Source organism: Pinus tabuliformis, chromosome 8 (assembly GCF_031772625.1).
Source record: "Pinus tabuliformis cultivar Carrire ecotype Pingquan chromosome 8, CPIR1, whole genome shotgun sequence".
NCBI classification, from domain to species: domain Eukaryota; kingdom Viridiplantae; phylum Streptophyta; class Pinopsida; order Pinales; family Pinaceae; genus Pinus; species Pinus tabuliformis.
Genome location: NC_142294.1, coordinates 1,964,638,057 through 1,964,782,235, shown reverse-complemented (window position 1 = coordinate 1,964,782,235; position 144,179 = coordinate 1,964,638,057). Strand labels below are relative to the sequence as shown.

The window sequence follows — 144,179 nt, the reverse complement described above, 5'->3', positions numbered from 1 at the left end:
GCATAGAAGGAGAACTACAATGATAATATGGAGCAACTTTATTTGTTTTCGAGTTTTAAGCATTTGCATCATTTTTTCTCTTGGCATGAGGAGGAGATTGACACTAATTTACTTGGTTGAGACAGTGGTATATTGCTTGGAAGAATTTTTCTTTTTTGAGCCTATGCTGTGGTTATTACGTGAATTTGCAAAGGCGTTCTTGGTTGGAAATTTAACTAGAGTTGGCTGGGAATTGGATTTATTTCCGGAGGAAATTTTTGTAGGTGATTTACAACTATTTCCAAAGGCGGATTTGGATAATTTATTAAGGTAATTTCATGTTGGATGTAGAGCTAGGTAGTCCAGGATTTTCGCATTCTTTGGGGCTTTCTAGGTCAACTGGAATTAAAGCAATATTTTTCTGGTTTCGTATGGGTTTAGTGAGAGGAATCTGTGGTTAAAATTTCATATTTTTTCGTGGAGTATTTGGGCTATAAATCAACATTCCTTCAACACTGCGATTTATTGGAAAATTAGGTAATTCACACCACTTGGTGAGCTTGATCTTGGCTTAGAGTTAATCCAAACCATTTTTAGGTTTTTATGGGTTTGGTGTGAGGAGATCTCAGTTAAATTTACATAATTTTCTGAGCAGTTTCTATGGTATAAATTCTAGTTCTTGTTTAGCAGTTTCTGGGTAATTCACACTTCTTGGGGCTTTCTGGGTCAGTCAGAATTAACCCAAGATTTTTTCTGGATTTGGTAGATTTGGGTGAGAGAAGTCTCCAATTAATTTTGCAGAATTGTTGGAGCATATTTGAGGGCATAAATAGCAATATTTCACCTCCAGCAATAACAATAGTATAATTTTTGGGCATTGTGAGTTTCTAGTTGAGCCGTTTCCAGGTTTGCAGGCTTGTGGAAGCAAACCCAAATTCCATCATTCCACTATATTTGTACTCAGTTCTAACATTGATATTAATAAAACGACTCAAATTTACTAGTCATATTCTATGACTTATTGATTGTACATGTATGTATGAATTTCTTATTGTTGTAGCTTAGTGCATGGCTATATTATTTGCTATTATTTTCCATTAGGAACATTACAGATTAGGTCAATTGTGTAAAGTATCAAATGTATTCAAACCATTAATACATAAGTCTCTTTTCTCCTCAAAAGCTTCCCCTTCTATCAAATGAATTCATAGGTTTTTATGCAAAAAAAAAAATTAATATCTATTAGTGTAGCTATCCCTTAACTACTTAATTAAATGAAAAAATAAAAATAATTTTGAAAATCAATATTTAATAACTGTTAGAATAACTATTCCTTAACTACTTAATTAGTCCTCGGTGCATTTTACACATAAAAATTTCATGTAAGTGAATATAATTTAAAATTAAATTCTTAACCTAAATATTTAGGCGATTCAATAAACTTTTCAAGAAATTAAATAAAGAAAGAAAAAAAATTAGTTTAACATTTGAGGTTAAAGATAGCTTATGGGACAAATTCTTCTTCATTTGGTTAATGTATTCGACCTTTTTCCTCTGAATCCTCACAATAAACATTCCCAGCTTCTCGAAAAACCCTTAACTAAATAGATTCCAATGACTAGCTGCTAGAATATCTATGTAATTTTTTCTCCATGACTGCCATAATATCTGCATAACTTTTCCTATTGCCTCTGAAGGCCTCACATTTTAAAATGAAATTTAGATAAAATAAATCATAGTTAGAGACTTCGATTCTCCCAACGAAGGTGCATGCTAAATAATATGGTGGTTGAAATTGCTTTAAAATCAATGGTCTTTATCTTTATATGGAGTGAAAAGTTAGAAGTGAGCTAACGACTTTCATTTGACCCGATATAACTGCTTTTGGTTGGAATGTGTTTTAATCGAACAGTTGAAATACATAGTGCCTATTTAACCTTTTGAGCCAAGCTTGATGGTATGTCTTGAAACTCAAATTCATTAAAAGGGTGACCAAATTTGGATAGGGTGATTAAAATATTCGTCTAATTAACTTATATCTCCATAATGTTTAACAAAGATATAAAACATGATTTATATATGCAATGTTTGTTATATGCCATGGAGTGGTTACTTAAATTATTAATTAGAGAGGATGAAGGCTCCTAGTATTTTTTATTTTATTTTATTTATTTTTTATTTATTTTATTTTCATATATTTGTTTATTTAATTCATATGTGTTTTATTTTATTTCATTTTTAGATGTTTTAGTTGTATTTTAATTAAAATATTTATTTTTCTAATTTTTTTTTATGACTATAATGAAAACGACTTTATAAATATTTTTATAAATAAAATTATCATTTTGATTTTGATTTTTAAATACTATTATAAAGTATATTATAATATTAAAAAATATTAAATCTCTTATTTAATATGATAATAATTTTTATTTATAAAGTATATTATAATATTAAAAAATATTAAATCTCTTATTTAATAGGATAATAATTTTTATAATGATTATTTTAATCTTAATGTTAATTTTTATAATGATTATTTTAATCTTAATGTTGGGTGATTAGGAACATTTTTGCTGTATGTTATTTTAATCATAAAAATTCATATGATGTGAGAAATATAGAAAATAGAGACTTATGTAAGGCAAAACGTGTATAAATAACCTAGGTCTAAATTGGGGTCAAATTTAATGAGATCATTTTGATAAAAAAACCTTCTTTCTAAGCCTTCACTGCTTTAAAGGGAGTCTGTTCACTAAGCTCATTAAAACATGTTGTGAGGTGTTACTGAATTCAAATTCATAATGAAGGGGCTAGCATGCAACAAGACTAGCTCAACCAAGCTCTAACTACTTCATTAAATAAGCACCTTTAATATGTGATAGAATGGTTTCTTCATTTTGGGAATTCTCTTCCTACCATTATGTATACACACTGATAAGTAAGTGCCTTGACTGTTCCATGAACCTGTGAACTTTCAAGTTTGCATTTTTGGGGCAATGGCAGAATCTTGTACATAATAGTTAGGGCATTGCGGTGGCATAGTGAGGGACAAAGGTCAACAGAAGCAGAGGACGACGTTGAGGCACATAAGATCGGAAGGATATAATGCGATAGACTAGAGAAAATTTTATATTTAAAAGTATTAAATACTAGAAATTGTTCCTAAAGGTCCAAATATATACCGAAGGAATAAAGATTTGGAAAGATTATGTAGCCATAAACAGAGCCCACCTACAAAGTTTTCATAATTTGTTTTCATTTAATGTTTAAAAAAAACATCATTTAATGTTAAAAAAAAAATACTTCAAAAAACATCATTTACATTTGTTGAATTGAGGCTTCTGTGATCCATATCAAGTTTTATGAGAAGATGTTTCGGCGTAAATCACATTATAATACATTTGTCGACGTGTTTTGAACCAACCAGCGCGGTTCATCATCAGGACAAGTTGAAGAACCAGATCATGGCTGCATGTTAAATAGGGAGAGCAGATCTTCCAATGGCTAAGTTTGACTCGGAAATGGCTATATCGGACTGGGAAACTAGACTAGACCAACGACTATATTTGACCATGAAACGGCTAAATTTGACTAGCCAACCGAACTCGACCAAGGGATAAGGACATGGACTAATATTATATTTGATAATATTATTTAATTATAATAATATTATTAGATAAATAATTATTCAATGTATTAATAGTGTTTAATATACATATTATCAATATTATTAACATAATATGTTTTTATGTTCTAAATGCTATAAATAATAATCTTATGAATGCTATTTGTGAATATTTATTTTAATACTTTTATGTTAGTCATGTTTATTATTTATGTGAAATGTTAACTATATTTATGTCAATATGTTAATAGTAATTTATTAATAGATCTAGGGATTATTAATATTAACAATAGTATGGATTTATTATTACTCTTAATATTCCTAAATATATAACTATAATAATAATATTATAAAATTAATTATTATTTTATAAATTATATTATTATTATTATTAATGGTTTGTATAACTTATTAATAGAATTTATTAATTAAATTTAAACTTAAAACATTAAGCTATCTAATGTAAACTTAAACTTTCTAATTAAATATAAATTTTAAATCAATAACCATCTATAATAGATAAAAATTTTAAATCCATTAAGTTAGTTAGATAATGGACCATCTAATAAATTTAAGGAAAATAAAGGGAAATTTCCCTAAAATGACTAAAAATAAAGAGGAACTAATGAGAAAGAAAATAGTTTAATTTAACAGGCTAGTTAAATTAAAACCATACCCATCAATATTTTGGGATAGAAAAAGGATTTTTATTTCATGAATAGACAATTTGTTCAAATCATTAATAGAGAAGGGGTGAAAGAGACCAAACGACCATAAAAATTAAAGAGATGATAAAAAGGAAACAACAACGAACCAGAAGACAAGGGGGGGGGGGGGGGGGGAAACTACTAGGAAGAGAGGGTAGGGATCCAACAACTACAGATTTTCTAGCCGTCATCTCTATTGAGATTGCTTGACCTTTTTTCAATCTCAATGGCTTCCCTAAATTTCCAGCAATGAAACTGCGCAACCTTAGCAATAACATAGGGCTCCTCAATACAAATGTGATGTTTAATCTTCTAAGCATGCTCTGCTACTGCGGAAGACCGGGTCCTCCCATGTTTTAGGTTTGTTGAGTGCTCATTAATCCTCTAATTAACAAAGTGACCAGTCTCACCAATGTAGGGGGTCCCATAGGAACAGGGAATAATATAGACACCTTTCATGTCCTTGGGGTCGACCGAATCCTTTACCGATCGAAGGGAGTTACAGATGGTGTTAAGGGGTCTAAAGCTCAAGGGAACATTATGCTTCCTAAGAATCCTTGCAATCTTATCAGTGGTCCCTTGGATAAAAGGTAGAAGGACCCCTGAGACTCAATCTTTAGGGTCTTTCTTGACCAACGAATTCATGTTGGCTTTAGGGAAAGCCCTCTGACCAAGGTGCCTACTATAACCGTTATTAACAAAGACATTAAAGAGATGGCCTTTCTCTTTATCGAGGCTCTTTTCATCAGAGTTTCTCAGTGCACAAGTAGCAAGTGTGTTGAGAACGCCCAACTTTTGAGCAAGGAATTGATGGGAGCTCGCATGAAGATACTACTTAGTATGTGTTTTCTTTCAAAACACTTGGTAGGAGATGGAATTGTCATTATTCTTATGAGTTTTTATGTGGTCTCCCTTTTGCACTTGCATTCCTATAAAGGAGGCCATGGAGGTTATCTACTGACTCAGGGACCCTGATACAACTTGGTTAGTTGAGATCTGTCTCACTTCCACTTTTTTCAGCTTCAAAGGTGAGTTCTATGAGAAGACTTGGGGTGTTGCCATGGGCTCCCCCCTGTCCCCAGTTGTTGCTAATCATTTTATGGAAGATTTTGAATCCAAGGCTTTGGCCTCAACCCGTCTCTTGCCGAGGCTTTAGAAGAGATTTGTAGATGACACGGGTGCCATCTGGTCTCATGGCCAAGATGAGTTGGATCTAGTCTTCAAGCATCTCAACAGTCAATCCTCCGCCATTAAGTTAACTACTGAACAAGAAGTCGATGGATGCCTTCCTTTCTTTGATGTTCTTATTTCGAAGAATAATGACAGTTCCTTCTCCCACCAAGTGTTTTGGAAGAAATCACATACTGAGCAGTATCTTCGTGCCATCTCCCATCATTTCCATGCTCAAAAGTTGGGCATTCTCAACATGCTTACTACTTGTGCATTGAGAATATATCATGAAAACAGCCTCAATAAAGAGAAACCCCATGTCCTTAATGTCTTTGTTAATAACGGTTATAGTAGGCACCTTAGTGAGAGGGCTTTCCTTAAAGCCAACAGGAATTCGATGGTCAAGAAAGACCCTAAAAATCGATTCTTAAGGGTCCATCTACCTTTTATCCAAGGGACCACTAATAAGATTGCAAGGATTCTTAGGAAGCATAATGTTCCCTCGACCTTTAGACCCCTTAACACCATTTGTAACTCCCTCCGATCAGTAAAGGATCCAGTCGACCCCAAGGACATGAAAGGTGTCTATATTATTCCCCGTTCCTGTGGGACCCCCTACATTGGCGAGATTGGTTGCTCTATTAATCAGAGGATTAATGAGCACTCGACATACCTAAAACATGGGAGGACCCGGTCTTCCGCACTAGCAGAGCATGCTGAGAAGACTAAACATCATGTGTGTATTGAGGAGGTTTGTGTTATTGCTAAGGATGCAAAGTTTTATTACTGGAAATTTAGGGGAGCCATTGAGTTCGAAAAAGGGCTGAGCAATCTCAATAGAGATGACGGCTGGAAAATCAGCAGTTGCTGGATCCCTGCCCTCTCTTCCTAGTCGTTTTTTCCCCCTCGTCTTCTGGTCCGTTGTTGTTTCATTTTTATCGTCTCTTTGATTTTTATGGTCACCTGGTCTCTTTCACCCCTTCTCTATTAATGATTTGAACAAATTGTCTATTCATGAAATAAAAATCCTTTTTCTATCCCTAAATATTGATGAGTATGGTTTTAATTTAACTAGCCTGTTAAATCAAACTATTTTCTTTCTCATTAGTTCCTCTTTGTTTTTAGTCATTTTAGGGAAATTTCCCTCATATTATTTTTCTTAAATTTATTAGATGTTCCATTATCTAACTAACTTAATGGGTTTAAATTTTTTTTTATCTATTATAGATGGTTATTGATCTAAAATTTATATTTAATTTTAATTAGAAAGTTTAAGTTTACATTAGATAGTTTAATGTTTTAAGTTTATATTTAATTAATAAATTCTATTAATAAGTTATACAAACCATTAATAATAATAATAATATAATTTATAAAATAATAATTAATTTTATAATATTATTATTATAGTTATATATTTAGGATTATTAAGAGTAATAATAAATCCATATTATTATTAATATTAATAATCCCGAGATCGATTAATAAATTACTATTAACATATTAACATAAATATAGGTAACATTTCATATAAATAATAAACATGACTAACATAAAAGTATTAAAATAAATATTCACAAATAGCATTCATAATATTATTATTTCAGACAAAATGTTATGTTAATAATATTGATAATATGTATATTAAACACTATTAATACATTGAATAATTATTTATCTAATAATATTATTATAATTAAATAATATTATCAAATATAATATTAGTCCACGTCCCCATGCCTTGGTCCAGTTCGGTTGGCTAGTCAAATTGAGCAGTTTCATGGTCAAATATAGTCGTTGGTCCAGTCTAGTTGCCCTGTCCGATATAGCCATTTCCAAGTCAAACTTAGCCGTTGGAAGATCTACTCTCCCTATTTAACATGCAGCCATGATCTGGTTCTTCAACTTGTCCTGACGATGAACCACACTTGTTGGTTGGAAACGCGTCAATAAATGTATTATAATGTTATTTACGCCAAAAAATCTTCTCATAAAACATCATTTATAGTCAAAGAAGTTTAAGAAACCCAAAAAACAATTCCTTCAAAAAAACATCATTTACAGTCAAAGAAGTTTAAAAAAACCCAAAAAAACCTTACGACTTCAAATTTGAAGACTAAGTATGATGGCCATTTAGAAACTGTCAGAATGTCGACCAAAAGTATGAGAATCCATAATAGTGGAATTCACAGGTTCCTCACAACCCGAAGAACGAATGTAAGAATAAATATAGTGACAAATCCATGCAATTTAAATCATCTTACCCATTATTCGGTGCAAACATCAACAACCCATGTTCATTATATTTAAGGATATAGCTGTAATATCATTATATTTGACGATATAATTGTATGGTAAGACACCTAAAATCTATTATATTGTTCTATGAGTTAGCCATTCATATAAGAATAAAAAAAAAGCATGTAAGAAAGTAAAATGCAACAAAAACAATAACCATATGTTGAACTACCTATGGAGTGAGACAAAAAGAGCACTAAAGTACATGTCATGAAGCCTTGCTTCCCCATCATCAAAATCTCCCTCTTCATCTCCAGTTGCGTCTTGATATTTCCTATGCTCAAAGACCAAGCCATTCATGTTGCTCTCTTCCTCAATAAACTCCATCTCGTCCATGCCCTCTCCTGTGTACCAAGAAGGCCTTCCTCCTGATAGACCATGGATTGATGACATGTGTAGAGACATGGCTTAGATTTCCAATATAGTTCTAATACAAAGTCCTCGTAGTTGGAATACAATCCTTTTTAATCAAATAAACCACTAAATATAATAGTAACTATTATCCTTTAGTCACATAAACCAAAAACTATAATAGTATGTAGGTAACTTTTATCCTCATGTTCAAACTCGGTCCATGATTCTTCTTGATCATGTCCTTTTAGGGCCTTCCTAATTCAAAAGAAATATACCAAAATCGGAAGCCTCAAGTCGTTTCCCATGGTAACATTTCTATTTCGCTACTTTCATCTCATAATATCAAGCATCTACGCCATGGCACCCTAACGAAAATATGTCTGAGGAAAATATCTAGCATCTACGCCATGACATCCTAACCAATGCATGTAGCGGCCAAAGAGTTCAATCCATCATAAGAAGATAGTCATCCAACGTTCTTGAATTGCCTCTCCCCATGGAAACGGGTGTTATCTTTTATCGGGCTTTAGTTGCCTACCCACATGGATATGTGCGTTACCTGCTTTAGTTGCCTCATTATATCGATGATTTTATGGTTGATGGTAAGGTATTGGTGTGTTGTATTGATGGATTTGTTAAACAAGTAGTTTACTTGTTTTGTTTTTGGTCTTTTTAATTTATGTTTTTTTGTGCAATTTGTTCAGAATTTTAAATTTATTCTTTTTCCTCGAAAAATTAGTTCAAATAAGAATTTGTTGGTATCATAAGTATGTATTTTAAATAATAAAAATGACAAAAACTCTTAGATCTGATCAATTTTTTTTCCTAAACTCCAAAACTTAGAAACTTTGTTCCACTAGATGAATTAGTTGAGAATCTTACACCATTTATTACAGGTTAAACTTAGAACCTTTGTTCGACTCATTGAATTCGTTAAGAATCTTACACCATTTGTTACAGGTTATAAGTACCGAGCCGCTTGTGATACCTAATCAAATCCCTAATATAATAAGAAGTATTAAAATATTTTCCAGCTAACTCAAATAAAGACATTGTTGGCGAAAGTTCAAGTAAAAGTCGAAGATAAACATTAGTCACCATCATTACAACGAATTCAAAGATAAACAATAGATACCATCATTACAACAACTTCAAGAAGCAGGATTGACAATTCATAAATTATCTCTACTAACATGACTATTGTTATTTGCATTGATTATGCAGATTTCAAAGGGAAAAATTATAGTTGTAACAGAGTGCTCGCTCACTCTTCTAAACATCTCCTGGATGGAAGTTGAATTCCTGAAAATTGACCTACACAAGAACGAGATCAAAAGCCTCTCGTATACTACTTAGCACATGCCAGTCTTGATGAGAGATTTTTGTTTTTTTTGTCTGCATCACTTCAGTTGAAAATAGTTAATCCATAAAACGTGCATGTAAATACTAAGATAAAACTTCTAGCATTCCCCTAAAACTGTATCAAAGGGTGAAATAAATACATTTACTAAGGGTTTCCTTTAATATATGTTGGAAATACAAAATTTAGTTGAAACTTTGGAATAATTCTTTCTCTTGGTCAATTTTATTTGTTTTTATTCTCTTTTTAACTGGAAACCCAACGTTGCATCCAAGTTATACAGAAGATTTGCAATTTCTTTGTGGCAGATTTTTATTGAATTATTACAAACATCACTTCTAATTTAACGAAAGGATCATAGTTTTTCCATACCATTATGCTTTGGATCACACTCATAAATCTTTTATTCAATTTAACGTTATTATTTACAGTTATACGAAAGACCATAGAACTCAATAAATGTTGCATTTGTTACAAAATAAGGGCCAATAAGGGAAGATGTAAGAATTGAGTATCGAAGGAGTTCGCGAAATAGTTTTGTTCATTCAAGGTAAGAATTTTAGTCAAATGACTTTTGTGCGTCACAGATGAATGGTTGTTTTTTCGCTTTTCATAAATTTGTAACAAGGAATTTATTCAATGTTTTATGCAGTGGAATATGGAGGATCCCATCCATTTTGCGAAATTTCACTAGTAACAGGGGTTGTTGATCTGGCTCAACTGTTGTTGTGTTGAAGTATTAATTTCCAACCGTACCATACTGTTTCCAGAAAACCGCCAGTCTTCCATCGCACCGCTTTTCACGATGAAGTGGTTTTCCTCTGGAGGGCAGCGATAACATCCATCGATTGACAGGTGGATCAGCATTTTTGGAAAACAACTTTTTTCCTGGAGCATAAAGTTCGTGTAGATTGACCGAGCGATAACCGTTCGATTGAAATCTTGGTTTGAAGCCGTTCGATGGAGGTCAACGATTGAATGTACAGGGCTGCACCAAATTACGTGACGTAAATTAGAATTTACATTAACTGCCAATTTTTGCCAGTAAAATAATTAATGAAATCTACGATGGTTGGTAAATGTAGGTAAAAGATTTATGTTATTTTGTACGGGAGTATGGGTCATGTAAAAACGAATAGTTATGTTTTGTTGCAAAATATGTAATGTGTTCTGTTTTTTGGTATTTTTTTTGTAATGCAAGGGAAGCACGCAGCAGCGCATGAGTAAGGAGCGAATGAAGAAAATCTTTTACATAGCAGTGTCAAATTTTTAATGCACAGCAGTGCAGATGTAATGTTTTGTTTTTGTTGAGAGAATGAAATGTAATGCAAAGTAATACGCAGCACGCAGCAACGTGAATGAAATGAGAAAAAAATTTTACACAGTGTGAAGATTTGCAAGGTGAAACAGAGTAAATTTTGTTTTGGAACTACATCTTAAGCAGTCTCTGGTTGTAATCCCTCTGATAGAGGAAGAATCCTTTTTTGTAACAGTCAGCTGTTAATGAATACAAGTTTTTTATGTGTGTGAAAAAATATGTTCTTCTTCGGCAAACAAATTTTTGATCCTGTGGCAAAACAGAGTATTACTCTCTGTTCAATTATTTTGTTTGGAATTACCAGAAATTCCCAACATGGTATGAGAGCTTGTCCAGGCTCTTTGAAGGTGTCAAAGAAGCTGAAGGAAGGATTTCTTGCTGCAACAGCTTCTCCAGCAGAGTGAAGACTCAGTCAAGAAAAAAATCCATGGTATTTCTCAAGCTAGTTTTCTGTGTTGCTGTTGAAGATAGTCAGTTATTTTAATACACAGTCAAGTATTTTGAAGAGTGCAAGAATGGCTGGAGCCAGCACTAGCATGTGTATCTTTAATACTCAGCTCCCACAGTTTAATAGAAAAAACTATGACTATTGGGCAATAACTATGAAAGCTTTGCTTGCTTCCCAAGACTTATGGGAATTTGTTGAAGATGGCTTTGAAGAACCAGCATATGAAGATGCGTTCAACAGTTTAACTCAGGCAGAGAAAGATTTGTTGAAGAGCTATAAGAAGAAAGATTCTAAAGCCCTCTGTTTTTTGTATCAAGCAGTGCATGAGAGTGTGTTTCCAAGGATAGCAGCAGCCAAGACATCCAAAGAAGCATGGAAAACTCTCAAGATAGCCTATCAAGGCATCGAGAAAGTGAAGACAGCAAAACTACAGTTGCTGAGAAGAGATTTTGAGAATCTATGCATGAAGGAGTCCGATAATATTGACTCATTCTTCACACATGTGATTGGTCTGGTCACACAGATAAAGTTTCATGGAGAGATTCTTGAAGAAAGGAGGATTGTGAAAAAACTATTGAGGATCTTACCCTCAAGGTTCGATGTCATTGTCACCACCATAGAAGAGACAAAGGATCTCACAAACTTTTCAATTGATGAACTACATGCATCACTGATAACACATGAGCAGAGATTGAGTAGGAATGAAAATTCATCTCTAGAACATGCCTTTAAGACCCAGATGTTCTTTGGAAGAGGAAGAGGTCAAGGCAGAGGAAACAAGAGAGGAAGAGGCAAAAGCCAAAACATAGGTGGAAGAAACAGTCCAGCAAATGCTCAAGGAAGAGGCAGCAATCCAAATCAGAACCAAGGCCAAGGCAGCAGCCAACAAAGTGGACAACATCATGCTCAAGGATAAAGGTATGATAAATCCAATGTCCAATGTCACTACTGTAAAAAATATGGGCATTATGCAAATGAATGTAGGAAGAAGCAGCATGATATGAATAATAGAACTAGTGCAAATCTCACTAGAGAAAATATCAGCCAAAATAATTTGTTTTTAGCTTGTAATATCGCTGAAGAAAAGAGTGAAGACGTATGGTTTCTAGACTTCGGTTGTAGTAACCATATGACAGGAAACATAGCCCTGTTTTCTATGTTAGATCAGAATGTGAAGTCACAAGTCATAGTAGGGATTGATAATAAAGTTTATGTTATGGGAAAAAGAGAAGTAAATGTCTTAACAAAGAAAGATGAAAAGAAAACCATAGCAGATGTTTATTATGTTCCTGGAATGAAATGTAATCTCTTAAGTATTGGACAACATGTTCAAAAGGGTTACAATGTTTACTTTGTGAATGATGCATGCACCATCATGGATAGAGCACCCAGCAAATAATGTATTGCTGAAGTGAAGATGACAAGGAATAGGATGTTCCCTCTCAGAATGGAGGCAAATTTGAAAAATAAATAAGTAATTGCAGCAGTGACTCAAGAGGTTTTCCAAAGCGAACCAAAGGATGAAAACTAGTTGTGGCACTTGAGATTTGGACATCTCAACTTTGGAGGTCTTAACTTGTTGAGTAGAAAAGGAATGGTAAGAGGATTACCATTGATAGAGAAACCAGACAGCCTTTGTGAAGGTTGTATCTTGGGGAAACAACACAGAGAAAGTTTTCCATCTGGGAAAAGCATAAGGGCAAAAGCACCCTTAGAGATTGTCCACTCAGATTTATGTGGACCGATGAAAACTCCATCACTTGTAGGCAGCCACTACATACTAACATTCATTGATGATTTTACAAGAAAAACTTGGGTTTATTTTCTGAAGAACAAAAGTGAAGTGTTTGAAAGATTTTGCAATTTCAAAGCACTTGTAGAAAACCAAAGCGGGCTGCAGATCAAATTTCTAAGAACTGATAGAGAAGGTGAGTATATCTCCAAGGAATTTCTACGTTTTTGTAGAGAAAATGGAATTCATAAGCAATTTACCACTAGGTACACCCCGCAGCAAAATGGTGTTGCCGAAAGGAAGAATAGGACAATCATGGATATGGCGAGGAGTATGTTAAAGGCAAAGAATTTGCCAAATGATTATTGGGCTGAAACTGTACATTGTGCAGCATACATTTTGAATAGATGCCCTACAAAAGCAGTCATGAACAAAGTGCTGGAAGAAGCATGGAGTGGGAGAAAGCAAGGAGTCACCCACATGAAAGTTTTTGGATGTGTGGCCTATGCACACATTCCAGATCAACTAAGAAAGAAGTTGAACAGCAAAGGGGAGAAATGTATTTTCATTGGATATAGTGAGGAATCCAAAGCTTACAGGTTGTATAACCCATCCACCAAGAAGCTTATTGTGAGTAGAGATGTTTAGTTCATTGAGAAGAAAGTTTGGGATGGAAGCATAGAGAAAACAATGAATGTAAAAAACTCTTTGTCACATGATGAAGATGATGAGGAGATGGCTGAAATACATCCCCAAATAGCAGCACCAACACAAGGACAGCAAGGGACACCCTTGAGGAGAAATGAAAGTGCTTCTCCAAGCACATCACAAGGAGGAAATTCAAGTGCTTCTTCAAGCACTTGTACGCCAAATGAAAGAGGTAAGAAGTTCAGAAATTTAAGTGACATTTATGAACAAGAGGTAGAAAATGAAGGTATGAACTCTTTGTTTGCCTTATATTTTCATGTTGATGACCCTATTCATTTCGAAGAAGCAATTAAGGATAAGAAATGGATAGAAGCTATGGACGAGGAAATCAATGCCATAGAAAGAAACAAGACATGGGATTTAGTTGAACTACCAAAAGGAAAGGAAGTCATTGGAGTTAAATGGGTCTACAAGACCAAGAGTAATGCTAAAGGCAAAATAGAAAGACACAAGGAAAGACTTGTTGTCAAAGGATATAAGCAGCAGTATGGGAGAGACTATGAGGAAACTTTTGCACCGGTTGCTAGAATGGAAACCGTGAGAGAAGTGTTGTCCATAGCAGCACAAAACAAGTGGAAAGTTTACCAAATGGACGTGAAGTCAGCATTCCTAAATGGAGTGTTAATGGAATAGGTTTACATTGAACAACTTCTAGGCTATGAAAATAAAGGCCAAGAGCACAAAGTGTGCATATTGAAGAAATCTCTTTATGGGCTGAAGCAAGCACCAAGAGCATGGTACAGTGGGATAGATTCCTATCTACTTGAAAAAAGATTTGAGAAGTGTGAGGGAGAACCCACTCTCTACATCAAAGAAAATGATGGTAAATTACTAATTGTTGTGGTATATATTGATGATGTTATTTTCACAGGTAATGATGATTATCTTATTGAAAATTTCAAAACAGTCATGAAAGAAGAATTTGAAATGACTGACATGGGTTTGCTGAGATACTTCTTAGGAATAGAAGTAGAACAAAATGGAAATGGGATTTTTATCTCACAGGCGAAATATGTTAATGAAGTGTTGGAAAGATTTAATATGCAGGAGAGCAAAGCAGCAATCACTCCCACAGTGATGGGATTAAAACTCAGCAAAGAGGACAACAGCAAGGATTTTGATTCTAGTTTGTATAAGAGCATAGCTGGAAGCGTCATGTATTTGACTGCAACTAGGCCGGATATAATGTATGCTGTTAGTGTAATATCCAGATTCATGGAGAGGCCAAAAGAAGCACATTGGCAGGCAACAAAAAGGATTCTGAGGTATGTTAAAGGTACTAAAAGGTTTAGCATTTTATATAATACTTCAGAATGTTTAGATTTAATTGGATACACTGATAGTGATTGGGCTGGAAGTGTAGATGATTGGAAAAGCACATCCGGTTATGTTTTTCACATGGGTTCAGGAGACATTTCATGGGCTTCTAAAAAATAGCCTATTGTAGCATTGTCTACAGCAGAAGCAGAATATGTGGCTGCTACAACAGCAGCATGTCAAGCAGTTTGGATGAGAAGGATGTTAAGGAGCTTATGCCAAGAACAAGCAAAAGGAACTGTGATTTTTTGTAACAATAGTTCAGCTATTGCATTGTCCAAGAATGCTATGTTCCATAAGAGAACGAAACACATTGACACAAAGTTTCATTACATCAGGGAATTGGTAAACAATGGAGAAATTGTTCTACAACACTGCAGAACTCAGGAGCAGGTTGCAGACATTCTGACCAAGCCATTGGGTTAGAAAAGTTTTGAATTTTTGAGGAAATGTCTGGGTATGAATGATAACCCAGCAGTTGAAATTAAAGGAGAGTGTTGAAGTATTAATTTCCAACTGCAGCGTACTATTTCCAGAAAACCGCCAGTCTTCCATCATGCCGCTTTTCACGAGGAAGTGGTTTTCCTCCGGAGGGCAGCGATAACATCCATCGATTGACATGTGGATCAGCAGTTTTGGAAAACAACTTTTTTCCCGGAGCCTAAAGTTCGTGTGGATTGAGCGAGCGAACTGTTCGATTGAAATCTTGGTTTGAATCCGTTTGATGGAGGTCAACGATTGAATGTACAGGGCTACACCAAATGACATGACGTAAATTAGAATTTACATTAACCGCCAGTTTTTGCCAGTAAAATAATTAATGAAATCTATGATGGTTGGTAAATGTAGGTAAAACATTTATGTTATTTTGTGCGGGAGTATGGGTCATGTAAAAACGAATAGTTATGTTTTGTTGCAAAATATGTAATGTGTTCTGTGTTTTGGTATTTTTTTTTTAATGCAAGGGAAGCACGCAGCAGCGCGTGAGTAAGGAGCGAATGAAGAAAATCTTTTACACAACAGTGTCAAATTTTTAATGCACAGCAGTGCAGATGTAATGTTTTGTTTTTGTTGAGAGAATGAAATGTAATGGAAAGTAATTCGCAGCAGGCAGCAGCGTGAATGAAACGAGAATTTTTTTTTACACAGCAGTGTGAAGATTTGCAAGGTGAAACAAAGTAATTTTTTTTTGGAACTGCATCTGAAGCAGTCTCTGGTTGTAATCCCTCTGATAGAGGAAGAATCCTTTTTTGTAACAGTCAGCGGTTAATGAATACAAGTTTTTTATGTGTGTGAAAAACTTTGTTCTTCTTGAGCAAACAAATTTTTGATCCTGTGTCAAAATAGAGTATTACTCTCTGTTCAGTTATTGTGTTTGGAATTACCAGAAATTCCCAACATGTTGTATAACAAGCGGGGATTTCCCAGCCTGTAGGAGGATTTTGTTTAGGAGTATTTGCAGAATATGGGCGTTGATATTTTGGGCTTAGTAATGGTGAAAGCTAATGAAGATGGAGCTCAAATAATACAAAAGCAACAATGTCAAACTGTTTTCTTCTCCAATGACAACTGAAGATAGTAAACCCGCTTTTCCCGGCGTGCCAAATGAATCCCCAAGAGCTAAAAATGGAGGACAGGAAACCGCTCTAGACAATGGTGTCCCCAAATATGTCAAAGATGAGTGGTTTGCTCCAAAGGAAATTCATGCATTTTATTTTGTAAATTTTAGATCTTATGAACATCTACCATTAAACCTGAGAATTGGTCAGGAAAACAAAGATCTTCGATATCCCGTTAGGTCATTCATGCTCAAATACAACTACTCCAACGCATTCAGATGAACTTGCAGATTCAACTTTCAAGAGCTCCGATATCCCGACAGGGATGAGCCTGTGAGGCCATTCATGCTCTAATCCAACTGCTCCAAATGTTAGTTCCAAACATTACAAGGGATTTTGATAAATAGTTTGTTGTAATAGAGATGCAGGTAAACGAGTCGGTGGAGCCTCATGGGCTCAAGCGGGATGGAATGCGACATGTCGAGTAGCGCTAGTGTTTATAGGTTGTCAGGCAAGGCCGAGAAATGCCAACGACTGTAGGTTTCCGTGTGAGCCCTTGATTTTACTTATGAAGTACTACGAGGGACATGAGTTCTAAAACACGAAGGGACGTGAGGTCCAAAACATGAAGCATTTGCTAGAAAAGCTGCTACTCGAACCTTGCGGATACTCAAACCTATCAGAGGCTATGTGGACTGACAAATACCTGCAACTTGGTCAAAAACCATTTGGAAAGAAGATGAAAATGGATTCAAGTTTTTCACTCAAAAAGAGGTTTGACCCTGGAGAGACTTGATACTCTAGACACTTGATAAATCTAGGTTTAAAATGGATCTAGGCTGGTTTAAATTATTTAAATTATTGTAACTTTGTTTTATATTTAAATTATTTTTCATTAGTTTTCCTCTTTTATTATAATGGATTATATTATAGCTTGAATTTAAATAAATTATACACCTATATTATGTGCTCATATTTCTAATAATAATGTTAAATTTTTTTATTTCTTAAATGCTTATGATTTTTTACTTTGATAAAATTTACTTAGGAGAAAAACATAATATTTATTGATTTTTCCTTTACATATCTGAAATACTTATTAAATTTTACTCGATAAAGTTTACCTTACACAAAAACATTTCAACTATGATATCAACTTATATAATTTATATATCACAAATACTTTATGTTTTTTATTTGGATAAAGTTTATCTTACATAAAAGCATTTTAACTCTGATATCAATTTGCAAAATTTATATATGTGGAATACTTAATATTTTTCACTCGCGGAAATTTTATCTTACACAAAAATGTTTTAATTAATATCAATTTACATAATTTATATATCTTACTTATTAACTTTTACCTATATGAATTTTATCTGGTATAAAAACATTTTAATTTATATTTTAAAAATACTTATTAATTTTTACTTCAAGCAAATTTAACTCACACGATTTTTTTTCAACTATTAAATCAATTTGCATAATTTATATATCTTAAATACTAATTATGAGTTGATTTTGTTTATTCAATTTTGTTTTGGCAAATAATCTTATATGATTTTTTACATTACATATAAAATCTAATTTAATATTTGGTAAGAAATAAAATGTTAGTAAATTTTATAGCTATATAAATTTGTTTCCACAATATAAATGTTTTATCTTTTTGAATTTTGGCTACTCTCTCTCTCTCTCTCTTTCTATATATATATATATATATATATATTCAATATTTTCCTTATTTTTAACTAATTAATCAATATATATTTAAAATGTAACATATCCTTGCTTTTAAAATTACTACTATTTTTTTGCACTTTCGTCGTTGACCTTATAATAACCTTTTGTTATTCTTAAAGAGTCATATCTACTGGCAATTGTCCCAAAAGGTACAAAGCGAGGCCAATAGAATTATGAAGTTGGAATTGTTGAATTTCTATAGAAAAATAAAAAGTACAAGTATTTTTCTAACAAAATGTTAAAAGTAGAGAATAATGAATGTTGGAAACCACATAACATCTTCAGTCTAAATTATATATATATATATATATATATATATATATATATATATATATAAATTAAAATCCCAATTCTATTGTCAATTTGGGTATTGGTTACACACAATATGGGTTATGGTACACCAAAATGACCAACTATATATATGTACAGAATTTGATGTTATTATCTGTCATGAAAATTAAAACTTTTACACAAACATATGCTTCCACAATTGCAACTCTGCTCCAACATTGATTCATATTCTTCCACAACCGCAACTCTGCTCCAACATTTATGCACTATGTCATGTTTTGTGAAACCTGCCACACTAGTGCAGTGCAATAAGAAATAGTTTATAAATGATAATGAACATTTTTTAAAGAAAGGTTGAGAAGTCTTTCTTTCTATATAAATATATATTATTAATATGTTTTGAATTTATTTAAAAAGGAGCAGTTTGTATCAAATCTATCAGTGCTTGTCCCAAGTAAGATACAATTTTGATATTTCATTTACTTAATTATTCATAAATCGTTTTAATATTTCTACTCATTATTTGTTCACAATGACATAAAATCAATTTTTTAGTTTTTGAAGACTACAAAATTTCATATTATAATTAATGTTTCAAGAGAATGATTGTGGAACACAAACTACAACTTCCTCTCAATTTGAAAATCCTTACAAAATGGACAAACTTACAGATAAACTAAATTTTCCAGTGTTTTGAGACTACAATATTTCATATTATAATTTATGTTTCAAGAGCATGATTGTGGAACACAAACTACAACTTCTTCTCAATTTGAGGATCCTAAAAAAATGGATAAACTTACAAATAAACTAAATTTAGGTGATGTGGCAAAACTTATTTGCTCCATAATTATAGTCAAAGTACAACTTTTTCAATTTCAAAATCTTATCGACATCTCTTTGCACCTTTTGGAGCAATTACTAGTTATATCAACAATGGAATTAATGGTTGTATAAATGAACGAAGTATATTCTTGCTAACCTGGGATGTATATATGTTGCAAGTTGAGAGAACAATAGAACCCAACAATAAAATACAAATAGAGAATGAATACCACACTATTACAAATGCTTGAACAACTGTATAGAAATGTAGATAATGAGTGCTTTTCACAATATTGGATGTTACAACATGAATATGGTCTTTATATTGACTTTATGGTTGATACAAGGACGAATATCAAGTTACCAAGAGGAGGTAATGCCCATAAATGAGAATGATTGTCTTTCTCTTCAGTGCTCACACCTCCACGTTGTAGATGCAACTCCTAGATGGTATAAAACCCCTGCTGGTAATGTACACAACCGAATCAGTTATCCACACTACCCGGAAAGGAAGTTAACGATCCTTGCTTCTGTTCTCAGCCACTCACAAGAACTTCACACCCAACAAGGAAGTTAACAGTCCTTGCTTCTGATCTCAGTCACCAATAAGAAGTTCACACCCAACAAGAGGTACCATGACCTCCCATATAGTATTTTGTCCAGGAAAGAAGATAAGACCTTAGAAATTCATCTTCTTCAGACTTGGGCTTCAGCATTTTCTTCTTCACCTTATATCTTCATGTAAGAAAGCCTAGTGCAAAAACCATAACAACAATCCAAACCCATGATAAATGTCCTAATGCTATGATTTGAGACTTGTTCCAAGGATTTGATCTCCTAATATTGCAAACATTCTTCAGAGTCATTCTGGAAGAAAACCGCAACACAAGAATTATATTATGAACTGTGAATATTGGAATTGACACAATCTGAAGAATCACAAGTCCACTAAAAGTTGAGCCATCAACCAATGTATCCAAACCAATCCCCATCTATGAAATGAGATTAGGTTTTGTAAGCTCCTCAAATTCATTTATTGCAGACGAAGAAACTTCATCAAATGTCTCGAGGATGGCGATTTAAAATTTTTTAAATTTATAATTACAGAGGTATCTGTGAACTAGGAAACCACCAAACACAATGTCAAAAATTGGCTTGAAAGGTTGAAAGAATGAAATAGAGCATACCTTGTGTGGGTAAAGTGAATCCCATTAAGGCAAACAAAACAAATTCGAAAAGCCTTGTTAATCTCTGAAATACTTAGTTGTTTTCTCTTTGATATGGTTTCCCCTTATTTTTTATCCTTAAGGGAAAGCCTCCCATCACCTCTCCCTTTCCCTCTCCCTCTCCCACCAGCACCATTTGTAGGGGTATGCTTAGGAAGCAACTAGGAATAATGTTGATGATTCTATAGAAACAAAAATCAAACTAAATCCTCAACAGATGAAAGAACTCAGCAAGCAAAATACTCTTAGCATAATACACTATGGAATAATAAAGCCCAAATTAAAATTGGAAATTTTCATAAGTTATCGATGGGCATGCGCAAAATTAGCTCTAATAATGATAAAATGGTCAATGCAAGACAATCAAGAATTTGTAAACCTGATGTACAATAATAAAAAAATTTAATAGGGAGAAAGATCCATCATCTCTGATTCATGCAGCAAACTATTGTTCTTGCAAGTTAAATAGTAACAATAATCTTCAGGAGACTAAAAATATAATACACTAAAAAAACATACCACTGCCTACTTTAGCCCTTGAACGCCTATGTGAAGAGCCATACCAAATAAAAATTATATTCGTTGTAATCAAATTTACTTCACACAAAAAAAGACGAATACCTTCTCAAATATTTTAATCAAATTGTCTCTTGTAGTAGAGAATGGAATTTCAACTGCCAAGCTTCGAAAATACTGATAGACTGCAACAAGTTCATCTCCCATGTATGTTGCCAGTATTGCAAGTTGGAAACCGCAAACTACAAAATGATACAATACAAGACGAAAAGGTTGCAACTCAATGTTGGCAAATAGTTAGATACCAATATGATTTAATAGTACAAAGATAAATCAATTTTAGAATAGGGGTTGCAGTAATATAATAATAATACATCCAGTTACTTCCCACAGAAAATTAATACTTTATTTTGCTCACTTTGGAGGCAGATTCAGATAAACGAAGACAGATTAAAAGGAACAGAACCACAAATTGAGATCAAACCTGATAATGGTGATTTCCACTTAATGGTCAAAGTGAGGCAGCTTGCACATAGTAGGTTGTTGCAACTGAAAAATCATGGCCTAAAGATTCCTGTGGAATTTGTTGAGTCTTCTAGTGTAGTTGCTTATGATGGAAAATCCCAGGTGAAAGACTGCATTGTTATTACTCAGTTGACAGAAGGTAGAGGGAGACTACACTGGATTTCATGCCATTCTTTGGGGAATTTTGTAGGTTTTACAATACAACCCACATTTTCCTTCATGTTTACTATTTATCCTTGAGTAGAAATTTTGTTTAGGACATTGACAATAATATTAATTTATGTTATTTCTTGTTTTTATGAAAATTTGTTTTCTAAGTTTTGTATAATAAATATATATTTTCCCTCATCTATAAGTTTTCTGTATAATAAATACATCTCTTCCCTCATCCATATGGCATTCACAGTTTTTCCTTGAATCAAAATAATTATTCATGCCCAATGATCAAAGCTTATTTTCACTTATTCAAGCCCAATGCTTAAAGTTTAAGTTTATTTTTTATTTTTCTAGTTATTAATGAAACTGCTAACCTTACGCTACCAAATTATCATTGTTTCTGTCAGTTTTGAAAGCAATTGCTTTATCATCTTGTCTCTTACAACCAACCTAATTGCAGCAAGTTGTGCAAGTTGTTTCACTTTCATGAATACATAAAGAAGGCATGTGCTTTTTTTTTTCCAAAACTTTGAGACAGTAAGTGGCATAAGTTACTTCCCATCTCAAATTGGAGTCCCCCCTTAATGCCATTTTACAGGTGTATATGATCTATTGACAATTTTTTCTTTCGTGTCTATCAACTATTGATAGTTGTTGTAAACATAATTGGAAGACAAAAAGATATTGTGTTAAGAAGTTGAAATACAGCTAACAAAAATAGAAATAAATCAATATTGCAAATCATGTGTAAAAGATTTTTTACTAAGATGTGAGAATACAAATCCAACATAATGAGAAGGAACGGAAGGGCTCATTTGCAGAAGAAGGATCTTCATAGCAGCTTGTCAAAAGGAAAAATGAACCTGCTGAATAGGACATCATAGAGAATCTCCTTCAGGTTGACCTCAGATCGATTTAGAAGACTCCAAATACTCCCCATAAGTAAAGCCATCATAGTCCACCTCTCTTTAAAGTTCCATCCAAATATCTCAAACAACCAACAGTGTTTTACAACAAGCAGCAACTACAGAAAAAGCTAAAAATGACTCACTCCCCATCTCTTTTAGCCCCTTTCCACCTAATAGAAAAGCATAAATTTTAAAGTTGAAAACCAAAGAAGTTTGTGCAACATTTTTTACATATATGCATATTTAAGATATATTTAAGGTCATTTTTGGAAAGCTCGTATTAATTTTGCTAAACCTTACGCAGAATGCTGTGAAATATGGTGATATTTTTTGAATTAGAAGGTAAGATTTTAAAAATGGAAAAACAAAACCAAAATATTTTGTGCATCTTAGATGAGTCGGGATTCTGAAACATGAAATTTGTACATAATGTCATGTTTTCATGTGTTTGGTAGCTATGCTACATATTGGATTTCGAGAGGAAATGGCAGAAGTTTGAGCATAATGTTGGAGCATCTAAAAAATGCAGTTGGAGAAAAAGCACTGGGAGATCTTCTTTGTTGGGATTATGGTAAAATGGTCTCTAGAGGACTGGGAATTAATAGCCTGTTTAGTGGCTATCTATCCCGTGGCTGGGAGTTTGTGGTAAGGGATATGATCTTATGACTGGGTCACCTTATCTCTCTGATCACTTCCCTGAGGATATCATTCATGATTTCATTGACCCTCTCAAAGTCATTGATGAATTTTGATAGTGATACTACATATGAGTCCCCTGTCTTGCCCATGACTGTTAGAGTTAGGGGGTTTGGACATTCTGTCATCTGTTATTATTGAGCTGGGAGAATGCAGACATTTTGAAGATAATTATGAAAAAGAACTAAAACCAAAAAGAAAACAAATGCTTAGCATGAATACCCAGCTGGACAAACCTATGCATTTTCAAGGGACTTTCTGCTGCTTAAAGATGTGACCTAAGTTTTAATGAGAATGAATTTTCTACTATTTTCTCCTTTTTTTGTGAAGCTACATGCCTATTCATGATAGGTACCTTTAACAGTTTGATCTATAAGTGTATCTTTCTCTTTCAAGGCACACCTATCACACCTAATTTTAACAGAGGCTTTAATAGAGGCCATGTAGTCAACCTTGCACCAATGCAATCCTGGAGTAGGTTGCTCTACCATTGGGGTTCTTGAGACCATGGTCCATCCGTTAGGCTCAACATGGAAAATATCACCTTGGATATGTATGTCTTGCATAACATACATGTTCACTGCCATGGTGTCCAACTCTTTGGAATCCTTTCTATTCAAGCTAGCCTCCTCTTGCTTTCACAGTTAACTTTTGTTATTTTCCCTATTTTTTGTTTAACCTAGTGTTCCTGTCATCTTCTTGCATACAACACTAGTAACAGAGCAGTTTTAGGCAAAAGTAACTATTCTTGTTTGCACATAACATCCCCTGGGGTTGAATGTTGTCAATTGGCACAATGTTGTGGCTATGGTTTGATATGTTAGAAATTCGTGGAACTACCAAATGGCATGCATTCATTGTAGGAGACAAGTCTCACCCTAAATCTGAGAAAATATATACAATGTTGAACAACTTGGCTAAGAAAATGGAGGAAGGAGGGTATGTTGCGGACACAAATTTTGTATTGGATGATGTGGAGGAAGAGGAAAAGGAAGACATGTTGCATAGTCATAGTGAAAAGCCAGCCGTGCATACAAATCTAGTGAAGCTAGAAAGCGTGAGCTTAGCTCCTAAAATTTTTCAAATGAGAAAAGAAGGGAAAGGATATTAATGGGCTAAAACAAACTAGAATAATAGGATCTCTAGCATTATCTATTCCAAAAAATTAATAATATATTATTATCTAAAAACAGAGGTGTAATTAAGTGTTTTGGTTGATGAAGCCGTACCAGAAACGTATTTAAGTGATATATTTAAAAGTAAAACATTACCAAGTGATTATATACAATGATGAGCAAATGAAATTTGAATCATATACAATGTTGACGAGTATTGTCATAAAAGTGGAAACAATTTTGTACATGCTTTGCAATGTCTTTCTTGAAATTTTACATATGGTCTATACATAGAGACGTGTTTGGTGGTTAATAACTAAACATAACATTGAAAGTATTCTATAACATATAAACATACATACAATAAAAGTATTCTATGACATATAGATGTAATTGACAATGAGCAACTAATCATATATGCATGATGGGGCATGGCATTGGCAACACCAATTAGTGTGAGTTGTTCCTGCAATTGATTTCGCATTTTCCTGTGTGCGTCCCTTTCATGGATGTGATTTTTTTTTTTAAGTATTTTTCTTATCTTCTGTAACAATTCAATAGTTGGATGCAAACGGTAGAGGTAATGATTGTCGAGGCAGGATCCTTGCTTGCATATCTTGTAAGGTAAGTTCCTATTGCTGAATTTCTTGGCAATACTCATACAATATTCGTAGGTAGCGTGTATCCATACCTGTGGCCATCAAAAAAGAAAACATTTTAAGTGACAATGGATGTGTTTGCTGAAAACATATTTTTTTAAGAAATGAAGTAAAATAAACAATTTTTTAAATAATTATGAAACAATATGAGGTTAAATGGAATAGTAAGGGAGTGTATGTGAAATTTGGTTAAGTAGAAAGTGGTGTTTACCATGTGGGTAAATATGGAAGATAGGGTGTAGGATTGGCTAGAGTGCATTTTCCTGTACATATTTTGATGCGAGTAGTGATTCCTCTTGCTACTTAACCACCCTTGAAATTGCAGTGAATGCTAGACCTTGTCGTTCTTTGCTGAAAACACATTGTTTGAAGGTTTGAAATAAAATAAATGTTTTTTAAACTAATATAAAATAATATGAGGTTAAATGTAATAGCAAGCAAATGTATGTGAAATTTGGTTATTTAGTAAGTGGTGTTTACCATGTGGGTAAATCTGGAAGATAGGTTGTACGATTGGCTAGAGTGTATTCTCCTACATAGATTTTGATGCGAGCAATGATTCCTCTTGCTGTTTACGCTTAAGATATGGATTCTCGTGCATTTGTGCGATGCGTGAGAATGGAAATGATGGATTGATTTGAATGTCTGCCAATGACCGCACTCTTGAAATTGCAGTGAATGTTAACCCTTGTCATTCTTTGGTGTCGACGTCTACTATTGCTTTGTCTAATGTCATTCCTTATGACTTGTGTATCGTTAAATCCCATGCCATTTGAAGTGGTATCTGACGGCGTGTACCCCTTGTGATGGAAGAAATGGGTACATATGTTGGGTGTGAAATGTCCCATGGTGTTATAGACAATTTTGTGCCTTACAACAACAGGTATGAATTGTCAATAATCCAAGGGATCCAAAGTTCCCTAAACATGATGTTCCTACCCCTAGAGGAACAAGGTCAGCAAACCAACAGCTCTCAGATCAGTTCTCCACCTGGAAACACTCAAAAACAAGCAATCCTGAAATCAAAGCAGGTGCTCCACTAGGCTTCTGCGCTGAAACACAACTCCTCCATGGTGTACCTGCGTTGCAAAGCAGGTAGAACAAAGGCCACCTGCGTTGAGCGAGATTGGACAAGTGGCACACTGAGTCATTGCTCCAAAAATGACACTTGGATCAGGGATTTCGCCTTGTGATGAGTCAGAGGCTCTGTTTCTCCAAGTGGAAGCAAAGTTCTCCAAGTGGACTCAAGAACTGAAGATCAACTGAAGAGAGAGAGGACACAAGGCAGCTACACATCAGTTGCAAGCTGACTCATCCTTTCTCAATTCATCTATATATTGAGCTCTCTCCTATGAGCTCAGGAGGCTGGAATTTTGTGAAAAGTAATTATATGTTGTTGGTTTCACTATAGAGCTATTGGGTGATTGCTTGAAGGAGGTGAAGAGGAGAAATTCTTTCTGCTGGGAGGTGTTGCTGGATTGGAGCCTTCAATGGTTGTAACACTCTCAGAACCTTTACTTCTTCATTAATAAAAGCTATTGAGGTTCTTCTATATGCTCTTGTTTCAATGATATATTGTGATAATTGTATATTTGATTTACACTAATCCCTGAATCAGTTATGATTGCATGTTGCTTGTAGTTTCCTTCTTTGCTATTTTGCAGGATCTCATTGTAGCTGGGCCAGCAATAGAGCAAGGAGCTGGGAACAAGCAGCCATAGAGAAGAGTTTGGATTCGACATTAAGTGCAAGGCAACGGTTAGTGCATTCTTTCATTCTCTTTTGCTTTCATAAAGAAGTAAACCTTCAGTAGTTTCCTTTACAGTTGTTGCTGAGGTACTATCACCCTTAGAGTGGGATAGCGTCATCCGAATCGGATACTTTTCCCTACAACAAACTGGCGACTCCACTGGGGATCGTATCTGTTTGATTGTGTTTGTAGTATTTTGCTATTCATTTCCTAAACAAAAGAGTACCAAATCGAAAAGATTTTGACTATATCAAAAGCGAAGTAGAGGGCAGCTACTCTAGCTCATTTCTGAGCATGTTCATGATTTGAAGAGCTGATCTACAAGGATCCTTGTAAGCTCTTAGTGATAGCTTTTCACCTTCCTTGTCATCCCTTTGAGTGTGCTTGACTGATTGCTTCTGATTTGAGCAAAAACTGTGCATTTTTGAGAAAATTGTGACCCGGAAACTGAGAAAACGCAACTCTCATTTTCCAAAGCAGGTAGTACACAGGCTACCTGCTTTGCAACGCAGGTCCCGAAGGGGCTACCTACGCTGAGAGCCAGACTGGCTGTGCAGCACCTGCGTTGGCCCAATTTTGCCTAGTGCTGTTGGGGTTTCCTCCCTTTCTCTTGCATGTTTTCACCATAGATTTGGCTGTCAGTTACCAGTCTTGTACCTGTTCTGAAACCAACATTACTTGCCATCATTCCGCCTCTGTTATATAATGAAATTGTACTTGTTCTTTTGTATTTCTTATTTCATTTACAATTTCCCATAACGAAAAGTAAACTAGTCTTGCTTTGGCCTCTTAGATCTGAACTTGTGTTAGGCATTTTGCTGGTCTAAAGAGTTAGCTTGTTTGCTGTCCATAGCTGATTAGTCATTTTACTTTCGTCATTATGGTTTGATTTCATGTATTTCCAGTGATTAAACAAGTAAATCTTAAGGTGTCTTTTGATTTTGGACAAGCTTGTTTACTTTCGCTTTAAATCGAAATCAAAGTTATATAGCAACTTTCTTTTTGTAACCCATCAACATTAAGAAAGGGAAAAGAAAATACATGCATTGTGCATTTTGCATTTGAAAAAGTTTGCATGATGATTTAGGAAAAAATTGCATTAGTGTGTGCTCTATGATCTGTGTGAAAAGATTTGCCTTTCTTCTCCTCAGTAGTTAAGATTTTCAAAGTTGAAAGATTGAAAAGATTGCTTCTCATCTTAGACTGCATTCAGGAATTTGTTACATACATCTCGTGGTGATCCTTAAAGGCAAACTGCTAAGCAAGATCAACATTAAAATAAATTCAATTTACATAACAACGCTTTGTAACATAACGCAAACATATAGAGGTCTAGGTAGAGACGTGTTCCGGCGTCGTTAAACATAGTGACTGTCGATCTCTACGAAGGTGGGTGATTCCTCCTGAGAGTCGGTGGCACTAATACGGACTTGTGCTCCCACGTACCGTCGCGTATATATTGGGAGACCCCTATAGGAAAAAGTCTTTATCCATAGGAAGCCGTGTCGGCCGCCCTACTGATCGCGATGCAGTGAACACAGCATTCACGAAGATCGACCACCCGTACCGTAAAACGTATTCTGTGGTTTCGCGAAAGGTTTGGCACACCCTCTGCCTAGAACTCCAGAGAAGTTTCTTTTGGCCTTTTTCAAACTCTATAACTGAAAAAGTCCATCCGAGCATTTGTCACTTCGGGCTCGTTAAAACATCGAAGGCGACTAGAGTCATCTTTAGCTTTTTCTCGACTCTTAAAACATGAAAAAGCAAAGTTGTGTCTAAAGCGTCGTTAATAAAATTTATTTTAATCGGAACATAATCACCTATTATTCCCACGTTGATCTTTCAGTTGAAAAGTATGGAGCCCACCAACCAAGGAAGTAACCTTGGCGGAAGTCCCAATCCCTTCTCCTCTTGGGGAGATGTTGGTGCGCCTCATATGGCCACATTGTCACTTCCAGGATTGACAATTGGCCTACCTGTATGGCTCTTTTCAACTAATGTAGTTCAGATCGCCACTAATCCTGAGCAGTCGAATCAACAGTCAGACCAGTCTAGAACTACCCACCAGCCTTCCACTTCTTACAATTCTTCCTCTGATCCTTCATCTTCACAAGGAAGAGCCGGCAAAGGTCAGCCTCCCATGGAGAAGAAGGAAAAGAAGAAGAGAGAAAAGAAGTAGAAGGGGCCTATGGCGAAGGCGACTGGGGGCAAGCAAAAGACAACTGACAAAAATCCACACACTGCACCGACCAGGCCTAAATCGCCATGTGTCATTTGCAAAGGGAACCATTTCCATCGTGATTGTCCTTGTATTCCCCGGATACTAAGGGACTGGTCCCCAAGGTTGCACAATCTGGTAGCATCAACCTCTGATAGACATGTTGATTGCATTCCGTCAACTAGCGAGAGTGAAGGACGAAGAGGGAGACCAAGATCACCCTGTATGCTGTGTGAAGGCGACCACGCCATCCACCGTTGTCCATTCTTAGATGAGGCAAAGAGAGTTTTGGAAGATCGTCCGGTTTCACCGTTACGACTTCCTCCTGGATACCAAAAACTCGCGCCTAATCCCTCGATAGTTGAAAATCCAGCTGACCCGCTCAAATGGTCAGCTGAAGTGTCGGTCATCGAGAATGAACCTACTGAATCCAGACCAGACGAAAGTCTAAAGGTCGAAACGGCAGTTGACCCGGTTCTTCCTTCAGAGGTTTCATCCTCAAATGTCACCGTCGTTGAAGATTCATCTTCAAATGACACCCTCAGTGAAGAGAATAAGGATGAAACCGTCCATATTCTTTTCATCAACACAGACTCTGATGAGCATCAGGGCAATGCGCCCATTCCTTTATCGCTGGAAGGAACATCATCAGGGTCGTATCCGGCCGTATATTCGGTCCCACCACCAAGCAACCTAGTTGTGTCCTTTGATTGGAATCAACTAGGCAGACCCCAGTTACCAGCCAGTATCCCATTCAGAATCATCGTCCAAATCTACAGAATGGTGATGGCTGGAACTATCATTGATGAAGGGGCATCTGTGAGTATCCTTTCCTCTATTGCTTGGAAAGCACTGGGTTGCCCAGCGCTTTTACCTGAGATGAGAAATCTATCAGGTTTTGATAAAGGAACCAGTCACCCGTTAGGGATTCTCCCCAATGTTCCAGTTACATTGAAAGGGAAGACAGTTCATATGAACATCATGGTCGTCCAGGGACCCTTAGTTTATAACTTACTCCTTGGACGAGACTATATATATTGCATGGAGGCGATAGTGTCCTCACTCTTTAGAGTTATGTGTTTTCCGCACGAAGGAAGAATGGTCAAGCTCGTAGACCAACTTTCATTTCCAGGATCACGCATCGCAAATAGTCAAATACCATCCCTTAACGGTCTATTCACTCAAGGAATGCCTCCACCCCCGGTTCTACTTCCCGATGAATGCGAGTGATTTGGAAAGAAAGAACTGGGACCCAGGGGGCATGCACCCTGGCCTGCCTTGGGCAGAGGAAACCTTGGGTATAAAGTTAATTTCCGCAGAAGAATGGACTAGTCCGTACCCCGTCAAAAGAGGGTTGTTCTAGGATAAAGTTCTTTTGTCAAAGTTATGTGAGTGATACAAAGTTCGCTCCCTTTGTCTAAAAAAGTAGGCTCTCCTAAGGGAGGAGATCCATTTGTGACGGCAAGTAGCCACCATCTTTGAAGTCAAGCCTCACCCATTAAAACATATGTTTTGAAGGATAAGTAGGGGCAGTCTCCAAAGAAAGAGATGAAATTGCTGCAACAAGTAGTCACCATCCTTAGCAACCTAATGATAGACATCGCCGGAAAAAGAGTTTAGTTTGCGGCAGCAAACAAAACCATTTTTCGGATAATAAGTAAGAGGAAGAACCTTGAAATTATACTTTATACCTGGGGGCATGCGAACCTTTTGGAGTGCAAGCACGGGACGACTATTTATTTTTTTAAATTTTTAGGTCCTCCCTTTAAACCTGTAGGTCTAACCCGTTAAACTCGTAGGATTAGCCGTTTCCAGCTTGCATAAAGAAAGGATGTGGGGCAAAAGTTAAAACTTTCCAAATTGGAGTAGCTAATGAGGTATAGCTCCTTAAATAAGAATACCTCACCTGAGGCGTTCCTTGTATTAAGACTGGTATAATTGAGCAAGGTTTGAACGCATTCAAGCTCGTTAAAAAATGAACTGCCCCTTAAAGTTTAGGGGGCATATGCCTCGTCTGCATTATTATGCTGGGGGCATCCATAATCGAGCAGTTTTTGTACAGAGTTCATGCTCGTTAAAAAATAAACATAAATTGTGAGCAATCTTTCCCTACAGTTCAAGCTCATCCAGAAAAAATGAACCGGTAAATAACCTTGAGAAATGTAACCTTTGACTGCCATATTAAAAGCCCTTGGTCGTGTTCATATGCCATCACCTCCATCCGTTCATTTGGCCAATCGTTCATCTCCATATGTTTGTTTACCCATTTTGAGGAACAGCTGCGAAGAGTGATTTCACTTAGCCATCCTTGTGACACTGCCGTGATTGGAAAATTCCAACCTGTACCTGGAATCTGCTGCTATCCCTGTTCATCACTCGTTCCTCAAAAGACGAGTCTTCTTTGAGCTCTTTTCACTGACTCGTAAAATATGAAAAGTTTGCCGAGTTTTGGCCTTCCAGCTCGTTAAAGCGACCGGAAAGCTATCCCTCCTCTAGATTTTAATCTTTTTGGACCTGAGGGATTATTGCACAAAAAGATCGAGCGCTTGTTTTGTTCGGCTCGTTAAAGCAATCGAAAATTCATCCCTTCTGTATTGTTTTTTACTTTTTCGGACTTAAGGGATTAGATGACGAAAAAGGAATTTTGGAGTCGACTTTATGTACCTTTTCAGACTCTCTAAAAATGAAAAGGATCGAGTTATCCTTGTCGTTAGACTCGTTAAATTTATTAAATAGCGACAAACTTGTCTTTAGACGAGAACGAGTTTCCCTATCGCTAGGCTCGTTAAAACATAGTGATGGGCTTGCCCGAAGGGCAGGTTATAGAACAAGCATATTTTATCCTCCTCAAGCTTGACAAAAATAAAGAGGTACTGGTCAGCAATGACTGGGGAAAAATTGGGAGAACCTCACAGCCTTAATGGTAGTAAGTCGCTCTTGAACATGACACTTTGTCCTCCGTATCACATCGGGTTGGGATTGTTTCATTCACCGGTCTCATAACCATGGTCCTCGCCACACCATCCACATTTGGGGTAATGCTACCAATCCATCACATCAGTGTCGTTATATGTTCAAGAGATGTTGTTCTGCAAAGAGTCAACCGTGTCCCATCCACTGCCATACATTGTCCTTCATCCATTTCATGACCGCCACCCTGAATCATACATCACAGTTTGTTTTCACCTCATCACAATCACTAGCTCCGTTCCGTGTCACTGATGTGGGATTCATTAAGGCCCTCCTTTGACGGATCGCTCCTTGTCGACATCAGCTCACTATCCAAGGAGTTGATCTAGGAACACCCCCTTCAGTACTTTGAAGCTTGCATGCCTCAATGGCAAGTTTCTCACTTCCGGCGACAGGTATACATCAATGACCTTCGACCAGAAGATTTTGCATGGTGGTCGACGCCAAGTCCTTTATTCCCACCATGTGAATTGTACTGCCGTACCTTGAGGGTCATCATCCTTATCGGTGATTCCTCTCGCGCTTGTTAACAGTTTACATCATTGACCGGTAATCAAGCGATGTCTTTTCATGTTCGACTTCAAGAAATTCTCACATGGATCGACTTGTACATCGAGTGAAGATCGGAAGAGATTGAAGACCCCGGATCTAGTTTCATCCATCCGGGCTGCGATATATATTCAGGATATAAAGGCATTTGATATGTACATCATTACAGCAGATGATCATCCTTCTCAAAGGATGATAATTTCAGCAGAGAATTATCAGTCTACCATCAGACGATCGTCTGTTCTATGTACCAAAATGTATTTATAAAGCTGAGCATGGGAATGCCCGCCTCAGCTAGATCATGAAAAATTATGAAAGAATAATGTATTGTATTGTATCTTATTACAGGACACTTCTCAGCAGATTGAATGAACTTCGGATCCTCCTAATAAAGCATTTCACCTGATAAACGACCTCATACTTTAGGGGGCATCTGTTATAGACAATTTTGTGCCTTACAGCAACAGGTATGAATTGTCAATAATCCAAGGGATCCAAAGTTCCCTAAACATGATGTTCCTACCCCTAGAGGAACAAGGTCAGCAAACCAACAGCTCTCAGATCAGTTCTCCACCTGGAAACACTCAAAAACAAGCAATCCTGAAATCAAAGCAGGTGCTCCACTAGGCTTCTGCGCTGAAACACAACTCCTCCATGGTGTACCTGTGTTGCAAAGCAGGTAGAACAAAGGCCACCTGCATTGAGCAAGATTGGACAAGTGGCACACTGAGTCATTGCTCCAAAAATGACACTTGGATCAGGGATTTCGCCTTGTGATGAGTCAGAGGCTCTGTTTCTCCAAGTGGAAGCAAAGTTCTCCAAGTGGACTCAAGAACTGAAGATCAACTGAAGAGAGAGAGGACACAAGGCAGCTACACATCAGTTGCAAGCTGACTCATCCTTTCTCAATTCATCTATATATTGAGCTCTCTCCTATGAGCTCAGGAGGCTGGAATTTTGTGCAAAGTAATTATATGCTGTTGGTTTCACTATAGAGCTATTGGGTGATTGCTTGAAGGAGGTGAAGAGGAGAAATTCTTTCTGCTGGGAGGTGTTGCTGGATTGGAGCCTTCAATGGTTGTAACACTCTCAGAACCTTTACTTCTTCATTAATAAAAGCTATTGAGGTTCTTCTATATGCTCTTGTTTCAATGATATATTGTGATAATTGTATATTTGATTTACACTAATCCCTGAATCAGTTATGATTGCATGTTGCTTGTAGTTTCCTTCTTTGCTATTTTGCAGGATCTCATTGTAGCTGGGCCAGCAATAGAGCAAGGAGCTGGGAACAAGCAGCCATAGAGAAGAGTTTGGATTCGACATTAAGCGCAAGGCAACGGTTAGTGCATTCTTTCATTCTCTTTTGCTTTCATAAAGAAGTAAACCTTCAGTAGTTTCCTTTACAGTTGTTGCTGAGGTACTATCACCCTTAGAGTGGGATAGGGTCATCCGAATCGGATACTTTTCCCTACAACACATGGTGTGCCTTTGTATTGTCTAAAGTCGACGACCACGAAGAATGGTAATTCTGAGGGCTTTGAGTCAATTGAATAAAATATTGAAATGACTTTCCCAAGTACGCCATTAACAAGGCCTGCATTTACCCACAAGTTGCTGGTGAGCATAATTTTTTGTTCGTTGCATAAGAGCACTTTTGCGGGCAAATGGTCATCTTCTAGTGTAGTAGAAATTTTGTGCCTTTGTTTTTCTGCAGAGCAAAGCGTGACTGGAATGTTCAATTTTTAAAGAATTTTCTTATTATGCAAGACTATTGAGTTGTTCGTTGCCTATAGGTGCATGGATACTTCAAATGTGCATTGCCCTTCAAGCATAAGCGAGGAATTTGTCCTTAACATTAGGAGTTGCCAATATTCAAGTGCAGATATTCCATTTCTGAGATTTGTGAGTATTTGTCGGAAAGAAACCTGGGACGGGCTATGTGTCAAATTTGCGCCAAAGTACAATGCCAAAGTAGCTGGCCTAAATCTCCAACAAGGATAATTGAGCGATTACCAAATGCTACATTTTGGTGAAGGAGGAATGCCTCTCTTAGATGATCGTCAATGCGAGAAAGCATTTTTGGACCGATGAAGCTCATTTCATCAATGAGAATGTATTATAAATGACAGAGTTGCTCTTGCAGTTGTAGGAGTGGTTGGCCTTCAACAGGATGCATTGTTTGGATAGGGATACGAAGGGCAGAGTGAATTGTGAGGGCATTTATGTTGAAAGCTGCAATGCTAGTTGGTGCAAGTAACAACAAAGGGTTTTTGTTTGTTGGTGAGTTTTCTACAAATACATGGTGCAAACATTTAATCAAATGGGATTTTCCTGTCCCAGATGTTCCTTGTATGATGATTCTACGTGGGGGTTTCAGCGAAGGGGTTTTGAAGTGTGAAAAAATAGTGGTAAAAGCTATGATTTGGGTAGGAGATAATGTGTGATATTGGGGAAGGTTGGAAAAATAATGATGTTGGTTTTGAATAGCTGAGCGGTTGAATTCAACGAAATTTATGGCAGGTTTTTACAAGTGGAGATGGATAGTAGTATGTGACCAATTATGGTTGGCATCGAAGTTGCGGTAACCAATCATGTCAAGGTCATCAACTTCAATATTGTAACCTGGGTGGAGCTGAGAGAGGATTTGCCATTCATTCATCTGCATGGAATCAAGAGGGGTCTCAAAGGTAGATTGATCTTCAGTATGTGGGGTTTGTGGGTTTTCAATTTCTCAGTGGACATGCCATGGTGTATATGTACCCTTTTTTTGTTCCCAGTGTGCAATTATTTCTGCATCAGTTGAACCAATATCATTAGGGAGTGTGCGGAAAGGGAAATAAAATAGTAATTCACTCCAGCAAAAAGTGGCATAAGAAGGATCATCAGAGGAAGGAATGACATTGTAGTGTGGCAAGACATGTACAATCATTGGAGGGAATATGTGTTTCCATTGGTTTTTTTCCGATGGACAGAATATGACCAAGAGCATGCAACTTCAAGGAGGGTCAGTGATTCCAATGAAATAGGCATGTTCATGTATGCAAGGATAAAGTTTGGTGTCCAATGAGGATTCTCAGTATCTTGAGAAACACGTTTGAAAACAGTCATGTTAACATTCAAAGAAACAAATGTACGACTGTAGAGAGAGACAAGTAGCTTTTGTAACATATGGAATATTTCTTGTGCTCCAATGTCTTTATCTGCAATGGTTTCCGTAAGAGTTTCCGAATAACAGCAACAGTAGGTGCTTTAGGAATGGCACTTTGTGAAACTCTGATAACATTTGACGAGAGCTCTCAGATCTTATTTCTGCTTTTGTTGCATACTTTGAAATATAGTTTAACACAGCATAGCGAGATAGAACTGGTTGACAATCAACATTTTCTCTCCAGATAGAAAGTAGATCGGCATTGTGAATATTCAATCTTTCATAATTGTGAGCAGGGACGTAGGTGTTATGACCTTTATCATCAAAGAAAAGTGAAGATATAGAGTTTAACTCCGACGATACTCCATACCGACAGCTAAGTACATTGTCTTTCTTGTGAAGACAAGAAGATTCATGACACTTTGTATGACATTGAATGCAGTTGACGAGCTCTGCATAGTCTTCAAACTGGGTGGACTTGAATATTGATGTTGTGTCAAGAAGACATGGGTTATGAATTGATGATTGGTGAAGCGGAAGACTTCGGTGTTCTAGCTGGCGTGGATTCCAGGAAGTTACATAGTGGTCAAAATACTTCTGTGCATCAGCAACTTCTAATGCATTGTTCCAGTCAATTGCGTCCATATTTGGTGCATTTTACAACTAGAGGAAGCCGTGAATGTGTGTGGATCCTCTATGTTTCTATTCATATCTAAATATAATATGAAGGTAAAATTTGTTTAAAACATATATGCAACATAGAAAATTAATGTAGAGGGAAATGGATATTAAAAAATACTTGCACCAGTAGTCTATTGCGTGGAGGCCTTTTTTCCGGATTTCTTCGAGGAAAACTGTAAATATGCAATGCATATATTGGGATGTTAGATGTGGGTTTTAAATTTTGTTTTGAATTCTCCATTGGAAGTGGTTGTCTGAACTAGAAGGAACATTGGTAGGCATGATCATGTGCAAATCATTCCATTTAGTATCGGCTGCATTGAGAGTGAAAAATAATGTCGAACTTCCTATTTGTGTGATCATGTCAATCAGCTCAGATTGTCATTTGTTCCAGAAAGACCATGTTCCTCATAGGCCTAAACTGAACCGCATTATTTGCTTGGGTAATTTTGAATCTAGAGAGTCACGAAGACACTGTCGTAGGTCCGAAACTGTTGTTGGCAAGTTGTTCTCAATGTACTTCTTCACAAAAACACTAGCATTTGCTTGGCTATGGTGGCGCATTAGAATGTTCTAAAGATAGTAGCGAAATCTTGGGTGTTGGCCAAAGCGGTTATCATGGTAGTGTATCAAGTGCAAGGCGTATTCATGCATCTCAATTTTTGTAATTCTTGGTTGCATGATCATGGAAATGCCTGTAGGAAAGAGTGTGGGGAATGCCATGGCAAAGAGACCTACGGTGTTGTATTCATTCATAGTTGTTAAAGATATTGGAGGCCAATCAACTGAGCTTGTTGAATTTGAATGGGTCAAGTGAAAATAATTACAAATGTGCTCAAGTTCAGTACATGAATTTGGGAGTATTGGAACGAAAGAAGAGGGTTAGATTTCTAATGGAGGTAGCATGACATCAGTATCATAAGTAGAATCAACATTGGTTTGATGGGGTTCAAAAGAGGAGGTGGTTACATTATGGAGAAGAGAAGAAATATCTGTAGGGTGATCTGGTAGAGCAGAAATTGCAGATGAGCTGAATTGAACATCACTGTAGTAAGGGTCAATTTTTATTTTGTATTCAAGGGCTGCAAGGGAACGTGATTTGCAAACGAATAATTCATAAGCCTTTTCACATGGATTGTGCCTTTTCACAATGAGGATGTCTAAGTCAGAAATCATTCGGGGTAAGTATTTGGCAATAGTAGTGATGTCTTGAGGGAAGCTAATTGTATGGCCACTATATTTGTATTAACCACCACAGGCATGAGTGACTTGTAGAATGGGGTTTACACGTGCAATGAGCATTTCTTCAACTTGTGTTAAATGTTGAAGGACATATGGTTGCTCGCTAGGGTTCATGTTGTTCAGTTGAGAAAAATGAGTGGTAGAATTAGATGATGCACAACGAAAACAAGAAAGGATATTGTGTAAAAGTCTTGTTTTCATTCCTAGGTATGATTCTTTTTATATTGTGCAAACATGCACAGTAGAAAGTTCATCTATCCTTTGTCAAAAGCAACGATGTTCTTCATTAAGGGGAGGGTTATATTGGATTAGATGATGGTGAAGTGGGTTGGTTTGTATAGTTTGGAGAGGATTTGAGGTGGGAAGGGATGTAGAGAAAGTAGTAGGGTTGTTGCGGTTTTTATAAAGAAGTCGCCAACATGCATTTATTGTATCCTTTTGTTGTGCATAAAGAAGACGACGTTGTTCGTTTTTATCTGCATTTTGAGTGTTTTTTGGCATATCTAAACAAGTACAAATAATTATTGTTAGTTTTCATAAACGAGTTTTGCATGTATAGAGAATGTATTACAAGTTTTAGAAATACATTTTTTTTATTTAAACATCAGTGAAGTATACGTAGAATAGGTAAAATGAAAAACATGCAATTCATAGACACTAAATGAGGGACCAAGAATTATTTGACATTGTTGAAAAGCTTCATATATAGGTTACGTAAATTTTCAAAGGGTAAACATACATATGCTGAAAGTAGTAATTAGGAGTATTACAAAATATATGTTATTATGGCATCTATTATTGAGAGGAGAAGAGCAAGATAACCATTTTTTTGCTTTCTTCTTCTTCATTTTTTTTCAACAAGATTGAACGATAGCATGAATAGATTATCAAGCAAGATATCATTGTATAGCCATGTAAACAATGAACGGAAAACTCATGTAGTAAGTCTTTACAAATGTTGATATCTATATTATGCAAAATGCAAAGGGACAAACATACATATTTTGGAATAACTGAAAAGGAGTATTTGCACCAAAAGTGTGCTGCACAACAACATGGGCGTAATTTACAACAATATGGAACAATGAGCTATGCAGAAATGTCAATTTATCTACAAACAGTAGTGTTTGAAGAAAACATGAAAAAATTTCAAAGGTGGTTGTTGGTCACTTTAATTGCTTATTAATTCAAACAACTAAGTGCTACATGAATTGTCAACCCAGGGAAGTTTGTTTATTTCAAAGGCAACTACACACTGTATATGCTCAATCTTAAAAGCAATAAAAAGTTGTAGTAATTCATATACTAATCACACCTTGCCTTAAACAAACTGAAGCTCTACTTCTGAGTTACAACAAGAACAATTTCTTTATTGCAGACGGTTATCAAAGAATCCTTGATTACATTAAAAAGAACAATCTAGGAAAAGAAATCAATCTGCAGAGGAAAAGGGTAGTTATGCTATAACAGAGAACAAGACCCTATTCCCCAAGCAGGAATCTTCAAAACCTGTTTCTAATTACTATGCTTACAAACACACTCTGTAAACTCAATTACCAATTAAAGCACTCACTGATTAACTATGAATGAATTCAGGAAAGTAATGCAACAATCAATTGAAAAACAGAGTTTCAGCAATAACGCATAAGAAATATTCAGTAAGTAGAACTTAACAAGGTATGAATAGAAAGTACACTTAACACACTATAGGAATGTAATCGGTGAATCTTGTGATGAAGGTGGGCCCTGTCCTTCTCACAAGATTCCCCAGAAAAATGAAATAGAAAGGAATGTTCAGAACAATATTTTATTCATCTGTCAATGTATCATATTACAAAAGATTCCAGTCCTTTTACTTCAACTAGACCTTCCCGCGGTCTGTTTGTAGTCCCTGTAATGTAGATGTCTCCTCTTTTTAAAGAGGAGACATCTATTACAATTGATTACATTATAAATCCTATCTTTAAACTAATATTCCAAAATAGGGTAATTAGTTCTTCCATTAACAAAATGTTGTTACAATGGTTATGGCAAAGCCGACTTTGGAATGTAGTTGTTATGGCTAGTGTAACAGCTCCTTCGATGATCTCATTTTGTTGTTGCCAAATCTAAAATGCAAATCACAGGCTATTTCAGCAACGGGATTTGCGCACTGTTCTAACTGTTTCAGCAACATAAACTGTAATGATAAACTTGTAGTCTTTAGGCTGTTTCAGCAACGTAGACTACAATGATAAACTGTTTTAGCAACTATCCGATCAATGATTAACTATCAAGGTAATGTAATTATATGTAAAGTAAATTAAACATATAGTAATGAGAAGAAATAGTGTATACCTTTGGAAAAATGGATTAAAGTAATAACATGGACTTTAAATATGGATTGGAAAAGGGTGACATAATAGCAAAATATATGATCAAAAAGGGACAATGTAGGGTCCTAACATCCCCCCCAACTGAAAGGGTTGCATGTCCTCATGCAACTTTACTCTGAATCTGAGTCCGGGTACTGGGCCTTGGAGTGAAAACTACTTAGGCAGTAACTATAGAAGGTACTGTTAGCCATATCTCTGAAGCTGTGAACATTTTGTAGCCTCTACCATGTTGTTTCTTCTTCCTTTTAGGACAACCTGTAATGAGCCCTATACTCTTGTGCTGGAATCCATAGAAGAGGGAAATGAAAATGATATCTTACCCATTTTTCAGCACACTGTTGAACACATTTAACATAGTCAGGTACCCTTGAAATTGCTGCTTCAACATTAGGAGGACTGAAGGGATGATACTCCTACCTTTCCTTAGAAGACTGTTGCCAGAATAAGTTGTTTGCTTTTAAGGCAAGAGCTCCCTTAGCTTTAACAAAATGTTGGAAGTCTTCTAACACTGCTGCTTGTAGTTGTCTGATGTGTTCACCCATTCCTGGTTCCTTCAAAAACTGACGATATTCAACAACAAAAATGGCAGAATTTTGTGGCTCGGATCGAATCCACAGAAGACGATTGTCTTCATTATGCCTTGCTGAAAGAAAGGAATTCTGCCATGTGAGCTGATTAGCAAGGAAAGAGACAAAGGCCCTGATCTGAACATCACCAACCAAAGGGTTCAGATTGAGCTTCCTATCCTCAGGGATGGCTTCATTATGGAGATACAATTCACAGAGTAAATTTTGTTCACTGGTAGATGCTTCTGTGAAAGTTTTCACAAATTGTTCAGGTCCAGATACCTCATGAGGTCTCCCATCTCTAATTGCCTTTATTTGAAAGAACGCTAAGCGTTCTGCAAGAAAAAGAGAGTAATTGGAAGATGGTTTCCTAGTAGCTAATAATCTTTGAACCAAATCAAACATGAGGAGCAGTCTAGTTTTTAGCTGTTTATTCTCCTTCTTCTGAGCACGAGAATGTTGGAGTACTTGCTCCAAAGCTTCCCAGTTTGAATATATATGATTTTGCCATAGTGATTTATGCTCCTGCAAGATCCTATCTTGCGACATAACATATCCTTTCTTCCATTTATCCATTTGTGCTTTAGTGCTGCTAGTCTGAGTAAAAACAGTCTTTGTAGGCCGAGGTTCTGTCTGAGTAAACATGGTTTTTGTAGATCGAGGTACCGGATTTTCAGTTTTAACAGTCACAGTAGGCCCAGGTATTTGTGGTTCAACCTCTTTTTCAAAAAAAATTGAACGCCCTGCTGGTTCTTGTGTGACAACAGGGCGTTCCTCTTTAATTGCAGCAGAAGTGGATGTAGGGGAGGCTCCTGGCAGTGGAATTTCAACTTTTTTATAACTGGCTTGATGATAAATGTTACTGCATTGGCTGCACATATATTCGTTATACTGATCTTTCTCTGTACTTTTCTCAGTTGTGGATGTTGCATGAGCTAAAGTGTACAAATTAAGCTCTATGTCATAGGCTTCCCTTGCCGTTATTAATTCCTCCTTATAAGCTTCAAGTTCTGATTTTAGAAACTCGTTTTCCTGTAAAAGGGAAGCCAGGGTGACTAGGATTTGTGTAGCAGTCACAGTCCCAGTAGCTGGTTCTTGTGTGGCAGGTACTGGATGAGTAGCTTGTTGTTCTGTACCAGCTACATAGTTTGCAGCATCCTGAGCATCCAGGTTTTGCATATCAATAGGTGGTTCTTGTGTGGTAGCTGCTGAATCAGTAGTTGGTTCTTGTGTAACAGCTACGTGTTGTGCAACATCTTGGTCGTCCGTGTTCTGTATATCAGCAGGTGGTTCTTCTGTGGCAGCTGCTGAATCGGTAGCTAGTTCTTGTGTGAGAGCTACTTGTTGTGCAACATCTTGGTCATCTGTATTCTGTATATCAGCAGGTGGTTCTTGTGTGGTAGCTGTTGCATCAGTAGCTGGTTCTTGTGTGGCAGCTACTGAATCAATAGCTAGTTCTTGTGTGGCAGCTACTTGTTGTACAACATCTTGGGCATCTAAATTTTGTGGATCAACGGCTGGTTCTTGTGTGGCAGCTACTTGCTCTGAAAAATCTTGGGTATCTAAATTGTGTCGATTAGTGGTTGGTTCTTGTGTGGCAGCTGCTGAATGAGTAGATGGTTCTTGTGTGGCAGCTACTTGTTCTAAAACAAATGGTGTCACAAAATCCTGGGCATCTGGTTCTTGTGTTTCAGTGCCCGAGGGTGAGACAGGTAAAGATTCAGGGACTTGGGACTGTGGTGGGTTATGTGGTTTTAGACCAATAGGTGAGGAATTTAGGATGGTAGCAACAGTTGCCGCTTCAGTTGATGCCCTCATTCATCTTTGGGGTAAAAAGGCAATAAGAGAAGTAACTTTCCTTTTATGAGTGGGTTTTTTTAGAGGGGGAGGGTTATCAAGGATGGTAGCTTCTTTAGTTGAGGCCCTCATTCATATTTTTGGTAGGAAAACAACCTTATTTTGCCTTTTTCTTTTTAGCATAGCGATGGGAAGGTTATGTTCAGAATCATCACTAGGAATGTGGACGGTAGGATTAGATGATTCTGCTAAATTATGGGATGGAGTTGATGTGGTGGAAGGGTCAATTGGGTTGGCTAATTCTACTGGTGGAATTTTTGGGGGATCAGGAATGCTCCCTGGTTGTTGCTCGGAATGATTTTCAGCTTGCTGAGGGATTTCAGGAGCTTGTTGAGGAATTTCAGGAATTTCAGCGGCTTCTTGGGAAGTTTCAACTGCTTCTTGGGGAATTTCAGCTGCTTCTTGAGGAATTTCAGCTGCTTCTTGGGGAATTTCAGCTACTTCTTGAGGAATTTCAGTAGCTTCTTGAGGGTATAGGGGTGGGTTATTGAGAGGGGGAGGGTTCTGTCGAGCCAAACCCCTCTGAATTAGTAGCTGGACAAGACGATGATGGGTGAGGGAAAGGAGTGGGAATTTTTCCTGTCTACAGTAATGTGACATATTCTTTAGACACCCAAGTAAATAATACGACATATTCAACAGTCGACCATGTCTCAAATGATTTAACAAGACAAAATCATGTTGATAGACTACCTGGTAGTGACCTTCAAAGGTGAGATAATGCTTGAAGAATTCAGCAACCGTCAGCCATGGAGGCGGTAATGAGTGGAGTCGGACACCCCGGCCTTTGGGCTCGACCTGCTCTCCTATCAGAAGAAAGTCCTGTTGTGCATTCAGAATGATATGTTTATGAGTAAACCATCGAGTGCTAGTGACCGGTAGACCTGAAACCTGTGCTATATCATACTCTGATACCAGAATTCGAACTCCTTGGACAATAGAGTAGCCATCCCGTAAATTACGTGCAAATTCAAGGACTTGTTGTGGATCAAATCCCTGAAGCCTCTGAAAATAGTCTACCCAGCCTGCCCACTGAAAAATCTGATATACCTCTGTGTGTAATTCTAGTAGAGCTATCGAGCCGGGCTCATGTCGGATATCAAGTCCTCCCATAGTTAACTAGCTTCAGTAAAATGCACAGTCCAAAACCGAGTTACCGCCCTTCGGACAGAGTAAATTTTGAAAGTGAGAACATAGAGTAACAGCGCAGAGGCGAGGTGATAAGACGTGATTGTGGGTAAAAAAAAACGACGGTAATTGGCTTGCTGTGAAATGATGGCATATAATCTTGGTATTCCCCCCAACTACGGCTGAAATAATGACTTTAAATGTACGAGGATCATGGTAATAATGACATAATCTTCTCATTTAACTATAGTTTAATAGTATTTACACATAATAATTACATACCTCATGTTTACCTTTGATACATATTCGGAAAATATAGTGCGCGTTGATAATAGATCATCAATAGTTATGGAAGAGGGTTTTAAAACATGAGGGTGATTATATGAAAGGCCTGTATAATCATAGGAGAAGGCAGTGAAAGGACAGAGTTATAAAAATAATGGAAGAGGTGATTCTCACAATGGAAAGTAGTGTGTGGTAATTCTTTGAAAAGAAATGGTGTTTCAGCAACGGGAGAATGGGTAAAGGTTGGTGTTTCAGCAACAGGAAAATGGGTAAAGAATGGTGTTTCAGCAACAGGAAAATGGGTGGAGGATGGTGTTTCAGCAACGGGGAAGACAAGGAAAAATGTTACTGTAAGTGGGAGAAATAGGGAAAATGTTGCTGAAGAAAATAATGGGAAACATGGGGAAGAGAAAAAGGGGAAATGTTGTGGAAAATAGGGGAATGAACTATGGATTGAAATGAGATGACAGTGCTTCACAAAATGAAGCTTAGATCTGCCTGTAGTAGAATTGTCCTTTCCAATCAGCCTTTCCTACATCTGGAATTTGCAAAATAATCAATTGTAACATGCCAACCCTTGACAGGATTATTAGTTAAGAAATCTAATCTAATGCTAAAAGGTACAATGCAGAAATTAGAAGCAATGAGGGGCAGTAGGCTCCCCCAAAAAGATATAATGTGAATCTACCATGCAGGTGGCCTTAAAATCATCTTTGGAAATGGGATGCTGGTACAGACGGAGCCGATACCCATTTACTAATAATGATGTTCTAGAATCATCAATTGTTAGGAGCCTTACTGTTCCATTGGGAAAAATAGTAACTATTTCGTAAGGTCCCAGCCATCTTGTTCATAATTTCCCTTGAAAATTTTTAAACCGAGAATCATACAATAAAGCCTAATTACCTTTTTGGAACTGCTTATGCTTGATGGTTTTATCATGCCACCTAGTTCTTTGTTGTTGGATGATAGTTGTTTGATGGATGACATCTAATCTCTTTTCATCCAATTCCTGAAGCTGCTGCAACCTGGTCAGTCAAATCAAAGTTAACAGTTAAAGCAGTTCTTAAGGTTTTAATCTCAAATTCCACAGGAAAAACAACACTTTTACCATAAACCAATTCATAGGGAAAAAATCCTATAGTATTTCTCCAGGTAGTTCTGTAAGCCCATAATGCTTCAGGGAACCTTTGAGACCAATCCTTCCTATTTTCCTTCACTTTTTTTGTTAGAATGGCTTCTATAACTTTGTTTGTACTCTCCACCTGCCCATTGGCTTGGAGGTGGTAAGGTGTAGTCATTCTATGATGAATATGATATTTTTTAAGGGCGGCTTTAAAACCATGAGAATTGAAAGGAGGTCCTCCATCTGTAACTAGCTCTCTAGGCACTCCAAATATAACAAAGATTTCTTCAAATAGAAAGGCTAAAACAAATTCTTCATTAGCTCTAATGAGTGCCTTGGCTTCCACCCATTTAGTCATATAATCTGTACAAACTAATATGTAAACTATTTGATTGGATGGAGGATTAATGGGCCCTACAAAGTATAGAGCCCATCTTTCAAAGGGTTCAAGTATTACCTAGGGATTCAATGGCATTTCATCTCTATGATTAGGTTGACCCATTCTCTGACAGCTATCGCAGGCCTGAACATATTTCTTTGCATCCTTGAAGAGTGAGGGCCAATAATAACCCATTCTGAGAATTTTGTGTGTCGTTCTTTTATTAGCAAAATGCCCTCCACAAGGGCCATCATGACAAGCCTTCAGTATATCATAAACCTCATCTTCTCTAATGCATCTTCGGATTTCATGATCAAGTCCTGTATGGAAAAGACACCCACTTATCCAGCTATACCGAGCACTTTGTTGAATGATCTTTCTTTTCTCTCGATGTGATAGGTGTGATGGTAACTTCCCTGCAACCAGATAATTGGCAATGTCTGCATACCAAGGTGAGTGAGTAGATGCTACAAATAAATATTCATCAGGAAAGGAATCATATACTAGAGTATTATCATAAGCTTTTAACCAAGAAAGGAAATCAGCAACTACATTTTCTTTACCTGGTCGATCTACAATTGTAATATCAAACTCTTGTAATAATAGTAACCACCTGGTGACTCGAGCATTTGTGACAGATTTGTTCATTAAATACTTAATTGCCGAGTGGTCAGTATGAACAAAAGTAGAGTAACCAATAATGTAATGTCGAAATTTATTAATAGCATAAATGACTGCTAAAAATTCCTTTTCAGTAACTGTGTAATTAAGCTCAGTAGGAGTCATATTCTTACTAATGAAATAGATAGCATAAGGGAGGTGGTTTTCCTCTTGTCCCAAGACAGCTCCAATTGCAGTATCCGAAGCATTAGAGGATATATGAAAGGGAAGTGCCCAATCAGGTCCCCTTAAAATAGGAGCTGTAGATAACTGATGCTTGAGTTCATCAAATGCTTTCTGGCAAAGATCAGTCCACTTGAATTCAACATTTTTCATAAGTAACACAAACAAAGGAGAAGCTATTTTAGAAAAAAAATTGATAAATCTTCTGTAGTATCCAGCATGTCCTAAAAAACTTCTCACATCAGTTTGTGTTCTAGGGATAGGAAGGGTCTGAATTACCTGTATTTTGGATGGATCTACCTGAATTCCTTGAAATGAAATAAAGTGTCCAAGTACAATTCCTTCATTCATCATCATATGACATTTTTCAGTACTTAGGGAAAGGTGAGCTTGTACACAACGTTTAAGTACTTTCTCAAGGTTTTGTAATGCATATTCAAAAGTCACACCGTAAGGGGTAAAATCATCCATAAATATCTCCATAGAGTCATTAATCATATCAGAAAAGATTCCTATCACTGCTCTTTGAAAAGTTGTTGGAGCATTACATAGTCTAAATGGGAGAACTCTATAGGCAAAAGTTCCCTAGGGACTAGTAAAAGTGGTCTTGTCTTGGTCTTGGGGTGCAATTTTGATTTGGTTATATCCACTAAAACCATCTAAAAAGGAAAAGAATTTCTTCCCTGACAAACTATCTAACACTTGATCAATGAATGGCAAGGGAAAGTGATCTTTTTGAGTGGATTTGTTTAAGGCTCTATAATCTACACACGCTCTCCATTTCCCATTTTTCTTAGGTACTATCACCAATGGAGAAACCCATTCACTGTCAGATATGGGGTATATAAACCCTGCATTAAGCAATTTTTGAAGTTCTTCTTTAACAATTTCCCTCAAATTAGGATTCATTTGTTGTTGGGGTTGACAGATTGGTCGGCATCCTTCCTTGATATAGATGCGATGAGTACATAATTCAGGAGATATTCCCTTCATATCTATATAGTCCCATGTGAATTCTTCCTTATTTTCACGAAGTAACTTCATTAGTTGTTGTGATTCAGCATCTGTTAAATTGGGGTTTATGTTCAATTTCTTGCGAGGTTCGATTTCTACTGTTATGCTTTTAGAGGAGATGGTAGTTGATGTTTGAGGTAGATCTTCGGATTTAAGCTGTTCCTGGGTTTCAGATTCCAAAATTGCAATCAACGGATTATATGTTTCATAAGTGACCGAGGAGGGTTCAGAAATAAAATTAATAATTACTTCATCCTACGTGGTATCTTTAAGGGTTAAAGCTTATCCGATAGTCAAAATAGGTTGAGTAGCATTATCATCATAATCCAACCATACATAATTATCATTATTAATCATAGGTGTGGCATGAGGATAAATAGTAAGCTGCTTGGTTTCACATCCATTAGAAATTGTCATTGAACCTAATCTGCATCTGATAAAGGCATCGGTTGTGGCCAGCTAGGGCCTTCCCAAAATTAGAGGATGTCCCCCAAACTTTGTTTTAGTCTGCAATACCACAAATTCAGCTGGGTAATTCCAGGATTCAACTGAAATGATTAGGTCTTCAATGACTCCTTCCGGTTTGATTGTAGAATGGTCAGCTAACTCTAGGATGGTTGGTGTCTCTCTGATCACATTCTTCAGCTGTAACAGTTGTGAAGTTTCAAGAGTCATAATATTTATAGCAGCACCTAAATCTACCAAAAATCGTGAAATAATAGTTTTTCCAATTTGAACTGTAACCGTAGGATGGCCAGGATCACCATATTTAATAGGAGGAGCTTTACCAGTCATTAAAGCAGATAGATCACAGATAACATGAATTGTAAGGGGATCTTTAGCTTTCCTACCAGGTTTCTTAATACAAATATCTCTCATAGTTCTGGCATAAATTGGTACATCTCTGAGTGCTTGTAAGAGTGGAATTTTAACATAAAGATTCTGTAATTCCCCTAAAAGATTAAAAGCAGACGGCTCAGGTGTCTTAGTCAAAGTTAAATGCTTAGGGAACGATGGCTCTGTTGTTTCAACACCCTTATTAGGTAAATTATTTCTCTCTGTCTCTTCTTTATCAGAATCAGAAGAGGTAATATCATCAATAATAGGTTCGACTATTTTCCCAGATCGTAAATGAATATCATTACACTGCGCAAGGAAAACAGGAGATATAGGCTGGTTCTGAATATCAATGACTTGCACAACTTTATTATGGGGTTAGGGTTTGGTTGTACAGGCAGCTGGGGTCTCATAATTTGATTATTTGGTGGAGCACCTGATGGTAGAGGGAGTGGTTGCTAAAACTGAGGAAATTGATTTGGAAACGAGATTTGTTAAGCTCTCCAATTTGGATTCCATTGATTAAAATAAGATTGTTGTTGTGGAGGCCAAGGAGTCCACATTGCAGGGTCTACAAAGGGAGGGTTTGTTTGCTGCATGGGTGGGTAATTCATTTGATTGAAGGGTGGGTATTGCATCTAGTTAAAGGGCAGGTAGTTTGCTTGATTAAAAGAAGGATAATTATTCCAACGATTAGAAGATGTAAATGGCATATTAGAGTTCATACCTTGTCGTCATGGTTCCCATTGCCTTCTCTGTGTCAGCAAATAGACTACTTCAGCTTCCTCTTCGGTTGGTTGCAATGCTGCTTTTATTCCTGGTAAAGAAGGGCATTGTTGTGTTTCATGATCCTTCTCACAAAGGGTGCAAATTGGTACTTTGTCCAATGGGCATTCCCTTAGTGGATGTTTATCTCTGCATTTGGGACAGAAGGTAACCAAAGCAGCTTCTGCTTCTGCTTGTTTCTTCCTAACCTTCAAGGTGTCAATCTGTGAAGCAAAAGAATTTAACATTTCAGTTTTGAATTCCTCAAGTAAATTACCTATTTCAGCTCTTATTGCTACTCCATTGGCTGATTTTTGGACTCTTGAATATGTATTATCCCTGCTATTTGGTCTATTCCTTGCAGCTCCTCTTGAACATCTTTTGCAGAGGTTAACAATTTCATCATATGATTCTTTAGATATGTCCCCTTTACCAAGCATATTTAGCATGTCTAGACAATCATCCCTTACCCCTTTCAATAATATTGTTTTAAGAATATCTTTACTTACATCCATATGATTGGATCTCTGCAGATTGTATTATAGTCTTTCCACAAAGTCCTCCATATTTTTGTCCTCCTTTTGTACCATCTTAAATAGTTCCTCCCTTTTTTCTCTCGTCGGGCAGTAGTCTTGATATTTGGTCAAAAACTTCTGCTTCATTTGTTCCCATGTTGTGATTACATGGCCTCCCAGACTCATAAACCATGTTAGTGCATTTCCTTTTAGTGTTGCTAGAAATAGCTTCAATTTCTCAGCATTAGTAACATAATCATAGCTTCTGCACAATATATCAAACTCAAAAAGAAACTCATCAGGATCTTCAGAAGATAAACCATGGAAGTTAGGTAAGGCTGAAAGTGGGATATTCTTCATGGGAGTTGCCCCTCTAGGGAGATCACCAATAGGAAATCCGAAGGTGGAGAGAGAATTCTCATCTCTTCCTTCTCCTCCTACTTGTCCTCCACCAAAGAGTCCTTCACTGTTCCATTCCATTGGTTGTTCTCCTGTTGCACTTGCCCGGTCTTCAATGTTTTCAACTGGTTCCTCAATATCTTCTACTGTTTCCTCAACCTTTTCAGGGCCCACAACTTCCTCCATTTCGTAGTTTGTTTGAAGAGAATGCTAAGTCTTTGAATTTTGAGAGCTTAGCCTCTGAGAAGTTTCAGCTTTTGATATAATCTCATTAATAAAGGTCTTTCTTCCTCCTCTTCCTTTGCCCTTGCTACCTGTAGGGTTAGTTTTCTTGCGTCCTCTCATGCATTCTGCACATATAAAAGAAAAAAATTAATGCTTTTGAAATCTATGATTGCCTTCCCTGGCAACGACGCCAAAATGTTGGTCACTTTAATTGCTTATTAATTCAAAAAACTAAGTGCTACATGAATTGTCAACCTAGGGAAGTCTATTTATTTCAAAGGCAACTACACACTGTATATGCTCAATCTCAAAAGCAATAAAAAGTTGTAGTAATTCATATACTAATCACACCTTGCCTTAAACAAACTGAAGCTCTACTTCTGAGTTACAGCAAGAACAATTTCTCTATTGCAGATAGTTATCAAAGAATCCTTGATTACATTAAAAAGAACATTCTAGGAAAAGAAATCAATCTGCAGAGGAAAAGACTAGTTATGCTATAACAGAGAACAGGACCCTATTCCCCAAGCAGGAATCTTCAGCACCTGTTTTTGATTACTATGCTTACAAACTCACTCTTTAAACTCAATTACCAATTAAAGCACTCACTGATTAACTGTGAATGAATTCAGGAAAGTAATGCAACAATCAATTGAAAAACAGAGTTTCAGCAATAATGCATAAGCAATATTCAGTAAACAGAACTTAACAAGGTATGAATAGAAAGTACACTTAACACACTACAGGAATGTAATGGGTGAATCTTGTGATGAAGGTGGGCCCTGTCCTTCTCACAAGATTCCCCAAAAAAAGGAACTAGAAAGGAATGTTCAGAACAATATTTTATTCATCTGTCAATGTATCATATTACAAAAGATTCCAGTCCTTTTACTTCAGCTAGACCTTCCCACAGTCTGTTCGTAGTCCCTCTAATGTAGATGTCTCCTCTTTTTAAAGAGGAGACATCTATTACAATTGATTACATTATAAATCCTATCTTTAACCCGATATGCCAAAATAGGGTAATTAGTTCTTCCATTAACAAAATGTTGTTACAATGGTTGTGGCAATGCCGACTTTGGAATGTAGTTTTTATGGCCAGTGTAACAACTCTTTCGATGATCTCCTTTTGTTGCTGCCAAATCTAAAATGCAAATCACGGTTTGTTTCAGCAACATAAACTATAATGAAAAACCTATAGTCTTCAGGTTGTTTCAACAACGTAGACTGCAATGATAAACTGTTTCAGCAACTATCCGATCAACGATTAACTATGAAGGTAATGTAATTATATGTAAAATAAATTAAACATATAGTAATGAGAAGAAATATTGTATACCTTCGGAAAAATAGATTAAAGTAATAACATGGACTTTAAATATGGATTGGAAAAGGGTGACATAATAGCAAAATATATGGTCAAAAAGGGACAATGTAGGGTCCTAACAATGGCTAACAATAGGTCGTTTTGAAGTGGACATTCCTTAAGTTTCATTGAGGGCTTCTTTGCATTCAGAGGCATATTTAATTTCTTCTGAATTTATCAGTATTGGTTGCAAGCGCTCAACACCATTGAAGTAATCTGTTTTAATGGAAAGTGTTAGCAGGAAGTGGTGTCCTGAAATTCAGCCACAAATATCTTGCAGATCAGTTGGTTTGATAGAAAGAAGGAACAGGTCTTTTGTCATGATGTCCATGAGCTCATTTCCTACGTCATTGAAAGTTGTGACATTCTGTAGGTGCCTGGTGTGGTCATGCAACTCAATTTTAAGTTTGTAATGGTAGTCACATTCTGGGAAGTCGTCGTTACATTTTGTACAATGATAAAGATTGTTAGAATGTTCCATAACCTTTTTCATGCATTGTTTTCCATTGAAATCTAATGGACATGCTAGAAAGTAGAAGTGGTCCATGTGAAGAGCAGTTATCGTTGCACGAACTGAAACCCATATTGCTTTCTCGGAGGCCTTCATGCAAAAAATTTCATGAATCATCTTTTGTGCTAGGGCACGTTTCGAAGCAACACCATAGCTTCTACTCAAAGATGGAGAAGAAGAGCTATAACCTGTTTCATGGAACCATGCATGTAGTTGATGAGTTTCTTCAAATTGTGGAGTTATGATGAGAGTGCTCGTTGATATCGTCCCTATTTTGGTTCCATTAAATTCAGATACATGACCTCCTTTGATTGCAAAGATTGGTGGGTTGTCAAAAGAGTAGAATTCAGCAAGGTTTTGTTCTATAAAGTCATAATGATCTCCCCATAATGTTACATCAATGCTAAAACCTGACTTGTCTTTTAATATGAGTGTTTTCCTTAATATTTCAGTTACATATTTTCGTCGAATTGTTGATGCAAGTGAGGTGGAGGTAACGACACCAATGACATCCACATTCGTATTTGGACTTGCATTTTTTATTTCAGCAATAGTTTTGAAGCGAAATCTTTGATAAGGAAAACGTTGGATCATCTATGGAACATGTATTGACAGTGGAAGCAACAAACAAGTAAATTTCCCATTTGTTCTTGAGGTGGTTGTAGTTTGGGTTTGCTTCTTTAACTGTGCCATTTGAAACAATGTATAGTTGACCAACTTGAACTAGACTATAAAGAGATTCGGCCAATTCAACAAATGCAGAAAGGTGGATCTCTTCCTTATCATAATTGATAAGGTCAAATCCAAAAACTTTTCCTGAGCGACGCACATTGTTGTAAGTATTCAATGTTGTTTTTGTAGATTCTCTACCTTGGATAGACCAATAATTTCGGTAGAGATTGAGCGCCTTGAATGGAATAGTTGTAGTTGTCGCCGTAATTAGTGGAGTAACTATAGACGGCAAGTTCTCCTGTGCTAATGAATAGATATACATGGATGTACATTCCTTTGCACGTAGTAGTGTTGATGATTCCTTGGTCAATGTTGCTTTACACATCATAACTTCAAGCTCAACCACTCGGATGGACCTTATGTAAACAAATGAGAAATGAATTAATGAAGATTCCATTTTTTATTTTTATTTTTGTAATGCAGGAAGAGTATAGAAGAAAAAAAATAAAAGAGGGTAAATTCAAATGTTGGGCCTTATGAGGAGTTTTGAAGCACCATACAAGCTGATTTTTTAAGCAGAATTATTGAGCCAATTTGGATGTCTTTAGATGCAACTTGTGGGTTATATGCAGATGGTAGCAAAGTCTTGTGTTGATTTGTTCCATCAGATAGATTAATGTGGAAGTGGGAGGATGTAGTTTTTAATGAGGTAACAAAACCAATATCGATTATATGGAGTAGTGGTTGAATCTCAGTAGAACCATTCAGCAAAAGAGGAATGGCATTCGTATTCAAGGCTGGCTCCATAATATTAACAAAGGGCAATCGTTTTTCCGTGATAGTAATACCTCTAATTCATCAAATTCACCACAGCACAAAATTCTAATAAAGAAATATGTGATGTGAATGCAGAATGTAATCTAACAAGGCTAACTTTTGATGGTGAAACAAAAATAAGGGCACAAGATATGAGAGTGACATTATCACTCACACAATATTAAAGATGAGCTAACCTTGTAGCACAAAATTTTTTAACATGTTTTGGCATAAATTAAAAATGCTTTATGTAAATTCCATGCTATGTATGTAAGTGGTATATGTCTAAACCTTCTAAAAACTGTAACGATGTTTCTAAAACTCTTATAACATGCTCAGAATCTCCCTGAACATGTTGACTGATGGAAAGCTATGATTTTTGCATGTTCCTAGCACAGGTTAAACCAAATAAATAGCAATATACTTACCTGATTGATCTTCTTGTGCATGTTGGGAACATGGATGAGGCAGAGAACTTAATAAGCAACTTACTACATGAGTTGCTGAGACTGTCATTCACATCACTATTAAAAGCGGGCTGACCTTTTAGGACATACATTTTTAACATGTTTTGGCATAAATTAAAAATGCTTTATGTAAGTTCCATGCTATGTATGTAAGGTATGTGTCTAAACCTTCTCAAAACTATAACAATGTTTCTAAAACTCTTATAACGTGCTCATAATCTGTTTGAACATGTTGTCTCATGGAAAGCTATGTTTTGTGCATGTGCCCAGCACGGGTTAAACCTAACATATCACTAGGTGTAAAGAGTTGGTGGACATGGATGATGATTTAAATACATTGTCAATTGTCATTGAAGCTACTTACCAAGTAAAGGGCAAAGGTAGCATTGTGTTGAGAATGTTAGATCACCATATCAGGAGTATAAAAAATGTTTGGAATGCCCCAGGTGTTAAAAAAAAATTAATTTATGTTCAGAGTATTGATAAACAATATTTGTTTAGGTAACTTTTGATGACAAGGAATGTGAAACCTCAGACAAGAATAACAATGAAGTTATGGCAAGAGTAGCAATGGATGGTTTATAATTTGGTTGCAATTCTAGTCATTCAAGAGGCATTGAGGTTGTTGAACAAAATGACTTTGATATGTTATAACATTAAAGTTATGGCCACCTTAAGCTTCAGTATCTCTACCTTTTGTATTAGAAACAAATGGTTAGAGGGTTGCCATAAATAAAGTAATTTTGTGTGGTTTGTGAAGGTTGTCATGCAAGTAAGAAACACAGAGACTAGTGTCCGAAGGGGTAGCAAGGAGAGAACTGGGAGTATTGGATCTTGTTCACAATCACATGTGCACTGATGTGAATACAATCATGTGTGCACTGATGTGAATTTCTTAACCTTTTTTGATGATTTTTTGGAGAACGTTGGATCTATTTATTAAGAAAAATCTGACTGAAAAAAACTATTGCTGCACCCTCCTTACCTGTTGTTAAAGTCCAAAATATCCCTCCAATGATGCGTCGTCTCTCAAGATATCAAATGCAGATTTTTCCAAATATGCCCACAAGTAGTGTGCCTTGTTTAAAGATATTAAAAATTAAGTATGAAGAATTAAGGAGGATAAATTCAACATAAAATAAATGAAATGGAGCACCCATCTTCCAGCAATATCATGCTATGTTTGCATGCCAAAAATAACACAAGGTGAGTTGCTCTCTTGTATGTATAAAAATGAATTTTTGTTTTTCAAAATACCCTTTATTTGAGCACCCCCTTTACTGTGGATAAAGAAAAATATTAATGCCAAAATTTCCCATAAGTGGAGCACCCTCCATCTAATACTCAATCCTCAACTATCACAAAATTAGCATTAAATGTGGCGACAACTCCCTCTTCTTGAAGCTAATCCTTTGCAAGGAATATTCTCATTACACCATCACCCAAATCAACATATAATTGCACATGTGGTAGTGAGAACGAATCTAGTTCCACATGTCAAGTATACAAGCAAACTCAATGTTCAATTAAAATTAATTACAGTAAATACAAATACACCATCAAATCACATCATGTATACCAAATTCATTAAATTATGATGACATAAATGGATATGGATGATGTCCATATCACCCCCCTACCAAAAAAGGTGATGTCTTCCAAAAAGTAGGAAACATTTGCCACACATGGTAATTGAATTTCCCCAGAATGGCACCTGCTAAAAATAGCAGTGACCTCCTAAAAAGATAGGAAGTATCAAAACCTAAAGTTTTTCCACTAAGAAGTAAGCATGAATGGTCCCAACTAAGAATATAAATTTGTTATCAATAGAAAAATCTAAAAATAGGCTTTACTAAAATAGGAATTCCTCAGAAATCCAATTATGAACAACAATGACACTTACTGAAATAGCAATGCATATAAACATATATCGTTAAAAATAGACACACTCCCAAACTCATAGTGTAGGTGTCCTGAAGAGCACATGTAGGAAACATTGCATGCATGCATGCAACTGAAATCTATGTCTGCTCTCCATGTCAAACAACTATGTACATGTACCTAGAACTGATCCAATGATGGATGCATGTAATCATGCATGTAACTAAAAATGATTAATAAGGCGCTGGAAGATAATACTAATGAAAAGTAGATTGTTGATGTTGCCAGCAAGACTGCATGCAAAACTGGGTGCTAATAGTGGCTCCACATGGGGCTTCATAACCCCCTGTGGGATATTGAGAATTGCATAAATCTCCAAATGATAAGCTTTCAAAAGGATTCAATCAAGCCATGTGTCCTACTCTGCAGTACCTCTTCTTTCTCTAGGAAATACTTCAGAAATATGAAATGCAATAACATATCAAATTATAATTTTAATGGTTCTGTCTTTGTAATTTCTCCTTTTATCATACACTCCTTACTTGGATATTCAATATAACAAATATCTTGGCGATTCAACAACTCAGTCCATTGATCCAAGTAGAGGCAACCATGCATCATGGTGAAAAAATACGATGTAAATCATACGAACGATTTTGAAATTCATAATATAATTCTAAATAGAAGCTTGTTATTGAAAGATCTGAATGGATAAATTATAATAATCTTATCAGATCTAGAAATGCATGCCAAAAATAATAAATGGAAGTTCATGATGCATCAACATGTTGGAAAATACAAGGATATCTTGATGAGCAAAAGCAATATGCTACAAGTAGAAGGAATATAGGCATCGGCATTCTCTTAAGGATTATTGGTTTTATTTTTGATGGCTGAAGTTAAATGAAGATTGTCAAAAAGGGATGTTTGTCTAAAGTTAGAGAAAATCAGTGGCACATATAATATTTATTTCCCAATGGTTACAATGAAGGAAATTCAGTAGTTGATTGAAGACAATTAATGAACTTGGGATTCAGTTGGAGGAAGAAGGATCTTGGGTAACAAATTAAGGAACATTTTGTTATTAAAATTTTTATTTCATTATCGAGTATTTAGCTATTGACTTGAAACTGGTGGACCTTAATCAAATCAGCAGGGAAGACATGTGAATTTCTTAACCGTTTTTGATGATTTTTTGGAGAATGTTGGATCTATTTATTAAGAATAGTCTGACTGAAAAAATTGTTGCTGCACCCTCCTTACCTACTGTTAAAGTCCAAAAGACCCCTCCAGTGATGTGTTGTCTCTTAAGATATCAAATGTAGAATTTTCCAAATATGCCCACAAGCAGTGGGCCTTGTTTAAAGATATTAAAAATTAAATATGAAGAATTAAGGAGGATAAATTCAACCTAAAATAAATGAAATGGAGCACCCATCTTCTAGCAATCTCATGCTATGTTTGCATGCCAAAAATAACACAAGGTGAGTTGCTCTCTTGTTTGTATAAAAATGAATTTTTGTTTTCCAAAATATCCTTTATTTGAGCACCCCCTTTAATGTGGATAAAGAAAAATATTAATGCCAAAAGTTTCCATAAGTGGAGCACCCTCCATCCACTACTCAATCCTCAACTATCACAAAATTAGCATTAAATGTGGCGAGAACTCCCTCTTCTTGAAGCTAATCCTTTGGAAGGAATATTCTCATTACACCATCACTCAAATCAACATATAATTGCACATGTTGTGGTGAGAATAAATCCAGTTCCACATGTTAAGTATACAAGAAAGCTCAATGCTAAATTTAAATTAATTACAGGAAATACAAATACACCATCAGGTCACATCATGTATACCAAATTCATTAAATTATGATGACATAAACATATATGGATGATGTCCATATCACCCCCTACCCAAAATAGTGATGTCTTCCAAAAAGTAGGAAACACCTGCCACACATGGTAACTAAATTTCCCTAGAATGGCACTTGCTAAAAATAGGAGTGACCTCCTAAAAAGACAGGAAGTATCAAAGCCTGAAGTTTTTCCACTAAGAAGTAAGCATGCATGGTCTCAGCTAAAAATAGAAACTTGTTATCAATAGCAAAATCTAAAAATAGGCTTTACTAAAATAGGAAGTCCTCGGAAATCCAATTATGAACAACGATGAAACTTACTGAAATAGTAATGCATATAAACATATATCGTTAAAAATAGACACACTCCCAAACTCATAGTGTAGGTGTCCTGAAGAGCACATGCAGGAAACACTGCATGCATGCATGCAACTGAAATCTATGTTTTCTCTCCATGTCAAACAAGTGTGTACCTATACCTAGAACTGATCCGATGATGGATGCATGCAATCATGCATATAACTGAAAATGATTAATAAGGCCCTAGAAGCTAATACTAATGAAAAGTGCATTGCTGATGTTGACGTTAACAACAAGACTGCGTGCAAAACTAGGTGCTAACAGTGGCTCCACATGGGGGTTCATAACCCCTTGTGGGATATTGAGAATTTCAAAAATCTCCAGATGATAAGCTTTCAAAAGGATTCAATCAAGCCATGTGTCCTACTCTGCAATACCTCTTCTTTTTCCAGGAAATACGTCAGAAATATGAAATGTGTTGAATTGAGGCTTCTGTGATCCATAATAGTTATAAGAAGAACTTCGGCGTAAATCACATATAGAAAGACCTTTGTCGACGCGTTTTGAACCAACCAGTGTGGTTCATCATCAGGACAAGTTGAAGAAACAGATCCAGCTTTGCATGTTAAATAGTCTGAGCAGAGCCTCCAACGGCTATCTTGTCCAACGGCTAATTTTGACTTAGGGACCAAAGTCAAAAAGTAATTTTGATAATTAAAAGGAAGTTAGTTACAATCGGTGACCATACCTTAAAATATATATAAATATATAAATAAAATAATTTTAATTGGTGTTTAAGTTAATAGTTAGTTAAAAAGGTATCATTTAGTAATAAAAATTGTAATTTAAATGGGATATAGTTGTATGGAAGACCTTACTTTTTTTATATAAATATATATAAGGTAATTTTAAGATAATAGTTAGTTAGAATAACTGTATATTAGAACGAGAAATTAATTATAAATTAAAATTAAATAAATAAATAAAAACACATAAATAAATAAATATAATTAAGAACGTAGCTGTTAAAGGTCAAAGACAGAAAATAAAAATAAAATTAAAATTAAAATTAAAATTAAATAAAATTAAAAATTAAAAATTAAAATTAAAAATTGAAAAAAATAAATAAATAATAAATAAATAAAAAAAAAAAATAAATAATAAATAAATAAACATATCTGAACAAAAAAAATTAAAAAAATAAAAATTAATAATAATAATAGAAAGAGCGATCTAAAATAAAAAGAAGGAGAAGGACCCGTCAATGAGGTAACCATGTCAATGAGGTTTTGAATGTGGACCCAATTATTCTTCCCCCTTCTTCCCGGAATAATAGAGTTGTTAACCTATCTAGCTTTTCTTTCTCCCCTTCTGTTTTTAGTCTTTTGAGCAAGGGTTTAAACTTTGCCCTTGCCCCTAGAAAAATCCCGGTGGATGACATTATTTGTGACGTGGAATACGGGATTAGAGATCTTCCGGATAATATCAAGGACACTATTAGGCAGGATTGTGCTATCGTCCTTAGAAAGGCTAAGCCCCCTTGGAAGAACCTCAGCAATGAGGAATTCTCTGCCCTAAAATCCTTAAATCAGAACAAGGATATTGTCGTTCTGAAGGCTGACAAAGGAGGGGCTACGGTCATCCTTAACAAGGATGATTACCGTAAGAAGATGTTAGATCATCTTCACAATAGTGGCAGTTATAAAAAACTGCCCAAGAACCCTCTGAAGAAGATTTCTAGGACAGTGGCTCTCGCCATCAAGTCTAGTAGCTTGGTGAGTTCCTTGTGCCACAAACTCATTGAGAGCAGTCCCATTGCTCCTAGGATCTATGGGTTACCAAAGATTCACAAAGAAGGGGCCCCTCTGAGGCCTATCGTCAACACCATTGGTGGTCTGACCTACCTTCTTGCTAAGTTCCTTGCCCTTAAACTTAAGCCCCTAGTTGGCCGCACTGAGTCCTTTGTGAAAGACTCTGCATCCTTCATTAAGGAGCTTAAGGATATTAAGCTTAACCCTGAGGACATTCTCGTAATCTTTGATGTGGTCTCCCTTTATACTTGCATCCCTATAAAGGAGGCCTTGGAAGTGATCTATCGCCTAACAGATCCCGATACCGCGCATCTGGTTGAGATCTATCTCACTTCCACTTTCTTTTGTTTCGAGGGTGAGTTCTTTGAGCAGACCTGTGGTGTTGCCATGGGTTCCCCCCTTTCCCCTATTGTTGCGAATCTTTTTATGGAAGATTTCGAAGCCAAAGCTTTAGCCTCAGCTCATCTCCTTCCCAAGCTATGGAAAAGGTATGTAGATGACACTAATGTCATCTGGTCCCATGGCGAAGAGGAGCCAGATCACTTCTTCAATCACCTCAACGGTTAATCCTCTGCCATTAAGTTCACCATGGAAAAAGAGGACAATGGTTGCCTCCCTTTCCTGGATATTCTTATATCTAAGAATACGGATGGCTCTCTCTCCCACTCTGTGTTCCGGAAGAAAATGCATACTAAGCAGTATCTTCATGCCGATTCCCATCATTTCCCTGCTCAAAAGATGGGTGTTCTTAACACCCTCGCTACTCGTGCGCTTAGGATTTTAGATAATGAGAGCTTTGATAAGGAAATATCCCATATCCTTGATGTCTTTGTGGAGAATGGCTATAGTAGGCACCTAGGTCAGAAGGCTTTCCTTAAAGCCTCTAAAAATGCATTAATTAAAAAAGAACCGAAGGAGTGCTTACTAGGTGTCCATCTTCCCTATGTCCAAGGAACCACGGACAGGATTGCTCAGATCCTTAGGAGGTATGATATTCCCTCAACCTTTAGGCCCCTCAACACCATTCATAATTCCCTCCGATCGGTGAAAGATCCTGTTAACCCTAAGGACATGAAGGGTGTCTACTTGATCCCTTGTTCTTGTGGGACCCCCTATATCGGGGAAATAGGGCGCTCCATCCATCAGAGGATCAGTGAACATGCAGCTGACCTAAGACATGGGGGAACCAAGTCTTCAGTGTTAGCAGAACATGTGGAAAAGACCAAGCATCAGGTTTGTATAGAGGAGGCCAAGGTTGTTGCCAAAGTTGCTCAGTTCCATCATCGTAAATTTGGGGAAGCTATTGAGATTGAAAGAAGGCCTAACAATCTCAATAGAGATGATGGCTGGAAGATCAGTCGTTGTTGGATCCCTGCCCTTTTGTCCTAGTCTTTTTTTTCCTTCCCCCCCCCCCTTTTTTTATCCTTTCTAGCTTTCGTTGTTCCCCCTGGAGCCTTCCTTCCTCCTAGGGTTTATCCTTCTTGCTTTGTGGTTTTTTAATGGTGTTTTTCTGGTCCTTCTCCTTCTTTTTATTTTAGGTCGCTCTTTCTATTTATTAATTTTTTTTTTTTTTTTTTTGAAGGTGTTCTTATTTATTTAAATTTTATTTTATTTTTTATTTTTATTTATTTATTATTATTATTATTATTATTATTATTATTATTATTATTATTATTTTATTTTTTTTATTTTATTTTTTATTTTTATTTTTTTCTCTCTTTGACCTTTAACAGCTACGTTCTTAATTATATTTATTTATTTATTTATGTGTTTTTATTTATTTATTTAATTATTTTTAGTTATTTATTTGTTTAATTTTAACTTATAATTAATTTCTCGTTCTAATATATAGTTATTCTAACTAACTATTATCTTAAAATTACCTTATATATATTTATATAAAAAAAGTAAGGTCTTCCATACAACTAAATCCCATTTAAATTACAATTTTTATTATTAAATGATACCTTTTTAACTAACTATTAACTTAAACACCAATTAAAATTATTTTATTTATATATTTATATATATTTTAAGGTATGGTCACCGATTGTAACTAACTTCCTTTTAATTATCAAAATGACTTTTTGACTCTAGTCCCTAAGTCAAAATTAGCCGTTGGACAAGATAGCCGTTGGAGGCTCTACTCAGACTATTTAACATGCAAAGCTGGATCTGTTTCTTCAACTTGTCCTGACGATGAACCACACTGGTTGGTTCGAAACGCGTCGACAAAGGTCTTTCTATATGTGATTTACGCCAAAGTTCTTCTTATAAATATGAAATGTAATAACATATCAAATTATAATTTTAACGGCCCTGTCTTTGTAATTGCTCCTTTTATCATACACTCCTTACTTAGAGATTCAATATAACAAATATATTGGAGATTCAACAACTCAGGCCATTGATCCAAGTAGAGGCAGGCATGCATCATGGTGAAAAAATGTGATGTAAATCATACCAACGATTTTTAAAGTCATAAGATGATTCTAAATATAAGCTTGTTATTGAAAGGATCAAAATGGAGAAATTATAATAATCTTATCAGATCTAGAAATGTATGCCAAAAATAATAAATGGAAGTTCATGATGCATCAACATATTGGAAAATACAAGGATATCTTGATGAGCAAAAAAAAAAATGCTACAAGTAGAAGGAATATAGGCACCGGCATTCTCTTAAGGACTATTGGTTTTATTTTTGATGATTGAAGTTAAATGAAGATTGTCAGAAAGGGATGTTTGTCTGAAGTTAGAGAAAATCAGTGGCACATAGAATATTTATTTCCCAATGATTACAGTGAAGGAAATTTAGTAGTTGATTGAAGGCAATTAATGAACCTGGGATTCAGTTGGAGGAAGAAGGATCTTAAGTAACAAATTAAGGAACATTTTGCTATTAAAATTCTTATTTCATTATCGAGTATTTAGCTATTGACTTGAAACTGGTGGACCTTAATAAAATCTGCAGGGAAGACATACAAGTTTGACAAGATCTCATATGGTATTCCTACTCGAGATAAATTTATTTAATTAAGATTTAAAAAAAATCGTTTTTGAGAAATATGTTTTATAGAGTCTCTTTGCCTAAGCTATTGTGCTTTTGGTGTGGAAATTTCTTAAAATTCAAAATTTCAAGAAAAACAGAAAATTTAGCTTCAGATCTTTGCCCTGTGAATTTTCAGCTAATAGTTCAATAGTACAACAGTACAACAACAATATGATTATAGCAAAGTGCAGATTGGGCTTTCTTGCTACAACATACTATAAGATAAAAATGTTTGTTTAATTATAAAGTTCTGTCATCAAATTCTAATTTTTCAAATATATTATCATGTAAATATCGGATGGTCCTAGAGATGCCTTCTGTCATTTCAATCCATTAGAGCTCTAATTTAAACAGCGTACATATGTAGCATAAAGTGGCATGACAGTAACCTACCTGACAAGTGTTATAAACGTGTCGATGAGAAACAAAGTGTGACCTTGGATGGGGTGTTATTAATGTGGTGGTGTTGGTTATCTTGGCGGGTTTTCCCATGACCATATGGCAGGCCACTTCAGTAGAGTCTGATCAGAATAAGGTAGATAAATTAGCAGAAGACAACAAGATTTGATATGTAAAGGAGAAGGCCAGAGAGGCTATGGAAACCAGTGAGAAGGCAGTGGAAGGTGCAGGTACAACATCGTGGGATACAGTCAAAACTTGGAACAACGGTGCCTCTGAGAAATTGTCTAAATCCTTCAGTTTCAAGAACACAGTAGAGCCGGCTTCCAAGTAAGACCTAGAATAGAAATTTTATATGGTCTTGTTTAATTTCATTTAAATGCACAATTTCATGTTAACAATGTACATTTTCGGATTGATTAATTTGATTGCAAGAGTTACTAATCATCTGTTGATATTGTTGATAGTGATTCTCATGGTACAACTGAAATAGTGAAGGACACAACAACCAAGGGCTATGAAATTGGAAATAAGGCAACCCAAGATGTTACCTAAAGGGCTTTAACGCTCCTTCTCTCGTCTCTTGAGCACTGAATGAACAACTTACTGAACTTTGAGCACTGAACGAACAACTTCTAAATAGAACAACCACTGAACTTTGAACAGAACAACCGCTGAACTGTGAGCACTAAACGAACAACTTCTGAACAGAATAACTGAGTTGTAAACAGGTATAGCAGAATAATGAATGAGCACTGAACAACCGAGAGCTGTAAGAGAAGAGGACAACATAAATTCATTGTTATGGTAGCAAGGCAGGTCGTGCACAGTAGAGTGCACATCAAAAATCGGAAGCATTGTTATGGCACCAGGTTGTGGAAGAGTAGTGGAAGAGCAGAAAGCGAAAAGTCGGTCATCGTGGAAGAGCAAAAATCGGAACATGGTTTTGGTGAGGGAGAAATAGTCTAAGATATTTCGCCAAATGTCAGAGAACAGATGTCAATCAGACCATATGCCAGATGTTAATCAGACCAGATGCCAGATTGATGCCATATGTCAATCCGAGAATCAAAGTGTAGACTACTAAACTGATTCAAAAGAAGGCCTATCGGCCTAATTATATTCAAGATGGTAATTGGAAAATTTTAAAGGAATTATGTCCTTAACTAAGCTTAGATATTAATTATATAATATTTTTTTTTTTTATTTGACAAGCTATTTGTTACAAAAATTTATTGAAGTATTAATTTTATGATGGCATTTCATTTTACTTAATGAGATAGAACTAGGTAAAAGAATAGAGTTTCTAGTTCATTTTTCTCACTGATTCTTTTGTTTTATTGTCTTTACTTTATTCTATATAATATAGTAATTAGAAGTTTTTTAAAGGTATTAGTTATTTAGTTAAGTTGAGATATTTATTCCAGGGGCATCTAAGCTATCAAAGTCAGTCGGGGATCACACCCAGTGGAATCTAAGTTGTCAAAGTCACACGGAGATCACACTAGGCCCGGGCCACACCAGCCATTAACTAACTGGATTTTTTAACATGTCTCCTCCCGCTAACACAAGGCATAACTAGCCACGTGAGGTTTGATCCTAGGTCGCCATGCTGAAGTGGCCCATCCTCAACCAGTTGTGCTAGTGATACTTGACTATCTATGTTGAGAATTAATTATATAATATTTGTTTAGTTTTGTTTGAAAATTATTTCCTAAAAAAAACTCAGGAAGTATTAATTTTATGATATCATTTTGTGAGATACAATTTTTTAGATGACTAGATTCCTTTATTCATTTTCTGTATTGTATTCTCCGATGTAATGTCCCCAAAAAAATTGTAAATATTTTATTTTACCGCAGTAAAAACAAAACTGGATATTATGATTATTGTTTGAGTCAAGTATTTAATTTTGCTAATTATTAAAGAGAGAAAGTTATTGTTTGAGTGTTAACAAATCTTGTAACACTTTATATCAAGAAAGTTAAGGTAGGCAGTTGCCAAAAACCCTAACTACCTCCTTGATTATGAATGCTCCAAAGAAAGAACTCACCAGGGGGAAAAACCTGGGGGTTACTAGGGAGAAAGGGGGGAGGAACCATGCTGAAAGGTCAAACGGTAAAGAGAAGCTAAGTCTGGTGGTGACCAGATAGGGAAAGCACTGTGTGCAAAGCCTTGAAAGAAGACATTGGTCTTGTGGGAAAGCTCCAGCGGAGACTTGGTTGGGATGGAAAGTCTCATGGTTGGGAGGATTGAAATTTGTAAATAACAGTAAATAACAGAGGTGACTTCAACAGTTGAAATTTCTTTCTTTATTACAGTAGTACAGGTAAGTAAATAACCTAGAATAATCTATTTTTATGTGAACAGTTAAGTTAAAATGTTCAGATTTGGTAAATGTTGTAGATAATACTTAGAATGAGTATTGTACAGAGATATCTGAAAATTTAGAGAAAAGATAATTCCTACTTAAATAGAGATTGGACATTTAGGTATAGATTCAGGAAAATAGTTTTTCTTTTGCTAGAGAAAAGTAATTGTGCATGCATAGCATAAATAATATAGAACTAAGTCCAGCTAGCTACGGGAAGAATGTATGAATAATTTCTCACTAAAAACAGAGAAACAAAATATTTGTATAAGTAAAAGCAACAGGAGAAACCTATGTAAATCACTAGATTCAAAAGAATCTCTCTAACCCTTCTCTTTCTTTACATTTTCTAAGACTGGAAAATAGAATCCAAAAAACGAATAATCCAACACTAAACAGTGGAACCCCGAAGTCTTTTAGGACGAACAGATAGTGTAAGCACGACACCATTGGACAAAATTTATATATATAAAGAGTATAACCATGAAATCCGTTCATAATTATCGAAAACAAATATACATCTCGGAACAAGAACCGTGCTTATAGGTCAAGAAGAAACAAAATAAAAACCCCAAATTTTACAAATGTTGAAATAATAGAATTTGAAACATGGCCCAGTAATTCACATGCATCACACTTCGGAACCAGAGAGATGCTAGAACAGAGGTTATCCAGTAAAAACATCAGATAAGACTAAAGACATAGATAGTCGTAGCAATAAACATTATATTCCCAGAAATCAAAACACCTAGAAGTGTCGTGGAGAAGGATTTGGGCCTTCCATCGAGTTTCCCAAGAATTGCCAGTATAAAACCCTGATAACAATTTGAAAATCTTAATGATTAAAACTAAGATGATAAAGGTTAACCCTGAATCTATTTCAATAAGAAAGAGATATGTATAGTCATTCAAAATAGAGACGAATACCCCGTTAAAAGAAATATTCACAGTAGTAAGCTCATCCTCGGGCCAAGCCCCTTGGTTAAAATTAGAACAATTACATTTTATACAATTGTAAATCTAGAAACCTAGACAATCACTCCAAGCTGTCTGAAGCAACAATTACAGGAACATTCTATCCCTCTACTCTTCCATTTCATAAACTATGACTAGGCTAAAGCATACCCGTAAACCCTTTAATGACTGGATCAGGAGATTGGTGGAAAATTCAACACAAATCGCTATGGAGGTCTTTGGGCATGCCATGACTATAACTGCGTGGCCTACATTCCAGTGTCAGAAAATTGTCAGATGAAACCAACAGGAATGAGTTTAAACAAGTGCCAAAAAAAAAGGTAATAAAATAGACTTGCCTAATATATGCTGCACCTCAGTAGAAGCAAACTACATCGGGATCCATTACCAGTGCCATGACATCCTCCACACTATACAAACCCTCCTGAAGCGAAACCCTGGTAGTAGAGCCAAGAGCCGAGAGCAGAGGTGAACAATGAATCACATCGCCAACATAATGTGCATTGAAGTTTTCCAGAATGAATAACAACCATAGGATCGGAAATCGAGATTGTGCACTGTTGATGAAGTGAAAAGAACGAGGAAAGGAGTACAGCTGGAGGGAAACCAGAGTAATGAATGAAGCCTACTCCTGCCACAACTCCATGGCAGAGTAGAACCATTAATACGTTTTAATTCATTTACCAAGAACTATGTACAACATTAAACCCCAAAATTGATTTAAATTTGTAAAACATTACGCATATCATATGCCTATCAGTACCTGAATATCTTTTGAATAATATTCCATACGGTAATCAACATAAAGCTCATTATAAGTACATCATAACCAATTCATTGTAAGTACTTCATAACCATATTCGTAAGTAATTCATTTGACTTAAGAGAAATGCAATAATCCTTCATGGATAATAATTTCATTAGATGACTATGGTAAATGGGCAAAGAACTATAGTAGAAATTAAAACATTTTTTTATATTTATATGTATATGGAGTCGTGACAAGTGGTATCAGAGCCAAGGTTTCCAAACTGAGGCCTATGGAGAGAACAGATAAAAAATAATAATTTTTTTTTTTTACTGGCAGTCTTGCGCATGTACAACAAAAGAAGAACATGAGAAGGAAATATAGCGCTCCTCACATAAACATGACAGGCCTAGGACCAACAAAATTTCCTAAAACAAATCCTGAAGTATGGGTACCGTTAGGAGAAGAACCTCGCAACACCAACCCTACAATACTGGAGACTGTGCATGAATTAAAGAATGAAATGGCCCCATTACGGGAAAACAATGATTGGTTAATGTTGGAACAGGAAAATACTATGAAAAGCCTATCCGATAAGCAAAATCAACGTTAGTCGATTCCCAGCCCAGAACGTGGGCACATTTCAGGAGAACAAGAGTATTTGACAGAGTATGTGGAAACAGAAGGAGGGGAAGAAAATTAAGAGGAAAAGTCAGATAATCCCTCCAAGCATAAAACACAAAAGAGGCAATGGAAAGAACTACAAGGGGAGTTCTATAAAATAAAGTCTCCGCTCTTTGAAGGAGAACAAGAAGAGGCAGCTGAAGGGCAATAAGTTTGTTGTTGGAAATAAGGGAAATCGAGGCAATATCAAGGGAGGACCTCCCAGGGGTTAGATTAATAGAAATCTTCATAGGAATCAATCCATATTTAGACCTTCCAATGAACTCAAACTCAGTGAGCAATCAGGCAGAACTAAAGTCGAAGCAACAACAAGACCCTCAATAAAATGTTGGGGATGTGGAGGGCCACATTACATTAAGAACTGTCCTAACTGCAAAGGCACTGAGCAGATTTCGTAGATTCAAGGGGCATCTACAATAGGAGATGTAGCCTGGAGTATTCCAAAAATTAATGCCACCCTTGAAGATCATCAAGCGGAATACCAGCCAACTATGGTGGAATTCAAAGGTAAAATATTTTATCATGCTATATCTATTTTAATTGACCCCGGAGCTACGTTAAGCTATGTTAGTCCTAAAATAGTTGATCAATTTGGTTTACAAGCTGTCAAGTTTAAAAACCCCTGGTTAGTACAGCTAGCAATAGGGGCAAAGAGATGTGTGTTGGCCAAAGTCAATAACTGTCCTTTAGAAATAGCAGGTCAGCCTTTGGTGGAAGATCTAAACATATTACCCCTAGGATCTTATGATGTCTTAATAGGCATGGACTAGCTGGAAAAGCATTGGTACATTATAAATTGTAAAACGAAAGCTATCTGTTATATGAATGAGTAAGGAAACAAATAGAAGATACAAGGCATTTTGATACCACTAAAATTACGGCCAATAATCGCCTCTCAACTAGCAAAGTGCATCAAAAACGGATGTCAGATTTACGTTATTCAGGTTGGTTATGCCAATTCAAAGGACAAGTCTGCTTCCCTAAAGGTATCACTGTGATACAGAATTTTATAGATGTATTTCCTAAAGAAATACCAGGGCTACCTCCAAAAAGAGACATATATTTTACCATTGAACTGGTGCCAAGAGCATCCTCGGTGTCCCGAGCTCCTTATCGTATGAGCATACCAGAGCTAACAGAACTAAAAATGCAATTACAGGAGATGTTGGATAAAAATTATATCTGCCCTAGTGTGTCGTCTTGGGGAGCCCTCGTACTATTCATCAAAAAGAAGGATGGGACCCTACGTATGTGTATGGACTATCGTCAGCTGAATAAGTTGACTATTAAGAATAAGCACACTTTACCTCACATAGACGGACTATTTGATCAAGTGAAGGGGGTGATGGTGTTTTCAAAGATTGATCTATGATTGGGATACCACCGGATCAAAATCAGGGAGGAAGACATAGCTAAAACAGCCTTTAGGACCCGCTATGGACACTGTGAGTTTGTAGTGTTACCCTTCGGCTAACCAATTCACCCGCAACCTTTATCTGTCTAATGAACAGTATATTTCATCAGTATTTAGATAAATTTGTATTAATCTTTATTAATGATATACTAATTTATTCCCGGAATATTGAAGAACATAAGGAGCACCTCAGGATAGTGCTGCAGACTCTCCAGGAACATCAACTGTATGCCAAATTCAGCAATTGTGACTTTTTTAAAGAACAAATTCAGTATTTAGGCCACATTATTACCAAGGACAGAATCGTTGTATACCCCAAAAAGATAAAGACCATAATGGAATGGCCAGTACCAAAAGACGTAGCAGATATAAGATCTTTTATGGGTCTGTCAGGATATTACAGACGATTTGTTGAAAGATTCTCCAGGGTGGCCTATCATATTACCTCCCTATAAAAAAAGGGAAAAACTTCTAAATGGACCAAGTGTCAGCAGAGCTTTGAAAAACTCAAGCATCTGCTCACCACTGCGCCAATTTTAAGCATAGCAGATCCAAGTAAGGACTATGTGGCGTGTATGGACGCCAACAAGGAATGGGTGGGCGGTGTTTTAATACAAGATGGAAGAGTAATCGCCTATTAGTCTAGAAAATTGAAGGAACACAAGCAGAAATACTTCGCCTATGACTTAGAATTAACAGTCGTTAGTCATGCATTAAAAATGTGGCGTCACTATTTGATGGGTAAGAAGTTTCTTCTAATGACTGACCATCATAGGTTGACTAATTACTTTAAACAGACCACCTTAAATGCTAGACAAGCCCAGTGGGTAGACTTTCTAAGTGGATTTGATTTCGAGATCAAACATCTGAAAGGAAAGGAGAACCGGGTAGCTGACACCTTAAGTTGAAAGGTACACTATCTTTATGAAATTTCTTTCAGTGAGGTGCAGACTACCTTTGATGAATTAATTAAAGAAGCAGTGGAACAAGATCGGGAATACCGTCATTTAGGACAACAAGCTCAAACCACAAATAGCCATGAACATCAGCTAGGATATGACATAAATTCCGCAGATATGTTGATTTATAAGAAAAGATTATATGTTCCTAACCAAGATAACATTTAAAATTTGATTCTCGATGAATATTATAAGAGTCCCTATGGTAGGACAGCCAGGATACCAAAAACTAATTACTACACTCCGAAAAGAATACTACTGGCCAGGTATGAAAAAAGATGTAGCAGAATATTTGACACGCTGCCTAGAATGTCAGCAAGTAAAAACAGAACACCAACATCCTGTTGGGCTATTGTACCCACTACCAATTCTAAAATAGAAATGGGAAACCATCTCCCTCGACTTTATCACAGGATTACCCAAATCCAAAAAGAAAAACGAATTCAATAATGGTGGTAGTAGACAAATTAAGCAAATTAGCTCATTTTATACCCGTACAATCCACTTTCAGGGCGATGCAGATTGCAAATATATTCATGTAAAATATTTTTAGACTACATGGGCTACCAAAAACTATAATTTATGATCATGATGTAAAGTTTACATCAGCCTTCTCGAAGACTCTGTTTGAAGGGTTAGGTACTCAGTTAAACTTCAGTACCACCTATCACCCTGAGACAAACAGGCAGATAGAACGGGTGAATCAAGTGGTGGAAGATATGCTAAGAACGTATGTGATGCAGCAACCATCCAAATGGGAAGATTACTTACATCTAGTTGAATTTTCTTATAACAACGACTATCATACCTCCTTACAAATGGGCCAGTTTGAAGTTTTGTATGGACGTAAATGCCGCACACCATCCAGTTGGGGGGTATCGGAGGACAAGTTGATGTTGGGAGCTGAGATGTTAAAAGAAATGGAAGAAATGATTAAGAAGGTGTGTTCTAACTTAAAGGTTGCCCAAGATTGACAAAAGAACTTCACTGATCGAAAAAGGAATTTTAGAGAATTCCAAGTAGGAGATCATGTATATGTAAGAGTATGTGCTAAGAAGAGTACGTTGCAATGGAGTGGGTGTGCTAAGTTAGCACCCCGGTTTTGTGGCCCATTTCAAATTATGGCAAAGGGTTGGGCCAGTGGCATACCAGCTTGCCTTACCCAGCCATATTCGAGTCTACAATATTTTCCATGTGTCCGTACTAAAAATATATGTTTATGATCCTAAACACATAATCAGTTGGCAAGATATACAGGTAAGAAATTTTCTTAAGTAAGCCAAATAGACTTTAATGATAGTAGAAACTGATTCAATTTACTGCTTTTTCAGGTCGAACTGGAAGGAGAATTCTTGGTCGAGCCTCTGGTTATACTCGATCAGAGAGAAGTAATGTTGCGGAGATGAGCTATCACCCAAGTTAAAGTGCAATGGTAGCACTTTCGGCCAGATGAGGCCACCTTGGAGGATGAACAACTCATGAAAGAAGCCTTTGCAGTACTATTTGTGGCAAAAAAACATCGGGATGATGTTTGATTTCAGGGGGGAGATGTAATGTCCCCATAAAAACTGTAAATATTTTATTTTACCGTAGTAAAAACAAAACTTGATATTATGATTATTGTTTGAGTTAAATATTTAATTTTTTTAATTATTAAAGAGAGAAAGTTAACAAATCTTGTAACTCTTCATATCAAGAAAGTTAAGGTAGGCAGTTGCCAAAACCCTAAATATCTCCCTGCTTATGAATTCTCCAAAGAAAGAACTCGCTAGGGGGAAAGACTGGGGGTTACTAGGGAGAAAGTGGGGACGAACGGTGCTAAAAGGTCAGACGGTAAAGAGAAGCTAAGTCTGGTGGTGACCAAATAGAGAAATCACCGTGTGCGAAGCCTTGCAAGAAGACATTGGTCTTTTGGGCAAGCTCGGGGGGAGACTTGGTTTGGACGGCAAGTCTCATGGTTGAGAGGATTGAAATCTGTAAATAACAGAGGTGACTTCAACTGTTTAAATTTCTTTCTCTATTACAGCAGTACATGTAAGTAAATAACCTAGAATAATCTATTTTTATATGAATTGTTAAGTTAAAATGTTCAGATCTGGTAAATGCTATAGATAATACTTAGAATGAGTACCGTACATAGATATTTGGAAATTTAAAGAAATGATAATTCCTACTTAAATAGAGATTGGACATTTAGGTACAGACTCAGGAAAATAGTTTTTCATTTGCTAGAGAAAAGCAACTTTGCATGCATAGCATAAATAATATAGAACTAAGTCCAGCTAACTATGGGAAGAATGTAAGAATAATTTCTCGCTAAAAACAGAGAAACAAAATATTTGTATAAGTAAAAGCACCAGGAGAAACCTGTGTAAATCACTAAATTCAAAAGAATCTCTTTAACGCTTCTCTTTATTTACATTTTCTAAGACTGGTAAATAGAATTCGAAAAAATAATAATGCAGGACCGAACAGTGGAACCCTGCAGTCTTTTAGGAAAAACAGACAGTGTAAGCACGACACCATTAGACAAAATTTATATATATAAATAGTATAACCATGAAAGCCATTCATAATTATCGAAAATAGATATACATCTCGGAACGAGAACCGTGCTTATAGGTCAAGAAGAAACGAAATAAAAACCCCAAATTTTACATATGTCGAAATAATAGAATTTGAAACATGGCCTAGTAATTCGCATGCATCACACTCCCGAACTAGAGAGATGCTGGAATAGAGGTTATCCAGTAAAAACATCAGATAAGACTAAAGACAGAGATAGCCGTATCTATAAACATTATATACCTAGACATCAAAAAACCTAGAAGCGTCGCGGAGAAGGATTCGGGCCTTCCATCGAGTTTCCCAAGAATTGCAAGTATAAAACCCTCATAACACGCTGAAAATCTTAACGATAAAAAAGAAGATTATAAAGGCTAACCCTGAATCCATTTCAATAGGAAAGAGATATGTATAATCATTCAAAATAGAGACGAATACCCTGTTAAAAGAAATATTCACAGCAGTAAAGCTCATCCTCGGGCCAAGCCCCTTGGTTCAAATTAGAACAATTACATTTTATACAATTGTAAATCTAGAAACATAGACGGTCACTCCAAACTGTCCGAAGCAACAACTATAGGAATAGCCTACCCCTCTACTCTACCATTTCATAGACTAAAGCTAAGCTAAGGCATACATGTAAACCCTTTAATGACTAGAGCAGGAGATTGGTGGCAGATTCAACACAAATCGCTATGGAGGTCTTTGGGCACGCCATGACTGTAACCGCATGACCTACATTCTAGTGTCGGAAAATTGTCAGATGAAACCAGTAGGAATGAATTTAAACGAATTCCAAAAAAAAGGTAATAAAATAGACTTGCTTGATATATGCCGCACTTGGGTAGAGAAGCCAACTACATCGGGAGCCATTACACGTGCCATGACATCCTTGGCACTATACAAACCCTCCTGAAGTGAAACCCTGGTAGCAGAGCCGAGAGCCGAGAGCAGAGGTGAACGATGAATCACATTACCAATATAATGTGCATTGAAGTTTTCAAGAATGAATAACAGCCATAGGATCAAAACTCGAGCTTGTGCACTATCGATGAAGTGAAAAGAACAAGGCAAGGAGTACAGCTGGAGGGCAGCCAGAGTAATGGATGAAGCCTGATCCCGCCACAACTCCATGGTAGAGAAAAACCATTAATACGTTTTAATTCATGTACCAAGAACTATGTACAACACTAAAGTCCAAAATTGATTTAAATTTGTAAAACATTACGCGTATCATATGCCTGTCAGTACCTGAATATCTTTTGAATAATATTGCATACAGTGATCAACATAAAGCTCATTATAAGTACATCATAACCAGTATATTGTAAGTACTTCATAACCATATTCGTAAGTAATTCCTTTGAATTATGAGAAATGCAATAATCATTCATGGATAATAATTCCATTATATGATGTTATGAAACCAACTCACAAAAAGATAGAAAAGATAGATAAATGCCTTAGAATTCAGCCTCTTCGAGGGGGAAACCTCCTTTACATTACACAAATGAACAATTCCTTGATGATACAAATGACAAGACCTCCTTTCTATATATAGGAGTCTAAGGGGTCATAATATAATCAGGGCCGGCATAACAATAATAATGTAAGGGCACAATAATAACAATAGTGGGCTTCTATGGGGCACAGTAGTAACAATATGGGGACTACATGGGTACAAAAATATAATAAGGGGGTTGTACTAATAACAATAAGGGGTTACACTAGTAGTATAGGGGCCTAACATGGCCCTCTCCTTCAAAAAGTTTTGTCCTCAACGCTTGAGTAGTTCTTGATGCTTCTGTATAAAATTCTTGTCCTCCCATGTGGAATCTTCAACAGGTAAGTTCTTCCACTTGATGCGATACTCTGAAATCGATCAATTTCGTAGCTGTCGGGTTCTTGTTTCTGTGACTGCTCCAGGTTCCAATATGATTTTTCCTTCCTCTTCAAGTTTTGGCCATATTGTTTGAATTCGGATCTTTTGCAAATTTTGAATGAGTGGCCCCACTTATTCATCCTTCTTCCATTCATCCCTTACTTCGTTTATCCAATTTGGTTGGATAATAGAAATAGCACAAAACAATGCTTCCACATCCTCATCCTTTCTTGAGAGTGCATCTGCAACAAAAAATTTCTTCCCTTTTCTGTAGATGATGTCGAAGTCATAACCCAACATATTTTTGACCAATTTTTTATGTTCTTCTAATGATAATATTTATTCTAAAATGTATTTAAGACTATCATGATCCATTTTTACCTTGAAGTGTCTTCCCATTGGGTAAGGTCGCCATTTCTTAAGTGCATGTAGTATTGCCAACATTTCCTCCTCATAAATAGCTTGCTTGAGATGTAACCATAAAAATACCCAATCACCTACATCAAAACATTTTTCACTACAATGTTGATCTACCTGTCTTTTCATTCAATTCTGCACCAAAGTGGCGTTATCCTTTAAAAGTTGGAGAACTTGTTGTTGATGCTCGATGTGATCTTTCACTACTTGAACCTTTTTCTTCTTGATATTCCTTATATTTTGAGAGTTTGAGGAGTTTTAATTTCTTCCAATGCTTTACAAGATATGGTCGGATTCGTTTCTTGATGCTCGATGTGATCTTTCACTTCTTGAACATTTTTCTTCTTGATATTTCCTTCTATTTTGATAGTTTGAGGAGTAGTAATTCCGGCCAATGCATTACAAGATATGGTTGGATTCATTTCTTCTTTCTCGATGTGATCTTTCACTTCTTGAACATTTTTATTCTTCATATGTCCTTCTATCATGAGAGTTTGAGTGGTAATTCTTACCAATGTTTTACAAGATATGGTTGGATTCACTTCTTCTTTCTCTAGGGTTGGGTCCTAGCGTATATCATCTTCTTTTGATGTTTCTTGATCCTTTTCTTCCTCCTCTTCATACTCTATGTAAAATAATTTCTCTCAACACACTTATGACCTTTAGTGCATTTTCTATCACAATTGTAACACAACCCTTTTTCTATTTTTTCTTCCAATTGTTGTGGTGTAAGCCTTGTAGGTTGTGGAAGGTAGGAGAAGAAACACTTCCATAATTATAGTCATGAGTGGTGGGATTCCTTGTTTTCATAATTTTGCTTTCAATTTTTCTTGCCAACTCGAATGCCTCCTCCAATGAATCAGGTTCCCAAAAACGAACCTCATGTTGAACGTTATCCCTTAAAGTCCCTATGAAGACATCAATCCTTTGCTTCTCTGGAATATAATTTACCCTTCTATTCAATTTTTGAAAGTCTTCAATGTGCTCTTCCATTGAACCCTTTTGTTTGAGATTTATCAATTGGCTAAAGAAGGAGTTTCCCTTTGTATCCTCATAATGTGCTATCATTTCCTACGTGAAAATTGACCACGTGACAAGTGGTTTACGAGAACAAAGCCCTTTATACCATAAAAATTTATTCGGTTCTAAATAATTAGATGCAATACATACCTTTTGTAATAGTGGTACACCATGTAGATCAAAATATTTCTCCATCTGTAGTATCCAATTTACTGGATCCTTGCCATCAAACTTCCTCATCTCGCTTTTTCTTGATTTTAGGAGCTCGATCTTGAAATGACTATAACTATGTAATTTCAGATCTTCCTGTTCAGAAATTGCAACTTGCAGTAGCCTTTTGCGTCCTCTTTCCAATGCCACTAGCTTGATCCAAATTGGATTCTCCAAGGAAGAGTTATGCCAAATCTCCCACTGTGACCTAATTATAGACTAGTTTAGTAGAGCGAACTTGTACGACATGTCACATGTCACTGTTTTGACCTTTGGATATAAAAAATGTACACAAGAAACTACAATCCGGCCTCTTTCTGTAACTTCTTAAGAAATTTCAATTCGATGCTCAGAGAGAAAGTTATGATGATTTTCCCCAGGTCACCTGTTTGGAATGTAATTCGGGAGTCTGCAAAAACCCTAACTTCCTTAGACTATATCTCTGAAAATATAGTAAGACAGGATTTGAAATTTGGAGCCAAGGTTCAGATCGATTTATTCTCAAATGGGTTTTTTTCTTAGCTTTTGAAACTTCGTATCGAAATAGTTATAGTGAAAATCCCACGATAACCTGTTTGGAGTAGCGAAACCCTAGAATCCACAGCTCTGATACCAAATGTTATGAAACCAACTCACAAAAAGATATAAAAGATAGATAAACTCCTTAGAATTCAGCCTCTTCGAGGGGACAATTCCTTGATGATACAAATGACAAGACCTCCTTTCTATATATAGGAGTCTAAGGGGTCATAATATAATTAGGGCCGAAATAACAATAATAATGTAAGGGCACAATAATAACAATAGTGGGCTTCTATGGGGCACAATAGTAACAATATGGGGACTACATGGGTACAACAATATAATAAAAGGGTTGTACTAATAACAATAAGGGGTTACACTAGTAGTATAGGGACCTAACATATGACTATGGTAAATGGGCAAAGAACTATAGTAAAAGGTAAAACAATTTTTTTTTTATATGTATATGGAGTCGTGACATCCGGCCTCCATTTACACTTGAATATCTAATTTTCATCATTCCATGTAAAGTTAATATTTGAACCCCTTCTTTATAGAAATTCCATCTCTTTTGATTTTTAATTGAAGGTTCATTTAGACACATAACTAAAGTAATTTATAAACATTTTAGAATATAATATATATAAATTTTAGAATATAATATATGTTATATTTAAATATTGTATTTTCTTCATTCAAAATCTTAATATAATCAAAATTATTTTATTTAAAAATATTTTTGTTGGAGAATTTTTTTTTGAAATTTATCTGAAAACATGTGTGAGTAGATATATAATTTTTTAGAAATTAGGAATGATTTATAACACATATTACTATTTAATATATAATTATTTATAACAATAACCAATTTAGATCTTGAATATTATAATATATTATGAATTAAAAAAAAAAACAAATATCACAGCATTATATAAACCTATCTACATAATAATTTAACCTATTTCAAAGAAATGACAATTATAATAGAACTGGCAAGTACACGAAGGATACACCCTTGTAGAATATAAAAGTCGTGATTACATGCATGGTACTTCAGGGATACGCCATAGTGTAGATGAGCGATAAGGCATAGTTTTCTTCACTTATGGATACCATTTTTTGTGATTTTTCTTAGGAATTGATCTATATCATTTTTTTTAATACGTGGTTCAGTTAGTGATCGTACATTTATAAAATATTCGTACCAAAAAGATATACTAAAGGGATCACTTTTTGTTGTCTTAACCATGGAACTTGATCTGAGAGTGTTAAGAGAATTCAATTTGTAACATCCTAATAGCAAAGTTTTTTTAATGATGGGGAATTGACCAATTAAATTAACCCTCGAGACTTGGAATTGATGGATATCATTATGAAAATTCACAATATTATTACACTCTTTAAGAATAAGAAGAAATTAATGAAAGTGATTCCATAACATTCATTTACATGATGTTAATTATCATATAAAGTTGTAAATTTATTATTTTTAATTTTGATTTTTTTTTTAATTTAAAATTTGATATATATTTATTGAAATTGCAAATTTAAATTGTGAAATGTATACAATCAAAATTTTACAATTTTTTTTGTGTGTTAAAAATATATTTTAAATAGCATAAAAATAACAAATAAATTTACGTAACCGAAAATAGGAGAAACCCTAACTCTTTTAAATCTCTACGATTGATAAAAAAAAAAAAAAAAAAAAAAAAAAAACCATGTATTTGTCATTTGTAGACCATGCAAAAAATTTCATTCTAGATGAGCCCATTGTGGTCAAGGGTTCAACCCGTGTCGAGGGAAAAGATCAAAGCAAAATTGTGCCCTATGTTAAAAATAGTACTATTAGTGCCATTGGACAAAGAACCCTGGACTGCCCCAAGGCTGCAACCAAGGAAGGAGAAGGTAATTATGCTCATATGATGGTTATGTAACTGCTAGAGCTTCCCTATTCAGGGTTTTCACATGAATGGGAACATTTTTAAAATGAAGAAGTTGTGACTGCTAACCAAGAGTTCAATAACGTAGAAGCTATGGCTACTAATCTAGAGCCCTTTAATAGAGAAGCCATAGATGTTGATAAAGAACCTTGAAATGGAGAAGCTGTGACTTCTGAACAAGATCCCTCTAATTGAGAAGTTGTGGCTACAGAGCTAGAGCCCCTACCATTTCCTAAAACCCAAGAATATGTGGAAGCTTCACTTTAAAAGGGATGTGATGCATTAAACGCTGATGACCTCATCAATGTTGTTAACTCTTTAAGTCGTGCAATGAAAATCATGTTTATTATGTGGAAGACCCTAGTGGCTTCAACAACGATATTTACTATAATGCTCAATCAATTTTCCCATATACCAAATCTACAAGTTATTTCTTCATTGGCAACTCCTCTTCTCATGGGTTGCCTCGCCATTGGATCAAGATAATGGGACATTGCTCCCAATATAAAATTATTGATCATAAAGGGGGTCAAGGATTCTTCCCTCCTCAAAAGAAATGAAATCACTATTGATCCCTTGAGTTTTTCAGTCTTCGTGAGGTCGATCTCAAGGGGTACCCTCATTATATAGGTGATTTTTTTTACTTTGTCTCTACATTTGTATCCATAATTCAAGATTGGATAGGAATTTATTTGTTCTTAATGCAACTCCTACATGGGGGTAGGCAGCTTTAGGAAAGACATTTGCTTAAAAATTATAGTCTACATCTCCAAAATACCATAACTCACTTCATATAATATTTTTTTAATTACCAATTTAATTAAAAAAACAAAACTACTTCGAAGATAAATTTTAATATTTAACTGCTTTATTTTAAAAAATATATATTCTTTGAGTTTAAATCTGTAGTATTATGAAATTAAAATGCAAAAAAAACATAAACATATCCATCCATAATTAATTAATGATAATTGAATAACATGCCTATCCATCCACATAAGTAATAAGTAATATAATTTGATTGAAATTTTTATTGTTCAACCAAGAAAACCAAAGTAAAACGGACTTTTATACATATGATGAGATTGGTTACAAAAGTGGAATAAATTATATTATAATGACATTCATCCACATGCTATGCAGTTGCAAACTCGAAATTTGACAAAGTTGACTCTAACTCTTATTTCTTAACCATTCAAGCTACAATTGGAAATTTGACACTAGTCCATTCTAAACATTGAACTGTGTGGTAGCGTTAGCCTTGGAATTCAATACGTACAGCGTCGTTGCTTCACCTTCTGGGGTCCCTGTTTTGTGTTCTATTAAACTGATCAATTCTTTACCACTACTTTTACCATTTTCAATGCTCTTTTTCAAATTATTCTCTGTATCGTCGAAGGCAGATTTATTTGCTCTCCACAGGCTGTTGGCTTTTTCTCCTGGCATTCGTATGGTCTCCAGAGCTTTTTTGTATTTTGAAAATTCTCATTATGATCGGTCGAATCATTCCAAATACAAACTGAGAGAGAAACTAGCAGACCTTGCTAGGGAAGACCACGGGTTTCTAACAATATAATGGCTAAGGATAGGGCAATGTAAGACGGTATCAACCATCCTTTATAGGGCCCGCACTGGCATAGATCTAGTAATGCAATGCGATAGTCATCAGAAATCCCTTCTTCAGTATATGTTACAAGGAAGTAAGCCTCGTGCGCCATATGAACTATTACAATTAATGCCAATGCTCCAACATCGCCCCATACACTTTTCAAGCGGCAACTCTTAAAAACAAGTCACTAATCTAATCATTGGCTTAGTGCATGACAAGATTAACAAAGATGTCCATGCATCACTATGGTTTTTCAGTCGGCGGTCATGGCTCGACTCCGGCATGTTTTCTCCGACAACGTTCACCGCTCGACTCCGGCAGCTCCATCACTGCAATTTTATTCACTGCTTGGACTTCAACCCTTCATTCAATACGTCCATTGTCCACGTAAATTCATTCAATGCCCCAGTCCCGTCCAACCTTTCAAATTAGTAAGTGCCGCCCAAAATTTTGAATTCAAATTGGGTAGTACCGCCCGAATTCTTTTATGAAATGAATAGTCCCGCACTGAGGTAAACTGAGCGGGATGGAGTATTTGTATCATCATTGCCCTTCTTCAGATGCTCCTCTGAAATGGTCACTCTTTGCCGTTCCTCTTCCTCCCTCCGCTGTCGTTCCCTCTATACTTCCCGTTCCTCTCCCCCCCTTGTGCTGTCGTTCACTCTCTAGTTGTCTTTCCTCTTCCTCCCTGCGTAGCCGTTCGCTCTGTAGTTGATATTCCCGTTCCTTTTGTTGTGCCGCAGTGTCGTTGTATGGATTGCGGGGGCTTTCTTCTATCCAGTAGCCATGGTTAAGGTAATATTACGGTGGATGCAGTCACACTGCTCCTGAGTCATCCGAGCAACGTCTGCCTGCTGATGAAGAAGGGAGGGCAAATGGCTCCAACGCGAGGGCCAACTATTTGTCTCTCAGGTGTTGAAAAATCAGTGTTATTATTGACGTTGTTATTGTTATTTCCTCTATTCACACTAGCTCTTTCTCGTTTACTATTACTTACGGTGGTTGAGAGGAAGGAAGAAATGAAGCTTCAGAACGAAGAAAGGCATAGTGGATCTTTGGGCTTTATAACATTCCAGCCGGTGCTCACGAGCCAAAAACAGTTACACTTACACCACATGGTTTTTAATTAATTGCAATTTTCTCCTTCAAGCTTTAATTATTACTTCCTATACTAACTGAGTCCAGAATGCAGTTCTACAAGTAATGATGAAATAATAATAAGAGTGGGTGTTTTTAATAAAATTAAGAAATACTATACTCAGAAAATAAGAAATAAGATAATAAGTATATTTATTAAAATTTAACGAGAATTAATAAGTATATTTATCAAAATTTAACCAGAATTAAAAGCTATATACACCATATATATTTTATATTTCTCACAATGAGATGATTTTTTTTTCTATTTGATGAAGTTGTAAATTTGATTTCAAAAAAATATTTCATTTCGTTTCAATTGCTTCAACGTCTCCATTGCCAAATCTATCGTCATCTTCACCCGATGTGGATTTGAATGGTGTGGAAAAGCTTGAATTTCTCAGATCCCTGTGACTGGACGTGTATAAATGAGTCGTCAAATCTGATCTGCATTTCAATAGTAAGTCCGAGTTTGATATTATCTATCATCATCTTTAAATATCTATAATAAATTAAACTTAAAAGGGATTCCAATTTAAATGAATCGTTAAGCCTGAACATCGTTTCATTCCGAGATTAAAATTAATTTATGGACAGAGCGGAGAGCATGTCTTAACTCAATGATTTTTCACAAAAATTCAAAGTTAGTCTTTCCTCTCCTCTGTCAATGTGTAATTAAAATAACATTGATAGCCTTCATTTGATCGTAGGTAACCTTTAGTATTTGCACATGGTATATGAAGATATTTACTTTAGGTGAGTTTAAGGGATATAGTATTAAGTAACCTTCGTATTTACCCATGGAATTTCGGGTGATATGCCTTTTTAATAACTTCATGTCATAAGTATTATGAGGCGAGGAGGCTTGTTCAGTAGCCTGCTTCTGCTTATTGCAGGAATTTGTAAAATCCCTTACTTTTGTCGGATTTACCTATATATATATAATTTTTTAAATATTAAGTATTATAAAAATGTTATGAATATTTCTTTTTCCATTTTCTTTTTACAAATATATTTTCTTTAAATTTTTTTATAGTTTTTTTTTTTATTTTTTATGTTGAGAATTTCTATATTTTGTTATTTTTCTTATGTTGTTGATGTTGTTATCATTGCTTCACTCAATATGGAAGAGATGTTGTAATGTCTTATTTTCTTAAACATTTTGACTCAACTAAATTATATAAAAATAAAAACAAACAAAAAATGAAAACTCTAGAGCTTAGTATGGGAGAGATATTGTACATGATTCCTCTCTATCTATCAAGTATAGAGAGGAATCAAATCTCTAGAGGTGCAAACCTTTCAAGTTCAATCTTTGAACCTCTTTTTTGAGTGCAAAAATTGAAACTATAAGTATCGAGAGGAATGAAATCTCCATAGGGGAAGACGTTTTCTCAAGTTCAATATTAAATCTCTAGAGGTGCAAACCTTTCTTCAAGTTCAATCTTTAAAACTCTTTTTTGAGTGCAAAAATTGAGGAAATGTTTGAACCTTGAAATATTTGATCATCTCGACCCTTGATAGATCCAAAGTTAAGATTGATCTATGTAAGTTTACCTAATTTTTCAATTAACCCTTCCATATTATTTTAAGTTTGTTTCTATTTACTCTTAGTATTTACCATATATCAATAGACTTATTTAGTAGAGGCTTCTAAATGGATGTGCAAAAACCCTAGGTGTTTGACATGTTAGCTAAAACATCATTTGCATGTTAGTTTGTGTGTCCAAAACCTGGGTGTTTGGAATGCTAGCTAAAATGTTATCTGCATGTTAGTTTGTGTGTCCAACTAATTTAAGCATGGAGCATCTTATTTTGAGAGAGTTTCATGCTAACATGTTACCATTGAATTGGGTTGGTGATTCATTCTCAAGATTATATGTTATTAATTAGTCATTTGGCCTATTGGAGGATTAAGTTTTTACTTGCATCCAAATCTTCGCCTTTTATTCTATTTTTCAAAGTACTATAGCAATAGTCCATGCATCTAGCTTTCGTTTCTCATGCTTGTTTAAAATCCATCAACATTTGTAACATTTTGTAGTCGCTGTGTTGCTATACCCTACTGACATCATACCTTGTTAAATTTGTGGAGAAACGTTCTCTGGAATGAAGTATACTATGTTTAATATATTGCTCAATACGAGGATGAAATTGGTATTAACACTTGGTTTGTGACGAATTTGTTGTGGATTCATTGTTTACAGGAACTGATCAAAAGTATTATGTTTGCATATTAGATGTATAGACTACTACAATCATGGATGTTGTTATGAAGACCCTCACAATGTACCCTAGAATGGATCGATGCATTTAATCAACTAATCATTTAACACTTAAATTTAGTAGTGTGTTTCCGGCCTTAGCCACAATTTTGGGTGAATGTTCCGAACAACACCATTATATAGCCATCTATACATCAGTAACTCACCCAATTACAAAGCTCAAGTGCAAGGTACCATAATTAACGATGGTCAAGCGAACCCTCTGCATCTTGCATTCTTGTTGCAATTCGTAGGGAGGGACAACAAGAAGATGGACGACATAATCATGTAATGTCTCTACAATGTGAGCACGCAACTCAGCCAACAGAAGCACATGGAACATTGTGTGAATTTAAAGGATACTATTAAAACATCCATTCAAATTCAATTCTTTTCCTATGCCTATTCTTCCATGGGCTTCTCTTGGATGAGCTACTTGCCTGCTATGGTGTTCATATTCATATTTTCTATCTCTCTGAATAGGGACCCATTGGAGCTGCCAAACTCATCGAAAATATGAAGGGTGCACTCAATCACACCCATTGCTCGACCACTTGTTAACTCACACTAGAAAATGTTGATACATGATGCATGGTGATTTAATATGAAATAATAATTAATTTTAATATTGTTTATTAAAAATGATTAGCCTTTCTACCCAAGCTATATAGCTTTGTATGTCATGATCGTGTCCATACTCTATTTTCCTATAAACATATACAACATCATGCCAAAAATTAAAAGCTAACCGCATATATACTAAACAAAATTAAAACCAACTTTCATCATATTCATCTCACTCGACAGAAGAAGATTCGACCGCGATCGGGTCCTTAACATTGGAACCAGGCCTCACTATCTGTAAGAGAAGATAGGGGAGGTGATCCTCGATTAGGCAAAGGCATCCATCCTATTTTTGCAGTTGTAATTGAAGTTTCTGAAATTCCTTATTGTAGGTGGGGAAGTCTCGTACCGTTTTCACCATGCTCACTGAAATATGCTCCATGGCCTCGCCTAGGAGACTTTTCATGGTGGACAATACAAATACAAAGTTTGTTTAAACTAAGTCACTTGCCTGTGAGTATGCCTAGGATCTGGCACCATCACTCACTAGTCCTCCATCTCGATATCTGTCAAGCCCACCTAGCGGTTTAGATTTGCTTCCCACTTCTCAATCAATCTCCTTATTTCTTCATTGGTCCCTTCACGATAAGCGTTGACCGCATCATTAATGACGTTGGCTACCGGCTTACGTCCCCTTGTTCTGTCGCGCGAGGAACTAGGTTGTTCCTCCTGGACTGTCACCCGAGGCCTCCTACCGCAGCCTCTAGCATTCACATCCCTTGCCATCATAACCAGCTCATAGTGCCTAGTAAAAATATGGATGATGCCATATGTCTGTACAGGTGGTAGCCCGAGCCCAAAATCCCTTCGCTTCTAGGTGAAACTACCTCCCCACACACCTGCCATGGGAGAACAAAACAATAATTTCCATAATATAAAATGTTGAATCTCCATCAATCTCATCCCATGCATCCTATCGAGGTCTTTCATCCCACCCAGGAATGAAGTTTCCTTAACCCATAGCCAATTTTCATAGTAGCCAAAAATAGAGTTTAAGAGACCATCATAACCAACACCAACAACATTATAATGATCCCCAAACCCTAAGCACTGTAGACCCTAAATTTCAACCTCGCAGAAGCTTCCGCAATGGCCATGGGTGCAGAACAAAGCAAGACACACAAATTTTCTTTTACAATGCCAAGACTGCCAGTTATGTAGGGGGTGAAACTTCCCCTCAACCCCATAAATTATGGAAAAACTGACCCTACAGGTAGAGCTGAAGACAACCCAACCACAAACCCCAGGGTCTTTGAACCAAACCAAACAACAACATTCCCCATGGCTAGTGCCCCGAACCTGCATCCCATATAAGCCGATTCGAGAGAGAATAATTTCATAACATACCGACATAGATACCATACTAGTTAGGATAACATACTACAACAATACTATTGATGCCAGTGTCTTCTAGCATCCCTAGTTACTCCCACCAGCTGACAATTCGACCCCTTGCAAAATCCAATCCCATGACCCGACAATTGGATGCATGGAGAAGGGGGAGAAGAAAGAATTAACATACCAGGTTACCATCGCCTGAAGACGAATACTCCACTGCCTTTCATGGAGCCGCAACTTATCTCTTACCATAGAGTCACTCGTCCACACTACAATCCCCTCGACACTGAATCGACCAACAGACCTCGCAGAGCTATTGACACCAAGCCCGAACACTAACATACTACCTTTGTCACCTTCCACGAAGTTATGGGTGCTCTTTGAATAGATCGTGCTCTTTGAATAGATTGTGCTCTTTGAATATATCGTGATCTTTGAATTCCTATCCAACTTTAACCAGTCTTCTGTTAACATACCCATAGGTGGAGTACTAGGATCATAGTGACTCATTGTTATTTATCTACCAAAAGGTCTTCCATCTTTAGCTTCCATAGTTCATATCCTTATGCCTGTAAATTTCTCAGTGTCAATTTTCAAATTTCTTGCCATCTTGTTTCACCACAAGATTTATTGCTACATAACTCCCACTAAAACTAGGTTTATCACATGCCCATTATCATTAAATTTTTGGAAACAAAGGCATCCCCCTAGAGCTAATAATTGCTTTAATACCAAATGTAAGCTCTAAATCTTTACAATGAGCGATGCACACCCAAATTCATTATAAAACAAAAAAGTAATTAATAACATTCATGTGTACTACTTATAGATTTATGTTAGAAACCTTAAGTAGGAAAAACAACAAATGTTTAGAGTGACACCTTATCATATTAACTTCACCATTTACAATCCAATACGTAAGATATTATGGCATCCAAAACTTTAATCCATTTATTCAAATTATATTTCAACCTTAATCACAATTAGAAAACCATGGGGTATAAAACCATCTATTAAAACTACAAAAAATATATTTTTTGAAGCTCCACCCTCAAACAACTTTTGGCCAATACATATAGTGCATGGAGATCATCATGCAATAAATATAATGTATACCCAACATATCAATATGATAAATGATAATTAAATAATTAGTAATTTAATGATTAAGAGGTTCGTGTGTTTGTGATTAGTGAGTTAATAAATAACTAATTTTCCCTAGTTAAAAAACTGAGTGTAAAGAGTAAGTAGATTACTATCTAATCTTAAATAAAGTGAAAGGTAACTTAAGAAAAATGTACGAGGACATCTGACTTTACCCAATTTGCTTAAGAAAAGAAAGGGGAACAATAATTTGAAAAAATGCATTTTAAAATTAAAAGAGATTTGTGAGTCGGTAGGAGGTTGACATATTATTGGCTCATTAGTTAATAGGTTAATAAGTATCTTAATTTTAAAGTTAGATGAGTTAATGGTTAGACAGTTAGGTTATTAAGTTAAGAGTTAATAAATTCTTTACTTTGAAAGTTGATTGGAAAGTTAAGTTATTAAACTAAGAGTTATGAATTAAAGTTGATGAGTTATTGATTAGAAAATTAAATTATTAAATTAAGAATTATGAATTGAATGAATTACTAAAGTTATAAAAAAATAATTTATGAAATTAAATTTTATTATGTAATTAATTATGATTAATTTTAGATAAAGGTAAAACTTTTTGAATAATTACATGAGAACATATAAAGAAAAATGAGGTGAGGAGAAGAATACCTTCATATCTCTCAATAATATAAAAATAATATAAAAATGCCAAATTTAATTGTAGATATTTATTCAAATATTTTAAAATAAATTATTTATAAAATTTATAAATAAAATATTTATTAAATTTATAAATAAAATATTTATTAAATTTATAAATAAAATATTTTTAATAATCTAAAATGTTAGTTGTAATTCATTATATATTGAGATACTTTGTAACAATTTATTTTATTAATAAATATTATACCTTTTAATACAAAATATTATAAAAAAGGTTATTATTTTAAAATAGCCAAAGAATTCAAGGGCTGTGTGTTAATAATAAACAAATGCGATGAAGAATCTGATTCGTTAGGTTGTTATTTGATGAGTTCATGTGTGGTTATTTTTTATGATGTTTTATCTGATGTTTTGAGATTCTTGAATTTATCTGTGGTTTATATTATATATCTACCATATAGTTGTTATTCTTATTCTTGTGTTTATGTTTGCTTTTGTTAAGATGTGATTACATAATATTTCAACCTTGTTTTCTAAAGAGCTCATTGATAAATCAATTAAATATTTCTTATTAAATCAAAAGCTCAATATCCTTTGCCCATGGATAGACACGGTGTTCTGGTTTTTTCTTTTATGATTATATTTTACATTGATTATAAATAAATATGAACTATATTATATTTTTGTTTAGTTATAAATTAGTTTTTAATATAATTAAATTTATATATTAATTAATTCTCACAATAGACACATAAGGCTGAGTAATACTAAGCCTAAAACTGTGAAGCAGAAACTTACTTGTGAATTCTCTTGATCTCAAACTACTTCACCTTCTCCACCCAGCCGCTGAACAATTATGGAATCTCCCCTTCTCCACCATGTAGCGGAACAATAGCTCGACAAACAACCATGTAGTTGATTTTATATTCCACTTAATATTTTTCCTTAAAGCTACCTATTAAATCGACCCGCAGTGCACATATACAAAAAGTATGCACATATACAAAATATATGCATATACGGAAGATATGCACATATACCAAAGACGTGCATATACAAAATATATGCATATACAGAAGATATGCACATATATAGAAGATATTCATATATGGAAGATATGCACATATACAAAAGACATGCATATACTGAAGATATGCATACACGAAAGATGCATATATATGGAAGATATGCACATATACAGAATCTGTGCATATATGGAACATATGCACATATAAAAAAGACGTGCATATACGGAAGATATGCACATATACAAAAGACATGCATATACAGAAGATATGCATATACAAAAGATATGCATATATATGGAAGATATGCATATTCAGAAGATATGCATATACGAAAGATATGCATATACAGAAGATGCACATATACGGAAGATATGCATATACAGAATATATGCATATACGGAAGATATGCATATATACAGAAGATATGCATATACAAGAGAGAGGCATATTCAGAAGATATACACATATAGAAAAAACGTGCATCTATGGAAGATATGCATATGCAAAAGATATGCACATATACAGAAGATGTGCATATACGAAAGTTACACTTATATGGAAGATATGTGCATATACAGAAGTTACACATATATTTTTATTCTTACTTTTATTTGTAAATTATCACATAGTAAGTGGCCAAATTCCACACATATTTTCAGTCTATTTTGCTAGTTTTTGCAAATCACATAACTTAGTGTAGTAGGAGAAAGAGTAAGCAGCCCATTATCGCACATAATTTCCTTTTGCATGCAAGGAATAATTGAAATATAGTGTAATTAGGAGGATATTGCAACAGATCATTGAATATCCACATCTTATCACACTTTGCATGCTCACTTGATCACTTGCACATAGTTACACACCACACACTAAGCTTCTATAAGATTTGTATTAGAAGGCATCCAATTTCCAAGGATTTTGATACTTAGTTTATTTTAGCTTACATCTCACACCCTAACGAAAAGCAATACCCTTAAAAGCTACCATAACCTGAATGAACTAAATTCCCCACAGGGGCCACCAAAGAATTTATAGTTCAGGTTAGGACCATTGGGGTTAGGCATCCCATAATCCGCCATGGTCATGTTACATATTTGTGACATATAAGTTGAATTTTTAAGGAGCTTAAAATACTTCAATCATCCCATGGAAAAGAATACCCGAGCATGGAAGAGACCCAATTCAGAGGGGGTTCAGCTTAGGTCCAGTGCGTGTGGTACTATTTGGGGCTACCCGACCCGTCTAGTGTTCGACACTGGTAACTGAATACCAAGAATCTAAAGACTCGAATTATCACATGGCACAAAGGTACTTTAGTGTCTAAAATATAGGGCATCCATCCCTATAGGTGGAGGTGCGGGCAACACCAAAGCCTCATCCGTTAACTTGGTTGATTCTTCTAATGCTGGAAGGCGTTGCCAGTTCTTTCAGGATGGTGCCTCAGTACCCATCAAAAGATATCTTCACAAGGCACAGTTAATTTGAGAGTGTAAAGGATGAATAGGTCTTCATAGGATCTTTCATCATACATAAAAAAAAAACAAATTTATTTATTTATTTATTGATCACATGGTCTAAATTTAAAGGGGAAGTAATCATTCTACTTTCACTTTGTTTTATGTATGTGATATTTTATCTTTGAGAATCATCTCCTTCCCTCAATCACACAAAGTAGCACATACTCTACTCGACACCATAGGGTACCCCACGACTCCCTGACAATCTAGACGTTTTCTAAATCTCCCTCCATTACCAAGTGGTGTGTTATCACTCAGATTTTCCCAGAAGTTGTAAGAAAGGGAAAGGGGTCTGAGGTAACCACAAACCAATCTTTAAGACACAGAATCTAGCCAATCTGTGTCCAGAGAGGGCTCTCTCTTTAATTTTTAGCTTGGTTTGATAAGGTTTTAGGCTAGTTATAAGAGCTTGGGGTTTTGTTTGAGTTTGGTGAAATTTAATAGCAGAGGAGTAGAACTGAGTAGTTTAGTCCATTGGGCTAATGGAGTCAGGGAAAATGGATCAACTGGATTTGGTTTCTCAATAAAGGGTGGTTTCACAGGGCAAGGTAGCTGAACAGGGAGAAAATAGAGACTTAAAAAGATGAAATGGACTTAAAGGGTTAAAGGGCAATCAAGAATCCTTCAACATGCTTTAAGAAAGTAGAACATGACTAACCATTAATAAAGAGAAATCAAGAATTCTTTACTAAACGATTAAAATGAATAAACTAGGAAACATGAGAAATTGAGAATTCACTGTTTATGCTAGTTTAGAAGAAAACATTGAGAACAAAAACGATTGAAGACAGATTGCACTTAAGCACTTCCTGAATTATTCTTTTTCGTTTTAATATTCAGCTATGGAACATAATGAATGTAATAAACCAGAAAACATTAACACATGAGATATAAGATACTTATTTGTTTGATGTCCAACACATGAATCCTGTGAAAAGTCCTTTACATCAATCCTTCATCCAGCTAGCCATGGAAAATTTGTCCAACAACACTTCTTATTCCAAAATAATCAGTTTTACAGCAATGTCAAAGAATCCACACTCAATACTCCGAATGGGGGTGTATTTATACAAAACCTTTACAATGAAATATCTCATAACAAAGTGAGATATAAACTGGGATGACTAATTGTAGAAATTTTGAACAATTTAACACATATTCAACAGAGATTATCCTGATCATGTACTATTGCGGAATACATACACAATACATAAGCTCCTCTACGTTGATCATCAATTTACAGAAGCATAAACATTCACAGGCGCACATAGAAGCATCAATCAAACTCATTAACACAGTATGTATCCCGGGGAAAGCATCTCGCTAAAAACCCAAACTATCTGTATATTATATTGATTGAATCATGTAACATTACAAAGTACAATGCTTATCACAAGCAATCCAGTACCAGCTCCACCTGTTACACACAATACAGCTAAGATCTGATCTCCAAATCTATTCCACTACTTGCCTGCCTCCACTGCTCAATACTTGCTCAAGAACTGATGAGAATGGCTCACCAAACTCGTTTTTCACCTGCAAAATAGTCACTCACCCTTTGTTGGACGCGAGCACAAGCTATAATGTGGGCAAATACGTGAGCAAACTCATTGGCATACTCAATCCCTTGATTGTGCAAGATCTGGTGCACAACTATAGTCACAACTGATAGCAATCTGATTCTCTACCACCTGTCCCTGTTGAACTGAACATGCACTGACATGCAACTGAGTTAACTGATGTATTCATTAGTTGTATTATGAGTTAATAACTTGTGAATTAATTAATAACTAATTCACCCAACTCATCTCTAGTCTATTTGCCAGTTAGACTAAATACAACCAGTTTAACAAAGCTAAACTGAACACAACTCCATCAACTCCACCAAACTCAACTGATTGAGTTCTAACTGAAGTCATGCATGCAACAACTCAACTGACTCATAAGAAAAGCGTATTTCCTTCTGACAGCTGCATGTGCCACCTCTGTAGCTCAAACTGAAGTGCTCCAAGAGAATAAGGTTAAGTTTATAGTCCAAATATTATTGTGAGATAATAATATTTGACTTTTCTATTTTTGACAGCTAGTCTAAAAATAGACTTTGATCACTCACACTGTGATCACTCACACTTTCATCAAAAATAGAAGTCCATCTATTTTTTCCCAACTTGATCAATCATCCATAAACAGCAACCTGCAATCCATAAACATGATCCATATGTCTAAAAATAGACTTGCGCCAAAAATAGCCTGCGAGCCCACTTAGTGAAGGCGACTCTTTTCACTAAGCTCCATCATCTTGTTGCAATCTCAACACTCCCTCTCGACAAGATATGGATTATCAGCAACCCCTATCCTACCTCTGTGGTACTCGAATTTGCTCCTGGTGAGAGCCTTCGTTAGAATATCAGCATCCTGATCCTCCGTTGGAATGTGCGAAAGTAACATGATCCTCCGCTGCACACAATCTCTGATATGATGGTACCTGATGTCAATATGTTTAGATCTATCATGAAATACAGGATTAGCCGAGAGTTATTGCAACTCTGGTTATCACAGTAAATCACAGTAGGATCCAAATGAGAACCGAACAAACCAACTAGGATCTTCCTCATCCATATAGCCTCGCATGCAGCCAAACTTGCTGCCATATACTCGGCCTCCGCTGAACTGAGTGCCACAGATCTCTGTTTCCTGTTGTACCAAGAAACTGTTGTCGATCCAATACTGAAGACCCCTCCTGATGTGCTCTTTCTGTCTGTTGGGCTCCCTGCCCAATCTGGATCCGTGAAGCCACATAGCTTCACCTCATCCTCCTGTCTGTACCACAAACCATATCCCGATGTGCCTTTCAAGTAGCACAATACGTGCTTGCCCGCCTTCCAGAAGAGCTTGGTAGGCTTAACCATAGCTTGTGAAAGCTGGTTAACTGCATAGCATATATCAGGTCGTGTATTGACCAAATACATCAGCGACCCCACCAACTGTCGATAAACAGTGGCATCCACTTCTTCTCACGAAGTGGCATCCTCCTTCCTCCAACCTCCAGGAAGAGGAGTATCAACAGGCTTGCAGCCATGCATGTTGAACTTCTCCAGTATCTCCCGAGCATACTTGCCCTGAGAAACAAACAGTCCACCACTACGCTGCCATATTTCCAATCCCAGGAAATAGTGAAGGAGGTCCAAATCCTTCATCTCAAACTCTGTAGCAAGATCCTTCTTGCATGACAGTATCAACAGCTCATCACTCGTTAGAATCAAATCATCAACATACAGTACAATGATAAGCAACTTACCCTCCACCACAGTTTGGTATAGGTTCGGATCCGCCTCGCTCTTGGAGAATCCAAGTCCTGTGAAATAGTTGTCTATCCGTGTGTACCAAGCACGTGGTGCTTGCTTCAACCCATCCAGCGCTCTCTTGAACCTGCACACATGCGACTCGCTGCTGAAGACTTCAAAGCCTTCGGGTTGCTCAATGTACACCTCCTCCTCAATGACTCCATTGAGGAACGCAGTCTTCACATCCATCTGATGAATGTGCCATCCCATCTGTGCTGAGAGAGCAAGAATCGTCCGTATGGAAGAATACCTTGCGACTTGTGCAAAGGTCTCCTCATAATCGATCCCCTCAATCTGTGAAAAGCCTCGGGCAACAAATCTTGCCTTGTACTTCTCTACACTCCCGTCAGCTGCCTACTTAACTTTGTAGATCCATCTCGAACCCACCACTGATTTCCCTTCCAGTCTAGGAACAATCTCCCATGCACTGTTTCTGACAATAGAATCATACTCTTCCACCATGGCGTCTACCCATGCGGGATCCTCCACAGCTTCCTCGAAAGAGGATGGCTCAGTCAGAACACACTTGCTCATAAGAGCCATGTATCAGTGTACCGATCAGGTGACTGTCTCTGCCTGCGTTGGGTTGTAGGTGGTCCTACAACTTTCTCTTCATCTTGATCCAGTCGCTCAGCTTCTGTCAAGCGCTTTCGCCCTCTGATGGTTGGCGCTGCATGAGTGGTCTCTTCCACTCCATGAACCTCGTCCTGTGGCTGATCCATGTCCTGAAGCTCATCCTTAGGAACTAATAGCTCCTCATCTGCATGCAAGTGTAGCTCCTTCTCAAGCGAACACTTCATGGCTTTCTCCTCCTGAAAATTTTATATCCCGTCGCACAACAGTTTTACCACTGTCTGGCAAATACACACGATAGTTGTGGGGCGTATCAATGTACCCCACAAATATCCCAACCTCTGCGGTCGACTCCAACTTCTTCCTGGCATCCTTCGTCACATGCATGTAAACGTTAGCACCAAAAATCCTCAAATGAGAAAGATCAGGCTTCTTACCAGAATAAGTCTCCTCAGGTGTACTCATGCCAAGTATCCTATGAGGACAACAGTTCTGCACGTAAACTGTTGTATTGCATGCTTCCGCCCACAAGTGAAGGGGAAGGCTCTGATCATGCAACATTGCCCGTGCAGCACCCACAATCGTTCTATTCTTCCGCTCAGCTACCCCGTTCTGCTGTGGGTTATGGGGAGCTATGAGCTCTCTACGAATCCCTTCTGTCTTGCAGAAATCCTTGAACTCGTCTGAGATGTATTCACCACCATTATCGCTCCTAAGAGCCTTCACCTTCTTCCCCGACTCCTTCTCGACCAGTGCTTTGAATTCAGAGAACTTTGAATATGTCTCGCTCTTCTTCTGCATGGAGAAGATCCAGCACTTACGAGAGAAATCATCAACAAAAATCACATAATACCTGTGTTTTGCTATCGAAGCAACTGAGAAAGGTCCACACACGTCTGTGTGAATTCTCTCAAGGATCGTCGTGGCGCGACTATCCTTCTCGTGAAAGGTGGCTTTCACAAACTTCCCCAAAGTACACCCCTTGCACTGATCTGACTGCGCAAGTGTGCCTTTAGGAAGCCCTGTAGTGATCTGTTGCAGTATCTTCAAGGCTCCATGGTGAAGGTGACCCAATCTCCTGTGCCACAACTCGCCATCATCCCGGCTCACCAATCCTTCTGCCTTGCCTGCCATTACTGCGCATCCATCTACATGCAACTGATAAAGGCTCCTCACTCGAACCCCTATCTTCCGGGTCTCACCAGTTGTCTTGCTGCGCAGGAAGGCCTTTCCCTCGCTGAAAACAACATCATACCCCTTGTCTTCTAACATCGCCACTGAGATGAGATTCTTCTTCAATCCTGGAACATGCATGACTTCCTTCAATACAAAGGGTTTACCAGACTCCCTCTCAAAGGAAATGGTACCGATACCGGTCGCACTGTATCTACCATCATCGCCCATCTCGATGTGCACTCCAAGATCTTTGTCCTCCAGATCAGAGAACAAATCTCTATCTCCCATCATGTGAAAAGACGCACCACTGTCCAAGAACCACACTGATCCCATCACACTTGAAACCAAGCATGCGATCAATGAAAAATCAAGCTCAAACTGAGAAGCTAAGGCCTCTCCCCCTGCAGATCCAGCAACTTGCTTGTTCTTCTTCTGCTGCGGACAATTTGTGGCATAGTGTCCGTGCTGGTGACAGTGAAAACACTTCACCTTGGACATATCCTGCTTCTTGCCTTTCACACCAGAGTGAGAAGCTTTCTTGCTCTTCCCTTTCTTTGCTTTGGCAGCCAAAGCACAATTCTTTTCATCAGCTCCCTTTGACGAAGATTCGTCCCTGGTACTCCGCCTGATCTCCTCCTGCACAAGATCTGACCATAGTCTTTCCCATCCTGGCAACTTCTCCCGACCATTGACAGAGTCCTGATAGGAATGCCAACTCTTCAGAAGACCAAGGAGAGACAAGCTCACCAAGTCCTCATCATCGACAGTAACCCCCACACTTCCCAGCTCATCTCGACACTGAGTGAACTTCGTGAGATACTTGGGAATACTGTCACCCTTCTCGCATTTGATGTTTCTGAGTTTATCTTTGAGCGACAGCTTCCTCTGATCGCTCTTGCTTTGGAATAATTCTGTTAATGGTTTCCACATCAAATATGGAGTAGCCTTTCCATGGAGGCTGGACACAATGTGATCCTTCACGCCCTCCAACTGAATCCTTCGACATTTTGCGGTCTTCTTTTGCCAAACTTCTGCCTCAGCAGCATCAGTAGGCTTTGGGATATCCGTATCTATGAACTCCTTCAGCCCGTTATCATCCAATACTGCCTCCATCCTGTCCTTCCATGCAATATAGTTTGAGCTGCCCTCAAGAGCATACTCCAATCGCAATCCGTTGAAAGACATTGATGCGTTGTCACCAAGAAAACACTGCTGCAAATTCAAATTCCACCAGCAATCAACTCAACTACTTCCGATCTAGAATTCGTGAGAACACAATATTTCTTGTACAAAGATTGACTGTATGGGCATTCACCGAATATCTCACCTTCCAAAAGAAGGATGAATCCAGAGGCTACCTGGCCCGATTACAGACTCTGCCTGAAGAAATAGAATGTAAACACTTCCTGAATAGTAGATCTGATGATCAACTTCTCTGATACCATGTAGAAATTTTGAATAATTTAACACATATTCAACAGAGATTATCCTGATCATGTACTATTGCGGAATACATACACAATACATAAGCTCCTCTCTGTAGATCATCAATTTATAGAAGCATAAACATTCACAGGCGCACATAGAAGCATCAATCAAACTCATTAACACAGTATGTATCCCGGGGAAAGCATCTCGCTAAAAACCCCAACTATATGTATATTATATTGATTGAATCATGTAACATTACAAAGTAAAATGCTTATCACAAGCAATCCAGTACCAGCACCACCTGTTACACACAATACAGCTAAGATCTGATCTCCAAATCTATTCCACTGCTTGCCTGCCTCCACTGCTCAATACCTGCTCAAGAACTGATGAGAATGGCTCACCAAACTCGTTTTTCACCTGCAAAATAGTCACTCACCCTTTGTTGGATGCGAGCACAAGCTCTAATGCGGGCAAATACGTGAGCAAACTCATTGGCATACTCAATCCCTTGATTGTGCAAGATCTGGTGCACAACTATAGTCACAACTGATAGCAATCTGATTCTCTACCACCTGTCCCTGTTGAACTGAACATGCACTGACATGCAACTGAGTTAACTGATGTATTCATTAGTTGTATTATGAGTTAATAACTTGTGAATTAATTAATAACTAATTCACCCAACTCATCTCTAGTCTATTTTCCAGTTAGACTAAATACAACCAGTTTAACAAAGCTAAACTGAACACAACTCCATCAACTCCACAATCAACTCCACCAAACTCAACTGATTGAGTTCTAACTGAAGTCATGCATGCAACAACTCAACTGACTCATAAGAAAAGCGTATTTCCTTCTGACAGCTGCATGTGCCACCTCTGTAGCTCAAACTGAAGTGCTCCAAGAGAATAAGATTAAGTTTATAGTCCAAATATTATTGTGAGATAATAATATTTGACTTTTCTATTTTTGACAGCCAGTCTAAAAATAGACTTTGATCACTCACACTGTGATCACTCACACTTTCATCAAAAATAGAAGTCCATCTATTTTTTCCCAACTTGATCAATCATCCATAAACAACAACCTGCAATCCATAGACATGATCCATATGTCTAAAAATAGACATAGTCTAAAAATAGACTTGCGCCAAAAATAGCCTGCGGGCCCACTTAGTGAAGGTGACTCTTTTCACTAAGCTCCATCATCTTGTTGCAATCTCAACACTAATCATATCTTTCAAGAAAATAGGTCCAGATGACTTCATAGATGACAGATGAGGCAACCGAATGGTTTACTGTCGCTATACTTGAGAATGTGTTGGAATTAGGACCTACAATTTGGCCTCTTGCTGTCCTTGGTGTAATTGTGTGTTGGCTGCTCTGTTTTGATCTTCCTAATGATACACTTTACCTGTTGATCTCTTTTCATCCTCTTTACCCTTATTGACTGTAGTAAAAATCGAAATTTACTTTTTACCAAGGACAAATTACAAGATTTCAAGCATTTCTTCCCACCATTTTGGCTGTGGTATTCTGGTTTTCTGAAGCTTTCTGAGGGTTTCATCCATTTCTATATATCTAAAAAATGTAGGCTGAATTGGGAACAAATGCTTCAATTCATGCTCGACATAGAATAAGTTCTCTAGGTTTTCATAGAGAACTCGGCCTGTAGGGAGTGCTTTTATTCCTAATACACTTATTGATGAACTTGCTTGCTTGCTTGCATATTGATTCAGTTTATCCACATAATCTTTATGCCTCATTAATCTATCATTAATCACTAAAGGACTAGGTAGCCCTTTACTTTGCAGAATAGCAAACTTCTCCATAAAAGCATTAATCTCTACCTGCATGTCATGACATCTTCTTTCTAAATTCTGCATGAAAGTTTTCTTGGTTAATACCCTTTTGATTTCCAAAATGGTTTTTGTTCTATCTATGATGCCAAACTCTTCCAGTTGTTCCTTATTCTTGGTATTCAAAAAATTTATGAGCCTGAAAGAGAGGGATAAACTACCAAATTGGGAGCACTTATCGTCCAATTTGGTACAGGAGGAAATAAGGCGGAGTAGCAGAGATGGGACTTCATCCAAGGGAGAGGATGAGGAAAAATTTGTATTCACTGGAAAGGAAAAAAAGGGAAAAGGAAAGAAATCCCAATGCAAACCAGAATCGAGTCAAGCGGGCAAGAAGAAATGTTTGTTAAAGATTAAATCCTTCCACTATCATGAATTCGGGTACTATGCCACAAAGTGTCCACACAAGAAGACAAGAAAAAATACCTCAAGAGGAGAAGCAAGTGAAGTTTTGGCTTTCATAGTTCGAGATTGACTTTTCCCTCATTGCATGCATGGCTAACACAGTGATGGGGAGCGTGTGGTACATGGACTTAGGTGAATCGTTCCACATGACAGGGTGTAGAAACTTTTTCAACGACATGGAGGAGGAATATTTGTAGATGCACATCAATATGGGGGACGATGGAAGGTATAACGTGATTGAGATTGGTACAGTCACCTTTCAGAGGGAGTTCGTATCCCCCCTCATGCTCAAGGATTTTCTGTTCCTTTCGGGCCTAAAGAAAAATCTCATCTCTATTGCAGTTTTGGAAGATTGTGGTTATGATGTGATCTTTAGCAAAGGAAAGGAATTCCTGAGACACATAGCCACGAGATAGGTGAAGAATATAGGGGTTTGTGTGAAGAACCTGTACAAGATAGATGTGGAGGATTGTGTTGCATTGAGCACAAAAGAAGAGAAGATGCAGAGTCACTTGTCCATGAAATTTGGCATAGAAGACGTGTCCATTTTCATCATGGCGCTTTGGATATCATGCAATGGATAACCACAAGCCTCCCGAAAGGAGAACTGGAGAAGAAGGATGTATGGAAAGGATGTAATTTGTGGAAGTACATAAAATCCACATTCCATTATCGGGACAACAAAGCATATGTAGTCTTGGAAAGGATCCACTCTAATGTTTGTGGACCTTTCTCGACACCCTCCACTTCCAAGCACAAATATTTTGTCATTTCACTAGTAGAAAATGAGAAATTAGTGACTAGGTGACTAAAAACGTTAGTCACCACAACTTTTCCAAGTTAAATACTACCAAAAATGAGAAATCTTAAGTGACCCAACTAAAAATGACTAACATAAATGACTAATTTAGTCCCAAGTTAAAATATATGAATAACTAATAAGTAATACAACTAAAAATGACTAATGTGAATGACTAATTTAGTCTAGTAATAAAAAAAATGACTATCTAACAAGTACTACAATAATATGAATCAATCATTTATGTTAGTCATTTTAATTGGTTCACTTCAACAATCTAAACTTACAAGTGATAGTGGATTCCAAGGTTATTATAGATTGGCCTTGTATTGTCATGGAGAGGGTTACTTTTATTTTTTCATTCTATCCATATATTTCTACTAACATCTTTTGCCCTCTCTCTATTTTTGGAGGCACAAAAGTTTTCTTAGCCTAGCTCCTTAAGGTAAAGTTTACATGTTCCAATGTTTGATCCTAAACAAAAAAGAGTGAGCTAACTACTTATTTTCAAACATGACCAATTCCTCTAACTTTTTTTAGACTAAAAGGGATTACATCTGAAGAGAAAGGGTCTTGGATCTCAATTTAACTTTAAAATTAAGCTAATGGGTTTGTGATCCAAGTGTGTAGAGAAGATGGTATAAAAATACATTTTCCCCTTATCATTCATGACTGAAGATTAGACCAAAAAGTAATCCAAACATTTTACTTAAAAACCCCATGATTTGTTCTATTGATCTTAATGTTTATAAAGTCCAATGATGACATAATAACTTTTATTCATTTTTCATGTTCATCTCTCAAATAATTCTTTTTTTGTTTTTCATATTTTTATTAATAAAATTTAGGGAACTTTAGCAAAACTATGGCGCCAATGCAGTTGTTGAAATTGAAATAGATTTCGTTGTAATAATAAAACTAGTAGAAATGATTTGTTTTTCATATTTTTTTTAACAAAATTTAGGGAACTTTAACGAAACTGAAACTATGGCGCCAACACAGTTGTTGAAATTGAAATAGATTTCGTTGTAACAAGAAAAGTAGTGTAAATGATTTAGATATTGAATGTAATTTCTTTTTTTTTCTCTGAAGCAAGAGTCGAACCTTCTATTTCATTAATCGGTAAATAAAATACATAAAATATAACATTCCACGAGGAGCTATAGACCAAGGAAAAAACCAATCTCAAACTGCCAACGAGCCAAAGGCAAAAGCCCCAACCCCTACAAACAAAACCTCAAACTCTCAAAAGAAAAACAATGCTAAAGTCGGCTAATGAGAATAAATAATCGGACCCGAAGAGGAAAAAATGTACCAATCTATAAGGATTTCATGTCCCAATGACTCATGAACCCTCGACCCTGTAGAACGTGCAAAAAACGACAATTCTCGCCAAGAATAAAATGCATCAACGATTCCCACCGTCATCCTAACTTGCATTTTTAATTTCAACCGTCAAACTTCCTCTCTCGATCCAACGGCAGTGGCCAATTTTGTAGTACTTCGAAGCACGATGCTTACCCACATGGACCCACCAACATCCTCGATCGTTCCTGACCGTAGATCCGCCTTGCTTAATCTGACGGTAAAGGATCATATCGCACGGGTCCACAGCACCGAACAATAGCGCGCGATGAGGGTGTTATTCTATCTGACCCCTAGGCCACGTGTAGCTCGCTGAATGGAATCACTCCCATTTTGGAAAAACCACTTCCCGCTTGCAAGGCCTGCGATCACCGATAAACCACCCCAAACGCGGTATTGCGTCCAATGAAGGAAAACTGGGGGTTTTGAGGCCGCCAAGAGATCCCGGATTCAGGCCCCTCGCAGCATCTCCTCTACCTGAGCCAATGAAAGATGTAACTCCCGCCATCCTGCCGACCATCCAAAAAATAGAGTCTCCCGAGCTGCTTCCCCCTGGAGCCTATGTGAATATACTTACCAGGGTTGCGAAGGCCGACAATGGCCTGCAACCCACTGAAGACCAGACTGTGAAAAAACCGCTAATCATAAAGAAACTGAGTCATCTGAACCCCGCCTCCATGGCTCTGTTCCGAAACACCATACTATCTTCATCTGCCTAGTCGTAACAATTCACCTTTAATTTGTTCTGAGGCAACTCTTGCCAACCCATCGCAACCCTATTTTTTGTACAGATCACTCCTTGATTGGCCAGAATATTTGCCAATTTATTAGCCATTCTTCGCACATGTTTAAAACTTATTGTTCGAAGGCACTGGAGGTGAAGCTGAATTCGTTGAAAGACCTGGATCAGCCTCCAGTTTCTTGAGGCTTTTTCCGATATCGTACCCCGGCTAATTCTCTTGACCAAGTTAATGATTAACTCAGAATCAGCTTCAACAATCACATTTTGGCAGTTATCCTGTTCTAGGAAATCTAAACATTGCTCCATAGCCATCAATTTTGCCATATTGTTGGTGGATCTTCCTAAATGGCAATAGAAGATGAATAAAATACTTTCGTTCTCATCCCTTAACACCCCTCCATAACCAACAGTGCCCGGGTTGCCTTTTGAAGCTCCATCAATGTTTTATTTCAAAAAACCCTTAGGGGGAGGATGCCAAAAATCCTGCTCAGAATCCATTGTTATTATCTTCCTATCCAGGCCCTGAGGAATGAGTCCCTACAAACCCAGTTGATTGATAATCCTCAATTCTTCTGCTGAAGGAGGGTTCTTAGGGAGATTTCACACTATAGTACCAACCGTCTCCTTAAGCTGTTTTATGATCTACTCATAAAGGCGTTGGGAGGGCTTCTTTTCATTCTTGAAGATTCTATTGTTCCTTTCTTTCCAGACATTCCATATGATGAAGCTTGGCATAAGAGCCCATGCTAAGCCAAGAAATTCATAATCTGAAAATTTTCTTCTCCAGTTGTTTAGGGTGTTGATAATACTCCCTTTGTCCCTATCTGTCTGTTGGAAAATGGTAGCAAAAGAATCCCACAACCTGGAGGTAAAAATGCAATTGTTGAGAAGGTGCTACATTGTTTCTTCTTGGGCTTCACAGAGCTGGCATCTGGAAGGCCCCAAGACACCCCTCTTCCGAATATTATCCCAGGTCAAAATTTTCTTATGTTGAACCAGCCACATGAAGAGTTTAATCTTCATCCAACCTTGATGCCTCCATAGGTCTTTCCAAATCCTATCCGGAACATGGGAATCCAATTCAAGGAGTATGATTTTTGCCTCCATAAGATTAAGGTACCATCAATATTGTTGCCCCATCTTAGTTGGTCATGCCCCCCTGACACTAAAATCTTCCTTTGTTCTAACATTTTTATAAGTGCCTCTGCTTTAGCTTTTAGGGGGTTGTCATCCCTATAATCAAAGTTCCTCCAGGTTCTCCATTTTCCTATACTGTTGGTTTGGTCCCAAAAATCTTTTACCTTAGATAACCCTTTAGTATCTGTCTCTTTCTTGAGGTCCCCCAAGTCCTCTTTTAACAGTATAGGTTCTTGTTGTTTCCATTTATCCTCCCAGAATAAAGTTGAGTCTCCCTCTCTGATTTCCCAGAAGCTGTTTTTTTATACTAAGCCCCTGTTCTCCTAGGCCTTATTCCAAATGTGTGAGCCCTTTATATTTCCATACATCCTTATGTGATCATTATTTTGCCAAGTGCTGGCATATTTTTCTTTCCAAATTATAGCCCATTGAGCCTTTGGGTCTTTTACCCAACACCACCATAATTTTGCCCCTAAAACCTTGCTTAGAGTCTCTGGATCATCCAATCCAAGACCCCCATGGTTTTTAGGTTTGTAGATTTTTTCCCAGACTACCAAGGCCCATTTCTTACTTTCTTCCCCCTTGCCCCAAAGAAAGTCTCTTTGTATGGTTTTGAATTGTTGCAGGACTCCTTTTGGTGCTGGGAGAGCTGATAGCATGAAGACTGGGATTGATTAAAGGACAACCTTTGTAAGCACCAACCTACCAGCCAAGTTTAAAGATCTAATAGTCCATTTCCTAATTTTATCTTGCATCTTATTAATCACCAGCTCCTAGATGCTCTTGTGTAAAGGTTTAGCAGTTAGAGGAACTCCCAAATATTTTGAAGGGAGGACATCCCTTTGAAAGTCTAGAATTCTGGAGATATTCCTTTGAATAGCAATATTTGTAAAAGAAAAAAAGCTTAGATTTGGAGAGATTAACATCCATACCTGTAGCCATGGAAAAATCATTCAGGATTTGTTTATATGCAAGAGCTTCCTTGACTATGGGGATTCCCTGTAGCATGGTATCATCAACAAATTGTTGATGAGTCAAGGCCTGTCCATTCTCAGAAAGTTGGAGGCCCTTAATCTTACTAACTTCTTTTGTGTGCTTGATAGACCGACCAAGTCCTTCCATCACGAGGATGAAAAGAAAGGGAGAGAGCGGGTCTCCCTGCCTGAGACCTCTTGAAGGAATAAAGTCTCGAAGGGAGAACCATTAACCAATATAGAGAAGCTGGAAGAGGTTACCATGGCCATGACCCATCTAACCCAATTATGATCAAACCCAAAAGCAATAAGAACTTTCCTGATATAGATCCAATTCAACTTATCATAAGCTTTGGCAAGGTCCAATTGCATGATCATCCCAGCCTTCCTGTTGCTAGTTAATGAGTGCACCACCTCATGCACTTGGATGATGTTATCTAGAATTTGTCTACCTTCCACATAACCAGATTGTTCTATAGAGATTAGTGTAGGAAGAAGAGGTTTGAGTCTATTGGCCACAACCTTGGAAATTATCTTGTATACCACATTGCACAAAGCTATGGGTCTAAACCTGTCTGGAGTTTGAGCATTGTCCTGTTTAGGGATCAGGGATATGAAGGAGGTATTGAGCACCTTCAAAATAGTTCTATTCCTTCTGGAATCTTCCACTACATTCAGAATATCATGTTTAACAATATTCCAGCAAGCTTTAAAGAAATCCACATTGAAACCATCAGGGCCAGGCACTTTGCCATTCTGCATTTCTTTGAGGACCTCACTAACCTCCTCTTCAGTCACTGGCCTATTAAGGTTGAAATTATCCTCTCTAGACACCAGCCTAGGTATGTGTCTTGTTAATTCCCTGATGGAGTGCTCTCTATCTGCAATGGTTTCCTTTGTTATACCTCGAAAGTGCTGGACTAACACAACTTCTATATCTTCATGGGTATTAAGAAGATTCCCTCCCTCATCCTTGATCAAAGAGATCCTATTGTAAGCTCTGTTCGCCATGGTGGATCTATGGAAAAATCTAGTGTTTTGCTCTCCTTCTTTTAGCCATTGAACTCTAGATTTTTGTCTCCAAAATATTTCCTCTTGTTTACATAAATTCTCCCAGTCTTGCTGATGTTTGGTGACTTGATCACTTTTGACTTTATCAAAGCCATCCGTGATAAGGGCTTGGTTGAGTTCCTACATTTTGTCTTCAACAGATTTATTTTCCTCAAAAATATTGCCAAATTCATTCTTGTTCCGTTCTTTGAGCTTGAGCTTGATATGCTTTAGTCTTTTGTGTAGAAGGAACATTCTTGTACCCTGAATATGCAAATCTTCTGCCCACCAATTTGCAATGTTTCTAATGAAATCTGGGTGGGTAAGCCACATATTCTCAAATCTAAAAGGTCTATTCCTGGGGGTACCAATACCCTGAACCTCCAGTTGAACCGGCCAGTGATCTGATCCTCCAAAGGGAGAACTCTCGCTATCATTTCCTTGTCAATGAGCATTAGGTCCTCTGAGATTAAAAATCTGTCCAACTTTGAGGCTACTTGAGACTCTCCTCCTCTTTTATTGTTCCAGGTAAAGAGACCATGACTCGTCTCAGTGTCAACTAGCTTCATAATATCTATAAAAGATTGAAACGCTAAAGAGTCTTTGCTTAGAGTTCTGGTTCCTCCTTTTTTCTTCGAAAGTGATTTGATCATGTTGAAGTCCCCCCCCCATGATCCATGGTATTCCTGCATGTCTATCTCTGAGGTCCACAAGAGAATCTAGAAACCTGTGTTTATCATCCATTCTTTGAGGTCCATAAACATTCGTGACCAGATAGGTCTCCCTATGTCCCACAGGCTGAATAACCACTGATAAATAATTCCTCGATGCCTCAGCATCTATTATGTCAATCTTTTGGGGGTTCCAAAGAGTGAGTATGCCTCTTGTTGTATTCTCTTCTTTGACTTCTAGAAAATCAAATCGATTGAGCCATTTGCTATGTATTTCTTTTATTCTTTGAATGAAACATTTAGTTTCCTGGATAAAGATAATATCTGGTGCTGCTTGTTTCATTCTATTACTAAGTAATCTTTGTTTACTTTTGCTACCTAGACCCCTGATATTCCAAGATGTGAACTTCATCATTAAAGATTTGTAAAGGAGTAGCTGGTTAGGTCTTTCATCTTACTTGAATCAATCATTAGCTTTCCACATTCCATCAATAGCTTGTTCTGCTTTTTCCTGCCTCTTTTCTTTCCTGGGTTTCTAGGTGCTAATCCTGGTGTGGTTTTCATAGTTTTCACACCTTCATTACCCTGCCTTTCATTGCTTCTTTGCCTCTCCAGCCCTTTAGCCTGAGTTTTCCATATGAACAGCTGCTGAACTCTATTGCACTCTTCTTGAGGTAACAAATCTACCCCTCCCATAGTTCCTTGTTCAAGAACCCTTCCAGATCTAGGTGTTCTCTATTAAGAATCTCCTGTAGTTCGTGGTCCTCCATTTCCATCTCACTCTGGGTCATTTCCTGGTCCATTTCCAGTTCTGCATCACTCATCATGGGCTCTTTCTGTTTATTAATACCCTGTGTTTGTTCATGTTCATCTTCTTTTTCCTTCTCCACTGGACTTCCTCCCATTGTCTAATATACTTTTTCTATCTCTTCTTCCTCTTCAAGTACTTGGAACCTGTTCTGATTGACCTGTTGTCCTTCTGTTTGATGTGGTTTTGGCCCCCTTTTTCCCCCTTTTCCTCTGTGTACTACTTTGTGAAAGCTTTCATTAACTTTCATAGTGTTAGCTTTACTCTTATTCTCTACTTTACTGAGAGGGCAATCTCTAAAAAGGTGTCCATGCTCATGGCATCTGCTGCATCTGAAAGGAATATGTTCATAATCTACTATTTGCACCCATTCTTCATCAAAAGCTTCCAAGATTACCTCATTCGGTAAAGCTATAGAGAGATCCATCTCCACACATAGTCTTGCAAAGGAAGTATATTTTCCCCTTCTAGTAGCCTCAGAAGCTTTAACAAAACACCCTAATTTATTTCATATGGTAGATAATGATTCCATTTTCCAATAATCAAGAGGTAGAGAGTAGATTCTTACCCAAACCGGGACCGAAGTGAATGTCTCATGCTCCGGGACAAAATTCATAATCCATGCCGCATATAGAGGCCTATTGTTGCATAGAAGTAGGGCCCTCCTTCAAACACTCTATCTTTATCTTCAATATTTGTAAATACCATAGTGAAGAATCCCTATGACCCAAGATGTAGGTCTATGCTTCCTTTAGGTTTCCAGTGGTTTTTAATCTATGTCTGTAAAGCTTTTTTAGTGGGCCATAATCCCATGAATTTGCAAATGATTGCATATGTTCGCATGTGTTCCCTATGCGCCTGCAGCGCAGGATCATTTAAAACCACTCTAGGTGTGATCACAGCTTTGGGTTTGCATGGTCCCTTTTGTGCTTTATCTTTTGTTCCCTGTTCCTTGTCTTCTTCCTCATTTTCTTGTGTGCTATTGTTCTCTGTTGATTTGATACAATCCTTCTCCCCTTCAATGTTCCTTTTCCCTTCTTCTGAGGGACCTCTAACATTTTCTAATGTTTATTGCCTTTGCTGGCCACAGCCTGCTTTTGCGCCCTTCCATGGAGATCGACACCTGTTGAAGTCTGTAACCCTAGCTGTTCGCCCACTCCGATTTCACCCCCAATCCTAAAAACCTCCAACAATAGAACATATTCAATATTGAATGTAATTTCACAAGCTTGAACTTTTAGAATTGAGAGGACGATATTCCAATTGAGCCCTTCATCATAGAGCTCGACTCAATATATATTATAGTTGTTAGGTATTACTAGTTGTTGAGGCTTGGATTATGTGGATATATTACAAGTTTATACTCACTTTTGTTGGAGGTTAGCAACGAGCCTAGTGAGTAGATACTGTGAGAGGATTGAAACAAGGCGGTTCAGGGGTGTTTTAGTCTGCATCTAATAGATTTATGTCAATTAACTAATATTCTCTATTGAGGTTTGGTAGTAGTGGGAGGATAAAAAGCATCGGAGGGTGGGAAAGAGGAAGATGGTAGGGAACAAGTGATTACAGCATTGGAACCATACTTTGGGCAAGGAGGAGAAATGGGTCATGGTGTTCCGGAATAATTATGGGTAAGAACGAATTCTCTGTGTCCCATATGATGTCTCCTTGATTTGGAACTCCTGTCAAACTTCTTGGTCATGAACGAATTCTCTGTGTCTCATATGATGTCTCCTCGATCTAGAACTCCTCTCAAAATTCTTGGTCATGAAGATGTCAGCGTGTTAGTTTTCAGTTTCCCTTCACCTCTTATTTATTTGTTTTATGATATGAAGCCCTGTAATGGGCTTCTAGTTGCATGCTAATAGGATATAGCACAATAGAGCTTACACTTGATTTTTCTGGAGGAAATGCCAAATAAGACAATGTTGGATTAATTCCCTATCTATTGCCAATGGAATAATCTAAATCTTTAATGAAGAAATATGCATTGGTAAATATTGCCATGCTTGCATATTTTTCTTTCATTGTTGTTTCTGTGCTCAACTTGCTTTGACATCACTTACACGTTCTCAAGTTTAAAACAAAGGAAATGGAGAGAAAAAAGACGAGTCGTAGAATACTCTTTTCTTTTGCCTCCAATTCAATCTGTGCGCAATAGCCAAAAATAATAAAAAGATCTAGGATTGTCTAAGTGTCGAGTAGAATTCAAAGACATCAATTTATATTTGATTTTCTGTCATGATGTGTTTTTTTGGTTTCGTTTTAAATTATTATTTTCTATGCCAGTGAAGCCAAGGTCTCAACTAAAAATCAATTCTTATTAGACATCCACATTTTCATAGGAGAGGTACACGTTTTCATGGCAATTTCATGTGTCACATACACGCTTTCATATCAATTTTGTGTGTTAGTGGATGCCTTGTATTTAGTTCTCTTCAACAATTAAGTAATTCATTATCTCAACAGCCAAATTTTGTATAGCGATAAATTGCAAATAATATCGAGTTAATAGGTCAATGCATTTAGTTTGTATGTCCATCTAGATCAATGGATTATCATTTTCAGATGACCTTGTGTTGCTCTGATGTATGAATGAAAGGAATCTTCTTTCCCTTGAATATCCAGTGAAAGAAAATTGTAACCCAGGGAAATTATACAACCTTCAAAAAAGCAACTCAAACAAGGAAATAAAACAAAGGACCAAAGAATTGCCATTATTTCCAGTTTTGGTGCAATGGAGTACACCATCACTTCAAAGTTCAATCAACCAAAAAAGGTTTACATGGATCTCCTACAATAAATGACATCATAGATGTTATGGACATTACCTGCATAAATCATGTGCATCTCATTCCAATGTAGATCTCAATAAAATATACATTAAAATATAATATTTAAAAGTATCTATAATTTTGTTTGGTCTATTATTATAATATTTTGGGAATTGTTTCATTTTTTATTGTGTTTTTTTTGGGGAATTATTTGGTTTTTCCACTGCATACCATATTTCCTTCTGCAAAAACAAGTAGCTGGTTAGTTTGTCATCAAGATTTGCTTATAATGCCTTGCAATTATTCTACCACTACAAACGGAAGTAGAAATTTTAAGAGATTGCCCAAACTTTATCAATGGCTACCAATCAATAAGAAACTAATGTGCCAAAATTAAAACCGCTTTTTCTTTAAACTATATGGATAGAAAGTGAAATGTACCAATATAAGTTCACGTAGAAATTCAAACCCATAGGTTAACATCACAACATAGTGTTGACAAAATCACGTTTTCTTACACATGAAATAGAACTTGAAAATGGTTAACTGTCATATCATGCTGCAAGCTTAGAGAAGTGCTTGCATGGCTGCCATTACCGAAGCGTGTGCAAATATCCTCTCGGGAAAAACTCCATAACTAAAAATGAAAACTTGTTTGTTTCAACGTGTGAATATAATGTTGGGATAAAGTGATGATCTAATGACTGTAGGATTTCTCTTTCAATTTGAGCCCTTAGAAACTTTTTCTGACTTGCTGAAGAGGCTTTTTCTATAACCTTCGCTGCAAAATAACACCTTGTATCACTCAACTCTATAAGATACACACTGCCTGTGTCGCCACAAACTAACCTTTTCAACTATCTGAACTGGGTCAGTGGTAAAATTCCATCTCACTAATTATGAATTTCTAGTATGGCTTCCCATCTTCGATCATTTTCTTTGTGAGGCTTATTGACACCATCAGTGATATTACTCCAAGTGATTTCATCATTGTCCACAGTAATATTACTACCTCTTCTTACACTACTTTTTGCACTGTCAACAGAATCTTCCCTTGCACTAGCTTTAAAACTTTCCCTATTTTTTTCTGCACTAGATTTCTCATCCCCAATTATTGCCTTGCTTATGTTTGCACTAGTGCTATTCTTGACACTACTTTTTCTTGTAGAAATTGCACTACCATCAATACTGCTCTGATGACTAAGGCTACCACTTCCAGGTAAAGAAGAATCCCATATGCAATCCTTCGCTTGTTCAGATATCCATTTTCTCTGTTGTGTATGCCCAACGTCTTATGAGTTTGATGGTTTGCATTTTGTGTGCTGAAAAATTCCTTGCACTTGTTATGATGTGCTTGCAGCTGTTGATAAGAAAGTGCTAAATGGAAAGGTATCACCTAGTGATCCTCCTTCAAAATCCTTACCCTCTCCACTCTCCCAAGTTGATAGATTACCAACTTGCAATTTCTGAGCACAGTTTGTTCCTTTTGGTAGCTTTCGAATGGTTGCCTCTAATGTTGGAAATGTAACTGGCACATTGCCTGTTTGTTTTGAATTTTCTGTTTCTTCTCCTTATGATAAATTTATGGAAGAGGCTACTTTTGTTCAATGTGAAGTAATTTACCCTTTTAAAACTTGTTTCAATGTGATTGTTTCAAATGTACCTACTTCATATGCTTCCAAAGGTCAGCTTCACTCAATGCTTGTTTCAATGTCGATACTTCTGATGCAAGATATACATGAGATGAAGTTTATCCTCTTAATGCTTGCTTCAAGGTTGGTATCTTTGATGTGTGAATTCCATATGCTTGAGAAGAAAACTCTCCTCTTAATGCAAGTTTGACAGTGGGTGTGTCTAATGTTCTTAATTCTGATCGTTGTTTTGAAACAGATGTTGTTATCGCCCGAGAAAGCTTAGTCATGTATAGACATAAAATGTTATATATAGACATAAAATGCGACATCACATCTTTGTCGTGTTCAAGTTGGTGGCTTATGCCTCTTTTTCGTGGAGATGTATATTTGGTGTTCAAGTTGAAGACTTATGCCTCTTTGTCATGAAGTGGAGTCAAATTGGCAACTGATCTAGGTGTTTTTTTTGTTAGAGGTGGACAATGCAAACTTACAAGATTAATGAATATATATTCAATGTTAATGTGGCAGATGCTTTCATGTTGAAACATTTTGTTTCCCATAGCTGAAATTTTTAATTCAATGGAAATGGTTGTTGAGAGTGGTAGTTATGCACAATAGTTTTATTTTATTGTTTTGAGAATGCGTTCAAATATGTTTAATTGCAAGTATTTATTAGTATTTCTATATAAATTAAATAGTTAATAAATGCTAATACACATCAATCTATGATAAGCATTAAAACACTTACTCATCAATATATCTCATATTGTCTAGATTAAAAAGGTCATGAAAGTTAACTAAATTATAACTTTATTTTAAATTATTACTATTATTAATTATAAAAAAAATAATATATGAGCTAAACAATATCCTTGACCATGGAGACTCACCTCACTTTACAAAAAGTCTTAATTTGTAAATAGTTTTTAATACAATATCATGGGTCAATACCATGACTTATCAATACTACATACACAGTATGATGTGTTGATATAAAATTTTATTTAATTAATTAATTTGAGATGAATTCATTAAAAAAGCATATCTAATGATAAATCTTAACCTTTGATCTGTGATTAATATTTCGACAAATTTTATGGAAGTTGAATCTGTATCATCAACCTAATAATTATTCATAATTAAATTAATATTTGGAAGACCTATTCTGAAATAGACATGGCTATCGACAATTATGTGGAATGGATTGGCATCAGCAAAAGAAAATCCCTTGATCAATCATAAGATTTAATACCAAAAATGTACAATCAAACCTAGGATTTGATACCAAAATATGGTTTGATATACATTACTTATTAGTGATGTATAATATGTTATAATTTAACTTTATATATATATATATATATATATATATTATAATAAATAACCCCCTCTAATTATCGGAAAATTATGATCAGCCCTCTCTTAGCCAAGTTATATGGTAGTATTTTGGAAAAGAAGTTAAGCATATGGCTTGAAAGTGAAGGTAAGCGGGCTAAAGGCCAAGCAGGTTTCAGAAGGCATCACTCAACAACAGACCACTTTGTTATGCTTTGTGGACTTTAGAAATGCTTTCAATACAGTTCCTAGATACAACCTTTGGAATAGATTAGAAGAGCTAAAGGTTCCTCTCGAGTTGAGAGCTACCGCTATAAGGTTATACAAGAATGTAATTGCCAAGCTAAAGAGCAATGAGGGGTGTTCGAAAGATATTAAGTGTAACATCGGAGTTAAACAAGGTTGCCCCCTCTCCCCTACCCTATTTGGAATTTACATCGATAAGCTTGAAGGCTATTTAGAGGAAGCAGGATGTGATGGCATGATCTTAGCTAGGATAGTCGTCATCCTTCTTCTCTATGCTGAAGATATTGTTCTTTTGGCAAGGTGCCCATCTGATCTTGATAAGCAACTCAGGCTACTTAAGGATTTTTGCTCTACCATGGGTATGACTGTTAACACTGACAAAACAAAAGTTATGATTATCAAATCCAAGAAGGACACTTACGCTAATTTTATGTATGACAATAATAACTTGGAGGAAGTGTATTCTTACAGGTACCTAGGAATTGATATTCATCAAGCTCAACTGGAACCATAGCATTGAGAAAAGGATTAATGGGGGGTGGAAAGCTTATTTTGGTCTTGAAAATAATTGTAAAACAACAACCCTCGTAATGTGGGATAAAAAGAAGTTCCTCTTTGAAACTTTAGTCACTCCTGTTATCTTATATGGCTGTGAGGCTTGGGGTTGCAGCATCTCCAGAGAATCATGGAGAAAGATTGAGCAAATCCAGAAGCATTTTATAACTTATAACCTAAAAATTAAAAGTAATACACCCTATCTTATTCTCCTTATAGAAGCAGGTCTTTCCCCTATTGAGAGCCTAGCTATGATTAGGTTTCTGCTGTCCAAGCACAAACTCAATAACATAGACGATCATAGACTTCCTAAGCTAGCTTTAAATTCCAGCCAAAACCATCTAAGGCTCAATCGGGGATGGCATAAAGACACAAGGGCCTGGTTAAACTATTGGGAGATCAACGAGAATGATGCATTTCAAAACATAAATAAAATTAAAGATATTGTTACTTCTAAGTTCAAAGAAAAAATGTGGTGTGAGAAAGATTTAGCGGCTAAAAGAAAATTAAGTTATTATAAGAAGGTCATCAACCCCACCCTAGAAGATCAAAAGTATCTCTCTATTTTAACTAGCTCAAAGAAGAAAATTAATATAGCAAAGATTAGAACGAATTCTCATGAGCTCCATAGTGAAACAGGTCATTGGGCAGTTCCTAAAACGCCATGGATGGAAAGGATCTGCCATATATGTGAGAATAGGAACATTGAGGATGAGAACCACTTCCTCTTCGAGTGCCCCGCGTACAACCACATTAGATCTCAGTTTCACAATCTTTGTTACAATACTAACCTTCCTAGCCTTTTACAATGTCAAAATTATAGTGAGCCACTGAGCTTGAGAGGCTTCTCTCCAAGCTTTTTGAGCATAGGAATAAAATCTTAAATCAAAATAAATAATTTGTTTCTTTAGGTCCGATAGGCCAATGTTTGGTCTTAGCAGACATTAACCATCATCATCATCAGAAACTTTCCCCACACTTTATTGTATATATTTTATATATATAATTACTTAAAATAATTTTTTTTAATATTTTAAATTATATATAAAAGAACGTAAGGAGAAAATAATTGAATGTTCACCCATTAACAAAAACAAGGGTATTTTTCACTGTTTTTAAATATATTTATTTTAAAATTATTAAAAAAATAAAGTTTAATTTCAAATTACTGTTTTCTTATTTTTCAAAAAAATTTATAAACTATAATGTGTTTAATGAATCAGATTATTTATTTGTATGTTTTGATGATAAGCCATAGTAATTGGTTCCAAACGCATCGATCTCAATAAACTTATGTGATTTATCTGGAAAAAATTTCAAAGAAATCATGTTGTCTTGATGATCAACCACATTCAGTGGTTCCAAACGTGTCTATCTCAATAAACTTATGTGATTTATCCGAAAAAAAAAAAAAAAAAAAAAACAAAACAAAACAAAACAAAACAAAACAAAAACAAAACAAAACAAAACAAAACAAAAAAAACAAAAAAAAACAAATAATAAAATATATATATAATAAATATATATATTTTAAATAAAAGTAAAATCATATTTAATTAGTAAATTTTTATTTTAAAAATTATTTTATTTAATCACAAATAAGTCAACACTTCAGAGAACTCAATTTACATATAAAGATATAAAATCCATTCACCACAAAACCTATAAACACTAAACAATTTTATTTTATTTAATTACACCTAAGGTGTTCCTCTACAGAGTTGGCTGGGAAAACACTGTTCATCCCAGCCAATCCTAGTTCTCCTTTTTTGTCGTCCTCCATCCTGTCAAAATTTGACACGTGGAAATATTCGTCTGTCTATCGGCAAATCTCCCAAATTGTTCCAAGATCGATCAGAATGTGTATGTTGCACGACAACGACGAAAGTATATGTTCCTTCCTCCCTAAGTGTATGTTCCTTCCTCCCTGTCGTGGATGCAATCTCGCCGAAATTGTTTGTTCCTTGATTGAATTTGAATTATGTTGAAGATGGCAAAGTTGCGTCTATTCCTTCCTCCCCGGAGTCGCTGCAATCTCATCAAAATCAATTTTCCTTTTGGTCCCAAATCAAATTAGTTTTGTTCCTACTGTTGGGTAGTAGTTGAAACATTGGAGCTACGGTTCAGAAATTATAACAAAAATAACTACAAAACTCTTAAACTAATATCACAAACACCTAAGAGATATGGAGATCTTTAATTATTCAAACACCTAAGAGATATGGAGATCTTTAATTATTCAGTAATATGAGAGAAAACATGATAGGAATGAAGCGATGAATCCAAACCATTAAATTTTATTCGTTAAACTTATAAATAAGCTTTAGCTATATTCAAGAAATGAAAAGGTTCATATAATTATGATAAACTATTTATAGCTATGAATTGCTACAATGTTATTCACCCTATGATTTAGATGCCAGTGGTGGATGGTACACGATTTTAGTCATAGGGGAAAGAAATGGAGACAAACATTCCCATAGAATCGTCATTGGGAAGCATCAGATGAAATTACAGACACTCAATAATATATTCTATTAATGTTGAATGAGGAAATTACACACATATTTATACAATCAATAGTCTTAAGATAAGAATGTTATCTTAGACGTACAATAGTGTGGTTGAGAGATTCTCTCAACCACACACTAAACTAGGAGAAACTATATTCTAGCTTATTCCTATTATGTAGGAACAAACTCCTCAAATAGAAAATTACAACCATAGACAAGTAGGAATTAATTATTTCCAACTCCCCCCCTTAATGACTACTTGTCATGATAGTCAAATCCACCACCATCAGGCGAATTGCATGTACAAAACCTCCAAAAACACAATCTGTCGCCCTCGGACAGATCCACAACTTCTCTGATCCCGTGGATCCCCTTGAAGGTGAATTGGCGCGATCCTGAACGAAAAACCCGCGCCCATTGGCGCGATTAATGGCCTAACAGACGCGCCAGTTGGCCTTCCTGGCGCTGCTGTCAGCATGAAAAACGTGCCAATCCCCTTCTACTCAGGAAAAATCATCTGAGTCCGAGCTAGGTGTTCTGCAGTCCACCTGCTCAATTGAGCACAAAGCTCTCGTGTACACACAGCCACAAAGGCAAGCAGAGAAAGATTCACTCATCTTGTCAAACAACGCATTGACATCCACGATTCCAGCCATAAAGGCACCTCAAGCCACATAGGCGATTCAGCCACAAAGGCAAGCTGGCCACAAAGGCACTTCAGTCACAAAGACTATATAGATGGTTTCTGGCTCACCACCAACCATCACTTTACAGTGAAAAAATATGGTTTCTGGCTGACCATAAACCATTACAAAGTGGTTTTAAGATCACCACGAACTTTCAGATGCCTTTAAAAATCTTACATCTGATTCCACATTTTGGAGTTTCTGGGTACATACAATAACTATTACAATAACATGCTAGGGAGTCTATTCCACAAGCCACACTAACTCAAACAAACATCTAGTTTTTTGTCCACCATAAATGTTGTCACTGCTGCTTTGCCTCATCTGTTCATTGTTCACATCTTGGGAATCCTTGTCAAATAACTTCTTGGAACTCCATGCTTAACCTGTCATTCATTAGAGTCGTGAATTCTAACAAAATAACTTTACCTAAATTGAGTTAGCTAGGCTCAATAAGGCATAATAATTTTATCCATAATTCCAAGAAATAAAAAATAACTTTCATGTTAACCAAAAGGAAGTTCTTGCTCTTCAAATCACCAGCCCTTGAACGACACCAGATTCTTGTGCCGCAGCTGCCCAACGGCCGCGAGCTTGGCCTCAAAGGTCTTCTCCAGGCTGTTGTGCTCGCCGTTCTCGGAAAGACATTTCACGATAATTCCAATACTCTTCCAAGTTTGTACAAATATCAACATGCTAATTCAAGGAACCTGATTGAAATTCTTTACAGTAAATATAATCAATCCAATTAACAAATAAATGTTCTAGAAAATCCTAAAGAAGTTTCCATCAAAATTTTGGGATTAGTTACAGGTATCCTTCTTTCCAGCCACCCAGATCATCCTCCTCTTTGTTGCAAGGGCCGCCAAGCTCTTCTTCTGTCTTGGGAATGAAGTCGATAATCAAGAGGCCTCTCCGGTCACAGTTCTAATCTGGGATGGACACACAATAACTTCTTTCAACAGTCACAAATGCACAGAACGAAGATCCAACACTGTGGATTTTCCTCTACAGCTTCCACCAAATCGAGCTCACTGGTAATGACTATAAATTCTTTCAGCAAATGGCATGAAATGGAGAACAATAGACGAAAAACATCAGGCTTACAACCTTGATTACTGCTCTTCTCACAACGTCGAAGCCAAAACGCAAAATATGCATAAATGGAGTTCTTTCTCCACAGCGTAAGCCTCCACTATACGGACCAGTCAGCATCTCTAGCGCAGACTTCCTCATGTGATGACTCTAACAATGGCTAATCAGACGCTGCTATCAGGACAAACAACGGCTGTAACACAGTCCACAGTTCCAACAGCTCAACGCACAAGTAGTGCACAGCACGCCACAATCATCGTCAACCGATCCAGTTCACAAAGCCCAATCACAGGCTCACACAACACAATCTTGCCTTTGATGACCTTGAGATCCAATGAACCCTCCATGCACAAAGCAGATGATGATTTGTTACCGTTCTGCCCTCTGGAGCAACATCCCCACCATACATAAGAAGCACTAGACATCACGTGTTCAAGCCCTTTCCACTGTACAACGACACGCCACTAATGACCACCCCAGTGGACATCGGCAGGGAATTCACGATCGAGAGTGTCGGCCCCCACTGTGGTGATCCAAGGGGCAACGTTTGACACCGTCGGAGCACTCGGGCCATCGTTTCCCACTGACGGAGAAATGAACACCCCCCGCTTCACCACCTCGAAGGTGCCAATCGCAAAGCCATCTCGTTTGAAGGTCACCAGGTAGGCAAAGAGCACAGTAAAGATAGGTGTAGTAGCTACCACATCCTGGTTTAAAAGAAACCGACAGAAATTGCAGGGAAATATTCCCACCGACAACTGACATCGAAAAAATCACACTCAAAGCCGCAATTTTCAAAATCTGAGACTGTGATCAAATCGTCTGCATCGGCGCCTATTTTAACCACGCGATTCCAACGTAGCTCAGTAGAGCACACGCAGTTATGTGACACCTTGTAAGAAATATGGGATATTTGAAACCGTAGTTGCTCAGAAGGTACTTATTCAACAGTAAAACCCCGATGTTCGAAATACCATGACGATATCAATCCGAAGGTAAAAAGCCTCCCCTTCATGGCCGGAAGCTTGGATCCCATTGTGATTCACTTGTTCCCGGGCCTTTTGCAAATATTCTCAAAAATTGTCGGTAATGGCTCAGTGAAAAAACTGAAATGTCAGTCAATGATGTGTTTCTGGACTGAATTTCGTAGTTTAAAAGTTGAAACCCCTGCGAGGAACGCATGAAGTCGCAGATCTCGGATCCTAGGACTCGATCTCCCAACTTCCTGCAGTTCCCATGCCTCCTGGCACTTGAAATCATCACGCAAACAACAACACACACTGGACGATCTCCACCTCCACGCAATCTGACTCACACACTGCTGCACCTCCACACAAATCTGGCTATCATCGACCTCACCACGCCTTACCACTAGCTCGTTGTGGCCTCCACACCAAAAATTCACAGCAAATCCACGATCTACGCTACACGCTCGACAGTCAACGAGCTTGGAATTGACTGGCAACCAGAACCTGTTTGACACGCAACAATGGATCCTCGCTTGATTCTAAATTCTCCCCCTTTTTTTCTCTGCGAGCGCTCATCTCAACGGTGATCAAACACACAGCAGCATACAACCTTTGAGCGTGTATTTGACCTCGAAACCCTGATGATATATCAGATTCTAGTGCAGGTGACCTCGCCCCTGACAAACGATGCAATCTGTTATAGCGACATGCGGAGAATAGCAGACCCGGCCCTGAGCGAGTAGAGAAACACCAAATCTTGAGTCTCTTGACGATGGAAAAACTAAGAACTAATCTTTTATTTCCTCAGCCCAGGATGGGCCAAGCCCAGGAGGGGCCAGGCCCTCACAGGCTCTGATACCAAGATGAAATTACAGACACTCAATAATATATTCTATTAATGTTGAATGAGGAAAGTACACACATATTTATACAATCAATAGTCTTAAGATAAGAATGTTATCTTAGACGTACAGTAGTGTGGTTGAGAGATTCTCTCAACCACACACTAAACTAGGAGAAACTATATTCTAGCTTATTCCTATTATGTAGGAAAAAACTCCTCAAATAGAAAATTACAACCATACACAAGTAGGAATTAATTATTTCCAACTGCATCATCATGATTGGATTCATGGAGGGTTTTCAGACTCAATCGTTCCCTTCATTGGGGAAGTTGTTTTCAAGTACTTCATCCGTGGTGGAATTGTTGTCTCTGGTCATGGACAAGGATTTGGAACAAAGGATGAGAAGGGTGAGGCTATGCCCCTTGCGGCATATGGGATTGCTACTCTTTTTTTTCGGCCTTCTAAATGCAGATCCTGATGATTGATTATATGAAAAGGACTTTAAAAAGCTAGAGAATCATGTCTTATCCCCTTTGGTAGAGACATTGGCTCCTATAGCATCTTTAGCTATATATGGATGTTAGTTTGACAACGAATTAGTAACTTTAGGTAAAATGTAACTAGACAGTTTTATACCGAATAATTAGTTATGTAATGACAGTTGATGATATAAAAACTATCAAATGCCCATGAAATGTAATACGGAGAATCATTGTTAAATAACAAATTCCAATCAAAATTCAGTTTCGTGTCTTCTCCTATTTTTCTCCCATTCTACCAACAAGTGGTATCATAGCACCGAGAGCCGAGAAGTTGGTGCGGAGAGCCTGGGCTTTGAAGAAAAGCGGCTGTGCATTGAAGAAAAGGCATGGTGGCTGTCGAACGGTTGGAGCAGTTGTCCCTTTCCATGCGTGAACCTCTGTGCGTTGCGTGACAAGGAGGAGCTGTCGATTGGGACTGTCGTATGGTTGGAGCAGTTGAGACTGCGTGAAGCGTCTGCGTGAGGCGTTTTTCTTTGTTGCATGAAGGAGCCGAAGTTGCTGCCTCCATGAAAGAGCCTATCCCTGCGTCCCTGCGTGAAGTGCCAGATTGCTGCCCGGAGTGAGAACCTGCAGTGCGAGTTGAATGATTGATCTACATGAGTCGTTTTTTCTTTGATACGTGAAGGAGCCGAAGTTGTTGTTAAAATCCGGATATTTTTTAATTTAAAGAATTTTTTGTTTAAAGGGGTGAATGTGAGAAAGTCAGGAAAAAATAAGACAATTTTTTTTTAAAGGAAAGGAGAAAAGAAGTTTTTTTTAAAAATGGTTTTCTTTGAATTTAAAAAAACAGATGTTTTTCCCTGGAAAAATTATTCAGCAATTAAAAAAAAAAAAATGAAGTAGGGAGAGTTAAAACTTGGAAATCCTTTGTTGGCATTGGAAATTTTTTTTTGGAAGAAGAAAATCGAAATTTTTTTTAAAAACCCTAGACTGAAGATTGAAAGTCTTAGAAAATGGCCAAGATGTCGAACACAAAATTTGAGGTGGAGAAATTCACCAGAAAGAGCAATTTTGCTCTTTGGAAGCTGAAGGTTAAGGATCTGCTTGTGCAACAAGGGTTGCACAAGGCATTTGATGGGGCAACTAAGAAACCTGCAACCATGACTACTTCAAACTGGGAGGACTTAGATGCCCGAGCTCTCAGTACCATCCGGTTATGCCTAGCAGATGAAGTTCTCTTCAACATTGTTGAAGAGACTACGGCGTCAGGATTATGGGAAAAACTTGAAAATCTCTATATGACAAAATCATTAACCAACAGAATTTATCTAAAAAGACAGTTATACAGTCTTCGAATGAAAGAAGGTTCAAACGTTGTAGAACATATGAATCTTTTTAATACACTAATATGTCAATTAACAGATATGGAAGTCAAAATACAGGAAGAAGATAAAGCCATAACCTTGCTGTGTTCTCTGCCTGAATCGTGGGATCACTTCGTAACTTCAATCAGCTTCAGCTCTGCTAATTCTTTGAAGTTTGAATCAGTCGTGGGAGCTCTCCTGCTTGAAGAAGTACGAAGGAAATCCAGCACTGAAACAGCTGCATCAGAAGCCATGGTCGCTTGACGACGCTCAAAGGAAAGAGGAGAAAAACCAAGGGGGTCTTCCAGATCGAAATCGAAGGGAAAAAAGTGTAAGGCAAAATGTTGGAACTGCGGTAAAGTTGGACACTTGAAGAAGGACTGTTGGAAATGAAAGGAATCCGAAAACCCGAAGAACGAAGCGAATCAGGTCGATTAAGGTATGATAGACAAAGTTTTATCTGCTGAAGAATTATGTATGATAGATGAAACTTCACCTAAATGTAATGTCTCTCAGGGTTTTGATAGCTGGCTATTAGACTCTAGTGCTTCGCATCACATGTGCCCACATAGAAATTTGTTTACCTCGTATGAAAATGTAAACGGTAGTTCTGTGTTTATGGGTAAAAATGTGTCATGTCAGACTGTTGGGATGGGAGATATCAGGATTAAGATGTATGATAACACAGTTAGGACATTAACTAGTGTTAGACATGTACCTGATTTGAAGAAAAATTTAATCTCTTTGGGAGTGTTGGATTCAGATGGTTATAAGTTTACAGGTCAGGATGGCGTCTTGAAAGTCTTTAAAGGAGCCCTTGTGGTTATGAAGGCAGAAAAGGTCGGAAATCTTTATAGGTTAAAAGGAAGTACTCAGATCAGTGAAGCAGCAGTTGCGTCAGAAAAGGAAGAAGCAGGTACGCGTCTGTGGCATCAGCGATTGGGTCATATGAGCGAGAAAGGTCTTCATATACTGATGAAATGTAAATATCTTCCCGGTCTGAAATCCTTGAATTTAGATTTCTGTAAACATTGTGTGTATGGAAAACAGTGTAAACAGAGATTTAAAGTTGGAAATCATAATAGTAAAGATGTTTTAGACTACATTCATTCTGATCTGTGGGGGCCTTCCCCTATTGTGTCATATGGAGGTGCATTGTATTTTTTAACATTGATTGATGATTACTCTTGTAAAGTTTGGGTCTATATGCTAAAAAGGAAAGTTGATGTATTAAATGTCTTTAAACAATTTAAAGTAATGGTAGAGAAAAGAACAGGCAAATCTATTAAATGTCTAAGAACTGACAATGGTGGTGAGTTCACTTCTGTTGAATTTGAACAATATTGTAAGGATGAGCGCATTGTGAGACACAAAACTGTTGTTTATACTCCTCAGCAAAATGGTGTTGCTGAGCGTATGAATCGAACTCTTGTGGAAAGAGCCAGAAGCATGATCAGCAATGCTAACTTGCAAAAGGAGTTGTGGGCAGAAGCAATATCTACTGCTTGTTATTTAGTTAACAGGTCACCTTCAGTAGCAATTGATTGTAAAATTCCTAAAGAAGTTTGGACAGGTTAGTCTTGTGACTATTCACATTTGAGGATATTTGGCTGCGATGCTTATTCTCTTATTATGAAAAAACAGCGTTCAAAATTAGATCCAAAGTCGAAATTTTATGTCTTTGTTGGGTATGACTATGCAGTGAAAGGATATAGGTTGTGGGATCCTACATTGCGGAAGATAGTCATTAGTAGAGATGTAACATTTGATGAATCCTCTTTGTTAAAATCAAATGTTGAAAGAATTGAACAGGAACAAGTATTGCCGAGTCAACGAGTTCAGTTGGAGGCTAGACTTTTCGGTGACAGTCGAAAGGAAGGAGAGACTTCTGGAGAAAAAGGTGTTGAAGACACAAAGGAAGTCGCTGAAGCTTCTGAACCAGTGCAAGTTTCTGAACCAGTTCAGCAACCAGTCGCTCTGAGAAGGTCTACAAGGGAAAGGAAAACTCCCAAAAGGCATGAATATTCTGCTTCATCTTTTTCTTTGGTTACTGAAGATGGGGAACCTTCTTGTTATCAGGAAGTAGTAGATGATACAGATAGCGAGAAATGGAAAATGGCTATGGAAGAAGAAATGGACTCCTTAGCCAACAACAATACTTGGGATCTTGTAGAGCTTCCTGAAGGGAGAAGTGTTGTTGGATGTAAATGGGTCTTCAAGATGAAACGGAAAGTTGATGGTAGTATTGAAAGGTATAAGGCGCGACTGGTAGCAAAAGGGTATTCTCAGGTTGAAGGTATAGACTTTCATGAGATTTTTTCTCCAGTTGTAAAACTTGTTTCTATACGTACTGTGTTGGCACTAATTGCGTTGCTTAATCTTGAGTTAGAATAGTTAGATGTTAAAACAACTTTTCTACATGGTGATTTGAACGAAGAGATATATATGGAACAACCAGAAGATTTTGTACGAGGTCACAGCAGAAGATTAGTTTGCAAGCTCAGGAAATCATTGTATGGTCTGAGGTAGTCTCCCAGACAATGGTACAAGAAGTTTGATTCCTTCATGGTGAGCCAGAACTTTATAAGAAGTGAGTATGACCATTGTGTGTACTTCAAAAGTTTCAATGGCATATTCATTATCTTAGCTTTGTATGTTGATGATATGCTTATTGCAAGCAAAAGCATGGAAGAGATCAACAGGTTAAAGGCTCAACTCTCTAGGACGTTTGATATGAAGGATCTTGGAGCAGCAAAACATATCTTGGGCTTGGAGATACACAGAGACAGGAAAAATGGTAAGCTTTGGTTGTCACAGTAGAAGTATGTGGAGAAGGTACTTGAAAAGTTCTCTATGAATAATGTGAAACCTGTTAATGTTCCTTTAGCTTCCCTTTTAAGCTTTCTTCGGTTTTGAGTCCTAGAGCTAATGAATAAAAGCAGTATATGTCTCACGCACCATATGCAAACGTTGTAGGCAACTTAATGTATGCGATGTTATCTACAAGACCTGACATTTCACATGCAGTTGGAGTTGTCAGCAGGTTCATGCCAAATCCAGGTAAAGAACATTGGCAAGCAGTGAAATGGGTGCTTCGATATCTAGGAGGCACAAGTGACCATTGCATCGTCTTTAATGGTAGTGAAGGATCAGTCTGCGGATATGTAGATGCTGACTATGCAGGTGATTTGGACAAAAGAAGACCTACTACAGGTTATGTCTTTACTGTTGCAAGTGGAGAAATTAGTTGGATGTCAAATCTTCAAGAAACAGTTGCGTTGTCCACTACCGAAGCTGAATATATAGCTGCGTCAGATGCCAGTAAAGAAGCAATCTTGTTAGAGGGTCTGCTCGATGAGATTGGAAGGACGCAAGAGAAAGTGAATGTACTTTGTGACAGTCAAAGCGCTATTCACTTGGCTACAAATCCTGCTTATCACAGCAGAACCAAGCACATTGATGTAAGGTATCATTTTTTGAGACATGTGATCGATGGCGGAAAAGTAGCTCTTCAAAAAGTCCATACACGAGAGAATTGTGCAGACGTGTTCACAAAGCCAGTTACAATAGAGAAGCTACGGTGGTGTTTAGCTTCTCTTGGCTTGCAGAAAAGATGATGAATGGGCATGGGCAAGAACTTAGGAAAATTGTTGTCAAGATGGAGTTTGTTAGTTTGACAACGAATTAGTAACTTTAGGTAAAATGTAACTAGACAGTTTTATACCGAATAATTAGTTATGTAACGACAGTTGATGATATAAAAACTATCAAATGCCCATGAAATGTAATGCGGAGAATCATTGTTAAATAACAAATTCCAATCAAAATTCAGTTTCGTGTCTTGGTCATTCTGTTGTGGTTTCTTTGTTGTTTCTTCTCCTATTTTTCTCCCATTCTACCAACAATGGAGAGTCAGGTTCTATATCAAACACCAAAGGCAGCCCATTCTCACTAGGATTGGAAGTCTGAAAGCTATGGGTTTCATCTCAAGGACCTTCCTTTATTTTTTAACTCCAATGAATGGAACTTGGATATGTCGGTTGTTATTGTTGGGCATTCTAAGATATTGTATTTTTCAATCTATATACCATCAGTTGTGGAGTGCCCTCTACAGTTTAAACTTCTTAATGGGAAAATTTCTCTAACTAATGGATTTACATCTCCTGGATGGGGTGGCATCATTGTCCTGAACCCTTCAAGTTGTCTGAGCAGTATTAGAATCAGAGCCCAAAAGGCATACATTTTCAGAAGAGGAGTTTGAATTAGTAATGCAAGTTGTTGTGGGACAAATACGTACACTTCTAGGCCTTCCAATGACTACTCTGCATGATATTAATATGCATATATCAACTGTTTTAGCCAGTGAGACATGTTTCTCAAAATGGGAGCTGGATGTGCTACTTTGTCGTCGTGTAGTCGTTGATGTGGCATCTTTCTCCTTGACTTTGTCATCTCTTTCTCGTTTGGTCCAATCTCTCCCTAGCATGGCTATCATGGATGAAATTGGAGACCAGGTACATTGATCAGTTGAAGCTACAAGTATGGCAAGAAGCAACTCCTTTGTTTGGCATGTATTCTGCTGCTGCGGAATATGCTCGGAGATAAAGGGCTTGGGCTGAGCAGGAGTTTTTCCAGCCATCCATTATGTCTCTTCTCTATTTCCCTACTGAGCACCACTTTTCTATCTACACTCCCTTCTTCGTTCTCATTTTGCTACACACATTCCTAGCTGCAGTGAAGGAGGTCACTCGCTATCGACGAGAACAAAAGTAGTTCTTGAAATCATCAAGTGCATGATGCATATTTCATTATTTACAAATAATATAATGTATACGACTATTCATACCTGCAGCCAAAGAATGGGTTTTAAATTCATTATATCACTTGTACATGGGACAAAAAATTGTAAAGAGCTAATCCATAGAATGGGAGGGGAGAAGAATTCCCGATGAAGGAGTGTTGTCGTCTCCAATAACGTTCTTTTACAATATATTTAGTTTCAGTTTTAAGGGTTCCATTTAAAAGGAAAAAAAAACTATATATAACATGTTCATAATCTTTTAATGAGCTCAGAGTCTTACACAAGCTTACATCACAAAAATGCTATGATAATGAATATCTAAAACTGCATACAAATTTCCAATGCTAACACAAAACCATAAAACAATATAGGCATTTTCTATCACAAAATGATTTCTATTATGATTGATTCATAATAAAAGTTGCTAAATAAATTTCTATTATGATTGAATTATAGTAAAAGCTGCTTAATAAATGCAGAGATGAACATAAAAAAGTGTTATAGAAAACAAATAATAAAAAAAGACAAGTCCTACCATAAGCATGCAAATGGTAAATCCTTTGATATGACTCTTAGATCTTCGGTAAATAGCATGGCAAGAAACCCACTTACTATGCTGCAAAAATTCCAACCTTTTCTAAGTTTTTAGAACTGTTTTTTATCCTTCTCTTGACTACTAATTTCCAGCATCCTTTTGTGTAACTGCTTTCTAAAGTAACTCTACATGTTAGGACATTGATGTCCTATTTTTTTACAAAATAAAAAAATTGGTTGCTATTTATACTCCAACCATTCCAGCTGTAATAACAGTTTGTCAATTGTCCTATTTCTTTCCAAGGAAGCTTTTGATGACTTTTTTATTCCTCCATGAACTTTACTAAAATATTTCCTGATACCATTTCCCAAGACGCCACTTGTCATTCTTTTAGATGTTTTCCAAACTTGTGCAGGGTATAGGATCATTGTTTCTTTAGTGGGTATGCAGCCACATTTTCTCTTGGGGTCCACATTTTCAAAGCTTTGCTCATATATTCAGATTTTGCAGATCTAGAAATTACGGTGGTAAAGTTAAAATACATATCCAGAAATTACGGCAGTAAATTTCTTGTTGATGGTTCATGCGCCCTTGATCAAGAGATATAAAGGCACGACCGATGTTACTAAGTTTACCAATATGCATTCAAAAAAATGTTGTAAGGAAGAACATGAGACTTGACACCTCTCATCAACTCTTTAAAAATGAAAAAGGCATTTGTACAGTCATTTAATTACACATTTGTCTTTGTTGTGGATGCACTAAATCTTACTATCTAGAGTAATTTCCCATCATGGAGTATGTAGCCAATGGTAAAGGCCACTGACCATAAACCAGTCCTTGTTTCACTAAGAAGCCATTTTTTCTACTCTTATGTATTATCGGCATCTCCAATGGGTATTTTTTCTACTCTTGTGCATCATCTGCATCTCCAATGGGTATATGCATTCAAAGATAATGAATTAAAGATTTGTTTTTTATATCCTTTATCCAGAAAGAAGTGAGTAAAAACCCCTCAAATTCGTAAATAGAACAAATTGTCCATCAAAAAATACATTCATTCTTACATTTTTCCATTGATGGTATGCTTAGAAGGAGTATGAAACTCAGTCTCATGAAGTTCATAGAAAATACCATCAATATACAACTTCAATCGCAACAATCACAACAACATGAACCCAAACCTCACAAAGGCCCAAGCAACATGTGAGGTTGATCAATAGTTTTATACAAAGCCTGATAAGGTTCCCATCATTGACCGTTGTAGTTGGTACTGAATGATGCATTGTTTTCAAATTACCAATATGTTCGCTCTTAGCAATATTAAAGGAGAGGATTCATGGGCGACTGTTCAGCTCATGTGCTGCACATAGACCATTCTTTCTATAGTTCGCTCCATTCACTCAGACCAATATCACTTCCACATCCATAATCCCATTTTGGTTCTGAACACGCACCATTAAAATAAATGAATGTCAATGAGACCTACCTGGGCTATAGGAATTCCTTAAAATCAAAACTGAAAGTAAATTTAAAAGGCCAACTTAATCAAATGTCATAATTGTAATTCAAATTAAAAGCGCAACTGAGTCAGAATTTATCAATAAATTTGATAAAAATTGTTGAATTTCTAAGGTATCATTTTTGTGGTTGAATAGTTTCGTTACAAAAATTTCCAGCTCAACAAAATGGCGAGATGCCAAACATAGAAAATTGATAATTCTTACCATCAATTAACACTATTTCTTGATTTCCCTTTTGATAGCTTTCATCTCGGTAATGGTTGCTTTCAATAGCGGGTATGGTAATTGAAAAATTTTCTCTGTAATAGTTGTGACGAATTAGGGATTGTAATCCAATGAGAAGTAAAATATGGAAAGAATTAGGGATTTTAATCCAATGAGAAGTAAAATATGGAAAGAATTGAGGACCCAACAGAGAACTGGACTACATTACCTACAAGGAGGTGGCACTGGAAATGGTGATTAAACTCACACTTAGTATGAAGAAGAGGAGAAGCCTCATTGTAGATTTCCAGCATGGATTTTCTGATTTTATATTGCTTTCATTAGCATAGACACAACAACACATATAAGAAGGTTGCTATGACATTTAGAAACATAGTAGGGAGAGCACACATGGTTGCGACATCGTCTTGTCCATGTGCAAGGAAAGAGAGGGTTAAGGGTTTTCTAGTTGTCAACTCAAGAATTGAATGTGTCACCATACCCACTGAAGCTTGATATACCAACGATTGATATTTGGAAACAGAGCAGGGAGAGCATACATGTTTACAACTTCGTCTTGTCCACGTGCAAAGAAAGAGAGGGTTAAAAGTTTTCCAATAGTCAACTCAAACACTGAATGTGTCACCATAACCACTGAAGATTCCTGAAACCAGTGGTTTGAACCCGTTAAGAAAATAATAACTAAAGTAACTATTATAAAATATATAATCCTAAATACAAATAATATATTTCTTATTTTTAATACATTTATGTATTTAAAGTTTAATTTTAATGATTATAAATATATTTTAAATAAATAATTTAACTTTATTTATTGAATATGATTATAATTTTATTAATATAAGATGTATTTATTAAAACGATTTCTTTAATTCCATTCTAACGTGAAGAAGTTTTGTAGTTTGTTTGGATCAAGCTCGACTCCGATTTCAACTTTTGACTCTACAATGAGAAGAGTATATATAACATCAAAAGTAAAATGTTATTTATTATGTAGTACACAAACTTTTGTTCGAATGGAACATGGTTATCTTTCTAGCTTTTAAGTCTATAATGTGAGATGGATATGGGGTGAAAAGTGAATAAATTATTTGTTGTGTAGCTTTAGGAATGTTATAATTGTGTTTGCATCATGCTTGAAATCATGTTTGTATCATGCTTGACTACATATGCTTGCCCATCAAAACTCCTAAATAGTGTCGATTAAACTAGAGGAATCTCCAAAGGAGGAAATATTTATATTTTCTAATTTTAATTTTTTATTTGGTTAAATGAAAACAATAGAACAGTGATATGTAGTCCCGTCATACCTTTAATCCAATATAGATTCAAAATTTAACAATATGGTTCTATTTAATTTTAAAAAATTCTCCTAACATTAAAAATGTTTAGTTAGGTTAACAAAAACAATAAAATAAAATAAAAATGATGGATACATGAAAATGTAAAATCTTATTTAGTTACAATTACAAAATCATGAAAACAGACACATTAAATGTCACATAACTTTAATGTCATGTTTTCAAATTCTTCATATAACTTAATCAGATTCTTGATAGAAGGGAGCAGCTTAATTTATCTTAAAGTTTGGAAGAATGATGGTGAGATTATACATCACAAATTCAATTTTTTTTAGGAGATAGTGATCTTCATAACCATATTTCCAAGATCAACAATATTGTATTCTGTAAGACCAACAAGATGAAATTTATTTTTGAGAGAAAAAAATATATAAATTAATGCAAAGACCACAAATCACATGAGTTGTTTAAAAACAACGATGTAATTACAATTCAAAGTTTAAAAAATGAAGATATTTAAAAATAAAATTTTATATAAATTGAATATATATATATATATATAATAATATTATTAAAGAATATATTACACTGGATCTTCTATTTTCCTTTAGTGTATTTTTGTACGTTTAGAAGTAATTTCTAATTATTATATAATAAAATAAATCGCTAAAAAAACAAAAACACCCATACTAAACAAGCAAAAAATACATACCTTTATCTATTATACCTTATTTAATTATTATAAAATCTATTTAATCGCTCAATTATATACTTGTTATCACTCAGGTTGTTCCCTTTGACTCCCAAGGGAATACGGCTGAAGTAACCACAGACCAACTTTGGATTGCAGGTTCTAGCCCACATACAATCAGAGAGGGCTCTCTCTTTCAGATTTAGCTTTGTTGAAAGGGATTTTAGGCTAGGTTTTGAGTTCAGAGGGTTTTTGTTTTGTTTTTGGTGAGAAAAATGATTTTTTCAGATAGAGAGGCAAGGCATAGTCTGAAAGTTTCAAACCATTGGGCGTGGAGTCGAGGAGGAAAACTGCTGGTGCATTTTTTCAGTCACAATAAGGAAAAAATGGAGCAAGATAGTTGTGCATGAAACAATGTTTCAGGTATTAATGATGGAAAGAATGCTAAGCAATGAGAGGCAGTTAAGAATCTCTCAATCAGCTTAACAGATGGAGGTAACAGAGCTCTACCTAGGGGCAGTAAAGAATCCCTAGATAATTGGAAAACACAGGGGAACCGAGGTAAATATGAGCCAGAAGGAATTCATATTCATAACCAATTCATTCAGAGGAAAACATACAGAAATAGCAAAAATTGAGCATAGAGTGTACTTAAACAAATTCTAAGCTATTCTTTCTTCCTGCTATTTAGATAGTGGTAAACAATAAACATAGGTAAGATGCACTTATTGCTTCAGACTGCAGCACGGGAATTCCATCTTCAGGTCTTCAACAGATTCATTTACAACATACAGTTTGCTCTCCAAGCTTTCAGCAATCTTTGATTATAGAAAAAACTCAGGTATACAATGCGAGTCTCTAGTGAAAATTCTCAATTGACCAACCCTTAAAACAGTGCAGAGGGTGGTATATATAGGAAAAAACTCTTCCAAATTACTTATTTACAGTTTGACCTAAATAGGTCTGAAAGAAAGATATTTACTTTAACCTAATCCTATCCAGAAATAAATGCATAAAATATCTTGAGTTGCGCTGGGAGCAGCTGTATCAAAATGAGTTAATATCTGTCCTGGTGGCTCTATGTTGTCCGTCTGTCATAACTGCGCATTGGTCTCTGCACCCTTGCTGTTCAGCGGTATTGAATGTTTTTAGTGGTGATTTGAGAGCTGGGATTGATCCGGATTTAAACAGGAACGCAACAAATTACAAAGATAACCATATACACAAAGTTGCAATGGAAATAATACTTCATTTCATTAATGGAAAATACTGGAACATGCTTACAACCAGAAATGGAAATAAACCAGCTAGGGCGATGGTAGCTTATCTCTGAGAAGAGATGCGATGGCTACATGCCTCTGAACTGTCTTACAATGAGACTCGAAGGCCTATTTATTGTTGAGAAACAATGGAAAACCCTTAACATTCCAAAACCTAACCCTAGGAGATGAAACACCAAACTGTGGGCCCCGTTTGGGGGTAAGTTGGTACATCAACTTCCCGGGGTCGTAACTTTGGCATATGATCTCCGTTTGACGCGTACAATGGCTCATTAGAAAGATCTATCCGAGCACTATCATTGTTGGAACCGGCAACATGGGTCCATTCCATAGACCCATGTTGCCCCCGGATTCCCCAAAAAACGTCGTTTAGGGCCTCAAAACGGCTCCGGAAGTTCAAGACCCGAAAAACTGCTAAAAATAGTAAGTTGTGCTACAATTAAGGAAACTGAAAATGCTGAGAAAGACAATGGTGGGGGTCCAGGTGGACTTGGCAGGTGGCCACTAATATCCACCTGGATCATTCCTCCCCCCTTAGGAAGCAATGGTCCCCATTGCGTTGAGCTCCTCCATGAGATGAGGAAACTTCTGCTGAACTTGTTCCCTGGTGAGCCACTTGCCCTGCCGAAGGAGTTGGCCTGCTTTGACAACCCGATACAGTTGGATATTCTGTTGGTGAGTGTTCTTGATTTGTGTGTCCATGATCTGATCAGTTGCAGCTTGTTCCATGCAATCTGGATTTAATTCTGTGGGTTTGAGCTGTTCTGCAATGTCGGATGTGTCTAGCAATGGTGGAAAGTATGGCCGAAGGCGGTCCACATTGAACACTGGGTGCAGGCCAAGGAATGGGGGAATGTTGAGCTCAAATGCATTGTCTCCCATAGCCTTAGTAATGGTGTAAGGACCATATCGGAGTGGTCTCAATTTCCGATAGGCTCCAGTAAGGCGTTCCTTTTGCAAATGCAGCCAGACTTTGTCGCCCACCTGAAACTTGTGTGGCACCCGATGTTGATCATGTCGCTGCTTGTACTTGGCATTTGACTTCTCAAGAATGTCATGGACCTGCTGGCGAATATGTTGGATGCGCTCAATGAAGCTGGTGGCCTTATCTGTTTCGGACTGGACATGAGCTGAATTCATGTGAGTAGCTGCAAGTGGCATGGCCACATCAATGGGGCATAGTGGCTGGAATCCCAAACCCACCTGAAAAGGGCTATGGCCAGTGGAGCTGTGAAGAGCTCGGTTGTAGCTGTGCTGAACATAGGGGAGGCTCTCGTCCCATGTACGTGGATGCTTTGAGTTATACATGCGCTGAATGTGCACAATCATCCTATTGACAACCTCTGTCTGGCCATCAGTTTGAGGATGGAAGGCTGTGGACTTCGTGAGTTTGTTGTCCAGCATTGACCAGAGACTGGACCAAAATGTGCTGAGAAACCGACTGTCCCGATCTGAGATGATAGACTGTGGGATCCCAAAGTGCACCCACACTCGTTCAAAGAAGAGTTTAGCAGTGGCTTCTGCTGTGATATTCTTCTTGCAAGCCACCATAATGGCCATCTTCGAGAACCTGTCGACGACCACAAAAACACAGTCATTTCCATGCTTAGTGGAAGGAAAGCCTGACATGTAATCCATGGAGATGGATTCCCAAGGTCGACTAGGGGTAGGCAACGAGGTATAGAGGCCCTGCTTCTTATCTTTTGGCAATGGCAGTACATGATCGGATGTACTTCCCAACATCCTGTCGAAGATTCGGCCAATAGAAATAATTTTGCAGTACTACCACTGTTTTCTCGACCCCGAAATGCCCAGCAGCCCGACTGTAGTGTGCTTCCCAAATCATCTTGGCACGCTCGCTTGAAGGAACACAAAGGTGACCGAGGTGGCATAATAGGGCATCCTGGAGGTGAAAATCTGCAACCTGCCGACCCTCCAAGAGTGTCTGGTATGTGTGGCCGAATTCTGGGTCGCTTTTGTAGAGAAGTGGCCAATCAGAAGTCTCGTGCCCACAAGAGTTGAGCACGGTGGTTAGCGCCATGATCGGTGATCGACTGAGGCAATCTGCAACATTATTGGTGCTGCCCTTTTTATACTTGATATTCAAGTGAAACTGTTGTAGGTATGTAGACCACTTCTGATGGCGATCATTCTGTAATTTCCCTTGGGTCTGTATGAACTGCAGAGGTCGGTGGTCTGTGTGGATGACCGTCTACTGACAATGGAATACATCTCTTTATCATAAGTGGGGTACTTTCGGACTGTGTCTGAAAGTGTTTCACTGTGATATGCCATTGGATGTCCATGTTGAGTAAGGACTGCCCCAATAGCATAGTCAGAGGCATCTGTCTCGACCTCAAATGGTTGTTGTAAATCTGGTAACGCGAGCACTGGTGCCGTGCAGAGGCGATCCTTCAACTCCCTGAATGCCTTCTGTTGAGACTCAGACCAAAAGAATTTTGCTTTCGCCCCGCCCTTGGTGACTTGACTCAAGGGCCAAGAAATATGAGAAAACCCCAACACAAACCTGCGGTAGAAGTTGGCAAGACCTAGAAAGCTGCGGAGCTCTGTTAGAGTGGTTAGAGAGGGCCAATCCCGAATGACTTGGATCTTGGCTGGATCGACATGCACCCCCTGTTCATCAATGATGTATCCCGAATACTGAACCTGGGTCATGCCAAAAGTGCATTTCTCCAAATTAGCACATAGCTTGTGTTGCCGCAGTGTTTGGAGAACCTGTCGGATGTGGTGGAGGTGCTCTTCCCAACTCTGGCTGAAGATCAGAATGTCATCCAAGTATACTAATACAAAGGAGTTGGTGAATGGCCGCAAGATGTCATCCATTAGCCTCATAAAGGTTGCAGGAGCATTCGTCAATCCGAAAGGCATGACCAACCATTCGAAGAGGCCCTCCTTGGATTTGAAGGCAGTCTTCCACACATCGGAGGGTTCGATTGGTACCTGGTGATATCCCGACTTCAGGTCGATCTTGTTGAAATATTTCGCCCCCTTTAGTTGGTCTAGGAGGTCATCAATCCGCGGGATCGGGTACCTATTACAGACAGTGATCTTGTTCAGCCCCGATAGTCAATACAGAGTCTCCACGTCCCATCCTTCTTCTGTACCAACACGATCGGGCTCCCACAGGGCGATGAACTCGGATGGATGTGACCTTTCTGCAGGAGCTCCTGAATCTGCCTCTTGATTTCATCGTTCTCCAGAACGGAGCGCCGATAAATTGGTCCATTGGGTAGCGGGGCACCTGGGGTCAGATCGATGGAGTGCTTGACTTGACAGTGCAGAGGAACCCCTGCCGGGGAGGTGAAGATGTCCTCGTACTCCTCCACAATCTTGTCCATCTGTAGTTGTCGTGCAGAGGGGCCCCGTTTGGAGGCCGCGGCCACTGTCTTCTTCTTTCCTTGAGGGCGTATCATCAGGAAAACAAATTTCCTGATTTTGGAAATGATCTTACTACATTGTTTTGCAGTAATCAAAGAGAGGGCGGCAGGTGGTGCTACCTCTGGTATCCTGAACAACTTATTTCCCAATGTAATAATAACTGCACGGGGCCTTGATTCATACACAGCATGTCGCTTCCACAAGTATGGTTGTCCTAGTAATACATCACAAACTTCAAGGGGGGAAATGTCACACAATACCTCATCCGTGAAGGGCTTGATGTTGTATGGAAGGCGACACTGCTGGCTCACGCGAAGATCTCGTCCTTGGTGAAGCCACCCAATGGTGTATGGTTGTGGATGTGCTGTGGTCGGTAAGCCCAACCGCTTCACGACCTCTGCCGAAATGAGGTTCTTTTGACTCCCTCTATCAACAATGAACTGTATCGGGGAGCCCTTTACCCACATCTGGGAGTGGAAGAGACGCTCCTCCTCTTCTGGATCTTCGGGTTCATTTTTCTGGATCTTTGCGGTAGCAACAGTGGCGCTGGGGTCCGCATCAATGATCTGCTTCCCTTTTTCATACCCCTTATCGGGTTCTGACTCAGAGTCGGAACATGCATCTGATTCTGAAACCTTTAGCTCAGCCACCAGTGAATGCTTGGCCCGACACTCACTTGTGTTGTGAGTGGAGCTCTTATGGAACTCGCACCATTTTACAGTGTCCTTTCTCGGCTTCGCGGCGCTGTTCTTTGCTTGCAGCTTCAGCTGGTTGTCTTGGGCTGTCCCGACTTGGCTTTGTCCTTTGTTCTGTGGTTTAGGGTCACCTTTCCCCTGCTTTGGATTCGCAGATCCAAAGTCTCGCTTCTTTTGTTTAAACTTCTGCTCGACCTTGACGGCATATCAGTATGCTGCGCCGAGCGAGGGGATGTTTAGGAATTGTATTTCTTCCTGGATGTACTTGTGCAGGCAGCCACGGTATTTGAGTATCAAATTTTGCTCCGAATCCTTGATACCCAACTTTGTGCGAAGGGTATGGAAAAGATTGGTGAACTCCGGCACGTCTTGGTCCCTTCCCTGCGGCAGCGTGGTCCACTTTATGTATTCATCCTCATAGCTCCCGACAGGGTAGTACTGCTCCTTGATGGCATCCCGGAACGAATCCCAGGTGGGTGCGGCTGAAAATAGTGAGCCAGTACTTTCATCCTTCTGCTCGCAGTAGGTTTCCCACCAGTCCTTGACGTGGGGGGCTGCTTTGAGGAGAGCAAAAACAATCTTTTCCCGACTCGAAAATTCATGAACAGAAAAATAACCCTCTAGCAGATTTAACCATTTATCTACGGCATCTGCGTCTATCTTACCCTCGAATATGGGGATTTCAAAATTAACTTGTACCTTAAAGGGTGTGGCGTTTCCAGAGTAGCTGCTGGAAGCCGATGCGTTGCTTCTGGGTAGCCGCTAAAGGATCTGGGCAAAGCTCTTGATCATCGCGTTCCGTTGTCGCTCGAGGGCTTCTTCGAGCAAGATTTTGATGGGATCTCCTGCCCCCTCGTCTTTCTTCTCGTCCGCCATGGGAGGCCGTCGGGATTTGCGAGGCTGGTCTTGCAAAGGTTCAACCAGTTCAAGCCCTAACTCCTTATATCCCGACCTTGTTGGGGACATGCAAAGAAAAACAGAGAAAAAGCAGACCGCTCTGATACCACTGATCCGGATTTAAACAGGAACGCAACAAATTACAGAGATAACCATATACACAAAGATGCAACGGAAATAATACTTCATTTCATTAATGGAAAATACTGGAACATGCTTACAACCAGAAATGGAAATAAACCAGCTAGGGCGATGGTAGCTTATCTCTGAGAAGAGATGTGATGGCTACATGCCTCTGAACTGTCTTACAATGAGGCTCGAAGGCCTATTTATTGTTGAGAAACAATGGAAAACCCTTAACATTCCAAAACCTAACCCTAGGAGATGAAACGCCAAACTGTGGGCCCCGTTTGGGGGTAAGTTGGTACATCAACTTCCCGGGGTCGTAACTTTGGCATATGATCTACGTTTGACGCGTACAATGGCTCATTAGAAAGATCTATCTGAGCACTATCATTGTTGGAACAGGCAACATGGGTCGTTTAGGGCCCCAAAAAACGTCGTTTAGGGCCTCAAAACGGCTCCGGAAGTTTAGGACCCGAAAAACTGCTAAAAATAGTAAGTTGTGCTACAATTAAGGAAATTGAAAATGCTGAGAAAGACAATGGTGGGGGTCCAGGTGGACTTGGCAGGTGGCCACCAATATCCACCTGGATCAGGGATGGGCTTACACAGCTTGATTTGACTTTGTTGGCTGCCATTCAATGTAACCTGCTTTGGGAACAGAAGTTTTCCATTAAACAATGTTAACTGGTGAACTGTGTTGTTTCTCTTTCCTCTGATACTCTTTGACAAATGAATTGGGTCGCTTTTTTCCTTTGCTGTGGGTCTAATCACAAATCAATGGCTGTTGTTCGGCCTTTGTTTCCTTCAGAACTGTCTTCTGCTCTTTTCGGCAAGCTTCGCGAAGAAAAATGGGTCATTCGGCGCCTTTCGGGCTTCCTCGGGGCTGCAAAATGAAAAGATTCCCTAAAGATTCCCCATTTTGGCCTAATTTATCCAGCGATGAGCAATTCATCAAAAACTTCCTAAGAAACTGATTCTGGGGCTCCGGAGTGCGATTTTCGCCTTCGCGCCAAAAAACTGATGATGACGTCAGCATGTACGGTGGCAGCAACACGGTGGCAGGACACGTGGTAGGTGACTCAGCGGTACAGTGGCAGGAGGCCATGCAGGCGTATGACATGTCGTGGTGACTGGGAAGGGGGTGACGCAAGCAGGTGACGTGGGGCTTACGTCACTGGGGAGAGGGCGGTAAACGGTTTCTGGGCGCACCGCCTTTGGGCATGAGTGGTTTTGTCAGAAGGGGCTCCGCCACAGCCCAGGAGGTGACACGTGGCAGGAGTACGGCGGAAATACCGCCCATCTCCCAGACTCTAACTTTCGGGCGGTTCGAAGATGGGACGACCCGCCAGCCGTTGATCTGGGTGCAAGACGATCAGACGGTTGGCGACGACTGTGAAGCGGCGGAGGTATAAGGGCGGGGATCCGGGGAATATTCCCATTTTAATATGTGCGGCAGGGAGTTTTAGACTTAGGAAAAGTGGGTTATGGGGTTTAAAATGGGCGGGTTAATGTATTTATAGCGAAAACGTAAGGTAAGGGGGCGGAAAAGAGGGTTTTTTGAGGGTTTTTAGGGCTAGGGGAGAGGTTGCTAGCATCACCAGGTGTCATCTAACTCCTGTTATAACTCGGATGGGCTAAAAACAACCCTAGGTGGACCATTTTTTCCCGGACCTTTTGGAAAAAATATGGCTATATTGCCAGGGAGGGGATATTTACATAGGGGAATTTTATATACATAGTTTTAGTAGGGGAAAGGGGAAAACTAATAGGGAGTTATATACTAGAGTTAGTAGTTAGTATGGAGATGATAAGCAGGGGCTAAGGTCAGGGACCTTAGGCTAATTTTGGGGAAAAGAATATGAAAAGAAATAAAATCCTTGAGTGAAGGAGATCTTTAAGAAGGCAATCTGATATGGATGATGATGAAACTAAGAGGAATCAAGTAGATCGTGACCTATTTGGGAAGTTAGTAAGTGACTTGGGGAATTAGAAGAGGGGGAGTTAGTGATGTCCACATTTGAGCTCCTTTGAATGAAAACTGCCTGCACTGTGATCTGAAAACATACAACACTTTGAAACACAAAATTGATCATAAGTCATCATTCTGCAACCACACAGCTACCTACCCAGCCTACTTTCCTAACATTTTTTCTTCTTTTGAATTGGGTGCACTTAGGCTTGCAAACCCAATTTTACAATTTTCCTTTTGGACTGCCCTCCTATCTAAATCTACACTTATTTCTGCCAAGGGCCCAGATTAAGCAGTTGGGTCCCTTTGATTCTCTACCTATCTACAAATCTGCCAAGGTTAAATTGTTTGGTCAGATTTTATTCTCTATATTCTAAAATAGGAAATTGAAACCTAGGGAGACCAAGATTAGACTGTTTGGATCTCCCTTGAATGAGAACTCTTCAAAGCTGGAACTACTTATCAAAATTGGAATACAGCAGTGGCACTTGAACTAAGCATACTTCATGTCAGCTTGTGGAAATATGGAACACTGCAGCCTGCAAAGTATGACATATTTGGCATGTAAAAATGTCAATCATGAAAAATGAAACCTTGTTGCAACAGAAGGCTAACAGTGGCTCCACTTGGGGATGGCTTTTCCTTGTGAAAAGCCAAGAACAACAGGTCAGACTGCCTTGTATTCAATTGTTGTTGTATTCTGCAAAATTCCCTTGGCTGGTTGCCTTATTAATCCTACCTACCTACCCTGACCAGCACTTACTTTGCTATTAGGTGAAATGAAACAGCCAATGCAGCCATTTAAGCATTATGAAGATGAATGGTCTTTGTTGCTTGTGTTTGTTGTTACTTGAAATGGAGATCTTGTAATCCGATGTGGCTTTGTAAATTTTTGAGAAGATCAGGTAACTGCTGACCTTCTTTGCTGAACTAAGAAACTGTTCAAAAGGGTCCTGCAGCATATATACATCATTGCTGGATTGATTTAAAGAACTGTACAAAAGTTTGGGATAGCTATCATGCTTCGGAATTGGGAGATGATCAACAACTTGATATTGAACCTCGCAGCCTGCTAACGGAGAAGAGCAGTGATTTATCCCATTACACATCTTGCCATCAGATGGATCATGCAAAGCATGGAATGATACTTGCAATTCTTTAAAAGTTGGCTGAGATGGCACTTGACCGATTTGTGCTGATTGTTCTTTTTCTTCTTCAAAGGTCTGAGATGGCTGAAACTCACCAGGCAGGGGATCTACTTGGATGATTTGGTCACATGCTGCTGTTTCTGAGTCTCCCTCAATCTGGCATTCAGTGGCGCTTTGAGGCTGTAAATCTAGATGTAATGCATTAGGAGCAAGGATTTGACTCTCCTCTAGACGGTCAATATCAAAACACAGTGATATTTGATTATTAACTGTATGATAATTCTCCCTAATAAACTGAAAAGATTCGACACAAAATGGTAAGGCTCCTTTGCTGAAATTAAAATCTTCTGCCTTTTCCTCCTTTTCTTCATAGCTGAACTGGGCACGCTGATCATTGGATTCAGGAGGCTGAGCCTGAACTGTGCTTTCTGCCAAAATAAGGTATGGCTCCTCTACGCGGCTAACTTGGTCATCAGGCTCATAATCATCATCATACTCATCGTATTTTGGCAAGCAGTTGAAAGAAGAGAAGCTATCGTATTCATATAGTATATCAGGAGACTGCTCCATCATGTATGGCGGTATGAATATGTCATATGTTTTGTGGCAGGTTTGTTCATGAATATCATTACTTTCCTTTTGCAAAACAGATCTGTTCTGGTGCTCGAAACATCCAACTTCTATTGTGAATATCTGCTTTAATTCCTCTGCTTTGTTTACCAAAATATCAAGTTTTTCCTCCTTTTCTGCTTTCAACTTCCTCTCCCTAACTTTCAAAATAACCTCTACATCTACTGCCATGTTCTGCATCTGTTGCATAGTGGATGGACTTATCTCTCTCATATGAAATTCTATTTCTGGATCAAATGCTGCTAGATAATGCAGTAGAGCCAAATCAGGGGGGGGTCTTATATTCAATGGTATAGAATGATAAACTTGATTGAATCGGTCAGAAAATTGCTGAACAGATTCATTTGGAATCCTTTTTAACTGATTATATTCTTCTATGAGCATGAGGTAATTGAATTTGATCATCCATCTATCAAGGAAGATTTTGAATAGCTGCTTAAGATTTGAGATGTTTGCCTCAGGAAATGTTTTAAACCAAGTCCTAACTTCACTTTGCAAAGAAAGGGAAAACATCCTAATACTAACATCCTCATCTTCTACTTCAAAAATATTTAAATAATCTTCAAAAGCCTGGACATGCTTTTGGGCAGTAACTCCATTCTCTCCATCAAATCTTGGGAGATACATGGGATGATTTTTGGGCAAAGGATTTAGCACGGGAGGCAAAATGAGTGGCTTATATCTATCTGGAACCTTACGAGGCACGAGATTGTGTATGGGGATTAAATGACTGGGCTTGATATGAACAGGGATAGGATGATTTGCTTTGAAACTTGTTTCCTCTGTGGCTATAAGGTGATCTTCAGCAGCATTTAGAGGCTGTTGTTCTAATGTGAAAGGAGGGTTTTCTTCAATATTTTCAAAGGGCAAATCATAAAAGTCAAATTTAAACAATATGCACAACAAAATTTTATGGAAGAGAAAGAACATGACCTCTTGGATAATAATCCAGGTCAAAAGCCTGATCTGCTCATAAATTTATTTTGGGTTCATTTCTCCAGTGGAGTCTTTATTATGAGGATGATGTGGAGTCGCCATGTGGATATATCAACTTTGAGGGGTCTGATCTCTGCCCACCAACACAGACCAGATCTAAGCATGAAATAATCCTGAAGACAGGGAGATCTTCTCCAAGGAACGAGGTTTTTTGAGATTTTTCTGATTATTTTGATTTCTTGTTTTTGGATTTTTCAAAAAAGATTTAAGCGAAAGGCAAACTGGTCAAAATTGGGGATTTACAGGAATAAACAGATGATTGTCCCCAGCGGAGTCGCCATTATGTTATCACTCAGGTTGTTCCCTTTGACTCCCAAGGGAATACGACTGAGGTAACCACAGACCAACTTTGGATTGCAGGTTCTAGCCCACCTGCAATCAGAGAGGGCTCTCTCTTTCAGATTTAGCTTTGTTGAAAAGGATTTTAGGCTAGGTTTTGAGTTCAGAGGGTTTTTGTTTTGTTTTTGGTGGGAAAATTGATGTTTTCAGATAAAGAGGCAAGGCATAGTCTGAAAGTTTCAAACCATTGGGCGTGGAGTCAAGGAGGAAAATTGATAGTGCATTTTTTTCAGTCACAATAAGGAAAAAATGGAGCAAGATAGCTACGCATGAAACAATGTTTCAGGTATTAATGATGGAAAGAATGCTAAGCAATGAGAGGCAGTTAAGAATCTCTCAATCAGCTTAACAGATGGAGGTAACAGAGCTCTACCTAGGGGCAGTAAAGAATCCCTATATAATTGGCAAACATAGGGGAACCAGGGTAAATATGAGCCAGGAGGAATTCATATTCATAACCAATTCATTCAGAGGAAAACATACAGAAATAGCAGAAATTGAGCATAGAGTGTACTTAAACAAATTCTAAGCTATTCTTTCTTCCTGCTATTTAGATAGTGGTAAACAATAAACAGAGGTAAGATGCACTTATTGCTTCAGACTGCAGCACAGGAATTCTATCTTCAGGCCTTCAACAGATTCATTTACAACATACAGTTTGCTCTCCAAGCTTTCAGCAATCTTTGATTATAGAAAAAACTCAGGTATACAATGCGAGTCTCTAGTGAAAATTCTCAATTGACCAACCCTTAAAACAGTGCAGAGGGTGGTATATATAGGAAAAAACTCTTCTAAATTATTTATTTACAGTTTTACCTAAATAGGTATGAAAGAAAGATATTTACTTTAACCTAATCCTATCTAGAAATAAATGCATAAAATATCTTGAGCTGTGCTGGGAGCAGCTGTATCAAAATAAGTTAATATCTGTCTTGGTGGCTCTATGTTGTCCGTCTGTCATAACTGCGCATTGGTCTCTGCACCCTTGTTGTTTGGTGGTATTGAATGTTTTTAGCGGTGATTTGAGAGCTGGGATGGGCTTACACAGCTTGATTTGACTTTGTTGGCTGGCATTCAATGTAACCTGCTTTGGGAACTGAAGTTTTCCATTAAACAATTTTAAGTGGTACACTTTGTTGTTTCTCTTTCCTCTGATACTCTTTGACAAATGAATTGGGTCGCTTTTTTCCTTTGCTGTGGGTCTAATCACAAATCAATGGTCGTTGTTCGGCCTCTGTTTCCTTCAGAACTGTCTTCTGCTCTTCTCGGCAAGCTTCGGGAAGAAAAATGGGTCATTCGGCGCCTTTCGGGCTTCCTGGGGGCTGCAAAATGAAAAGATTCCCTAAATATTCCCCATTCTGGCCTAATTTATCCAGCGATGAGCGATTCATCAAAAATTGCCTCAGAAACTGATTCCGGGGCTCCGGAGTGCGATTTTCGCCTTCGTGCCAAAAACTGATGATCACGTCAGCATATACGGTGGCAGGAATGTAGAAATTTTGAATAATTTAACACATATTCAATGGAGATTATCCTGATCATGTACTATTGCGGAAAACATACACAATACATAAGCTCCTCTACGTTGATCATCAATATAGCAGCATCAATAACAATAAAACATCAAGAGCATTCACACATTAACACAGTATGTATCCCGGGGAAAGCATCTCGCTAAAAACCCCAACCATCTGTATATTAATGATTGAGTCATGTAACATTACACAGCATAATACTTCTCACAAGTATCTCCACCTCTGTTACACACAATACAGCTCAGATCTGATCTCCAAATCTCTTCCACTGCTTGCCTGCCTCCACTGCTCAATACCTGCTCAAGAACTGATGAGAATGGCTCACCAAACTCGTTTTTCACCTGCAAAATAATCACTCACTCTTTGTTGGATGTGAGCACAAGCTATAATGTGGGCAAATACGTGGGCAAACTCATTGGCATACTCAATCCCTTGATTGTGCAAGATATGGTGCACAACTATAGTCACAATTGATAGCAATTTGATTCTCTACCACCTGTCCCTATTGAACTGAACATGCATTGACATGCAACTGAGTTAACTGATGTATTCATTAGTTGTATTATGAGTTAATAACTTGTGAATTAATTAATAACTAATTCACCCAACTCATCTCTAGTCTATTTGCCAGTTAGACTAAATACAAGCAGTTTAACAAAGCTAAACTGAACACAACTCCATCAACTCCACAATCAACTCCACCAAACTCAACTGATTGAGTTCTAACTAAAGTCATGCATGCAACAACTCAACTGACTCATAAAAAAAGCGTATTTCCTTCTCACAGCTGCATGTGCCACCTCTGTAGCTCAAACTGAAGTGCTGCAAGAGAATAAGATTAAGTTTATAGTCCAAATATTATTGTGAGATAATAATATTTGACTTTTCTATTTTTGACAGCCAGTCTAAAAAATGACTGTGATCACTCACACTTTGATAAAAAATAGAAGTCCATCTATTTTTTCCCAACTTGATAAATCATCCATAAATAGCAACCTGCAATCCATAGACATGA

The 144,179-nt window shown here is 37.2% G+C and overlaps 1 pseudogene; it reads left to right on the top strand.

Moving 5' to 3' along the window:
• Positions 1–44,245: 44,245 nt before the first annotated feature.
• On the top strand, positions 44,246–125,871 carry LOC149244322 (uncharacterized; annotated as a pseudogene).
• The last annotated feature ends 18,308 nt before the right edge of the window (positions 125,872–144,179 follow it).